At 49.2% G+C, this 121,896-nt stretch overlaps 2 protein-coding genes across 3 annotated transcripts; both read left to right on the plus strand.

Annotated features, from left to right (window-relative positions):
• The first annotated feature begins 58,336 nt into the window (after nucleotides 1–58,336).
• On the plus strand, nucleotides 58,337–93,206 carry MYT1 (myelin transcription factor 1). Its single transcript, XM_075721351.1, has 21 exons — nucleotides 58,337–58,391; nucleotides 60,266–60,296; nucleotides 63,643–63,705; nucleotides 64,501–64,750; nucleotides 65,724–66,591; nucleotides 67,216–67,350; nucleotides 68,786–68,876; nucleotides 70,517–70,630; nucleotides 72,077–72,291; nucleotides 74,975–75,099; nucleotides 76,264–76,533; nucleotides 77,283–77,437; nucleotides 79,934–79,996; nucleotides 80,230–80,298; nucleotides 84,501–84,563; nucleotides 85,159–85,242; nucleotides 89,406–89,627; nucleotides 90,206–90,297; nucleotides 91,238–91,341; nucleotides 91,460–91,603; nucleotides 93,066–93,206. The coding sequence occupies exons 1-21, from the start codon at nucleotides 58,337–58,339 to the stop codon at nucleotides 93,204–93,206; spliced, it is 3,354 nt and encodes a 1,117-aa protein (XP_075577466.1).
• A 15,115-nt stretch (nucleotides 93,207–108,321) lies between these two features.
• PCMTD2 (protein-L-isoaspartate (D-aspartate) O-methyltransferase domain containing 2) lies at nucleotides 108,322–121,357 on the plus strand. Of its 2 annotated transcripts, XM_009481928.2 has the most exons (7): nucleotides 108,322–108,427; nucleotides 111,091–111,425; nucleotides 112,792–112,894; nucleotides 114,712–114,883; nucleotides 115,896–116,019; nucleotides 117,574–117,893; nucleotides 118,430–118,442. In XM_009481928.2, the coding sequence occupies exons 2-7, from the start codon at nucleotides 111,119–111,121 to the stop codon at nucleotides 118,430–118,432; spliced, it is 1,029 nt and encodes a 342-aa protein (XP_009480203.2). In that variant the 5' UTR covers nucleotides 108,322–108,427; nucleotides 111,091–111,118; the 3' UTR covers nucleotides 118,433–118,442. The 2 variants fall into 2 exon arrangements, with proteins under 2 accessions (XP_009480203.2, XP_075577254.1); XM_075721139.1 differs by having other exon boundaries at nucleotides 117,574–121,357.
• The last annotated feature ends 539 nt before the right edge of the window (nucleotides 121,358–121,896 follow it).

The following is a 121,896-nucleotide window of genomic DNA, read 5'->3' on the forward strand; positions in this document are numbered from 1 at the left end:
CGCCACTGGGGTATGGTCTCAGCTGTGGGTACGTGTGAGACTTGAGCCCCTGGGCAACCCAGATCCCATGGCATGGGACAAAAGCCTGGGACAAGACTGAGCTGGGGACATCAGGGTAGCACCAGGCTCACAAGGGCTGGGGGAGACGGGACACCCCATGGGCAAAAATACAGCATCTCCTCAATGTGGCTTGGGGCCACCCCCTTGCCCCTTTGGAAAGCAGTTCCTTAGAAGAAAAGGGCAGCCTGCTGGTCCCCCCCTAAACAAAGCGCCCTGGGACATCAATTTATGTTGTAAACTCTTCCCTGAAGCATCTGCCACAGGCCACGTTTGGAGGCAAGATCCCAAATCCAACAGAGCTGAGCCCATGGCGTGGGACCCGGCACTCGAGGCCGTGCAGAAGCTCATGTCCTTGCAAGATCCCCGCCGTACTACTTGCGCTGAGCATTAAGAGGGCTTTTTCCAGCGAGAAGGGGATGGCGAGGAGTGACAGTCTCTGAATTGCAATTTGAAACGTTTACAGCCCAGTCAATCCTAATTCATTATTAGCTGTAATTGTTTCAAAGAAAGTGTCCACTGTTATGTAAAATGCAGTCCCAGATGCTCCTAATGGTTCAGGCTCTCTGATTGCTGTAATTTGCAAAGCTTTCGCCTCCCCCCGCCCCCCCGCCCTGTAGTTATGATGTGCCTTTTATGAGCCAGCGAGGAAGAAAGGGAGAAAAGCACGCCATTAGAGGAAAATAATAATGTTGTACCTGAAAGGCCATTAGTGAGTCTCATATGAAAGTATGCATCTGGTCTGCGCCCAGCCTGGCCCGGATGCTCCCCGGCACCCAGACACTTGCGCGGGGGCAGATGGAGCCTGGGGACGGGGACACGCGGGGCCCGGGGATGGCTCTGCTTGCAGGGAGAAGGGCTACAACTTGGGTGTGCAGCCCAAAGTGATGCTGCATTAATCCGGGCGTCCATCAGGACGTGTAAATAACCAGCGCGCTTCACAATTTGTTTTCACAATTAGATGCAGGCTCTGCGTGGATGAGAAATTAGCTGGGGCGGAGCAGCTTTTGGCTGGCAAATTTGATAGGGGGTGATTTTGCTGGTGGTGGTGGGGTTTGTCTCTGGTTTTTTTGACATGAAGGAAACACCTATTTCCCACTTCCATCGTCTGATGGTGCTTTGTATAAAGGCAGAACCGCAGGGATGTCTCTCGCTGGGGTACCCAAGCTGTGCGCTACAGGGCATTTCAAAGCTCTTACTGCTTGCTGTCTTTCGCCTCCACCTCTGTTTTCAGCGCAGGTGTCTGTTTTAGCCTGTTTGTGCCGATCCTGTCACCAGGAGCTTCTTAAGTTCATAATACCAACCTAATTTAAAGAAGGCTTTACTTGATGAGCCAGGTTTCAGCGCCTGCTGTGTGCAGAGGAGAGAAATGAAGGCTGGTTTGGTGCTTCTATCACACCCTGTCCAAGGCTGAGATCCCATGGGACGAGGTACGGTCCTTTGGCTGAGTTTCTCGGTGCAGTTTGCCTGGATGAACTGCTCTAGACTTATGATTGGATCAAAGAGACACTTCTAGTGCTTTTTTGGGGTTGTTCTAGGGGAAAAAAAAAAACCAAACAAAACACACCAAACCAAACCACCAAACAAACCCAAACTCGTTGTGAAAGAGGCTAGAGGACATGAAAGCTGAGATTAAGTACAGTGCCCCCCGTGCCCGGCAGATGCTGCATCCGTAAATTATCTGGGAGTGAAATACTCTGTGAATTGTGCTGGGGTTTCCCCGTTTCCAAGGCCAGGCTGGGGGGAGCAGCAAGACGGAGGAGCAAAGGCCAGGAGGAGCGAGCCAGGGTGGTGGGGAGGGAGGGCTGCCCTTTCGCCTCTGCTCTCCGGCTTCTCCTCCGAAACTATCTGCCGGGTGACCCAGCCTCGCCGCTTCCCACCAGACAGCCCTGCCCTGGCCCCCTCCCCAGGACCTGCTCCCCCGAGACAGGCTTTGTCTGGGGAAGATTGAGAGGGCTGATGGAGCGGGGCGGCTGCCTTACCCTTCACCTCCGAGGAGGGTGGTCCGCCGGGGTCATTGCCGGGGGCACGCAGGGCAGCGTGCGATGGTATTGTCTGCTCAGGAGCCTCGGGATGGGCTTTTAATGGGTGAGAAAGGCTCACAGCACCCGTCCCCATCCCTTGCGTTTTGTAGGACCCGTCGAAACACCTTGCATTTCACAGCACCCACCCCAACACCTTGCATTTTGCAGCGCCCAGCCCAGCCCCTTGCGTTTCTCCCCCGTCCCGGTGCTGGAGATCCCTGTGTTGGGAATAGAGGGGATAACTCTTATTCATGGGAAAGGTTTAACGTGGGTTAACTCAGGAGCCCTGGGCTGTGAGTCCAGCTCTGGCAATTAGCAACATGCATGGGCTTGGAAGTGTCAATTAGGCCTTTGAGCCATTGTTTACTCATTAACACAAGGTCTCTAATTACCCTGACCTGATGCTATAGGGGTGCTGAGGTTGGCTAATCAAACACGTTCATCCTTCAAAACAAAGTTAAGACTCAATATCGAGTGAAAGTGCCTTTGCCACAGCCAAGCCCATGTTGTTTGGGGATTTACAGCAATGTTGCGCTCTCCGTCCCTGCCGAGGGACGGGGAGGAGGGAGCGAGCCGGCCGGGCTGCCCAGGTGTCTCGCACACCGCCGGAGCAGCCGGCAGGGCTGAAATTGCTTTATTGCCTCCCAAGTCTGCGGCTGCGCGGGGCTGGCAGCCCTGGCTCCTGCGGGATGCGTTAATGCAGGTCGCAGCGTGGCCGGACTCGCTGGCCCTGGCAGGAGTGGGGATGGATGTGGTGATGACAGACAGACAGACAGCTCACCAGCATCAGGCAGGGCTGCCCGGGGAGGTGGGGGCGATGCAGTTGGAGAGCTTTGCTTTGCAATCCACCAAAATGATCATTTTGGGGGGTGAAGTGAAGCACTGAACTCCCCAAATCAGAGCTAGAAAACAGATACCACAATCATGAGCACAATGGTCACACAGGAACCAAAGCAGCCTTTCTTGTTCAATTTATTTTTTTCCCTCCATCTCAATTAACTCTCTTTATTATTTCATCACGGAAATTGTTTGTGCCTTTAACAAACGGGAGGAACATTTGCAAACGCCTTTTTGTCTGAAGGCAAAGCTGCTTGGTGTTACTGAACTTCAAGGGATCGTTCCCCGTTTCCGCTCCTCTCCCTTTCTCTGCTGAGGCAGAACGTAGCATAACTTAAAAGTCAGTGATTCAGACTGCAATTATAACCTAAAAGCACAAATAAAAGATAAGCTGGCATCCTACTGTTCCCCATTTGCATCTGTGTCACATGGGATGAAGGGAAAAATAAAATCTGCTTTTATAAAGTGTTGAGCCAGAGAATCTCGTCCAGCAGAAAGAAGAAAATAAACAGATCTCCTGAGGCACCGGCTGTTTGAGTTGCAAATGACAACTCAGTTGGAAGATGGTGCCATGAGAGGCATGAGGAGTTTGCACACAGGTTGGCCGCGCTGGCCGCGCATGGAGCCGTACCGTTGGCCTGATACTGCTAAAAAGCTGCTTTGTGCTGGTTTTTGCACGTCCCATGAGCAGCAGGCACCCCAATGAGGGGGTTTCCCCGTTGCTCCCCCAAAACCTGCCATGGTTTGCAATGGTGAGGAGGGGCGGTGGTGGCTGCCTGGGTGCTGGAGGGCTCGGAGGGGCTGGGGGGCTGCCGTGGTTTGTCCATCCCCCATCAGACAACCATCCCACATGGCTCCAGGGCCAGCGCCTCTAACGTGAACCTCTATTTTGGGGAGCAGTGGCTCATTTTAGCATCAGCAGAGATTTCTAGGGCTCCTGTCTTGGTAGATTGAAAAATCATCTCCCAGGGTGTTTCAGGTTTCTCTGTTTGCAGAAATGGTTGGGAACTCACTGGGGCCATGTAAACACTTCTTGCTGAAAATAAACAGGTTTTTGAGACCATGGGCACTTTTTTTCAGAATGTGATGGGTTTCTAATGAAAAAAAATCCAGGCAGGAGGAGGACAGTTTTGGCTGAGGTACTGAAGAAAACCAAAGTTATCATATTTGGGAGCAGGGGGGACTGTGCTTTGTGTCTCTTGGGCTGGAGGGGAACCGAAGCGCTGCAGCTGAGTCTCAGCTGCAAGAATTTGTCTTCCAGCCTGGGAGCAGATAATTTTCCAGCCAGGCACTGAGCTGGACATGAGGAGCTACATCAACACAGAAAATGCTCTAGGCTGGTCTCCCAAACTTGGCTGTCCTTTGCTACCTCCTGCTTCCCCAGAGGCCTACCCTGGTGCTTTATAAAAGCAGGTTTTATTTTTCCTTGCCTTTATCCAACACCCTTCAGCACTGCATATACTCATGGCGGACCGTGGCTGTGGGACGGGTAGCACTTGGGGTCTTTTCCTAAAATAGTGCAATGCTTTACTTGGTGTTTCCATGTGCCCAAGCCCCGCGGTGCAGTTGGCTGGAGGGGCTCCTGCCAGCCTGCCCGGCCCCGGGAAGCGGAGCAGCTGTGCCGGGGATGCTCTGAACAAAGTGCCTCTCCTGGTGCCGGCAGCCTGTGATTTGCATACAGATGCGTAGGAAATCCTGGCGGGTCCCGGCGTCAAGGGGGAAGGGGACCACCGGTGCGGGCAAAGAGGTGAGGCTGGCCAATGTGCAGCCCCCAAAATCTCCACCTCGTCATGCCAGGCTGGGGTGGGGGGCCATCAGCGAGGCTGTCCCCAAGGCCACCCTGGTGTGCGTGGGATCAGGAGCAGCCTCCAGCCCAGTGAACCAGGGGGATGTGGGATGTTCCCCGTGATGCAGCACCATCCTGCCCCGTCTGTCTGTGCATCCTGTCTCCCTTTCCTGCCACTTCTCTTGTTCTTCCTCATCCCTTCCTCATCAGCTTGTCCTCATGCTTTTCCCCTCCTGCTGTCTTTTGTTGAAGATCCAGGGTAATACTTTAAAGTAACGTTTAGATCCTGTTTAGTTGCTGTCCAACAGCTGTGGGTGCTCTGCACTATCTCACCCAGAGCACAACCCCACCCGACTGTGCGAATGGTGTAAAACCCCATCCCTAACACCCTTGCTCCTCGACTCCCTGTCCCATGCCAAAGGCGGGTGGATTTTGTAGGCTCAGGTGGGTTGAACAAACCATCAATCAGCAAGTGGGGAAAAACTACAGCCCGTGATCCCGTCACCCCCATGCAGCAGAGGAACTCCAACTGGAGACTGCTGGGGTCCATAAACAGTCTGTTTGCTTTATTTTAAAGAAAAGTTATCCATCAAATCTGTTTGAATAGCAAATAGATGCAGGGAAGCTGTGAGCGGCTGAGGAGGGTCCTTGGGCAGAAGGAGGGGACGATTTGTCAAACCCGCTGTTTGTACAGCTGGATCCCTGAGCATTTTGTGGCATCGAGAAAGCTGAGGTTGCTTGTGAATGAGACACTGAATTCATCGCCCACTTTTTGCGTGCCCTTCCCTGCATGCTGATGGCTCTGCATTGCCTTTGCTGTTGGACTCCAAACCCCGCTTGACGTGAGGCTGGTGAGGAAGGGACTAGCAGTGGAGGGCTGCATGGCAATGTGCGGCAGCACGCATTGACTTTCCAAGTTTTGCAAAGGTCTGGGAGAGGTAAAACACTGGAGCCGCAAACATTGTGTCTCAGTGAGGAGCAACCCCCTCTCCTGCCAACGTGCAATTAAAGAGAACAAAAACCTAACACCATGGAGGTGCTGGAAATGAGACAGCTTCCTCGCTGTCCTTGTAGCTCCCGTTATCAAATATCACCCACAGCGTCCCAAATGCATGACCTCAGCAAACGGCAAATTGAGTCTGTTCATCACGTGGCTCCTCAAGAGGTGCTTGCCTGGTGAATGGCCTTGGCATACATGACGTGAATAAACCACCCCATTGTTCGGCTCCTTCAGCCGCTCTGCTCAGTTGACCCATTCAATAACTGTTTGTTTGCACAGATTTCCCCGCACAAGTGCAACAAGCTGAACCCTGGCTCTGAGCAGATGTGTTTGGAGTAGGCTCTCTCTCTTTGCTTCCTTCCCATCAAGGTGTATTGTTGTGTCTTTTGAGAGCTCAAGCTCTCACCAGTGTGACTCATTCGGGCAAAATTTCTGTGCTGTTTTCAGGGACCCTCAAGGGTTTCCAGGCACAATTTACCTCTTCCGTGGCCATATTTTGAGCCTCAAGCTAACCCAAAACTTCCTCCTAAGAGGTCTCTTTACTTTTTATCACGGCATAGCCATGCATGAGAAAACAGGGAATGCAATGGGGCACAGGAAAGGTGTGCAACTGCTCTTTGAAGCCAGAATTGAATCAGATGTGTCAGCAGCTCCTCTCCGAGGCTGCCTGGCTCTGGAGAGGGTGCCGTGAAGTCCTCTGGGACTGTGTCTATCGCGGACATCCTTTGCCTCGACCTCACAGCACTGCGCATCCCAGCCTTTCCCTGCAGCCTGGAGCTCTGCCAGAGGAATTAGTGATAGGAAAGCCCCAACCCGTGCTCCTGGGAAGCTGGGAGACCAAACCATCCCTGCAGCTTGAACTTCTTATTGGCAAAAAGAGAAATGATGTTAAACCCTCTAGTTAAACCCCTGTGCAAGGGCAGATCCCTGCAAGCGCCTTTGTTTTGGGAACCCTGTTTTTCAGTCATGGAATCTGGAGGATTTTCACAAAGATAACGCTTCCCCTTTTGAAAACCATAGATCGTTTGGTCCCTAAATTGTCTGATAGACAGATGCCACTGCTTGTAGCTCATGTCTTCTACCCAGAAGTAGCAAAGCGCTGTGTAAATGTCGTGAGTTTAGGCTGATCGGGCACAATCTTTCTTTGATGCAGAGATCGAACGGCTCAAAGATTCATGGAAAAATAGTTTCCAGCAGTAAAAGTGAAGGGATATCCCCAAATATTTAAGAATGTGGGTAACTTTAGGTATGGAGTAAAGGCACATCCCTCCAAACAAAGAAACAGTAGCGAGCTCTGGAGTGTGCGATGCTGCTGCCTGAAATCAAAGTCAGCTCGAGGTTAGCTAAAAATACAGCAGGCACTTTTCTGCGGGACTGTGGATGCCAAGACCCAATAAGCTATTAAAAGTTCTGGAGATTTTAAATCCTTTTTTCCATTGATGTATCACATGAATCACAAATACCCTCAAACGAGCCATTTGTGCGTCTCCCTCCAGACGGAGCTGACAGGGGGATAAACCAAATGCATGCAAATGTTATTTCAGGGCAGGCTGAGACTGGATGGGGTGAAAGAGAAAAGTTAAACATAGAAGCATATTTATTTCTGCATAAGTTTGTCAGCTTTCTGCTGGCAGTGAGAGACTAAACTTTGGAGGAGCCTGACCTCCAGATTATCCGAGGGAAGACATGTGCTCGCTGTTTCGGAGTCACCATCTGTGAGGGAGATTTCGGGGAGCGAAGATGCGTGGCAGGGAGACGGCTGCATCAGCCCAGCCCCCAGAGGGACCGACGGGACCCTCAATTCCTGAGCATCCTCCCAACCCTGCCTGTGCATTTATCACCGCAACGAGTTTCTGCTTGACAGGGGGGCCCTTCAGCTTTTCTAGTTCTTCCCCACCAACCCTCCAGCCCAGCTCAGGGGGACTTCCCCCCCCCCCCCCGCCTCCTGCAATCAGCCCCGGCGGGTCCATTTGCTTTTGTCTCCCATTAATTGCTTGCTACTTTTCACTGCCTGCTCCTCCCCCTTTTAAAGATAAATTTTAAAGCCCGAGCGGGGTGGAGAATGGCTGAGCCCGCTGTTATTTTTGACATTCGCCCCAGTGACAGCTGGACCTTGCAAGGCTGGGGCCGTTCGCACACAAAGCCTATTAGCTGTGCCCACTCACTTAATGAGGCCTGAAGTCTGGAAGGAAAATTTCCTCCCCGAAGTGTGGCAGAGCCCTTTGTCATTGTAAACAGGCGCTGCTTGCCGAGCCCTGCCTTGCCTTTCTCCTTCCTGCCACCGTGGCTTTTCTATTTACTCAGGAAACAAAAGCGAAGCCGTGTCAGCGTGCCGGGAAGAAAATGCACCCAGCTACTCGGGTTCGCACGCATGCACGGACACGCGCGCCCGCCTCTGCCACCCACCTACCTCGGCCAGCGCTCCCCGGTGTCACCGACACGAAGGGGACACCCGGGCACGGGCTGTGGGACAGGGAGGGAGGGATGCACCTGGGATTTGCAGATCCATAGGAACCGCTCCCTATAGGAACCGGCTGTACGGGTTAGAACAGCAGTGGGAAAAAGAGTGGGACGCTTCCTCCAAAATTCTTTACCTAACCATAGTGATTGGGGGCTCCAGTAATTCCTGCGTTAGCTGCAAAGTCAGTTTTGAGGGATATTTTCTTCCATGAATTTCTCTCGTTGTCTTCTGAATTCGCATAATTTTTTTTTTCGTGGGCAAGGAGCTTACTTAGCAGCTCTACAAATAATTCACAAAGGAATATTTCCTTCTGCCTCTTTTGAACTTGCAGCCTGCCTGGGTTTGTTGCATTGTGAGCCCCAACATGTCCCACTTTATGCCCATTTACAATGCAAGTCACTACCCAACAGAATAAAACCATAAGTGCCTAGAAAGCATTTTAGAAATGGAAACGCTCTTGGGTGTAACTGGTAGCACAATGTTTATCGAGACTATTAGCAATATGCAAGCAAAGAGCAAGGAAAGTGGAAAGAAAAAAAATAACGGCTTTCCCTGAGCAAGGCCACCTCACAGGTGGTCCTTCCTCGGGCTGAGGGTGACCGGTCATTTGACATGGACCCTGTCACCATGGGCAAGCGAAGTTACTAGGATGAAAGCTTTGGAATATAGGTCTCGATTTGATTAAGAAGATGAAATCTTGAGGTCTCATGATTTGCAACATAACCTTCAATGCCAGCCAGGCGTAAATAAGAGCTGGACTATCTCCCCGGACTTCATCCAGGCTGGGAAAGAGCCGAGAGGTGCAAGCTGTCCCTTCTTTGTAGTGTCACTACCGAAGCCTAAAGAGCATTTAAATATCCTGTTTGGCGTGCGTGCAAGGGCAGGCTGAGGCTGCTGCAAACATCGCAGCCTGCGCGGTGGCGATTTGCTTTTGTGGTTCAAGCGGGCAGAGGATGGTTTGAGAGCTGGACCTCGGAGGACAGCCCTGTGCCATTGCTTTCCTGGGCTGCCCCTGGCTAGAACTTCCAAGAGGCTTCAGAAAAGCAGCTCCCAGCCTGCAGTGTCTCTGTATCTGCTGGCACCCCTTCCCCCACTTCTTTTTTGTTCCTTTTTCTCCAGGGAATTGCTTGATAGTTTTTAAATATTTGCATATTTCAGTGCTTTCTTTCTGTTGGTAACCAATGCTGTTTGGTAAAAGCTGAAACATTCTCTAAATGTAAGTCAGGCAAAAAATTACCTTTTTTGTGTGCTTTGCAATTATCACAGCAAAATGATTCCTTTCTTCCTTCTGTAGTCAGTAATTTATTTTTTAACAGAAAAACTAAGACGTTACTACAAGAACACCGGGTTAATGCCGTTCTTGTTTTCCCTGTGAAGTTAAGCTGGCTTCGTGACTGAAGTGTTTGTCTTCAATTTATAAAATTGCTTGTGGGTATGTCCCACTTTGGGAATACACAAGAGGCATTCACAAGTGAGAAAATCTCAGGTTCCAAATTGGTTGTTTAGTAACAAAGGGAGGGAAAAGACCAATCCTTATCCTGTGTTTTAAACTTGCCTTTGCCAGTGTTTCTAAAGTGGCTTTCCCCCGTTTGCTTCATAAATCCTAAGGCATAAAACCGACTGCGTCAGGAAACACGCAGCGATCTTTGATCACCAATCTCAGCATCTCCTGCTTGCTCCTCCGGTTCCCTGCGCTGACGCCAGCGCACGAGCGTGAGGGCTCCTGCACCCACCTTGTGGCAGCCTCTCCTGAGCAATGCTTCGTCAAGGGATGATGGAGAGAGAAGCAGAATAAATAATGTTGATGAGAAGTCACCAAGTCTTTCCCTTCCCGCAAGCCATGATTGCCCTTTTGGCCCATTTGAAGTTCAGGCTGTTCTGGGGATCAGGGAAAGAGATTTTCTACTCTTGCGCAGCTTTGTGCGAACTGCTCGGACTGCAGCAGCTTTCGTGGAGCTCCTTATTGACCATCCCAACTCCTGCTAGCTTGGGCCAAGACCGCCTCTTTGCAGCAGCTTCGTCTATCTGATGGGCAGTCGGGTCTCAAGAGACACTGATGATTTGGCAATCCAAGTCTCCCAGTTTGGTGAGTGTCTAGTTTAGGGAAATGTGTGTAAATGCTGATTGCAGGGTAGGAATGTGGAGGCCTGGGCTGCAAGAGCAATGCTAAAGCGTAGCTTTACCAACTGCTTGAGCAAGCTTTCCAGATACTCTGTTTGACAGCTCCTGCATGTCCAGCACACGTGAAAGCCTCTCAGTCACATTTCTCCATAAATCCTTGAAAATTTCCCCTAATGGCAATGGAGAACCGTCCTGTGGCACACAGTCACCTTGTGTAGGGCTGTTCTGGAGAGCAAGGAGCCTGCTGTGGTCCCCTTTTCTTCTTGTTGTTCTGTGTAATTTGGGGGCTGGATTTTGACACAGAGAAGTCTGCAGAAGCCCCTCTTCCCTCTGGTGTCAGCTTGTCCCTGTGCAAGGGGATTAGGACACGGCAAAGGAGCCGCAGAGATCGGGGAGGAGGTTGTGCTACAAACCAAGGTGGGGGCCAGGAGCCTTTCTCCATCGCTGTGGCCTCTTCGTCTCAATGTCCTTCTAATATCTGCTAATCAGCTTTTTGTTTGTAGGCTCTGTTTTAATTCACCGGTGTTCATACCTCCGACATTAAGTTGGCAAGCTTGCGCCTGTGTAAAAGCTATAAGTCAGGACTGGGCAAACGGCTCCAGGAGCGCCTGCGAGCTTGGCGTGTGTCAAGGGGATTTGCATTTTGAAGACAGAGCTAATCCCTTTTCTATGGTCCGCACTCATAAGCAGCTGCCCCAGAAGCATTTTGCCTGTCCTCTCCTCCACCCTCCCTATTGACGGGGATTTCAGAACAAAGAGGGCGGGTGGTCAGGGGTGGGAGCACCAACTGGGCGCGCAGGAGACCTGGCTCCAGCCCTCTGCTCTCACACAGCCTCCCAAGGTGACCCCGGATAAGTCTCACAGACTACATCTATGCGGACGCCAGAACAGGCTTACGTGTGCTAACACCCACCCCATCCGCGAAGCTGGCCTTCAGCCCAGCTCCGGTGGCCAGCCCAGGTCAGGAGAGCTGCTGGGAGACATGGCTGGAAACAAGTAGATGCAGAAACACCTTACCAGCACTTCCAACCAGCTTTTTAAAATTTGAATTGCATCTACTCAGCATTGCTGAGGGTGTATTTTGAGAGCTCTGTGAAAACCTGGGCACATGTTTCTGCTCCTTTGGTTTGCAGAGCCTAAAGAGCTGATATTGAGCGAGGGTTAGATTTCATATCATCTCCGCTTGAAGATGCATGTACTTGCAGAATTTGCTCCGAGACCAGGAGCTGACAGGGGAGATGTCCACAGTCGCTGGATGAGACCACGATTTTCCAAGCCAACTGCTGGATGTGGATACTCAGCACTGACCGAAATAAATAGGAGTGTTAAATCTAAACATTCTGTTGTTTTACGAAGTGAACAAAATCCTTGTGAACATCCCTTTTGCCACTATTTCATTAAGAATTTTAACCTCAAGATCAAGAAGGTGGGAGAACTGGATGCCATGAAATCTGGCTGGATTTGACTTTTGTGCTTCATTTAGAGGCCAGGATGATCTTTCCAAAGTACGGGTGATTATTTGCACCAACCCTGTGCAATGACTGTCTTTTACGCAGTTGTGAAGAGGGGATCGGAAGCAAAAGAGGAGGTTTTGGACCATTTCCAGGCTCTTCTGTGTGACTTTACAGTTACCTGCCAAGATGCCCTAAGACTCAAAGAGCCCAAGCTCCCTCCTCACATCTTGTGGAAGAAGGAAGAGCTGCAACCCCAATTTCTGGTCCATGAATGCTTCCCTTTCCAACAAATCAACATTTTCCAATGATGGGGGGAAAATGTTTCCCTTCAAAAATGTCCCACCAACTTTACAGCTACAGCCCACACCAAGTCCATCACTAGGTCATTGAGGTATTTGCAGGTTTTCGGTCTCTAACCTCTCCTCTTGGAGTGGGAAGACTTGCACCAAAGCAAGCAGTCCTCACCTCCACGTCAGTCCTGGGGAAAAAAGTCCAGTGCTGACGATCTTTGGTGTGATTATTTCATATCGCAAGGTTGGCTGGGCAGGTGGATGCTGGGAAACCGCCCAGTGTGGCACGGGCAGGTGGGCTTTTGTTGGCCATGCAGGAATGCAGATTCTCCCCAAGTGGGGGAGAAAATAGAGTTAGGTTGCATTTGAAATAAGGCTCATGCAAAAATTTGCATAATAACATGTGAAAAAATGTGATGTGAAACTAAATATAGTGCAGTGCTATTTTATCAACCTCTGGTTAATCAAAATTAACTGCATTATAATGTAACATGCGTTGTCTCACTGCATATCAAATTTCCATTCTTCCGAAACCATTGGCGTGTTTCTGAAAGGCGGCTCTACAAAGAAATAAGGTGGAAAACAAAATCCCAACCATGCTACACCTCGAATCATCAGTAAGCTTGCTTTTATACCAATAAAAAAAAGTTCTAATTCTTTATTTTAAGTTGCACGACATCTTTTGAAGCAAACCTGGGTGGAAGGGCTAGCAGGAGGAAACACCCATTTCCAGTTCTCTGGAAAAAGCCAGATTTGTCTGTCACATCTGGAACAGATGTATAAATATTTACTTGAACCAAACCCACAATTTTCTGTAGAAAAAAAGCAAGTTTTCAGGTAAAGGCTTTCAGCCTGCTCTATTTAATCTGCAATGTCTTGAGTATCTCAGAGGAGCGTTGTCACTATGTGAGCATTAGCCAAGACTGGTCCTACAGGAAAGTCAGAAAAGAAAGGTGCAACAATCTTATCTTTGATTTTTTTTTTTGTTTCTTTCTCTTTTTTTAAGAAACCTGTCCTCTGAATCTCAAATCTTTCCATTTTCTCCTCCTGCAATTTCTATCATGAACTGTGATCTCTGTCCTACCAAGTTCTTGCTATGGCTCCAAGGTATAGTACATACTTCTATGTTATCTTGATTTAAAAAGCAGAGGTTATATTGCAAATCGGACACCGGGCTGCTACGCTGTGCAAGCCTCAGTGGCCCGGTGAATCCCAGACTCTTGTTAATATTCATATCAGAGATAACGGAGGCGTTGGAGGCTCCAATGGGCTCTGTTGTGTAAGGTCCCGTACAAACACACGTGGGAAACACGCGGGTCCCCGTGTGCTGAGCGAAGGTCTCCCCTTTTTGAGCCGATAGTTGATCGACCGCCCTCACTCGGGTTTTTTACGCCACGAGGACCGCTGGCATCCGGCACGTTCCTGGAAACATCCCGCTCTCCCCGTTCAAAGCCCCTGTGGGTTGAACTCCTCCATGGCTGCTGTTAATAGGTTAATGAGACCCTTGTCTGGCGGAGTTAGAGTGCCTGGCTTTCTAAGATAAAACTATCCAGTGACATTAGGAGGTTGGGCCTCTTTATGACTGAACGCCATTCATCCTGAGTACACAAGAGCTCGCAAATTTAATAAGCAGAATCCATTTCAGCCCCGTGGCCTGCCATGGCAACAGGAGAGAGGGGCTCCAGCCTCCGCTGCTCAGGCATCATTATCTCCAGGGCCATCTGCTCCAGAGAAGCACAATCCCAAACTCATTTAAATAGAGCCAGCCTGAAATATGTGACGATTTTTCCCAGTCTCCCCCTCCCCGCTGGCTCCCCCCTACCCGCGCGTGGCTACACCTCCGCACACAAGCGGGAGGAGATGTAATATTCAAAGGGTGAGGAGAGGGTATGGGAGATAAGATTATAGCGATAATGAACTGAGGGAAGGCAAATGGGGGAGGGAGGAACTTTTCCTCTTTGGCTGCCATTCCCTGAGAAAGCAAGAGGTTGCAATAAATTATAAATGATTTTTTCAAATCATCTTCTTGGAAGAAATATTTCATAAACAATGATTCATCACCCTCCCCAGAACTCAGCCTCTCTGGAACAATTAAGCGGTGAAGAAAACTAACCCAACTAATTCATTTCTTTCCCTGCTTTCTGACTGATGGTCCACTGTCCTCGTCATAAAGGGATACAATAAATCACCGTGCCCCAAAATATGTTCAACCCTTGTAACTGGGGACATTTTGGAAAGCAAACGGGAGGGGTTAGGGGCAAGGGGGTTCAGTCCTTGTGGGGCTCAGATGATTTGCACCCATGCGTGTGCTGACTCCTGTTTAGGGGGTCCTAAGCTGGGATTTGGGACGGGGACCCGTAACAGCTTGCTGAGATGAATAGCCTTAAGTGCATCCCCAAAGGGGACGGGGGGGACATGGCTTTGACAGAGGGACATAAACAAGAGCATGCAAAGTTGCACCACATCTCTGCTTCCACCCGAAGTAATTTTTAACGAACCTGTTTTATTTCGGATGTAACTCACTGCTTGCAGGTGCGGCAGCTGCAGGAGCGGTGTAAGCCAAAGCAGGGGCAATGGGGGACGCCGGCAGGTGGTTTTACAAGTTGTTACCCCAACAGTCTGTAAAGTTTGAGGAGAACCTCGGGCTGTAGCTGGGAGGAGGTGGCCAAGAGCAAGCACCGGAGAGCTCCAGGGGGACATCCCGGTTGGCACTCAGGCTGGGAAGGGTGTTTCTCTGCCCAGCCCCTCCACCACAGCTCTGCACGGTGGGAGAGATGTCGCAGCCGGAGGGGAAAGAAGTTACTGCAGGAATTTCTGAAAGATGTCATTTCTCATTTGTTTTCTGTCAGGGTCTTCTGACCTCCACTCGCTGGGTCACAGGAGTGAACCCATCATGGGCTAAAAGGTGGGTTTCCTCTGCTGAGGTGGAGGCAGCACCCGTCTGCTGAGCATCCCTGACCCTCCCGAGTCAGTAAATGTGTCTGGAAACACTTTTCCTGCCTGTTCTCATGTTTCTGGGTCTGCATCCACGCAGCATGCACACACCACACAGCAGGAGCGCTTGTGCGTACGCACAGAGGTGTTGAGGCTGCGGATGGGGTGCTGCCGCCCCGTTAGCTTTCAGGGCAGGCGTGCAGTGGGGTGGATGACTTTGCCGGCTGCCCGTTCATGCGTACGCGGTGCCGGGGTCTCTTTACCTGAAGCTCCTACCTGCCAAGTTTCCCAGCTCCACTCTGAGGCATGTGGAATTCATGTGGATCACAAGGAGTGAGGCTGCAGTACGTCAATGAGATCAAATGAAAGTGTAGAAATGCGTCTGGGGAGGGGGGAGGGAAATGAAATCATATATATTCATTACCTTTATTTAGTGATGTTAAGCTTCCCAGTGCCCATAACACCCTGTATAAGCTGCCATCATTCACCTGCGGCGGAGGCAGCCACCTCTGGGAGAAAACGTGGCAGATGGCCAGAAAGCCAGCGCAGCAGCGCCGAGGCGGGGACGTGATGAATGCCTACAAGGACGGGCATCTCTGCCCCAGCCCCGAGGAGAGTTGAAGGAGGCAGAATGGAATTATACATCTTGGAAATTGGAGGGTTTCCACCATTGACTGGGTGCTGGGGTATTTCAGCGTCTGCTTCTGTGGACTTCTGCAAGAGTAGTGCTTGCTCAGGTGAGGAAAGCGTGGTTACCATCGGTGCACATCCCTGGGCAATGCAATCGCACGTGGGTGAGCAAGGTGCCCAGTGTCCCCTCCTGGAGGCTGGAACTGCTTTGGTCATGTCCCTTACTTTGCACAGATATAATCTTTAAGTGTTCACTAACTCAAGCTGTCAAGTCATTGATTAGGAATGCAGACTCAGCAAACCTGGGTGATAAATAGCATATGACATATTAACTTATACAGAGAGCCTCTATTGCTTTGAAATCTTTTTAGGTTGATAAATTGGAGGATCTACCACAAAATCCATAATAATGTGTTTTTCTCTGTAGCTCAGTTAGAAATGATAAGGTACCAAGTGTTATGAGAGATGAATAAGCTTCAAAGTATTTGCAGAAGTATTTTAATCTGCAGAATAGTTGAAAAATTCATAAGAATGTTTTCGCTGCAAGTTTCTCAGCTTTTTCTTTTCCTGGACTGGCTAACACCACAGGAAGACCTGAACCTAACCAGGTCTTTGAGTTCTCATCCTAGACAGAGATTTGGCCAACAAAACAAACAAACAAACAAAAACCCCTTATGAAGACACAAGTTCAGCTCCTGTTAGAAAGGAAAACCAGATCTCTTCACAGACAGACTGATGCCACAAACTCCATCTGATCCTCTGTGAAATCTCAGCCTAGAGTTTCATGGACCTCCTTTCACCAGCCAGCCTAGACTCTTGCCTTAAGTGCATGCATTCAATCATTTAGCAAGGAAAATGGGCTCCTGTAACTAATAAAATATCTGATTTAGCCCTTTAATCCCATTCTAACATCTTTAAACCAGTGCCAACACAGGTGAGACCTCTGGGAGAGGAAAGCTAAATATTACTCTCTGCCTCGTGGCTTGCTTTCAAACGTACATTTCATTCCATCTCTGTTGTTCAAAATTAATGTTGCAAGGAGAGCGGCAGCGAGCTTTTCTAGGAAGGCACGGCAAATGCCCAGCTCCAGCAGAAACCAGCCTACCACCATGCAGATCTGCTGTAACATGGGTAATTCATCCCGGATGGCAAAGGCTGGGCTTGTTTTTTTGAAATGCTCAGCTGTTAGCAACATGAGAAAACCAACTCACGGGTCAAAGCTCTCGGAGCAAATCTTTCTGCCTTATTTTTCAGGTTTTAAGAGATAACGCCCAGCAGGTGGGAAGGAAGAGATCGAACAGGGCAGTTTTTCATTCTTCCATAAGCAAATTCTTGGCTGCAATCTCTCCAGCTCCTGGTGAGGTGGCCTAACGTAACTAGACAGCACAGACCGAAATCTTTCCTGCATAATTGTGTGCTTCATTGGACTGACACCAGGGATGAATTTAGCTCACCCAAGGCTCAGCTGGAGATGGGGTGGCTTTTGAGGAGCTTACGCTCTGTCCCAGCACATCACCCCTCGTTGATTGATCACCTTTTCTGCAGGCTCTGACAAGAGGTGTGAAATTATCATTAAAGGTGCCCCTCAGAAAGGCTCTAAGCCGTCTTCCGATCAGATTTACACTGTGTTGGGAGGAGTGAGGCAACTAGCATCTTCCTAGTCTAATTCCACTGGGCTGCTGGGGCTAAAGGGATGGCACGGAGGAAAACCTGTGCTGTGAACAAGGTCTGGGCAAGTCCAGGAGATCAGCAGATACCCGTGATTTGGCTTTAGGCTGATACAACTCAGTTCTCAATTTTGATCATATTAGCAAGAGTTAAAAAAAAAAAAGCAGGAAAATTTGACATTTTCTGTCCAAAAAAAAATAACATTTGGATTGCTTGTAGTGAAAAAGCATTGGGTTAAAAGTCCAGGAAAATTTGGGGCAGGATAGAGTTATAAATGTACCTAGCATCCTTCCCGGTATCTATTTCACACGCAGCTTCGTTTTCTTGCATATTTTCTATTTTTATTTTCTTTAATGGGTTTGAGCCATGATATTTTTAAGAGCGCTTTTCCGTGCGTAGCAGCTGCCATTGCCATGCTGTCAGCCCGGTTGCCAGGCTTGTGCAGGGCTTGTGCCAGAATTTTGTTGGTCAACAAGCCGCTGTCAGCGCGGTTGGGCAGCGTGTTCCCACAGCTATCCGCGGAGAGGGGCATCTTCAGGTGATGTGATGCTGAATCTCCTTTTTAAAGGACTCAGTTTAAATGCACTCACAGGTCTGTAGTCCTTAATGTGACTCTTTAGCACCCTAACAGCTGAACTCTCTCCAAATTAGCCGGAAAAGCAAGCGCGACGATTCTTAACGCAGAGCTGGTGGAGCAGCTCGTTTGTGCTAATCAAAAGGGAGCGATCAGCTTGAAAATGTCCCCTCTTAATTTAATTCATGGACTTCAAAAATAAGTTTCTTCAGATGCAGGTGCCTTGAGAACATCCATTTTTAACTCATTTGAAGTAGTGAATTCCTCTCACTGGACTTAATTAGGGACAGGTATTAAAACAAATCGAGGAAGAAGATCTTAGAAGAAAAGTGGGTTTATTAGGAAAGGACTGTAGGGCTTTTTAATTAATGCCAGAACAGCTACCCTTAAACTGTTTCTCTCTTATGAGCAGATTATCCCAGCGAAGGCTAAGAGGCCGTGGAAAACAAGGAGCAGGTTCTGTTCAGAGCTTCGGGTCCCCATCTGCATCACTGTCATCGGAAACCGTGGAGTGTTTGTCTGGTTCTCCCTTGGATTGCGGCATATTTCTGTTTTCTTACAATATAGACTCATCCCAGTTTGTTTCTAAGCGAATCGCTTTTTTGTTCATGTTGCATATTCCCTAAACAGTCGTATTAGTGGTGACAGCATGTCATTTTGATGGTGTTATGACAGTATGACGCCAAACTAGTATTAACATAACATTTCTTTTTAAATCTTGTCTGAAAACATATTGTTCTCCCTTGCCAGTGCTTCTCTGTTTCTCTCACCCTTTACCATGGGTTCTGGGTTGCCTTTTTCGGTTCCACTCCGTTGTTGCAAGCGGGCTGATACGCAGCACGTACGGAGGCATTTTGCTCATCCTTCAGGTGGTGAGATGAAGGGAGAGAAGAATGAACCCATTTGCCCAAGGCTGTCCAGAAGCCTCTGGTGGGGGAAAGCCCCAAGCCCATGTTTTCCTGGCTAACATCCTCTTTTCTTTCATGCTTCACTTTGCTCAGATTTATTGAGTTCAGATTTATGAAGTTTAGGTTTCAAGACCGCCATTGCTACCACGGAATTATTTATATTTCTTCTACGTTTTCCTTCTGCAGCCTCAATTAAAAGGTGGACTCTGATGTCCCCCAAACGGTGAAGTCATTCTTAAATTCAGAAAGCTCGTGAAGAGGGGAGAGCCGTAACGCGGGGGACAAGGAGCTCTCTGTGTGCACGAGGCGGGTGAGCGGATGCTTTTACTTCTTTGAACATCCTGCTTTTCTGATCTGAGGTCTGCGGGGTGCTCGCTCAGGGATGGAGCTAATTTGGCCTGGAAATCAAAACTGCTAAATAACAGACATTTTTAGAAGGGAAGTAGAATAGTGTTTGTTTCCCAAAGAAGAAATTTTTCCGTTAAAAGTGAGCAATGGGAGAGCAGAAATCAATTCCAGTCCCTGTGACGCGCAGGCAGCGAGGTGCACGCTCCCGGGCAAACGCCTGCATCCGAGGGAACCCAAATTGCCAAAGAGGAGCTGCAGTCATCGAAACGGAGAAAAATACAACTAGCTTTTCCTGCAGTACCCCGACTCGAGGCAGAAGCCTGGCTGGCAGACACCAGCCGACCCAGGCTCCCGTCGGGCAAAGCGCTTTTCCCTCGCTGGTCGAGAGGACGGGGGGCGGGAGACACCCCGAGCTGCAGCTCTGCCCTGGGGGCTGCCGGGGAGCCCCGAGGCCGGAGGCGTTGCTCAGCCTCCGCGTTCGACCGAGCTGGCAAAACCTGGGGGCATCTTTGCCCGACCCCGCTCACCTCCCCAGGGGGGCAAATATGCTCCGGTCCAGATTGGCGTAGCGTGTTGCTGGCTGCAGGATTTGCCTGGCTGTCAGCCGGTTAGCGATGAAGGGAGATGGGAGGGGGTCCTGTGATACGACGCACAGTAAAGCTCCCTGACAGCCCACCGATGGGGGTGAAACACCTACTTCCCTCTCCAACAGCCTGCGGATGAGCACAGACTCCATCCCCATCGCGCTGGACATCCGCACCCCACAGCTCCTCCTGCCCCCTTGCCCCCAGCCCCTTCCTCACAACAAACCTTTGCTCAGGTTTTATTTTTGCTTATTTGCTTTCCCATCCCTCCTTCTGCTCCCTGACCTGACAAGCGCTCCTTTTAGCAGAGTATTAATTATCATCGCAGTGCTGGGACTAGTAATTATCCCTCCCTTGTGCTTTATGGGCTTCCCAGCACGGCTAGCAACGAGGACAGGGTGAAATGGCTCAGCTGGCACGGGGCTTGTGGTGTGTGTCTCGGAGCTGTGGTAATCGTCCTGTGCCAGAGAGGAGGGAAGGAGGGGAAGAAGGAAAAGGAGAAAATCAGCTTTTTGGAGTCGATGGTGACTCGGAGAACTTGGCTTGTAGCCTTTAACCAGGGTGTTTTCTTCCCAGTGGCTCCCAGAGTTTATAATGGAGAAGAAAAATTGGAATAACCTTAGGCTATCTACCAGGAGATGGAGAAGCCCAGGAGGGCTGAGAGGACAATAATGATGTTTGCCAGTGCTGAGAAACTCCCTTGTAACAAGCAGCATGATAAAAAAATCCTGATAGAGACCTACAGAGGGGTCATAGGGAGAAGACTGCAGAGATGTGGGTACACCTGTGTGTTCCTCTGCGGTGCCTGCGTGGGGCAACAGCAGCAGGCTTTGCATTTGATGGGGCTCGCTCATGTGTCCTCGCAGGGCTCGCGTGGGCTGGCCGGGCACAACTGGGCGCAGCAGCACTCATTTAATTATCTCACTGATATTAACGACCACGTTAGTGCCCAGTTTATGGGATCTGTCCAAAATAATTCATACTCATTTAGTGCATTGCATTTCACCCAGCATTTTAAATGAAGAACTCTGTGCCTAACTCTGCTCCCCTCACACCAGCAGACTGCTTCTCCAGTGTCTTGCTGTACTTCTACGCCAAAATCGCACGGTGACCGGCCAGCCAAGGCTGCTGCTCCGAGATGCTCATGACCGGCTGATGTGCCCCGGTTTGGGAGGTGATGGCCGTGGCGAGCCCAGCGAGGAGGCACCGTGCGGGACAGCAGAGCCAGAGAGCATCGAGGTGGGGGCCCGGATGCCTTCCAAGGCACAGCGCTACCACCGCTGCCAGAAATGCAACAGCTCTCTGACATGAATAGGGTAAAAAAAAAAAAAAAAAAAAAAAAAAGGAAAAAACAGTCTCTGGCCAAAACTGTGAATTTTTCTTCGGCAAAATGACAACACTCTGCTAGTGAAAATTGCCTTTCATTACAGCACGGAGGGGAAAGGGGGATAAAAATGAAATAAGCTGTGCTTTTCTTCCCTTTATGTCCTTTTTTGCAAACCTGTAAGGATTCTTTCTACCTTTTTCCCTGCCAGTTTCCTCCAGCAGTGAGAAGTTTTATTACAATTTATTGTGTATTTGTCTAGGAATTTAGGGATCTCAAGCAAATCACAGCCCCAGTTTGGCAAGCACTGCTAATAGACCTAGTAAGAGGCAGAGTGTGCTCTGAGCACCTTTTACTCACAATTGAGAAGCCAAGTGTCAGAGGAAAATGGATGAAGACACTTTTCCCATAGCCGCCCTCAAAAATCAGTGGCAGGAGCAGAAATGAAATCCAGAGCTCCTACCTCCTAGGGCCTTGTGAAAACCTGTCCACCTGGGGATTTTTTTCCCAGTATTAAGGATTAATTGCAGCAATGGAGCTGGGATGGTGAACTCCTGAGCTAGGAAGCAGCATCCTGCCCTTGCTGTTGCTCTGCACCGTTCCCGACATCGGGACAAATTGCATGTGTGAGAGTTGTCCTGAGAAACCGAATCCTCACACACATAAGTCTTGCATCTCTGCCTTGGCAGCAAGGGAACTTTGAGCATCTTCTCTGATACGGTGGAGCCAGCTGGGCTTTTGGACTCTGGGCTAAGGAAGGTGATACTTAACTCTTAGCTCTGCCGACGACTCTCTATGTAACCTTGGTCAAATCGCTTGCCACTTTGAAGATGGTGGACGAAGATTCCGTGCAGCAGCTCCTGAGGGTGGGCAGCCCCAGATTTCCATGTGCTCGGAGGAGGGGAGCGGCTGCAGCACCAAACCCAGCTGCTGAGGGTGCCGGCACGGCTTCAGCCTCCTCCCGCCGCTGGTTTGGGGCAGCCCTGGCTAACGGGCATTCTGCACTCACTGCCGCTTTCTTGGCTGCTCCCTCTCTGGCTCAGCAAAGACAGTCCAAATGCGGTCCCGAATCGCCACGTGCCTCAATTTCCCCATCCGTTAAATGAGGCTAATCATCGCTTTCGGGTTTGCGTTGTCAGCATCGCACTGCCACGCAGAACCTGACAGAAAAGGGCTTTCTCACTGAGGGTGAGCAACATCCCGGAGCTGAGCAGCTCCCCTGGTCGGGCATCCCCCCTCCACGGCGGCTCTGCTGCTTTCGGGCGCGTGCACGTCCCTCCCGCACACCAGATAACGAACTGGCTCGGGAAACCGCATTCATCCTCCATCTCTCTGAAGGCAGATTGCTCACGGGCAGAGGAAATCTCCTGGAGAGTGAACCTTGTCAGCAAAAATGCAAATATTTGGAGACAAAGTGTTCATTACAGCAGAACTTGATTTCAGGGTCAACCCTTTTTGCAGCAAATTGTTAGCCAGCTAAAATGTTTATTGTCACCACACTCTGGCAGTTTTGACAGTACCTATCAAGTTGAGCTTGACAGTATCTGCATACTGCTTCCCTGGCTTTCCCTCATGCAGTGATGAGAGAGGTGCTGGAGGAAAAGATTTAAACCAGAAGCAAACAGTCGACAGATAATTGGAATTATCCCCTTCTTTGTGAAAAAGCCATGGCTGCTGTGGACCGGGGGAGCTGTTTGAGAAGAGGAAAGCATAACACAGGCTGTCGGTAAGACGGTGGTGGGGTGCGCAGTGAACCATCCCGGTGGATTTTTTTTTTTTTCAGATGTAAAATTACACACATGGAATGAACCCCCCCAGGTCTGGCAGGGCCTCAGCAGAAATCACAGCCTACAAAAGGACGGCATTTCCTTTGGTCTTTTTCTATGCAAGCCACACGGCTTCCCAGGACCCGTGGCAGGGAACCATCCAGATATCAGTGGAGTTTCTGTGATTTTTCTCCATTCTCATTTGTGCTCTCTTCAGCTCCGGCGTTGAATCTGCTCCCCTTAACCCTTGCACAGGACTAAGGCCAGTGGCACCTGGGAAGGGGATGGCACCGCTGGCAAGCCCAGAGCCCAAAGGGATACGCTCCCACATTTTTGTGCTCGGAGACCAGAGGATGGAGGGAGCCAGGGCCAGCTCTGCCTCGCTGGTGAAGGGGGAGGAAGGGGAGGCAGCGGCAGGAATTTGGGGGAGATGCTGATGAAAACACCAAGAAGGAGTGGGAAGGGGAGCTGCAGCCACAGGGCCTGCTCCTGCACATTTCGGGGCTCCCTCTGCTAGACAAAAGACAGCAGCTCCAGCTCAAGGATGGGCTAATTTTACTCTGCTTTTCGCTCCTCCGTGTCTTTACCCTTTCCCCAGGTAAAGCACAGGGAGGGCGGGCCAGTCTGGAGCCACTGCGAATGGGTTTCGTTTCCTTGCTTGCTGGAGCTGAGTGAAGGCTGTTTCATCTCAACGGGCTGCTCCCAACACCCCTTAATTTGAGGTCTCCTGCATGCAGGAAGCAATGGAGTTAAGTGACCTTGCTGAATCCTGGCCGCTGCAGCTGCAGGAGAAGAGGGAACGGAAAGAGGGGAGGAGGAAGAGGCACTTTGCTGTCTCCCATTAAAGCCCCGAGAGGCCGAAGATGAGAGAGCGAAAGTTTCAAATTGCCACAACGTAATTCTGAAAGTCATTTTGCAAGCGCGGAGCTCTCCGCAATGTCACCTCTCATCTTCCAAGGTGGGGATTGAAGGGACAATAAAGCACGGAATATTCTGCAAAGACAGAGCTGCTAATTCAAAGACGGAAGAGGTGCCAGTCCCCAAACAGGCTGTCTCACACCCCCTTCTGCCGGGAGATCTGTGCAGTCAGATGTAGCTGTGCAGGGGGCCCCGTTCCAGCTCCTTTCCTGAGCCGTATCCAGCCGGCTGAGCTAAGCATGGCTTCCCCAGATCCTTCTGAGAGTAAGGATCTCAAAAAAAGCCCACCTCCTCAACAGGTACACTTTTAATTTGACTCAAACTCCTGACTTTCAATTCAACCCAATGATGATGATAATGATTATTACTACTATTATTTTCCTAGACCTCCCGGAGACCAGCAGAAGACCGTGATGGATGTGCAGAAGAAAAAGTGCGCTTTGATATTCACGCCCCCCCTGCCCCAACCCAGCAAAGCTGTTCCTCCCCACTCTCTCTTCCAGCTCTCTGCCTTCAGAGAAATCTGGATTAAGGAGTTGGATGTATTCAACAAAGAGTTTGGCCCAGGATCTCACACCAAAGAGTGAATCAGCCTCTTGTTCTACGTTCTTTGCCGACCTTTATTCCAACCGCATCCCCCCTTATGTTTATAAAATAAAAAAAATTGCTCAGATATACAGGCGTGCCCTGCTGAGATAAATTGCATTCAGCTCTCCTTCAGTTAATATCAGCTTTGTCCCAGGCTCCTTATTACTGGTGCCACCTGTTCCTCCGAGCACAGGCTTTTCCCCTTTCCCAAATCACCCGAGCCCAGGCTTGGGTGGGCTCGCCCCCTCTGCAAACACGCTGCTTTGCCCACCCAGGTCAGGGTGCTGGGTTTTTACCCTGACAATCAGGCTTTTTGCCAGGCAATCCCTCCTCCCTCCCGCTTGCAGAAATGGCATTTTCCCCTCTCTGCAGGCCAGGGCTGACCCACAGAAGGAGCTGGCCTTGTTTTTACCTGGGGTAGTGAGCAGAGCGCAGTGGGTCACACAACTTAGAGAAGGCACTTTGCCCTCCAAGGCGACGGGGAAACAAAGTTCAGTGCTATCACATGTATTAATCACAATCCCGGTTAGTTTTTATTATTATTATTATTATTATTATTATTATTATTATTATTATTACTGCTACTACTACTACTACTACTATTATTTCCTGGTAACTATTTGCCTGCTTTTCCATCTGGGAGGCCAGTTAGAGTGTTCCTCGCTGGCCCGTAGCCAGTTTTCTCCAGCTGGGATCAGTCCGGTCCAACGTTGCCATCTGTCCTTTGAGGCAGAGGGACATCCTCTTCCATTTCGGATCTCTCCCCAAAACAATTCCCCCTTTCCCTCCCCCCATGCACCCTGCAATCGACCAAAGCATCCAAGGAGCTGCGTGTGGCCATCATTAGACTCGGGCATTTCTAACCAGACTCGGGCACGCAAGAGGCCCAGTGGCCCGACCGCTGGTTGCCCAGAGCCCTGCCAGCCCACGGGCTGCCCGCAGGTCCCCCTGCCCAGCCCCGGGGTGAGCTGGGGGGGACTGTCACGCCGCAAGCAGATCTTTTGGGGTCTCCCTGATATAGTGGAGGCGGATGGGGCTCCCTGGGGATGCTTTGCCTGGAAGGGGGGGTATCCTACCCCCTCCCCCCCCCCCCATTGGGATGTGCATGTTGTCACTTCATCTCCTAATTAAAGGCAAAGTGAGGCGCTGAGACCCCGACCACCGGGGAGGACGCGGCCCCCTCCCCAGCTTCTCCCCCCCGCCCAGCCAGGAGGGGGGTGTGGGGGGTGTGTGTGTGTGCATCCCTGGGGCGGGGAGGGGGGGACACACCGGAGCCTGGGGGGGGGGGGGTGTGCATCCCTGGGGCGGGGAGGGGGGGACACACCGGAGCCTGGGGGGGGGGGGTGTGCATCCCTGGGGCGGGGAGGGGGGGACACACCGGAGCCTGGGGGGGGGGGTGTGTGCATCCCTGGGGCGGCGAGGGGGGGACACACCGGAGCCTGGGGGGGGGGGGGGACACACACACCAGAGCCTGGGAGGGGGGTGTGTGTGCATCCCTGGGGCGGGGAGGGGGGGACACACCGGAGCCTGGGGGGGGGGTGTGTGCATCCCTGGGGCGGGGAGGGGGGGACACACCGGAGCCTGGGGGGGGGGGTGTGTGCATCCCTGGGGCGGGGAGGGGGGGGACACACAACAGAGCCATTGTGCGGGGCCCCCGCGGATTGGCCGCCGAGTGCGCTGCAGTGATTTGGCGGCGAGGTCCCATTGGCCGCCGCCGCGCATAAGTTTTTGCTCCGGACGGCAACTTTTCCCAGGGATGATGGAGTAACCCCGCGGCGGCTCCGCTCCCTCCCTCCCGGCTCCCCGCACCGCCCCGGGCGAAGGCAGCCACCGCCACCCGGCAAGGATGAAGCTCTGCGGGACTTTCCTCGGTTCGTAGCCGCTGGCCGGCGGATGAGGGGGAGGGCTGTGAGTGCTGGGGGGGGGGTCCCGAGCGTGTGCGTGCCCCGTTTCTCCTCTCAAGCACTCGAGCAGCTTAACTCTGTGTAAGCCACGCCTTGGCAAAGGGGGTCGGGCGGGGGGGGCATGGCGGACCCACAAACTGCCGCGTTCCCCCTTGTTTTGTAACGTTCCCCCCCGCACACACAATGGCAAGGTGGGAGGAGGGTCCCGAGTGTAGCTGAGAGCGCAGTTTTCCCGTGTTTGCGTTTAGCAAGCGAGGTCCCGGGCTCATCCCCGCCCCCCGCCCCCCGTCCCGGCTTCGCTCCGGGCTCAGCTGCGAGAGCTCCGGGAGCGGGGGGGAGCGGGGGCGCGGCTCCCGGTGCTGCTGCTCCGAGGCACCGGCGCGGCTTTGTCCCCGCTGCCGCGGGTTTCACCTACTTGCAAAAGAGGAGGAGGGAAGGGGGCGGGGGGGGCGGGGGAGAGGAGAAAATCCTGGTTTCTGCCGCTTCTGGTCACAGTTCAGCTGGGGTGGTGGCGGTTGGTTTGTGTTTTGCAGGTGTGTTTTATTTTTTCTTTCCTTGCTCTTGCACGTTGCTGGATAATAAAGGGGCGAGGGGATGTTATTAAACCTAAAGTTAGTTCCTGCCTGTTCAACGGGGCGCGTTTCAGTGCCTGCGTTAACCGAGGCACAAAGGAGAAAGTTGGGGGATAACGCGAGGTGCCTTTTGCAAAGGATGGTGACTGCTCCGATTCTTGCTCCTCAGGGAGAGAAGAGCTCTAGGTTTGGGTTAGACAAAGGCATTGCCTCTTTCGGGAAGGAACCGCCCAAATCGGGGAGAAGGGGCGCGCCGGAGAGCAAGCAAAGGGTTATTAAAAGTTGGGGTTGGTTTTTTTTTTTGTGCCTGTGCGTGTTGTTCCATCTGCCAGGGGCCTGTAGTGGGCAGGTTTCTTCACAACCCTTCAGCTGTTCCATATACAATATTAATGCTGGCCATTTCTATTCGGCATACAACAGCACTAATTGTAGTCTGAGGCATTAAGGCAGCCAGCCCATCTGCATAGAAGCTTTCAGAAAGAAACAAGGAGGAAAAAAAAAAAAAAAATCTCTCACCCCCCAGCTGGTAACCGGAGAAGTTGGTGCCAATTACAAATGCATAAAGTTTGAGATCTAATTTACTTTGAAATAGACTTAAAGAAGCCAAGGAAATGCAGTGCGCTGGTTTTATGTCTGTATTTACACAAGCAAACGCAGTTTTATTTTAAATAATCTCAAACTTGAAACGCGTGAGCTGAAAACATGAGCACAGTAAGATTTAAAAAAAAAAAAAGAAATTGCACGGGGGGGGGCGTGAAGGGAATCGACTTTTAAAAAATCCTTTTGGCATTCGCTTCTGTAGGCGACGTGCAGGCAGGGACCCTCGGAGCACCCATCACAAACCGCGCTCCGAAGGCGAAAAATACGCGAATATTTATTTTCTCTCTGCTGTACGGCTCCCCTTAGGGAAGCGGCGGCACTTTCAGACCTGGGAACACGCAATCGTGATCTCCCCCCCCGCAAACAGCTGTGAAGTGACTCTGTAGAGCTGGAAAACAAACAAAAAAAGGTTGGAAAATGCTTAAAAGGGTGGGAACCGCTCGCAGCCGGCGGAGCTGTCCGCCGCCGTGGTGCTGAGCCGCCGCGGCCGGGAGCCCACGCGTGGCCCCGCGGGCTCCTCCAGCGTGGGGGCTGCTGGCCCGCCTGGCCCGCAGATCTCCAGGGGCGGGGGGGGGGGATCGTGGGGGCTGCGAGACGGGAATTCCTGCCGGCTGCTGAAGTTGGTGGAGCTGTGGGCAAGGCGCCGGCGCTTCGCGGCGTTTGGGGAGGTTTGGAGAGGAGGGGAAGGGGAACTCTGGGGAGTTGGGGGGCAAAGCGAAGCCAACCCCCCCTCCTTGCAATGCGGAGCTCAGCAGAATGGTATCAAAGCTGTCAGCCGCCTTCGGGCTCCTAGGTGCGTCGCCTGTTAATCAACCCAACAACAGCAATAATAAAATTCATCCGTTGAGAGGCGCAGGTATGCGTGCGTGCATTCGCGTACACGCGGCGCGTGTGCGCACGCCAGCTGAGGTGGAAAGGCGTGCAAGGAAACGCGCTCCCCTCCTGCCTTCTAGCCTCTCTATTGTGCTTTTGTTTCTCAAGTTTTAGCCTTGCGTCTCTAAATGAAATAGCGGTGGAGAGGACCAGGCAGCATTGTGAGCGGAGCCGGGTCCTCCCGTCCCTCCCTTTGATTCTATCGCGGGCGCGGAACAATGGAGACGCCGTGTAGCACCAGGCCTGCTGCCTGCAGATAAGAGTCTAATAGAATTTCTGAATGCCAAAGGTTTAGGATGTAAAATATCCCTGTCTTTGCGGTGTGTCCAAAGGAGATAGAAAACGGCTTTTCAGGAGGACTCTCTGCTGAATACCTCCTTTATGTTAATGGTTTAGGAGCACACCAGGCTGGCAAGCCGTGGAAATGGGTATCGTAAGAATCTCCAAAGCGGCCTCAACACTTTCAAATTAGTATTTCTGTCACCCTCTCCTCAACAAAAGGCCCGGCATGGGATATCAAATCACACTGCCCTGCCATGCGCCCGGTGATGCTCCGTGGGAGAGGCGGGGGTGCATCCAGGCCTCCCCCACGCCCACGCTGCCAGGCAGGTGTGGGGCAGAGCTAAACCAGGCATGGGCTGAAACCTCGGGCAGCTTGAGAGGCTTTTCCCCCTCCTGCCTGCACCCGAGCTGAGTGGGGTGGTGGGGAGCTGGAGAGGGGTGGGGGGGGCTCCCGTAGCTCTGGAGCTGGAGTTTCCCACCGGAGAGCGCATCCCCGGCAGGATTCAACTTTCCCTGCCAGGCTCTGCCTCTGCTCTCTCGGCTCTCTGAAGGCTCCTGGGGGTCTCCGTCCATTTGCGAGCTCCCGCACCTTTTTGGAAATCTTCATTAGGACGACAGTAAAGTCTTAATCGTCTCAGCGATGCTGGGGACAGCGTGAGGGTGCAGGAAAAAGCACTGGGGAGAAAGGTTACCCCCCCCAAACACCCCCCGTGGGGCTGCAGCATGCCTGTGGTGTGGGGTTTTCTTCCCCCCCACCCCACTTTTCCGAAAAGTTGCAATCCAAGTGCCAATGCTCCCGTCTGGAGGGGGGGGCTGTGGTAATGCCCCCCCCGCCGCGTGGTGCCAGGGTCTCCCCCCGAAGCTGCCCTCCCTCCAGCCTGGCGAGGGCTTCCTCCTCCCGCCACGGCCAGATTTGCACCCGACAGAAGCATTTTCACGGAAAGATGATGCTAGCCCCTGGAAAGCGCGGCTCTTTCTGGGAGAAAAACAGAGGTAATGGAAGAACACGCACTTTTCGCACTTAGAAACAGCCCCAAACTATCTTAGTCACCGTTTTCTTTTAGGACTCATCCTTGTGTTAGTCTCCTTCCCATCACGAAGCCCAAAACGTAACCGCCTGAGCCGCGATCCGTCCTTCCCGGGGTGAGGCGATGTCTGCTGGGAATATGTTGTGTCATATTTTTTTTTTTCTTTCTTTCTAAGGGGGGGGGGTGGGTGAAAAATATTTATACACCTTTTAACCACTCGCTTTTGAATATGTATATCAGCTAATATGCAATACTTCCAGGTTCATGGAGGCAATAAATCTCCCAGTCTGTTCTTTATGGTGATAGGTCATCTTCCTAACCACCAATAAATATTGTAAAGTACTTTCGCTGGAGCTGTGCTAACCCAGGGCATCTGTCACTCGCTGCTTGCTGCTATTAGGAATTATTGGGCCGTACCACGCGTCGGGATGCGCGGGGGGGGAACACGGCACGGCGCTTGTCGCGCTCGCCGTCCTTTTGTGCGGCCGCTATCAAAGGAGCGCCGAGCTTCGTGCATGTTAATTATGAATCAAGTCGGGTAAAACCCCTCACCTTCTGCTGGGTCTTGGGGAGGGGGGATGAGGAGAGAGGGGCTGGCGGGGCTGGGAGAGCCCCAACTCTCCGGGCACTCGAGTCAGCAGCTCCATCTCTCTCTCTCTCTCTCTCTTTTTGATGCTATACTGTAAATTTATTTCACCTCGGAGAGTAAACAGATATATTGCAACCCCAAGGGTTCATGGGTAGTGTATTTACAAAGGGAAGGCGCAGCAAGCCCCCTCTGTGCCATTTCCATTAATGAGAGCGGTCATTAAGTAAATGAGACATTGCCTTTAGCAGGCTTAAGAGTTCACACACTAAGGAGTATCAGATATTTAATTGAAACCAACAACCCGTCTTACACGCGTGTTACTGGTGTAGGGAAGTGGGCTGCCCTCCAAGAACTCTCCCCCCACAACCTCCCCCATGCAAATTTCATGATTGGTTTCCGTGATGTCATTTTGCGAAGGGGCAGACAATAGCTGTGGGGAAAGGTAAGTCAATATTATGTTCTTTCGCTGACAAAGGCAGATAATGCTGGCTTTTTTTTTTCTTTTTTTTTCTTCTTTTTTTTTTTTTTTTCCCCTGCCCCCCCACCCTCCCTTGGATTGAGGCAGAGGGGAAAGGCTTTCGGAGCACACAGCTGATGTAAACAGACGCAGGCGTTTCACCTTTAGAACACGAAGGCTGGGTTGTTGTTTTGAAAATTGCACCGGAGAACCGAGGGGATTTTTTTTTTTTTTTTGACGATCATCATCATGCTCCTAGGTCCATCTTTGCTCGCTCGCTCTCTCGCCGGCTGCGAGACGCTAGTGGACATGTTACGCTTCTACTGAAAAGAGGTTGAATAAGACGAGGAAGGAGGAGATTTATCTTTAAAAAAAGAGGAGAGAGAGGAAAAAAAAAAAAAAAAAGCACAACATCGCATTCAGCCGGGAAACTTTCTGAATATTTCTGGAAGAGGATGCTTGCCGGGTTTGTGGACCGCGAGATCGGTGGATGTTTTTCCGGAGGGAAGCGTGCGCGGTGTTAGCAGAAGACGCTGCCGGGCTCCGGGCGGAGTTTGCGCGGCCGGCGGCCTCCGCGCCCGCGGAGCTCTCGGAGGTGCTGATGGCGGCGCGGGGCCGGGGCTCCGCGCGTCCCTCTCTGGGCTCTCCCACACCCACCCCAGCCCCTTTACTACAAAAAAAAAAAAAAAATCCAAACTCCAGCCCAAGTCTGCAGTTCCTCACTCCTCGGGCTTTAAGGAGCTTCCGCGGCCGTGCTTTGCTCGCCCCTGGACGCGGGTGCGGAGGGCTGGCGCTCGCCCGCTCGGGTCGCCTGCCGGGGGCTCGCTCTTGCCACCGGCAGACTTTTTTTTTTTTTTTTACTTTTTTTTTGCTTTTTTCCCCCCTTCTTCCCCAATATTGACTACTTCAGAGTTCTCTATTTATAGCAGCGAGGAACAAGGGCAGCGTGCCATGTTGGTGGATTTCTCTCCATACGTTGACCATGATAGAAATCTGCGGGTTTTTATTTTTAGCTAGCTCAGAAGAGGCTTTGCTTGGCTAATCTCTTTCTCAATTTTAGCAAAGTTTGTTTTTTTTTTTTTTTCTTGCCGTTGTTGTTGTTGCTGTTGTCATTTCGTGGGTAATTTGGGGGGAGGGCGAAGGGAAGGGGGCGATGCCCGAGGATACGCTTGCGCTGCGATCGACCCGGGCGAGTTAGGCTGAGTTTGGGGCGCACTTTGCCGGCGGGCAGAACCCCCCCGCTCGGGGAGGCGGCCCCAAAGCGGGGGCTCGGCACCCTCCGAGGCTCACCCGCACAAAGGGGCAGGTCGTGGGGATCGGCCTCCTCGGAGCGGGAGGCCTGGGGTGTGCGAGCCCCCCCCCCGGGGCCAGGCTGCTGGGGCAGGGGGGTGCAGGCTGCCCCCCGCTTTTGTTGAGCCCCCTCGCTCCAAGCAGCCGCTGGAAACAAGTGCAAAAAGCCCAGGCTCAATCCTCGCCATCGCCCTGCCGCTACTTTTAGTGGGTTTTGTTTTTTTTTTTTCCTTCCCCTCTCTCTTGTTGGCTCATCTGCTGTTATTATCAGCCTTTTCCATATGGCCACTTTAATTAATGGCAGACAAAAGGGGGTTTGGGGAGGGGGGGGGGGGGGAAATAGGAATCTAGGAATTAGAGTTTATAGTTGGTTTGTCTCTGATGCTGTCATAGAAACCAGAAGCAAAGATGCCGCCTTTCCACTTCTTTGTATGATCCTGTTTATTGTTCCCGAGCGGCGCAGGCTGGAGCAGGCGCACGTTGCAAAGCGCAGAACCATCGCCCGCTGCCACGGCCCGAGAAACCCGGGCACGCCTCGTCCCCTTCAGCCCTGTCCCCCTCCAAACCGCCCGCCCTCTCCCCTTCCTTCCCCTCGTCCTCCTCCCTCGGGAAAACCAAGGATAACTTATTTTTGCTTGCTTTTTTTTGCCTTTTTTTTTTTTTTTTTTTTTTTGCAAGTGGTTTAGGGGTCTGCGGGCTCCCCGCTGCACAAAAGCCAGAAGAGTAGGAAAACTCCAGAAAGTTTGGTTTATCCCTTCCCAGAAAGCAGACGGGAGCTGCCCGCTGTGTCCCGGTGGAGTTGGGGGTCCCAGAGCAGCGGGGCCGGCTCTGTCCCGGGGGCCAGTGGGATGGGGGGGACACAAAACTTCCCGGGGGTCCCGTGGAGGCAGGGTGGCCCGTGGCAGCCCTGGGGGCAGAGGGGACAGCGGGGACAGCTCGGACGGGAGGACAGCCAGAAATGCAGCCGCCCCCGCACCGGGAGCCCCTGCAAGGGGGATCCCCGGGGCTTGGCCCGGCTGGGGGGGGTCCTGCTGCGGGGCGGCACTTAAGGTCACTGCCGAGGGTGGCGTTGGTGGCTTTGGGACAGGGGTGCCCCCTCCCCTTTGGGCTGGAGGTGGGGGAGAGCCCCATCCCCTGAGGAGCGCAGACCTCCCCCCTTTCGTGTGTCCCCCCCGGCTGTGCTGCTCCTCGGTGCCCGGTCCCTTTGCCCGCGGGCTCATCCTTGTCCCCAAAGCAGGGGGGACACGGAGCAGGGGGAGAGTGGCCCCCGCACCTCCCCCGGCTGTTTTGTAGAGCTGGGCTCAGTCGGTTTAATGGCCCGGGGCTGGGGTCGGGGGGCACGGCGAGCCCAGGTGCCTTCCAGCCGGACTTGGGGGCAGTCATGAGGCCGGCGACCAACCCGGCTGGACCGGGACACCCCCGGCAACCCCAAGCCCCAACCTGCGGGCCGGGGGTGGGCAGGGGCAGGCGAAGCTCCGGCTCTGCCCCCCCGCCCCGTCCCGCAGAGCCCCCGGGGGAGCCGGCACCCGAGCAGCCCAGGTTCCTGGCAGTCAGATGATGAGGGCAGGGCTGACTTTGCAAGACGTAGCTCGGCGTCAGAGCAGCTGCCATTTTAGCAGACAGTGCTAAATTCAACACCCCCCACCCCCCCCCCCCGCTGCCACAAACCTCGGCTTTGGGGTGCCGCCTCCAAACTTGGCTTCTTGACGGGGCATGCTGCCCTTCTTGGGAGGGAACAGTGCACCCTAAGCCAGCAATATGCCCTAAACAGGCTGAATTACACAGCTGTTGGAGCTCAGGGATGTAAACTTTTCTCCCTTCCCCAAATCCCAACGTGATTCTGCATCAGGGCTTGAGGAGGGCAGGTGAGTTTACGCTCCTGAGCCCCAAAAAATCAGTCGCTGCAATGCAAAAAGGGCCCTAACTCCCTGTCCGGTAAGGGGTAGAGCCCTCCTTTTGCAACCTGGGGGTGCTTATTTTGCAAGGGGTGCTGGCATCTGCCCCACTCAAAGGTTTGGGGGGACCCTCTGCCCCCCGAGAGTTGAGCGACGAGGGGAAGCAGCAGGTTTACAGTAAAGGCCAGAGCGTGCGGGGGAAATCGCCACGGCTGGGCTGGGCTTCCCAGAAGACACGAAACCAGCTGTGGGAAGGGGAGGGAGATGGGGGGAAGCATCGCGTTACCGCTGGGAAGTCAGACGCGAGAGTTTAATGGCAAAGTGGGGGGCAAGACCCGGTCTCCCCTTGGCTTTGTGCGTGTGCGGCAGTTTGCAAATGGAAGGACTTAGTTTTACAGCCGGCTTGGTTGCTAGAGCTCTTTCCTCACTGACAAAGGACATCTCCTGCTGTCGCTTCGTAACTGTTCCCCTTTCTCGTCCGCGGGAGCCGAACGTGGAGGATCCACGTTGTAAACTTAGAGCTAGGCGTACATCACCATGCCTTACTCTTCCTTCCCCGAGAAATCCCCTCTCTGAGTTCTTTGTTGTGCAAATGCTGTTTACTCCCTGGCTGTGCAGAGCAGGATGCTGGCGCCCAGGAGGGAGGCTAAGGTGGCTCCGGACCCCAGGGTTATTTGTCTTTTTGGGAGGTAGCCCTACAGCGGCTGTGTGAAAGGGACCAGCAGGCTGGGATTAACTCCCTCCCATCCTCTTGGTTCCCAGGTATTTCTAGAGATTTGACGGGGCAGAAGCTGCTGGCAGGAAACCTTGCTCTTCCCACCATCCTTTCCACCTTTCTCCTGGGTTTTGCTGGTTTCTACACAGCATAACTCCACCACCTACGTACCAGCGCTGGTGTCCCTGGCCGTGCGATGCAGAGTTCCCCGGCGTCTCTAACATCCTTAAGGCTGGCTTGTGTGAAACCTCCCATCTTAAAATATTCTGTATCGCTTCCGAGCCTGTTTACCTTTGCAAAGTAGAAACTTGACCCACCACCTAGTCCTTAGAGAGGAGATCACGTGAATAGAGAAGCGTGGTGATAAGCATGCACTATGAAAAGGTTCTGGGGTGGGAGAAATGCCTTGAACCACCTTGCTTTTAGAGTGAAATGAATTTACATGAGATTTCTGCTCTGGGATCTGGCAGCAAGGTCAAGAGCGATGGCAAAGAGCAGGGCTGGGGCATCTCTTCTGCTCCCTTCAGAGATGGGAGGGCAATCTGCCACCCCCAGCTCCCCCCCACAAATACTTTCACCAAGGAGAAAAGGGCTTTGTGTGCGTGTGCCTGTTTGGAGGAAGCAAGTTTCCCCTCCTGGCAGGTTAATCCGCGGAAGGGAATTTCTGGAAGTGCAGCGTTTGCCCTTGCAGAGCTCGGGAGCCGCTGTGCTGGGAGCAGCTGTGCGGTGCCTGGGCCCTTTGGGACAGGACCGAGCCGCAGAAGGTGAAGAGCAGTTTCCAAGTGCCTCCTCCCCGTGAGATTCCCTGGGCTTCCCTGCCTGAGAGCAGCAGCGCGGGAGGGTGTCCCTCAACTTCTGGGAGCTGCTTTGCCGTGGCATTTTGCGTGGAGGGGGAGGTTGTTTCTGCCCTGGGAATAGCTGGCGGTTGGCACCGAGGTGAGGACACCTCGAAGGCATGACCATGTATTTGAACACTTAGACTTCAGGAATGTAAGCATTAAAAATCACCGGAGTGGAGCAACTCCTTGAAAACTTGAAACATTTTGTGGATTTTCTGTGGACTCTTTTTTTTTTTTTTTTTTTTAGAAGGCACAAACTGGAGTTTGAAGGAAAACTGGCTAAAAAACAACACAAAACTAGTGTTCTTCTGTTGTTGAGGTTATTCATCCCTGCAGCACTTCTGTGAGGCCTTGCTGTGGTTTTGCAGGTGGAGATGCTGAGGCAGAGAAAGTTTCTGGGCCAGAAAGGTCCAGACTAACAGCCTGGGATCTTAGCGTGAAATCTTGGTTCCTTCAAGCAGGAGTTTGCCGTTCGGGGGACTGTATTTTGGACATCACTGGTTGCTTTTTAAAGCAATGCCTCTGTCGGTGCTACAGGAGCCTTTGGGGAGGCAATGCCTGTACGGAACTGGTCCAGCAGTGCCCTGGAGGGACCCAGCACTGGGAGCCGTGGCCGTTTTTGGGCAGAGCCGAGAGGGCAATTGGGCAGAGCCGAGAGGGCAAAGGCACGCGTGGCTCCGTTTACAGATGAGCATGGGGAGAGGAGATGGGCTGTGAGTGCGGCCAGGGCTCTATCCTGCTTCCCTGCTCCTCTGGCCATCTGATCGGAGCATCCCGGTGTATCGATTGCCGCGCACACGTTCATACGGGACTTGGATGCCGGTGTGTTTTCTAGCAGCACGGAAATGAAGTTAGCCATGAAGGCTTGTCCAGGGAAGGGTGGTCTGGTGTGAAAGGAGGTCAGGGAAGGAAACGGGGAATTTCTGGGCACAGTTTGGTTGAGGAAAGGGTGGCTGAGATCACCTTGTCCTCCCAGCCGGGCTGCTCCCAGCGAGTGTCACTCTTCTAGTAGAATAATGAAGTGACACACTGTAATATTCTGCTTTCCATTTTGGTTTGGTTAAAAAAAAAAAAGATAAAAAATATAACTTTCACCTGAATTAAAATACTTTTGATCTTTGTCTTTGATTGAACTTTTTGCTTCAGAGAGAATAGATTAATAAACACTTTCAAATGGAAAAAAACAGTTTGGAGAGGTCCCCCTTTTATCTTTAACACAGAGCTTTCATGCTAACCTGGGCATGGGCTGGCTGTCCCTCAGTTCCCTTTGTCTTGCTTTTTTATCTTAACAACAATAAATTTGCTTTTATTGTGATCATGCTGGCCTTTCCTGGTCACTTTTTATTCTTTCCTTTTTTTTTTTTTATTTTGAAGTCAGTACATTAAAAAAAAAATGCAATGTTATTTTAATCAGACCAAATGAAAGAGCAAATCAGAGCGAGAATTTTAATCTGCCCCAAGCAAAACTGCCTTGTACATCTGTCATGTTGGGATTAGCGGAACTCTTTAAAGAAGCTGAAGACTTTTTAAACAAAGTATTAAATATTTGTGACCTGATTTCCATTCTTACAATATTCTCATTAATAAGAGTGCAGGCTGAAAGACATCTGTTAGGTCCTATTTGTTTTAAGAATATTAAAGAATAAGAAGAATATTGGAGGGTGGGGAGGTGTGTGTGTGGAGGAAATCTAAATCATATTTAGAGCCAAATCTCCAAGCTGCAGTTTTCCAAAGCGATTCTGTGTCTAACTTGGGGAAGGGTGGGGGGGAGACACAAGTCTTGGTGAAGCCCGTCAAGTCGGGTGCTCCGTGTCGTTGGTCTTGCTTGGCCAGTTTAGGCTGCTAGAGCTTGGGTGAGGCTTCCCCGCGGGCCGAGAGCTTTGCCTGGTGCTCCATCCCCGCTTCAGTAGCGGAGAAAAGGCAACTCTACCTTCCTGAGACAAAATTTATTCTGAAACGAAAAACAAGCAGAGATGCAGCCCTAAATTGTACACAAATACAACTTGTATGTGTGCGGCACCTGCACGCATCCAGTGCTGTCTCGGACCAGCTGGAAAACAGAGTAGGGTGGGAGTGAAAACGTCCTTCTTGGGTCTGCTGCTTGTGTTTCTTTTGATGCTAAGGCAGTTAAAGTAAATGGCCTGGCTTGGACCCATAAGGGGGAAAAGAAAGAAAAAAAAGCCAGGCATGTGTTCAGTAAACTACTTGCTGAAAGAAGCCTTCACTATTAACATGGGTATATGGTTTAAGAGAAGGTTGCTGTCGACTGCAATCTTTGCATCTTGTTTATGCTTGCTGGGTAAAATATTAACTAAAGCATCTGAACATAAAGTTCTGGTGTGAAAGAATATCAGCAGGGGAGAGCCATATGGTGCCAGCCTGCTAACAAAATACCAAACGCTGGAGATTCCTTTTTGCAGAAGACTGAAAACTCTCGTTCCCATACATAATACATGAGTTCACGCCTTTGATTACTCTAAACATTAGTCCAAGCGGTGCAGGCGTCTCTTTGGAGCTAACACAACTTAGGGCACGCAGTTCTCTTCCCCCCCTCTTCCTTTACATAAAAGAAATCGATGTTGAGCTGTTAGGATACAAATATCCAATATGGTGTAAGACAATACGTTTCCGAAACTGCTGCGTAAGCTGCCTTTCCTCTAATTAAATATAAACTGCAGTAGAGACTCGGGTTTCTTCGTTCCTTTGCTTGAAACCATTTGGCAAGCACTTGGCTCTCCCTAGGACAGCATCTGCAAGCCAGGTCTGTGCCCGTCTTGGGGAAGCCTCTCGCTCCTCGCGGGTGCGATCAGACCCTTCTGATCGATGCCGAGGACCGTCGTCGCCTCTCTGAGCAGCAGCTTGCGGGCGTGTTTACCTGAACGCTCTCTGCGAGCCCGGGAGTCAGGTGTATTCAACAGCAACGGATTCAAACCCTGCATTAGGAGGATCCCCTGGTGAATATTATTGTAAGTTATAAGAGGTGGCTTTGGGGGAGCTTTTGTGCACACAGTATTTAAAAACCAAGGTATTGCTGGCAAAATCTGTAGGTGACACTCTGAGCGCTTTTGAATTTCTTTTTTTAAACAGTCCCTCGAAACCAACAATTTGATGTTGAATAACTCTGCCTCGTGCTTGTCGCTGGGCTCCCCAAGTGCGGCTTGTTAAGTTTTGTGATGAGTACCCAATTACCTGTGTGTAGAAACACCCATGTAGCACAGAGAAACCTCCCCAGCAGCTTACCTTTGGTTAATTTGTGTGGCCTCAGGTGTTTCGGAGCCAGAGTCCCTCACCTTTCCCTGCCCCTGCTGCTGTCCAGCCCGGGAGAGCCGGCTCTGCGGGGTGGAAGGTGACGTCTGTCTGGCACCCATGCGTTTGGGGCCAAAGCTTGCGTTCAAGTCGCCTGTTTCAGCTTTTGGACATGCAAACCCTCTTGGAAGAACATCAGGTTTAGCACCGAAATGCAGAATTGGGCTTTCCTCTTTTGGCATTGGCTTTTCCTATTCCGGCTGTACGGGCAATGCGGGGTGATGGGATGGAAATGAAGTCAAAGCCCAAACCCTGTTGGCTGAATGTCCGGTGAAAGTTTTGGGGCAGGGAAGGGTCTGGTCTGCGAAGTCATGTCCCAAGGGGAGGCTGCTGCTGGGATAAGTGAAGGTGCCAGATGGGCTTTGAGAGAAGTTGCTTGATTTTAGTCAAGAGTTTTTGAAAAACTTCTTGTAGTGGGGCTTGAAGCCTAAGCAAGAGCCTTCCTTCAGGTACGTGAGTCTGGTCCTCGCTCCGTACCTAAAACCCAAGTGCTTGTATAGGAAGAAGAGAAAATAAATTCATTCCCTTCCCTGGTAAAGGCAAAAAAATCTTTATTTGTAAGAAATCAAAAGCCTCGGGTGGGGGATATTCTGGGTAAAGTTATCTTGGGCAAAGTTAGCCCAACTCGAGTGGCTCTGCAGAGAGGAGAGAAAGTTCATGCCTCTGAAAGCTGGTGTGGCCATGAGCGTGTCTCGAGTCCCGGCTTCTCCTGCTGTTGCATATGTTTCTCCTCCATAATTTTGAAGCTTTGCATCTAGCGAGCTTCTGGCAAGTGGAGTTAAAGGTTGGTTTGTTTGCCCTCAATATTTTGATGTAATTAGTCAGCAAGCAACTAGCTGCTTTTGCCCAGAGAAACGCTCTCTCCAAGAACACAAGTGACAGGAGAGGATTAATAGCCTTCTGGAGAGAGCTGCTCTGGTTTTTTATTAAAAAGAAAACCAAAAAAGCGCCTGGGAGCCATGCTGTTGCTTTAAAAAACATGACAGTCTAAACAGTTAACTTTGCCTGCAGTGTCAGAGGAGCACGGAGTTGTCAGCTCCTCTCACGCATCCCCTAGAAACTTTCGGCTCCCTCCTGTCACCGAGTGCCTTCCCTGGCTGCCGGGGAGGCCGGTTGCTGCCGTGCCGGCACAGTGGCTCTGGAAGGTTGGCTGCTTCCCCGCTGCGCTTGCCCGCCAAGCAGGGAGCGTTGCTGAGGAGAGCAAGGACACCCCATCAGAAAGGGGAAGATTGGGAAAAGAAGGGTTTGGAGAAGGGAGAAACTTCCCAGTTAGAGGATACGAGCTAATCCTTGGCTGCGGGATCTGGGGAGCGCATGCGCTGCTGGGGTCTTGGGCTTTCCCTGCTCCTGGCAGGGCTGGAGCTCGGCGTCGGGGCAAAACTGTGCAGCACAGCGGGCTCGGCCCTTGCAAGGGGCTGGAAGGGGGATGAAAGCTACTGGGAGAGCATTGCCCGTGGGCACCCAGCTGCTGCCCCATCCCTCCTCCTCGTTGTCCCCACTTTGTATTCACAAGCAAGCGCAGGCTGCCGTAGGAAGGACAGAAAGGTATCACTCGTCTCTATTTAATTTCAATTACACGGGGTCTGCAGGAGCGCTAAGAGCGGTGCCAGCAGGGCTATAAACTTAACATATTTGACGATTCTCCTTCTTTTCAAGCAAATGGCGCACAGCGGCCGCCCCATTCAGCAGCGATGATCCTGGGGGGCCACGACATTATGGCTGGCAGAGCCGCGCGCTGCAGCGGAGGCTCCTTTTTAATACAGCCGTTTGAAGGGTTAGCTTAATCACCTCATTTTGCGGTGGGCACCGTGGCACCCTGCGTGTGCCCTGGTCCGGGAGGTTTGGCGTGGAAATGAGCTTCGGTTTGAGCGTGCCAAGCCCGTGCCATGAGAAGGGATGCTGGTGGGGGATGTGGGGGGCTGAGAGCCAGCGGGTGCTGTGCAGCGCTGCCTCTTACCCCAGGGGAGTTGTTGCTGCACGATGATCTCACCTCCTTTTATGCCTTATTGCTTCTGTCTCTCTGACTCCGTATGACACACGCTTACGTGTCAACTTTTCACTTCTAATACGGCAGCAGAGAGGAAAGGCTTAATATCATAAAGACAAGCTGGCAGCTGGGAAGTAGCCCATTTAGTCATCTAACTTTGCGTCAGAGGCACTGCCAGCCTCCTCCCTGGCTCTTCCAGGCAGCTTCTCCCTCCTCTGCCTGACCTGGTGTCATACGTGGTAGAAATCCCTGTCCAGAAAACCACCCACTTGAGCAAACGCTCTTGGTGGATCCCAGTCCTGTGCTGGGGGCAAAAGGGTTTGTGTTCCTCAAACACCTCTGTGCCCAGCCTGGGCCAAATTTGAGCAGAAGCAATGTGGGGTTTTTGCAGCTCTGGGTTTTTGCAGCTCTGGGTTTTTGCCGAGAACTTGCAGGGCTGAGGGTAAGGTCCCGGAGCAGATTCAAATTCACTTGGGCTGTGACAGTCAACACTGGGGCATCTCTGGAGGTTTGAAGTCCAGAAGGAATTAAAGAGTCACTGGCAGCTAAATCTGTAGATGACTGAATCGATAGAGGAATGATCAGTGCATATCTCGCCTGTTTCTTTTACTCTTTCCCTGCACTCTGGGGAAATCTATATTTGCTGCTCAGAAACAGGTCCTGAGCTGAACGACGCGTTGCCCCGTCCCAGGAAGGCCGTCTGTAGCTAGCTTTTCGCATTTGCTATTTCTGTATGTGAAGAACCTCACTTACTACCTTTACTTTAAACGCTTGGCTTCCCCTCAGCGTGCAGCCTTGTATCCTGCTCTGCAAGCACAATGCTCAGGCTTGCTCTTCCTCTTCTCCCAGTTTCCAAACTGATGATGGAGCAGCTTGGACACAGGGTGTCAAATACCCGAGCTGGGTCGATGCATCCAACTAGGTCTGTTTGACATCCGTCCATGCTGGGAGTACCTCCCTGTGCGGGTGTAGAGCTGCTGTGAGTAACGGGAGGCTTTGGTTGCAGCAATTGCTGATGCCTTCTTTCGCCCCTCAACCTGAGCACAACCTGGCTTGTGTTCCCAGTGTGAGGGGACAGCCCCGTCCCCACCCTCATGGGTGAGGAGATGTGAGCTGAGGGCAGTCTGGTGTGCAGCTGCTGGTGCTGGGACTGCTGCCACGGTGGAAGTGAAAGCAGCACCCCGCTGCTCTCCCCAGAGGTTAACCCCTCTCAACAGCTGGGAGAAGGAGAGGTGAACTAGGGGAGTCTTGGATCCCCTAAGCTGGTTTGTTCCTCTGCATCCATCATCTCATTGTGGCCATTTCCCCACCAGCCCCGTCTTCAACCACCCTTCTCACTATTCATCTTCAGCCCCAGGAGCCTGAAGGCTGCTCCGGGGCTCCTTTGTACAGCACAGATACAGTGTGCAGACGCACACACACGCAACCCTAAAGGTCTTCCTAGACCACCTCAGGTGGGAAAGGGCATCCATGGCCAACACCGGCAGTGCCGGCGGACACATAAACCTCCCCAGCTTACACGGGTTGTGTTCCCCTTCCCGAGGGCTTCTGCCTGTCAGCAGCACCATGGGAAGGGTTTTACAAGACAGAAGATGCTCTTGTAACCTCACCCTGAGCTGTCGGGTCGTTCCCTTCGGCAGCAACGCTGTCTTGGAGCTGCTTCCTTCCCCCTGGCCCAAGACATGCTTATCCAAAACCATCTCTAAAAATTCATCCGTGCTGAATTCTCCTGCTGGTGTTTCGACACATCGGCTCCACGGAGGCTTTCGATTCGGTATGAAAAGTAATTATTACCAGGGTGCAGTTTAGCAGTTGTGTTTTACAGTGCTGGTAAGGTTAAAAGAAATAATAATAATAATATAAGAAAGACTCAGCCAGAGTAACTGCCTGCAACATGCTATTTGCATTTTTAAGGAAATACTTCTTTGAGACAGCTTGGGTGAAAGGTCGGCATTTGCATATAAATGGAAAAGAAAGTGTGTGATGCTGGAAGTTACATCTATATTATTTTCTCAGCAGTGAGCTGCTGTTTCGGAGATTAAGGGATGCGGTTTGCATTTGGCTTTTATTGAATAGAGAAGGTACCAGGAAAGCCAAATTAGAACAAAATAATGAGGAAAATGTGCAAGAAGAAAGAAGCAACATCCTGTTTCTTGGAGATGCTCTCCTGCGTGCCTGGCGCGTTACACGCCTGTTTGCACGCGCGCCGGGCACAAGCAGATGAGCATTGTTGAACAGGGCTCCCTCTGCGTGCGCAAAAGGACGGACGCTGGAGACGAAGCCGGTGGCAGGAGCGGTCCATGCTGTGGATAAGCCTGGCAGAAGGGGGGATGCTGGCGCTCATCATTTGGAAGTGATAAGCTAGGGCTTGCTTGATATTTTATTTCTTTTTTTTTTTTTTAATTTTTTGTTTGTTTGTTTTGTTCAGCCTCAGGTATGTTTGGAGAGGAATTACTAGCAGGCTCGTACAAAGTTCCGGCTATTGCAGTAGGAAGAGGCACACTTTGGGCAACTCTTAGTGGCTGGCAGGGTGAAGGCAGGAGGCAGAGATGTCCATGGCTCGGGTCCTGCTCTTGTCTTGGAGGGGGTCAGCATCGGCTGCACACTTTTCCAGGCCCTGCTGTTGCTCTGGGCCTTGGAAATCCCAAAGGGATTCTCCAGTGGAGAACCTCATCGCTTTGTTTTCCCTGTTGTTGGTGGCCTTGCTCACCGTGCTCGGAGCAGCTTTGCATTTTGACAGCTCCACCAAGGAGCCGGGGGAAGATGGGATGTTGAACAATGTTCGCTCTTTAATCTTTGTGATCAATATACTTAAGAACAATGCTCAGACAGCAGTGTTACCATGGGCACACAGCAGTTATTCCTCTCTTGAAGAGTACACAAGTGATACAAGGATGGAAGGTGAAAACCACCTTCTGTTATATCTTCTGCAGTGCTGTGTAGCGTGCTTCTGCCACTTTGTAGAAAAAGAAAAAAGACTCTGATAAAAAGTCTTATTAACTGGCCATGAACACTGGAGCATGAATATTGCTCTTAATGAGGACAGACTGTAGCCTCATTTGCTTCCTTTGCATGGTAGGTGCACTGAGGGCCTCGGCTCCTGTAGCACTGGGCGATGCAGAGAAAGAGGGCAAAGCGTTGGTCTTCGCCCAACAGCACTTCATGGCTCGGTGTGCAGAGCTGCTGGGCAGGGATGGAGCGAGGGCCCTGGGTGAAGGACAGCGGAGCAGCCTTCACAGGCGCCTGGGGGTGCCGGGTCCCATGGCAAGGTGATGTCTGTACCGTGCTCCTGGTGGGTCTTTAACCCGCTACTGAACCCCACCGCTGAGGGCCTTGCTCCCTCTCCAAAGAGCAGGTTTTGTTGCTTCTTCCCTTCCTATTGCAACATGCCCTCGTGTTTAGGAAATCTGAATCTTGCAATTAAGCCAGTTGCTCTGGGTCCTGTCCCAGGGCTGTGGGAAAGGGATGATTCCCTTTTCCCATCAAGGACCTGGCAAAGAGAGTTCAAAAGCACCCAAAGCTGCCAGGTATCACGGGGCAAAGCACGAGCTGGCACGGCTGAGGTGGCCACAGGGGCAGGCATGGCCACCTGGGCAGCGGTGGCAGCTGATGGCATCAAAAGTGGGGTAGGCCAAGAGCTGAGGTGGCACGGGGCCGGGAAGGAGGATGCGAGTCATCTGTGCTTCATGGAGTGCTGGAGGAGGGAGCCAAGGCAGGGGATGCTCCCTGGGCTGCTGGCTGGCCCCTGGGCACTACAGCAGAAATCACTGGAAGGAGAGTGGAGGGTTTTGTGGCTGGAGATGAAGAAACAGCAGCATCACGCTAGCAATGATCTGTCCTCTTCTCCTTTGCATAGCCAGATGGAAACCCTGATGCTCCTCTCCTCTCCTCTGTGCCCCCAGGACCCGCAGAGCTGAGCGGGGCTGTACTCGACTGTCAGCAGCGAACACCTCTGAGGCATGCTGGTGCTGAGCCCGTCGCTTAGCGGGTTAGCCACGCAGGCCATGCTGCAAGCATCCGTTTGGCAGTGAAAGCCCTAGAAAGGTTTGATCCTACTGAAATCAAACCCTTTCCTTTCCTTTGGGTAAGGGGAAAATAAAAGATCAGAGTGCGCATCACAGATTTCATAAGCTTTGATGTTGCAGCCTGTGGTTTGGTAGCACAGTGGGTTAAGCCGGTGTTGCGTGTTTGTCGGGGCTGTGGGATCAAACACTCAGCTCACTGGTACGATGAGTTGTTGGGTCTCTGAACAGCCGCTCAGTGCAGCAAGGCACCGTCTGGCCCTGCGCTTCGGTGAGAGAGGGCACGGCTGGGAGTGACGTGGGGACGAGGAGCAGCGAGCCCCGGGCTGCGGGAACGGGCTGTGCTGGGTCAGTGCTTTGATGGGGCCAGCGGACGGGAGCAGCAGGAGACCGAGAACTCAACAGTTCACCCAACTGCCCCAGAGACCAGCCCAGTGTGTACGGGCTGGGGTATGCGTATCCCTTGCTTTAAGTAAGAATTACTATTAGAAAGTACAGGGTGGCTGTGACTCTTGCACATGGTGGAAAGGATTCCCCAGGTGCGGGGGGAGGACGACCACCTCCCGGCGTTTGTTGCCCATCCACAGGGGTTGACTGGTTCCCTGCTTTGCTCTTGGTGGAAACATAGTCATGGGGCCAGGTCCCTGCAGCTTGGCCCCAGCTTTATAGGAGGAAACCGCTCATGGGTCCCCTATTTCTCCTTTTATAGAGATTATAAACCCTTTGGGGCTTGTCCAGGTAAGCTCCCCAGGTGAGAGCATCAAAGCTCAACATCTGCTCGGAGATTGCCAAGCTTCCTTCCAAACATGCTAAGGAAAAGTATCTTTAGGTCAGCAAAGGAACAACAAAGAACGACCTGCAATCTAGCTGGCCATGCTACGTCTCCCATCCATACATCCCGTCCTAACTGCTTATTATTAAATCATATTCGCTGATAAGTATGAGATGTAATATCTATTACACAGCTGTTAAACCTCAATTAATATGTTTTAATGATCAGTCATTTACTGTGCAATATACAATTAACATCCGGTATTAAATCTTAAATTAAATGCATGTTTGGGAAGCTAAATTTGAAGCACTGAACATAGCCGTGCCGCAGTAAACAGCGATAATTGCATTGAATAGACAGTATTTCTGTGCCCTGAGCGGGGGTTAAACCAACACTCCTGGCATCAGAGAAGAATGGAGAAGAATTGCGAAAGTAGCTGGGTTCCACTTTTTCAGTGTATTTGGATCCCTACAGAGGTTTTAATTCACCTCCCTTGAAAAAAGCACCCTGATGCATAGCTGCTGTGCTCCCGCGTGTGTGAAGGCTGAACTGGCAGGCGCTCGTGCAGGGTGTCGGCTCGGAGGAGTCTTTTCTTTGGAAAAGAGCGGGGAGCAATGAGTCGTGCTGCAGGCTGGGTGGGGCTGTGCAAGGGGGTTCAGTGGTGCAGCGAGGATCTGAAACTGAAGCCTTAAATCAAAGATAAGACTCGTGTTGCCTGCTGGAAGAGAAGCCCTCGCTGCACCGTGGGTTTGGGGCCACGCAGGAAAGCAAATTCAGTTATTGCTGTTCTCCAGGCAGCGGCCGGTGGCCACGGAGCAGCGTGTGTGGGCGATGCGCTGCAAAATGCGTGGGTGTTGGCCAGCAAAGCGATGCTGAGCGGGTGGAGGGGCCCATGGGTGGCTTTTGCAGCTTAGAGAAGATGTAAAATTTGGATTTGAGGTTTGGTTTGGGTTTTTTCTTAAATTCATATGAAGGATGGGGTCCAAAGGGCACCCTCTGATCCCTGACGCTGCTGCTGGATTTGCCCCGAGAAGTGAGCCCGCGTTGTCTGGCGGGACGCTGAAGGACCCGGCCTGTTCTCAGCACGTTGCTGCCTTGTTAACACAGGGTTCACCTTTCCCATGAAAAATGTGCCTGAACAAAGATGAAGAAAAATCTTACTCTCTTCCTTTTACTTTTCTTGCGCTTGGGGGAGCAAGTGAAGACTGATATGTTTTCCTTCTAGTCTTTTCAGTTTAAATACACAGTGACACAGCTTATGAGGAAATGAAGCCTTCAGCCCCCATCTTTTCTCTGAAGAACCTGTCTCTCACCCCATCACTTTGCTAGAGCAGATGTAACCTCTGTATAGATTTGGAGACGGGGTGGTGCTGCTCTCGCAGGCAGCCTGCCCGCGGGGCTCCCCCAGCTCCGTAAGGACACGTGTGGGAGCCGGCGGCCACCCAGGCAGCCCCCTCCTGCAGCATCCTGCCTGGTTTTCTATTCACCTTCCGCACTCCAAAGCTTCCTGTGAGGTTTGTTGGGTTTATTTTGGGGGGAACTTTCTGCCATTCCTTGGAAGGTTTAGGTTTTTTTCTGGCAAATCAATGCTTTCTTCTCTCTTTGGAAATGGAAAGTAAAACGCACCCAAGTCTGATTAACGCTCTGAATTGCGTGTGGTCTCCCTCCCAGGTTTCCAGATCTTCTGGTTTGGAGTTGGTGAGGGTGACCCAAAGGTTTCACAGAACTTGCTCTTTCATGCCAGGGTTGTGCAGAATTTGTAATGCTTTGGTTCACAGCTGACCTTTCTCTGTAAATATTTCTGAAGGAGAGAAGGGGACAAAGAGACTCGAGGTTTGGGAAAGAACCTCATTTGGAAGAGGACACACTGATGTTTTGGTGATGGATTGTCATAAATGCTGATGAGGAAAAGCAGCCTGTCTAATGAGGGACCCCAGTGCGTGATCCAGTCCTGACTAGGTGGTGGGTATTGAGGATGGAGCGGGTGGGGGAAAGCTGGCCATTTCCTTCGGGATGTGAACATCAGGCAGTGGTCTACCAGACCAGCTGAGCACCTAGGTTATTTTTCGAGGGGGAGTGGATGCAAGTGCTCCCAGCTGTGAGCTTTGGCTGTCCCAGCTTGGTGCCAGGAGGGGACCCCAAAATGTGCTGTTCCCTCTGGGATCTGCTTCCCATGGCCAAAAACTTGCGTTTAAGCCGATATCCCGCATCTTCTCTTGGGTGGTCCAGGTAGGGGTTAAAAGAAGTGTCCTTCACATAACCAGTGAGCTGCGTTTCTGCTGAACCCAGAGTCCGGAGGCGAGGTGGAAGGGGCACAGCCAGCAGCGCAAGCTGATCCTCTCCGGAGACCAGATGCATTTAAGCAGCACGGAGTAGAGGAAATCTGATTCGTGTGTTGACGGAGCTGCTTTGGCCATCTGAACCAGGCTGGGCAGAGGGACGGGAGCGGGCAGGAGGGCGCTGAGCTGGTGCAACCAACGCACCTTCAACCTAGCCGAGGCTCCTCGCCCCAACACGCAGCCCCTTCCCCTCCTCTTGCTCACAGGGACGAAGGCACGGGAGGTTGGGATGGGGCCTGTGGCAAGGACGAGCTGGCATCTCGGGCCAGATTTACCGCAGCAGCTTCCAGAGCTCACCCTTAGCCTATGACTAAGGCACATGTGAGCAAAACAGGCCCAAAGAGGATCAGTGTGCGTGTGTGTTTTGTGTGCTGGTTTTTCCTCCTCGGGGTTGAATCTCATGACCTCTCAACCTTTCAAAAATCTTCTAAGCTATAGAGAACTCTGGTTCTCTTGCATCCAGGATCCATTGTTTCTACAGTTTAACCCACTCTCTGCTCCTGCCCCCACTGCATCCCAGAGAGGATGCTTCTGCTTTAAAACACGCTGTTTGGGAGAAGGATGCTCAGGGAAATGCTTCAGATAAGCAGGCAGGCTGTGCTTCCTATGAATGTGCTACAGAAACATCTTTATTTCTTCTTATTTGATATTTTTTTCCCCTCTGTTCTCCTTTCTTCTGTCCTTTTCTAGCTGCTTTCCCACATTTTGCTTGGTTTTCATCTTCTGCCTGGCCATCTGTGCCTCCTTGCTCCCTTTTCCTTCTCCAAAGCAGAATAATGTTTCAGCAACTCTTGGATTTTGTTTCCAAGCCCTGTGTCTGTCTTGTGGGTCCAGGCTGGAACACAGTGCTTCAGACAGGGTTTGGAGTAGAGTCTCCAACACAGATGTTTCTCCTGTGAAACCTAGAAAAGTCCCCCCAGCTGCCCTCCTGGCTTCAGAACAGCTCTGTTGTAGGACAAATACACGAAGGTGGCTTTCACTGTCATCTATCTTAGGCACTAAACTTGGATTGTACATCACCCTAGGATTGAATTATCCCAGTCTTTCAATATACGCATTCTTGCAAGAGTACTGTGGGACATACTGGTTGCTCCTTAATAGAGAACAGACACAGGCAGGGGAGGAATAAATTGTCCAGCTATAATCTGTGCGTTCTTGTAAAAGCTGCTTTGTGGCAGAGCAGATCCAAAGTTGCATGCCTGGTGTCTACACACTCAGCAATCACCCGTTGCTGGAAACACCCACCTTCCACAGGCTTCCTTTAGCATGTGTGAGCTCTCTCCCTATTTTCGCTGTCTTTGAGATCCCCCCAATAATAGACACATCAAGTCAAGGAAGCATGGGAGCTTGTTCCAACAGAGGAAACGAAACCTCTGCCCTGAGCTCTTCCCCAGGCTATTAGGAGCCCAAGATGAATGAGCGTGCCGGTGCGCGTGTAGCTCCTCACGTGCCTCCTTCTGGGGGATGCTCTCCTTTTTCCCTTGCATTGGTGGTAGAAGATGAATGGAGCAAGACTTGGAGAACAGGCAGTAAATTATTCAGTACTCAGTGCCAGAGGGAGCTGCAATTAAAGATGCGAGGGGAAGGCTCGCAGCAGCAGCGCCCAGAGCGACAATGGTTTGCCAAGGTGAGCTGTGATGCTGGGGGCCCGGAGGCTGGACTCTGGGGGCAGATGCTTCTGATCTCATTACCATGAGCAATGACTGTGCGGGAGGGTAAGCTGTGCTGCACAGCTCCTGTGCCATGGCAGCTCCTCCGCGCTGGCCCAGCTACTGCAGATCTGCCTGTGTGTGGCCAGGCCGGTGCCGGCCCCTTGAAGATGTTTGAAGTTGCACTAGATGAAGGGAAAGTGTGGAGAAACCACTTGCAAGGCACGCATTTCCCATAATCTTTCCCTTCACTGCCTATTGCTGTAATAACCCACTCCCAAAATGCTGGTGTCACAGAAAGCTGCGTGGGGACCCCACTCAGCTCTCAGCAATGTCCAGCTAATGGGTCCCATCCACTGCTGTAGATGCGCGAATTGTTGTGAAAGATTAAAAATTAACTTCATTTCTGGAAAGAGAAGAGGGTGTAAGGGTGGAGCAAGTGCGAAGGGCAGAGAAGCCCTTTGCCAGCTGCCACGGGCACCGTGAGGCTCCCAGGCTGGTGCTGGTGGCTGCCTTTCCCAGTCACACTGTTAATATTGTGTTTTCCAACCAAGCTGAGCAGCGTTGCACAGTGTTTGGGGTAGGCTGAGGGTGTGCATGGGCTGCTCGTGCAGCTTGAATGATGTGTGGGAGCCCATTAAGTCTCTGAGCCTTCATTTACCCCAATCGCAAATTCTTCACGACTGGGGCTCTTGGCCTTCGAGTGGCACCATGGGGGCCTGCCTGGGGCATGAAGACCCTCAGGCAGCGTTTGAATGGCCATTAAAGCAAGCAGGCAGGGAATATATACTGCATTTTCACCTCTGGTTGATGCTGCTGATGGGGTGGTGGGCTGACTCTGCGTCCTGACCCCGTGTTCCTCTTCCCCTCCTCAGAAAATGAGTTTCGGGGCGAGCTGCTGAATCAGAGGTGGACCTGCGGAGAGAAGATCAGCAGCTGCGAGGGAGCCGCCAGCCTGCACGGCACACGCATCAAGGTGAGCAGAAAGCCCGTGGTCCTCTGAAGCGCGTGCTTTTTCGGTATGGTGACCCCGTGCCTTGGCCACAGGACGAGGGCCACGTGCTGCTCCAGCCCTTAGGGACCAGGTGGTCCTGGGGGGATGGAGCCTTTCCGGTAGCCAAAGCGATGGGCAGGACTTAGAAGTCTCTGTCTCCTTGCTACAGCCAAACCTCCTGCATGGTGAATGCAGGCAGAGAGGGCTTCCAGCTGTCAAGATTTGGCTTTGAGTCCAGATATTTAAATCCTTGCCTTCCTCTCCAGTCGCATCCTTCAAGGGTGGCTCAGATCTGGATATTTAGGTCAGTCCCAGGCCTGTTAAAATAGGCCCTTTCTCCAAGGCGCCGGCTGGTCGGAAGAAGCCCCTCGTACGCCAGGTGAAGCCGTGGTGCCTTCGGAGGAGACAAGCGAGGCATTCATCCCCACCGGGACCCTGGGCCGTTCCTGGGGGCTCAACAGAGCCGCTCATTTACTGCTGCAGCTGTGGCTGATGAAAGAGGTCCAGCCAAGGCTGTCAAACCTCCTGGCAGATTCACTGCCAGCAGATTAGGAAGCTTTAATTAAGCATAGAACTGGGCTGCTCATTACGCAAATGGCCCTTCCTGTCCCGTTTTGGCCTCTCGGTAAGGAGGCACCATCTCAGACCGGTGGACGGACCCACCTGGGTGATGGAGGAAGCCCTCCTTGGGTGACTGATGTTACCGACTCTTTCTGTACCCCCAAATAAACTGAGCCCTGGGAAAACCCCAAACCAGCAAAAATCCACCCTTAAAAAACATCCTTCTTCACTAACAAGCTGTCAGCTGCAAGCAGGTGTCTCCAGGAAAGCTCACACCTTAGAAAGCAGAGTAAGCAGTTGTTGCTATATTTAAAACGAGCTCAATTAAGGCTTTTCTATTGAACCTGCCAAATAAGCACTTAGATTAGATTTAATAAGATTGTTGTATGTTAATAAAGCAATGATTACAAAAGGTAATATTCCTAGTACCTGGTGCTCATCTAGTGCTCTGCCTCTGCCAAGTACATTGCTAATATTAACTGTTTCTTGCAAGCCCCAGCTCTGCTTATCTGTATTTACCAGAGTGACTGGTCTGGGGGCAAGAGGAGGAGGTGGGGAGGGGGCATCTGAAGTGGGAGCAGGATCTGGGGAGCTGCAGCTTTTGGAGGCAGTAGTGCTGGTCCCGCAAAGCCGGGTCCATGAAGAGTCACACCGTGGGATGTCGAGGGTACGCAAGGGCCTGATCCTGCGCATCCCTGGCTGCAAGACTGAGCCTGTTGGCCTGAGGTGCGTGAGTGAGCAATAGATGAATTCTGGTCCTTTGTTATAAAAGCCAAATTCAACTTGAATAGGAAGCGGGTGAAGGAGACTGGCTTTGATAAGGCTACTGTCAGCTCTCTATGAGCAGTTTTCCCCCATGTATTACTTTAAATCCATTTAGGCAAATTTAAAAAAAATATTTCTTTGCATATCAGTGCAGTGGCGTATTTATTTTCTGCTGTATTTTCCTAAAATCCAGGTAGAACTTAGGATAGTTTAGGCCTGGATATTGTGTGTGTGTGTGTGCAGCCCTCTTATCTCACCAGGGGAAGAGGTCTCAATCCCTCTCTAGCCTTTGGTGTGTGCATGCTTGCACTTGCATGCATGCTCATCAATACGTATTGTATTTAAACGTAGTTTTTTTGTGCCAGGTATGGCTTGTAATCCACAGGATGCATAGCGGTGAAGGACAACGGGAGGTGGGGCGTGTTTACTTATTTATTTTTGCCTCTAAAGAAGTCCAGGTGCAGGATAAAATTTCCCATGACACGTCTGAAACGAGATCTCTGAAGAGTGCCGGGGAGAGGTGCTCTCCGCACGGAGCCAGCTGAGACCGTCCGCATGGACGTTCCTGCTTGCGCTTGTCCTGGACCGCGGTGGCTGATGGAGAAATGAATCTTTCTCTCCCAAATCTTCTCTCTTCTCCTGTGCCCTGGTGAGCTGGCTGGGGGTACCGCTGAACAGAGGGCAGGCTGTTGCTGAAGGCCGGCCACTCTTAGGACAGGTGGGGCTGCCAGAGCCCATCCCCTGCCACGAGCACGAGCCGCCGCCGTCCTCCTCGGAGATGCGCATGTAGCTCGCTTCAGCAATCGCCGCGCGTCGTGCCACTCGAGGATAATCTTATGAAAAAGGCAGCTTATTACCGAGCTTGAAAACAATGAGGTTGAAGAACCGTGATATTTCTTTTCCTCCCCTACTCCTCCTCTTCTGGCGTAAGAGCTGTTTGCACGTACGGAGCCACTTAGGTCCCTCTGCGCGCGAAATGGCGTTTGGATTGCGCGTTGTGACACTTTCAAACAGTTCAAGAGGAAAGTATGTCAGCTTAAGCCACCGCATATGAAATCACCCCAGCCAAACGCTCGAAAGCCAGCGCTGCGGAGGCACACGATACAGCTGTGGCTGTGTCAAACGTGATGCTCAGGAGCATCTTTTCTGGTCTGCTTCACTTGCGCGGAGGATGCCTCTGCTATCGCTACAGAGCATTAGTGCTCAGTAAGCATTTCATTCACGGCATTGGGGTGGGTTTTTTTTTTTTTTTGGGTGGGGGTTGGACCCTTTCTGCAAATGAAAACTGACGGCACGGCTTCTGGAGGATGTTTGTGACACAGCTGTAATTTTTAATTTGAGGTGGGTACAAGCTGCGGTTTTGCATCTAAAGATGTCAAGGCAAAATCCTCTTCTCCCTGACTCCGAGCCCGAGAACATTGCACAGGGTGTCCTTTCCTGGAAGCAGTGCCACAGCAAAAGGCGGGCGGTAGTTTATTCAGCTGAGGATGGGACTCACAATAGGTGGAACGTCAGGAGGATTTAAATCAAGCAGCCGGGAAGACCCTAAAGGAAGAAGGAAAAAAAACCCAAACCCTAACCTCAGAGTGTGGTTATAAAATAGCAGCTGGGAGCTACTATTGAGCCTTTTTTTAAAAGTAGAGGGAGACTCTTGATCAAGGGGTATTTCTTCCTCCATCACCCCTTATTTATTTTTTTAAAAATTAACAGCTAGAGAAGGTCCAGCGGGATGAAGCCCTCTTCATTTCCTGTGCTGACCAGTGATGCCGTGGCACTTTGTGGAGAGCTGGGGGGGGAGAGATTTGGAGACCCAGATCCAGGTCTGTCAACCCATGTTTGGCCTGCAGCAGCCAAGGAGGGATTCCTCATGGGGTGGAAAATAAAAACCCTCCAAAAGAAACCAGGCTGGCCATTCAAACCCATCCTCACTGCTTGGTGGGTGCTGAGGGGCAGTTTTGCTGCCTGGCTGTGATCTGCCCCGTAGTCTGCATCCAGCTGGACCTTGGGGTTTGCTGCCCTCGTTGGCTCGCGCTGATGAGGCGATCCTTGTGTAGGAAAGAAGCAGCGAACAACGGTGCAAGTTAACCAGCAAATTAATCTTCCCTGGTGAGAGCTTGAAGGAGTTTGCTGGGACAAGGCTGGTGATGGTGGAGGTTTCCCAGACAGCATCCTTCTCCCTTCCCTTCCTCATCCTGGCTTTGAACCCAGCCCTGAGAGAGGGCTGTGGGAGCTGGACCATCTCTGGCTGCGCATGGCCAGGGTAGGGTGAGGTATAGTGGGGTCCTACCTCGTTAGGGTGGTTGGTACGGCCTTTTCCCTTGAGGAGCTAAACAAGGGGCTCCTTCAGCCTGGAAGAGGGGAAGGACTGAGTTGAAAACCACTTTTCAACACTTCTGTAGGAAAAATGTAATTTCCTCTGGCATTTTCCTCCTTCTGCTTCACCCGCTGCTAGGCAAATTTAGGTTTTGGTTTTCTAGCTAAAAATAGAGGCTCTGTCTGTCCATCTAAAGCTCGGACACAGCTTCTTGCAAATGGGATTTTGCTATATCCACAAATAAGCAGTGATGGAAGCTCTGCTGCTTTCAGAGTAAAATAAATATTTCCGCTGAATCCTCACCTCCCTTTGTCCAGCTGAAGGCTTTTTCAGCGTGTTTATTTTCTCTGAGCGCCGTGGTGCTCTTGAATACATATAAAGTATTACCACTGACCGTGGGGAATTTCAGCATGGCCCTTAATGGCATATTTGCATAGAGCTGTTGAAGCCCAGGCACACCTGGGCATCAGTGCACAGGAGGCTCCAGCAGTTTTTATGTCAGCACCTCGGTCTTCCATCAGAAAAGAAATCTGTATTAAGATAAGAAAGAAGAAGAAAATATCAACCCTGTGGGTACTCCATAAAATTAAACTTCAGATCCGTGCTGCTGTTCCCACGCTGTATTGCTGTAGTCTTGGCAGCAGAGCAAGACCGTTACTGTAGAAGTAGGCTGTTAAAATTCACCTTGTACTCAGGTTAAACTGTCTTTCTAGTTTATCTGTCTGAATGTCATTGATTTAGATTTGCAGCATTGGGACATCACCAGTATAGCTTGTATTATGGTCGTGTCAGGAAGCTCCTTAGTACGGGGCAAGCATATGGTAAGAAATAGCCCCTGCACCACGGCACCTTTAGAGAGAAGAGGGGGAAAAAGGGGCACCCAGAAATGAAGTGATGTCCTCAAGGTTACCCTGTCAGTGGCACAGCACGGAGCTGAATCCTTGAGCGAGTACCCTGAGACCCAGCGCGGGGTCCTTTCTGCTGTGTTGTCTCCTGGCGTCGGGTTAGGAAATCTGCTAGATGCTTATTTTGGTTTAACGTGAATGATAATCCAGCGATAAAATGAGGAGGAGCGGTATAAACCTCTGTCTTGTTCTAGCTGGACTAACATTCTCTGGGGCTGGCATCTGGCAGCAATAATTTATTTGCAGGTTTCCTTTCAGATTGCTTTGTTTTCCATTCAGAGTTAAAATAGTAAGAATGAAATCTGGATAGCTTCTCAGCCTGGCTATTATGCGAACAAGAAAGAGAACAAATGAAAATACCCCATCAGTCTTCAAGGCTGCAAACATGCACTATGTGACCTGAAATTTCACGTTAAAACGATCTGTCTAGAGGGCTTCTCGCTGAGGAGGCGAACAATAAAGGACAGTGGTTTCATGTAACCTTCATGCATCCGAGCCCGATAACCACGGAGGCTCCAGAAGCACAGTAATGGCCACGTCAGTTAATTTAAGTTGCCTGGGAGGAGCAGGGGCTGAGCTCAGCAATGGATCTTTTTCCTGGTGTTTCTGCACTTTGGTGGGAAGTAATTTTTGAGGAGGATGTTGCTGTTGATTTCAGCTGAGAAAAGGAGCCTGATGGTAGAACAGAGTCTGGGTGTGCAGAGCCTACCCCATCCCTCCGGTGCTGTAAGCGAAACTCTTTAAATATGCAGTGATGGGGCTGTGTCAAGCTCTCTAACCAAGTAATGGGGTCTTCCCAGTGGGGAAAAAAACCATTTTTTTTTTTTTTTAAATTTTTTTGGTGGGGTAAAAAAGGGTGCTTTGTACATTAGGCCAGGCAAGGCAGCCTATTTGGCTTTTCCATCCTTTGGTTCGCAGCAAGGTTGGGTCCGTCCCTGCCTCAGGTGACTCCTGTCCCCCTTGCCCATGCGGTGACCGAGTGGGCTCCCATCTTCCCAGGGCATTTGATCCTGGCTTGAAAGAGGTGTGGAAGGCAACGGGAGGAATTGCTTTATGAGGCGCTATGGTGTAGCGAGGAGCCTGGATGTTAGCTCAGATGTGATACCTAATTTTTTTTTTTAAGACAAATGTGACATGAAATTGGATCTTCCCTGTTTTATAGGCAAGCAGCTTGGCCTTGAAGGGCAGGTTTGAGAAAACTGAAGTTTTACTCTGCTTTTCCCCCACAGTCCCTGCAGGGTCCCAGCCCTTCCTCTTTTTTGGCTGGGGTTGGCATGGTGCAGGCGGTGCCTGTTACGCTTCCCGCAGCCTTCCCTCCTCTGCCCCTTTGAATAATTTATCTGCAGGAAACCCATATTGCCAAGGCACCAGGCCAACACGTGCCAATTCCCCAGGAAAACTGTCAAAAAAAAAAAAAAAAAAAAAAAGAGAGAGAAAGAAAAAAGCCCTCTCTGAAATTCATTTTGGTTGGAGGCAGGCTCTCAGCAATCAAATGTATTAGTCGTATTGTCGGTGTGCAGCGGCAGCAGTAGCTAGCTCGCTCAGCGCACGCCGACGTTGAAAGGCTCATAAATGTAATGAAGTCCCTTTGACACCTGCTCCTCTCCACACTTTAAACATGAGCCATTGGTCCGCAGGGAACTGGGGCTTTAAAAATAGAAATTATAGTAATTGTCTGCTGTGTTATTGGGAAGATTGTAATAAACGTGGAGCACAACACCGTGGTGCCACGAGCTGAATGCTGACAGGATGCATAAATTGCTCTAGGTTTTGATTTTTTTTCCCCTCTTCCCCCCCCAATCTCCCCATCTAACAAATCACATAAATCATTGCATGTTAATGCTGCTTTTCCAGAGGGTGGCAGTGGGAGGGAGAGAGGCACTTGGGGAAATTTCATCCCTCCCCTTTGAGGTGCTTTCAGCTGCGGTGCCCCATCAGCTGGGGACCTCCATCCCCTCTCCCTCCTCCCAAACAGCACGGGGGGACAAGAGAGGCCCAAACCCAGCAGTGCATCCTTTGAGGGTGATGGGTGAGGACCCCCAGCCCCTTCTGCTGGGGACTGCGAGCAGCAGCCATCAAGAAAGAGTTGCAACGTGCACATGGGGCTGTGGTGGCACATATCGTGTCTGCATCTCCCCACCGCCAGCGGAGCAGCACGTGCTCTGCACGGGTGTCCCTTCCTGCTCCTTGACCTTCTTTTGGGGGTGCCAGAAGGTTAGCTGTGGAGCCTCCTCATTTTGGGATGGTACGGGAGCTCATTGCATCCCTCTCCAACTGGGATTTGTACAGGATGCTCCAAAGAGAATTTTTTATTTTATGATGTCAAATCCCACTTGGAAGTGGTCCTTTTCCCCCGCCTTTTCTCTCTCCTTCTTGTTGTCCCAGGAGGAAATGTCCCAGGCAGTAACACTGCAATAAAACCCAAATCACCTTGTCCCCAATCTACCAGGCTGTGATCCACCTCCCTGCTCACACCCCAGTCCTGCGTACCCCCTTGGCATTTGCTGCTAAATGCACCTGCCTGCAGAGAGAGCGTCTGTGTCCGGGCAAGATGTCAAATCAGCTCTTTGAGCACTTCAGCAACTCCATTGACAAGTTTCATGAAATCCCATGTCTAATATTCTCGCCGTACCTTCTTGCCCCACCGTGCAGGTCCCCTGGTTTCGCTGCTCCCACCTCCAGGCACAGCTGATTTCAAAGCTCCCCCCAACACCGGGGTGCGGGTGCGGAGCCTGCTCTGTACCCCAGAGGTGGCTGCACTTCAGCCTTCCGCTACCTTGTGGCATGTTGTGATGTTTAATTAATATCAAGCACTTTGAAGTCCCCGATGTTACTTATTCATGCCCGTATTCCCCGCAGACCCTCCTGTTTGATGTCCACATTGCAAGAGGTTATTTAGATGCAACTCTCTGTGTCAAATTTAAGCAGAGAGGAGAGGTTGCTCTTTAGGGCGCTACATGGAAAGTTGTCCTTCCCAGGCACAAGATCAGCTCAGCTGCATATGCAGAAATTTCTGAACAATTATGTGTGCCAGCCACTCACCTAGGTCCTCATAGCACTTCTGTGGTGTAAATCCAGAGAAATCCGTTCTGGCCCTAACAAGTGCTACCTCAGACCCAGCTGTTTTCCATCACAGGCCATCACATCTGGGTGTTTGTCCCTCTGTGGTACCCGACCAGCAGAGAGTCCTTGTTGTGTCCCAGGATGTGGAAATTAATTTAAGGTTGCTAAATTTGGGCACTGTGGGTTGAACACTAAAATCAATGCAAGGAACCTGTCTCAAAAACATGGGAAAGCTTTCCCTACCGCCCGGGTATTTACACAGAGCAATGACCACATGTGAGGTTGTCTTTTAACAATAATTTTCTTATTATCTTTCAACAATTATCTTTTCTTTCCATTCCAGATGAGTTTAGAAAATGAAGATAAGAGAGCACGCACACGATCGAAGTCTATCAGAGGTGAGCAGCTGGTTATCCCGCAGCGCGGGGATGTATGGACCTGAGCTCCCTGCACTTTGCTTGTTCCAAATAGGCTGTGATTTTTTTCAGGTCCAGGCTTAACTCTTTACGTTATGCTCACTGCCCATCCGCCAACCTCTCTGACCTTTGCCTACAAACCTGGAAAACTCCCAACCACAAACATTTATTGGTCCTCGTGATATTTAACTCTCATCCCCTATGCCTAGGAGAAGGAAAAAAAGAAAGGAGGGGGAAAAAAAAAAAAAAAAAAGCCCCTTTTCATGCTTTGCTTTAGGGGGGATCGCAATCACTGGAGCTTCAGATCAGCTCCTGGGGCTTTCATCATGCACACTCTGCCAGCGGCTTTGAAGTTGCACATCTGAGAGTGCCTGGCAGAAGTAGCGCGTGCTGGAGAAGCAAACAGGGCCGTCCCCCGGCAGGGACGTGAGGACAAACGACTTGTTAATGCAAAGCTTGATTGTTATTTATTTTTGCTCTTGGTCGTTCTGTGTGTGCTTTCTCTCTGGGAGAAGGCGGGGTGCTCTGATACAGGGCACAGGGGGGCCCCTCGGGTGGTCCCGTTGCCACGTGTGATGGTTACAGACTGCCCTCTCCATTTTGGTTCCTTTTTGTGGCCGTGGATTCGATGAATTGCAAAGGTGTCTGGAAGCGAGGGATGAACGGGGCTGGCTGAAAAAGTGTGATGGCTGCAGGGGCTGCAGCTTCACCCACACAGCTGGGCTGGACCACCTTTCTTTGTCCTGACCCACCTTCCTCCTTGCTCTTCTCAGCATCCGCATCTTTTTAAAAACAAAACACACCCCAGATGCTGCCAACTGTGCTGAATCGAGCTCGGATCTTTGGGTTTTATTGCTTTGTTGCACGTACAGAAAGGTGCTTGCTCAGGTTGCTAATGAGAGTGCCCTGATTCTATTTATTTTCTCGCACCCTGCCTTCCTCGCACTCGAATCTGGGTTTCTTAACGTGAAAAGGTAATTTATTGTGTACACCCTGGGACTTGCCACTGCCTCCAGTTTGTTGAAGCTGGATCCCAGGAAATCCAATTAGCTCAAACAAATTGAGCAAACGTGTTATGGTTTTTAGCCTGGGCAAATTTAGACTTGTGTTGTGGGTCTTTTTTTTCCCCCTCCTGATTATTTGGATTCCTGGCTGGATGTAAGGTTCCAGCAACGATGTGATGTTGTTATATGTTGTTATTGTAAGCAGCAGGATGTTCTCTTATTCACAAGTGGGGAATAATCCCTAAAACCCCTACAAACTATTGTTTACCTTAAAAGCCAAGTAGCACATCCCCTACCGTGTGTCTGAGCATAGGCAGGGGCTTCCATATGTGACAAGAGGAGGAGAAAAATGTGCCTGTGCCTGTTAATAGCTAGAGGGTCAATGTGGCCATTGCAGCAAAACAGTAGTGAACTGTGCAAAAAGTAACTGAGGAGCATATTTAGGCAAACATAGAGAAGAAGGCACAAGAAAACTCAGTCTTTACTTAAAAGTGTTTGAGTCACGTGCCTGTGTATCAGTATAGCTCCATTGACTTTAAAGTTGTCGCCTATTTAAGGAGAGAGGTAGTCCCTGATGCTGCAGGCAGGCACTCACATGCTTGAAATCAAGCACAGGCACGAGGATTTACAAGGCAGGATTATGGTTTCCTACAGGCTGGCATGCAGTAAAAGACGGCAGGATAGATTTGCCCTTTCTTTCCCAAACGGGATGCCCAAGGAGGCCATAGAAACCCGGCAGCAGGCGGGAGAGGATCCCCCAGAGAAGGGGGATGTCTTGGGGGGGCTGGGCACCCCTGTTGTGTTTTTGATCTTGTGTTTGTTTCCATTGCTGCATCCCGCCTCTTCGCCCAGTGCCCACGGAGCTCATCGGCCAGGAGGTGAGGTAAGGACCCTGCTCCTCCTCGGCGGTGGGGGGGAGGGGAGGCCCCGTGCTTGGGTGAAGCCCCGCAGCCCCTTACAGGCTTGGGGACCTGGGTGAGGGGAGCAAACCCATGGGACCAAGGGGGCGGAGGTCTTGCTGGGGGGCTTATATTGGTGGGCACCTTGTGTCCAAGTCCTCAGGGCACCACTTGACAACACACACCAGAAAAAACACAGGAGTTAAAGGGATGAAAACATGAGCTCTGGATGGGTCACATTAGACTGAAGACCCTCCAGCCATTCTCTGTCCCACCCCAGATCTAAACCCCAGCAAAACCTAATGCCCACGTTTTGTGATGCAGGATCATTAGGGACGACATCCTACTACCCAGAGTTTGTTTTCCATGTCTTTTACATCCTCTTATTGCCCCCAGACAATGTTGTGTCACATCACTTCTCGTGCGAGATGCTCCTCCTTTGGCCCTATGTCCCCCGTTGAGTCACCGAGGTCCATCGTCACGCATTTTGCAGCGCTGGCATGCCAACAGCAGCAGCCAAAAGAGCTGGAGCGAGCCTCTGAAGCCCTACAGAGCTTCTCATTATAAATAAGAGCCTCCCCCATCTCTAAGCTCCCTTTAAACCTTGCACGAGGGCTTACCCAAGAGGTAGGAGTCTTTAACCTGGACAGGCGCTAATAGCAGGGGCTGCCTCTTCTAGCAGCCTCCCTTAGAAAACCGTGTGTGTCAAAGAGTAATTGGACCTTAACCAACCCAATTTCAGAGCATTTCTGCTTCTCCACTCTCCTATTACTCTGGAGAGACAGGAGGAGCAAGCGGCGGGCATGCCACTTCTCCAACTTTTATTGCTGAACACTTGAGTGGAGGTGGTAATTGGAGCAGGTGACATATATAAGGGGCAGGACAGAGTGCTCCACAAAGCCATCTCTGCAGCTGTCACCTAATTGCCTGATTAACTGGACGATTAATCGACTAATTGGAAGCAAGGCATCGTCTGCATAACAATAAGAGGCCCTTTTGTCAAGCATATGAAGGCTGCGGAGAGGCGGGGAGAGCAGGTCGGTGTGGTGGCTGTTGTGGGGAAGGAGAGCAGCTTTAATAGACCTCTTTTGGGACCCCTTTCCTCTTTTGGGACTCCTGCCAAAATACATGAAACCTCCCTGGAGGAGAGCGGGAATGAGAAAGCCTGGCCCAGAGCATGCCAAGCATCACCTCTGCGCTGGTGCTTTTTAAAGGGATTAAATTAACACACCGGAGCCAGAGACATCCCAAATTGCCACCTGCTTCGGAAAACTTCGATGCTGAACCCCTTGGCTCTTTCCTACTTACTTTTTACTGCAGGCTTCGTTTCACCACATCAAAAATGGGGTGCGGGGGAATCGGCTTTAATTGATGCAGGAAAGCTTATAAAAGCCTGTAGCATCTTCATCAGAGCTGCTCTTGTTTCCCACTGAATAAGGCCTTTTTCAGGCAAGTCACTGGTAACATAAACACTGCTCTGTCTTTTGGCGCGCAGTCGCTTAAAGTGTGTCTGGGGCTGCTCAGGACAGAGCAGTCTCAGTCGTGACTGAGGGCAATTAAAATTAAATAGACTTTCAGATCATCAGCAGAGGGAGCAGTGAAGGGGGGAGCTCCCTCTTCCAATTACACCGTTAGCAGGACGAGATCTTCTTGTATACGACCTCGAGCATTTTGCTTGGGAAGGGATGCCTCGCTGGCAGGCAAGACCCCAGGCACGGCGGGGCTCAGGCTGCGTGTGCACGCCGAAAAAGCTGGGACGCGTCCCCCAGGCGATGGCGTTGGAGGAGGCTCAGCATCTCGGGTTGAAATTGGGCCACGAGCAAAGGGGACAGCAGGAAGGGGGGGATTTCATCTTGGAGGGGCCAGGAGGTGCAGCTTACACCCACCGCCACACATCCGCCTCATCTAGAAAGCCGTGTCCCCTTAGGGGACGTGCTGCTGCCATTTGCCCTCTTAGCATTACCTTTGCTAAGCTAAAGCAAGCCGGTCTCCCCGAAGGAAGGATTCCTGCTCCCCTGACAGTTCAGTAGCCCTTTCCTGTCCTGGTTTTGGGTTGAATTATATGCTTTGAATACAGCGATATGACTTGTGCAGGGTGTTCTGGGGAGTTGAGCCATTAATAACCCACCGGTGCACCCAGAGCTGCTGCATCCATTAGCGCACTCGGATCCTCCTTATCCTTAGCTTTCTGCAAGGGCTGAGCTCTCTGCTGAGAGCAGAAATTCTGAGTCCCTAAAGCCTGACTTGGCACTTGGTACTATTTAATATTGTCCCGTGTCTTTTACTCCAAGGATAACAGGCTGGCCAGATCCCCTCTGGGCTGGCGATGCCTTCTCCCTTTGCACTGTCATCAAGAGATTTCATTAGCGCTTCCAACTTCCCAGGCCGAGGGTGATACGGTGTTAAATGAGGTTATTAATCCTACATGATTCCAGAATTCCTCAGACGTCAGGCAAGTCACTTGGGCATCCTCTAATCAATGCCATAATCTGGTTTTGCCAGAAAATGTTTGCTTTAATGCTTCTTATCTGGAGCCCTTATAGCTCCTGGAGCTGGGACTAATTACCCCTGCAGGGGAGGCGCGCAGCCCCGCGCCCAGGGATGCAGCAAGCAGGCTGCATCGCTGCAGCCCATGGCAAAGGCAGGAGTGGCTGCGAGTGCTGCCCAGAGCTCCCTGGAAATCTTTAACTCGTCCTCTTCTGCAGAGCAGCAGGAACAAATGCAGGGATTTGGGAGATCTGGTTACCTAAATTGCATCCGTTCCCCAAAAGTGAGGCTCTGAGGGCTTTTGCGGATTGTTGTCCCGGTGATCTCCACTCAATGTGCTCTGGCTAAAACCTCTTCGACCCACTCCAGCCTGCTCTCTCCAAAAAGCCACCCATTTCTTACCGCAAGGAACCCCGGGGCCCTGATAAGCCATCAGATAAGGGAAAAGCCCATGTCTTCCTCCTGCACCAGCAAAAAAGAAAACAAGAGTGGCAGTGGGGAGGCAGAGAGCAGTAGTTGTCTGCTTTTTAAAAGCTTGCTCTTACACATGCAAATCTTTAATTAAACATACTCATAAAACTATAATGAACAGTTCATCTAATTAAATGGGGTGAGTCATTTCATTAATTTTTAGCAAGCTGCAAGGCTGCTCTCCTGCCCTCCTCACTTGGAATTCAAAGGGACAAGCTGAACCATTTGAGGGAAATTATCTTCCCTTTTGTAGTTATTTTGTTCCTTGTGCACAGGACCTGTTTAACTGACCATCGTTTATACACTTCTAATTAAAAACGAATTCTCCAAGTCCTCTTGCTGTTCTTGATCATTGCTTGTTTCCCTCTCAAGCTGTCCAACCCCAGGCTGTAACGGCTCAGGACACATCCGTGGAAAGTATGCAAGACACAGAAGGTAAGGCTGGGTCAGAGGTATTGAGGATGGAAAAATGCCAGCAAAAAACCCAAAGAGAGATGCTCACTGGAGAGAGGCTGGTTCAGAGCAGCAACCCCGCTCACCTGCCCCAAATCTGCCTACCAAAGAGCCACTTTTCTGTCTCTCCATCAGTCCGTGAGGGAGCCCGAGGATCCTTAGCTTCACCAGGCTAACAGTAGCCTTCCCACAGACCCCAAACCAAGGCAGAAGTACCTGGCTCAGGCACCTGGGGTTGATGGGAGCTGTTGGCAGGCAGAGATTTTGGTCTGCTTGGTGCCTTTATGGACAGGGAGGGGAAATGAGAGCACAGTGGCTGCCTTCGAGGCCAGGCCAGCCTTAAGTGATGGCTTTCAACACCCTATAATGGTGAAATTGGAGTGGTTGGTGACCATGCCTCAGGGGCCGGTTCTGCATCCCCTGCCTGGTTTCATGGTGGCACTGGGTGGCCATCACCAACAGTGGTGCTGGGAGCTGTTGGTCCTGCTGCTCCCTGGACAACAACTGCCCATGGGCCAGACTGCTGGGTTCAGCCCAGCATCCTTGCGCTGGCTTCTGAGTAAAGTTGACAAAGCTGCACAAAGTCAAGGTCTGAGAGCAGTTCTGGTCATGAAGGGTTAAAACAGCTAAAAGTCTGGGCTGCTGGATGAAATTTTTTTTTTTTTTTGAGTATTTTTGTATTTGTCCCACTTGCCTTTGCCTAACCGGCTCAGATGCCATAGCCATGCCTTTCTCACTCGGCAATGCCTCCTCTCTGCTCCTTGCTCCCATCTGCAGTTTACAAAGCTGCCCTCTAGCAAAGAAGAGGAAACTTCAGGATGCGGAGGCCGAACATCTGGTGTCGAAGAGAAAATCCCATCCGCTCAAGCTGGCCTTGGATGAAGGCTACAACGTTGACAGCGATGGCAGCGAGGAGGCCGAGGTGAAGGAGGAGTCCGGCTCCGACGAGTCGGAGGGGACGCTGGAGGAGGACGAGGCGGAGGCGGTGGAGCAGGAGGAGACCCGCAGCCCCGAGCCGGCAGAAGGTGCTTTATCATTATTGATTGCAGAGCTGCGTTCTGCAGATGAATAAAGGGCAGGGAGTGTTAATAACCAGGAGTTATAGCTCCTCTGAATTATGTACGGGATGGGTCCTTCAATTATTATGTTTGGTGGAAGCGCAACGGCAAAGCTCTGGTTAAGCTGAGGGGATATGCACAGATTATCTCTGGTGTCTTAAAAATGAGGGCTTTTCCATCAGGGATGCTCCCTGGGGAAAGACCCGTGGAAGGCACGGAGGAGCTCGCCGCGTGGCTCAGGCGGCGGCGGGGAAGGCAGCCGGGGTCCCGCACCGGTGCCTCGAGGGGCTCAGCTGCCTTCCCCGGTGCAGGAGCCGTGCCCCTGGCCGGATCCGGCCGCTCTGCGGGAGGAGCGACAGGCAAACGAGCTGGGTGTCCAGCCGGGATCCTGGCACTGTGTCGCTCCCCATTTTGGAGCCCCTGGCTTGGGGAGCGCTGGGAGCGAGGGGGCCAGATGGCTGCTGATGGGTGGGGGGGCTGGAAGCGGCGCGCATCTGAGCCCTGCGAAAGCTTCCAGTGGAAATCCCCTTTTTACCTGCCATTCCCAAATGCAGTAAATTAGGCAGCTCCAGGGGTATCTGCCAGGCTCTGGTTTCAATTAAGCTTAAGTAAAAGAGATGTTTACAAGCTTATACAATTGCTTTCTTTTCCTCCTTTTTTTTTCTTTTCCTCCTTTTTTTTTCTTTTCCTCCTTTTTTTTTCTTTCCTCCTTTTTTTTCTTTCCTCCTTTTTTTTCCTTTTCCTCCTTTTTTTTCCTTTTCCTCCTTTTTTTTCTTTTCCTCCTTTTTTTTCTTTTCCTCCTTTTTTTTCCTTTTCCTCCTTTTTTTCCTTTTCCTCCTTTTTTTCCTTTTCCTCCTTTTTTTTTCTTTTCCTCCTTTTTTTTCTTTCTTTTCCTTTTTTTTTCTTTCTTTTTCCCCTTTTCCTTCTTCCCCCCCCTCAGAGAGAAGCCCAGCAAAATCGACCCATTATGGACAAAACACGGCAACAAGTACGTCTGGGCCCAGCAAGGCCAACTATAGCAGCTATCAAGAAATAATCGCCAACTCTCTCCTAAACCTAGGCCAAATAGCGGAGGAAACCCTTGCCATCGAAGGGCAGCTGCCTGAAGCTGAGCTGCAGGTCTCCAAGCCACCATCCAACGTTGTGCACCTGGTCCATGAGGATGCGGGAGAGGAGTTAGTGGACGAGGAGTGCGACAAGGAGATCATTATCCAGACGGAGGATGCGGAGGAGGTCATCGAGGTCACCAGCGAACGCAGCAGCGAGTTGTGTCTGGAGCACCGGGATGATGCGACCTGCGAGGAGTCCTGCAAACTGCAAAAGGCTGAAGCAGAAGAAGAGGATGAAGATGAGGAGGAGGAGGATGAAGATGAGGAGGAGGAGGAGGAAGAGGAAGAAGAGGAGGAGGAAGAGGAAGAAGAAGAGGAGGATGAAGAGGAGGAGGAGATGGCTCCTGAAGTGATCTGCGAAGAAGCTCCTCACACTTCTCAGGACACCCAGAAAAGCCACTGTGAAGGGCAGTTCAGCCCGAAGCCCGAGTACTCAGTCATCGTGGAGGTCCGGTCGGATGACGACAAAGACGACGATGCCCGCTCCCAGAAATCGGCAGTGACCGACGAGTCAGAGATGTATGACATGATGACGAGGGGGAACCTGGGGCTGCTGGAACAAGCCATCGCACTGAAGGCTGAGCAGGTGAAGATTGTGCGGGAGCCCAGCCGGCTGCCAGGAGAGCACGTAAAGCACTTCCAGGTGGATGAGAAACAGAGCAAACCGCTGGACAGCATCCGAAAGAGCTACTACGGCAAAGGTACGGGGATGAGCCTTCACATGTCTCCTTCCTTCCCGTCCCCGGCTGAATTTGCTCAGCACCCCATGAAAACTAGGCTGCTGGGGGGGTTTCACAGCCCACAGAGGGAATTTAGCTACAAATCCTCAATGCCCAGAAGGATGGGGACATCCTAGAGGTCAATAGTGAATGCACAAAACGATGGTGTCCTCTACATCTCAGCAGGAGAGTTGCCTGGCTAAATTGCCTGTTGGCCTTGAAAATCTCAGCCTGGTCAGTAGGGCTGGTTTAAAATCCAAGTGGGTTTTAAAGTAGTGGTAGGAGTCCAGCCACAGCAACACGAGGGACTTGGCAGGGGCTGCAGAGTCCCCCGGGTGCTGAACTGGGCTGCCTGCTCGGTCAGTGTGAGCTGCTCCACACTCCTAGCTGGGTTAGCTACTCAAATTGCTTTGTTGACTCTAATTTTTGAAAATTCCAGTGTTACAATTCCACCTTCAGGGAAAAAAACCTCCAAACCCAAAGGTTTCTCCCTGTTTGGCTGGAAAAGTAGTGGGAAGCATCCTCGGCAATTTTTCTCTCCTTTCCACCTCTTCCCCTCCAAATCCACTAACCTGCTTCCCACCGCCCTTTCCCCACAATCCCTAGATCCCTCAAGACCCGAGAAGCGAGAAATCAAATGTCCGACTCCCGGCTGTGATGGGACCGGCCATGTCACGGGACTCTACCCTCACCATCGCAGCCTCTCTGGTTGTCCGCACAAAGACAGGATCCCTCCTGAGAGTGAGTACATGGTGGGATCACAAGGCTTGCTTAAATTAGTCTGAAGCCTTATTTCCTAGGGGGATTTTCACACCTGATGGGTAGAGCCCTCTCAAGGCCAATGAGCACTCCAAATAGTCCCAAATGATGTGAATTTTATGACCAAGTCCCTAGCGCAAGCCTGATGTTAGTCCTTGGCATATAATGGAGTTTCTGGTATGGGATGGTGCTTTTCCAAGTTGTTCTGGGATGCCCCTATCCACCAAAGTGCTATCGCTCTTCATGGGAAATGCTATGGAGATTACGAGGAAGTCCTACCCTTCTTAAAGATTTTTAGCACCATCCTGTGGAGAATGAGGTCCCTTCTCTGAAAATCAAGAGGTGTTTTAAAATGATGCCCGCCTCCAGAGGTGTGTTAAGCCGTTCCCATCTTTACATTGAATGTCACATATTTTTCTTTATTTGGGATATCACATTGGGAAGAAGGGGAAATTCTTCTTTCCTGCTGTCCAAATGTGCTGAAGGTGTTGCTGTACAGCAAAGGAGAGGAGTCATTCGGGACATGCAGGATAGCTGAATTTCCTCCTATACTGTCATTGCTGTAAAATTCACAAGGTGCTATACTGAGATTCATCTATTCCACAGAAAATATTTATCATCTTCATAACAGATTTTTATATACATATACACACATATATAGAGATATTTTATTTCTACCTCTCTATCAGCATCCTAAATAGCTTTCCCTGTGCATAAACATAAAAATCAATGTTGTATGTTTATGATAATGGCATAAGAGACAAAAAAAAAAAAAAAGGAACCCTTCCTTATCAGTAATTTCAAAGGTTGCAGACCTGCCATAAACACAGAACTGCAGCAAATAAGGAGAAAGTACAGCTATCTTCGCACAAGCTTGAATGCAAGAAAAAAATATTAATAAATAACTAACACAAGCTGTGTACTTTAGAAAAGCTTGCAAATCAAATTATTTTCTTTACTTTTAAGGTCAGTGCTTCAGGAAGCAATAATCCTGAAGATTAAAATTAACAACAACAACAAAAAAAAATCAAACAAAGACTAGTTCTAAGGATAAAAGCAGAGATAAAACTTCAATCACTTAAAACTACCTGAAATTGGGAGACCTGGCTCCAAAACAGCGGTGGGCGGGAGGGGCTGGATGGGGGAAACCAGATTGCAATCAGCAAACGAGGAGAAAGCCCAAGCTGTGTGCAGAGATGCTAATCTAGTGCTGACCTGAGCACTGCTGCCTTGTAAATCTTTTTTTCTCTACACAGATGAATTCTAATTACAGCATTTCACGTTCCCTGATTTCTAGGAAACCAGCGTACAAGACTTGATGATTTTGTCTTTTTTTTTTTTTTTCTTTTTTCCTCTGATTTTTATCAAGTTGTTTTTGCTTCCCTTCCCCTCTCCCCTTCCCCTTCTCGCTCTGAAGTCTTGGCGATGCACGAGAACGTGTTGAAATGCCCCACGCCAGGCTGCACAGGACAGGGTCACGTCAACAGCAACCGCAACACGCACAGGAGGTACCAGCTTTGACTTCTCCGTAACAGCCAGGGCAAGGGTAGCAGCAGGGCAACCATTCCCAAAAGCCTTGCCTTTCCCTTTGTACTGAGAGATGGTGCAACTCAGATGGGCAAAGTAGGGATGACCCTAAGACAAAGATTAATGTGAGAAAGCAAGACGGGGCAGTGATTTCTAGCTGGGCAAGAGAGCAGAGCAACGCTTCCTGGCTCGCAGGTGGGACTATGGAGGGGTAGGTGCAGGTGGGGGTTCGTGGAAGAGGGGCTTGGCGCTATGGAAGCAGAGGGAGCCTGGTGAGGCTGACTGGAAGGTGATGTTCATGTGTGTTGGTGTGGCTGAATTTCTAGGTATTTCCACAATATTTAGGCTGAAATCAGTCCGCAATATTGATGAGCTGGGAATTCAGGTCCTCTTGCTGTAGGACCTCAGCCCAGATGTGCTCAGGAGGGGACGGGGTTGCACTTTGGGATCTGTAACTATACCCCATGTTCTGGCTTCAGTTAATCTTGAGCACTTCTATAAACAGGAAGGCTGCAAGCGGAGGGGATGGTTGCACTTAAAAGCTAGAAACCTTCCAAAAAGCCAGACTAGCTTGTGCTACAGGGATGCCCTCATGAATTTATGATTTACCATTCGTTGCACTTGAGCTTAATTGGCCGAGAGTGACGGCTCTGCTCATGTCGATGCGTTTGCAGGCACGAGGTGCGTTTGTGTCGTTACTCCTTCAGCCATGGAGGAGGCTGGTGGATGTTTCGTTTTAGCCGTAGCTCCTAGAGGAAAATTAGGGAAATCTGCTTGGTTAATTGAGAAGCTTGGCTTGGTGCAGGCAGCAAGCAATTGCAGTGAGATCAAGGTGATCCATTGGTGTTAGTGGGTTATGGAATGAGCTTTGGGCACAGCGGTTTGGGCTGAGACCTGGTGGGGTCAGGGCCCTGAATTTCACATGGGGCTGGGCTGGGGTTCCCTCGGTGCTGGCTGCTCTGGTGATGAAGGTGCCAGTGATGGTTTGGAGTTGGCTGGGAGCATGCGGGCTGTGCTTGTGAGGGCTTTTTACCTTCCCTGAGCAATCACCGTAAGAGTCGAGCTGTCCGAAAGAGGCAGAGCCAGGCTCATGCGCAGGGCATGTGTGAGCAAAAGCCATTACAGCCCCCGACCTCCCCCAGGCACTGACACGCTGGCAGCCGTGCACATCAGAAGTGCAAATGTTTCCCCGCAAGAGCCCCTCAGAAGGCTTCCTTCAAACAGCCCCTGCAAAAGATCCAAATAAATACAAATCAAAAATGCCATTTAACTGCTAAAAGCACTCAAAGAAACCAGCCCGTCCCTTTCTGCCCCTGCTGTGCTCAGCCCCGGTGAGCTGCCTTCTTGATCCACCGCCGGGCCCTGGGGATGCTCCAGGGCTCATCCTGGAGAGATTTGGCACTTGATGGTTGGCTGCTTTGCTGCTTGCCAAGACTAAAAGCAAGCTAGGATAATGATAATAAAAAAAAAGGATTTAAATGCAAACACTTTTCTCATGGGCTCAGTGCAGCTCTGGGTCCCTGAAACAAAGATTTTCATGCTTGTCCCTCATGCTTGGTTACCTTCTCTTTTTTTTTTTTTTCTCCTTTAAAAAAAAACAAAAAACCCCAAAACAACACAGTTTATCTGGGTGCCCCATTGCTGCTGCTGAAAAATTAGCCAAATCGCATGAAAAGCAACAAACCCAGTCTGGTGATCCTTCGAAGACCAGCTCCAATTCTGACCGGATACTCAGGTAAATGGGACCGCGAAGCCCAGCGCCGCGTAACCACGCTGCCCCAGCCCTCCCCACGATGCCACGTTCGCAAGAGCAGCCGTCACAGCTCCCTCCGGCTGTATCTTGATACTGCTGAGTCCTGTTATTATGATCATAGGTCTCGCCAAGGTGGGGAGATATTTAATTGATGATCCCAGAGAGGGCATTGAGGACAATGAATTGCTTCTGTAGCATCAATTAATGCTGAGGCTACAGGCCAAAAGGTTTTACCAGTGCAGCAGAAGGCATTTGTGCCGATTGCTCTGCAACGCAAACTGCCAGAGAATGATGGCTATTATATTAGCATTATAAGTAGGGTGGGCTCAGGGAGGCGGGGGAGGAGATTTAGGCTACATATAAATCACTCAATGGCAGTTTTGCGTAAGTTCACCCGCTTTTCTTCCTTAGCCCGCACGGTTCAGAGGAGAGAAACCTGCCACTCGTTTCCAAACCAGTAGCATTTATTTTGTTATTTCACCCGTCTCTATCTTCCTGAGAGAAAGGGCTGTCTCACATTAAGGATGTCCCTGATAGATGCTGGCTTCCGTAGCTGATGTGATTCATGAGGCTACAGATGGATTGTAATATGGTTAGTTATTTTGCAACGAGAGCAGGATAAAAACCGCAGTACGAGCCCTGAGCAGCACTCCCACAAAGGCAGCGAGGTCCGATTAATTTATTTATTTGCTCCCCAGGACAGCTGAGCACCCTGGTGCACCAACACTCGGTGCTTTGGAAGGGCCATTTAGGGCGATTACTTATTTATTTGCAGCGGAGCCCACGCCAGGTGCAGAGCGCTCTGAGCGCATCACGAGGATGGTCCATGCTCCAAGGAGCTCCCGCTCTGAGGACTCGCTGGTGGAAAGAGGTCACGGGAAGGAGAATAACAATAGGCCATTTATATACAATTTATATGCAAGACAAATTGATTCATGATAGGCAGCCCAGCAGAAGCAGGTCTTTAAGAGGGACTCTGCAGGCAGGGGAGAGACCCTTGGTGCTTTTGCAATGAATCCGCAGTGGGGAGTGGAGCTAAACTGGGGTCCTCACACCTTTGTGTGCCGTCATGGGTCCCATAGGCGAGTGATGCCCAAGTTTTTACCACTGCTGGAAAACTGCTGCCACACCACGGCAGCCTGCAAGTATATTGTTTTGCATGAGATCGACACCTCAGTGTTTTGCCTAAAAAGAGAAAAAGAGAAGAAAAAGGAAAAAAAAGGGGAAAAACACAAAAAGGAATCTAAGAGACCCAAACCAGATGCAGACTTGCTGAGGGAGAGCAAAAGAGCTGTTGCTGCCTCCTCTTCCCCAGTAACCCCTTGGGGACAAGGTGCAGCTACGCGTCCCCGTCGTGTCCAGTCCCCTCCCAACAACCATCTTGTCAAGGAAAAGAGAAATCACTGCTGCTCTTTGTTTCATCCTCAGGCCTATGTGCTTTGTGAAGCAACTGGAGATCCCTCAGTATGGAAGCTACCGGCCCAACATGGTCCCAGCAACCCCCCGGGCCAACCTGGCCAAGGAGCTGGAGAAGTACTCCAAGGTCACCTTCGATTATGCAAGTTTTGATGCTCAGGTTTTTGGCAAACGCATGCTTGCCCCAAAGATTCAGACTAGCGAAACCTCACCTAAAGCCTTTAAATGTAAGTTGGGAGCAGGGATGGGCTGGGTTTTGCATTTTCTGCCTTTCTCGGCGTGTCGCGAGGCTGTTGGGATCGTGGCTTTGGGGTGATGGGAGACTGGATCCAGCTGAGTCACTGGATCCCTCCTGCTGCTGCGAAGCAGGGGGAGAAATGGGGATGGGGGAGGCGAAGATGGGTCCTGTGGCACGTACATGGTAGAGAGAGGAGCCCACGGCTGCCGGTAAAGCTTTGCTTGGGGGAGAGTCGCTTTGGCTTCGGCTTTGGGAAGAATTGCATCGAGTGGTGGGAACATTAATCTGAGAGATGTCTCTAGGTGGGATAAGTTACACAGTTGTCCTCAGTCGGTCCCCGCTGCTTTGCAGTTCATATCTATTGATCTGTCTTTCCTCATCTAGCTAAATGGATTATAGTTTTCTTCTCTTCCATCTTATATATGACCCACTCCGCCCATTTGTCTTCTCTGCTGTGCTCTGCTCTCCAGCTCTGCTACCTATTGATCACCCACCTCCTATCTCCCAGCTCTTTCCTACCGTAGCCACCCACCTCCGCTCTGTACCGAGGACCTTGCACTGGTTATGACACTGTGCAACGAAAGCGTGGGTGAAAATTAAATGGCTAAATAAACCCTCAGGGGCTGGGCTGTCAGGAGCAGGAGGGAATCTGCACGGGGAGCCAGCCGCCGCAGACTGATGTTAAGCCTCCTCCTTCCCTTTGACACCAAATGTGTACCTGAAGACATCTTTTTGAGGGGAAAAAAAAAAAAAAAAAAGATTTAGGAGCTCAGTTTGCAGAAGTCAGCAGCCTCAAGAGGGCTTTCTGTCTGGCTAATCCCACTTCCACAATCCTGTTTAATCCTGATGCAGCTGCTCTCTAAAAAGTGCTCGTACTTGAAAGCATCCCGGTTGTTGCACTACAATGGAAGCGCCCTTTATTACAGTACTAAATCTGTAAGGGATCAGACAATGAAATTGGATGGAGGCCAGAGAGCACAACTGCCACTGTCATCCTGGGTTAGGGCTGATGGAAAAGTAATTTGTTTCCCAGCACAAGTGATTCTCTTGCTGAATAGATTGTGTTATTTGCAATATTAGCAAAGAATTTTCAGGGTAATTGTACTGACAAAAATAATTCCAGCAGACCCACTAGGATAATCCTTTCTATTTTTTCTCATCACTTATTTTACTAATTTGCTGATTGCGAGTCTATTAGTGGTAGAAATACTTATGAAATGGAAAAGCATTGCTGAGCCTACGGTGTGAAAGTGAAATTGGCATCTCACGATCCTGGATATTGTCAGGTTGGGCTGGCAAATACCCACACCCCGCCGCAAAGACATGGATTAAACCGGACTCGAAAACAAGCAGCCATACACAAGAATAACCATTTGGGCAAACCTCCAGTGAGTTAATCAAAGCGACAAGATGAATATGATTGCCAATCATAGCAGGGAAATCTGTTCCTTTCACTGAGAACTTATTTTAAAGAGATCTTCATCCAGAGGGATTTATATTCCACTGCATGTGTGTGCATAACTCCCATTAATGTCAATATGCATTATATACGCACACAACAAGGAAGAAAGCAGTCCTCGGGAAGATTAGCATTTTATAGTGTCTTATATTACGAGTTTGTACTGGGAATAATGAAATCGCTTTGCTCTGTAGCTGCATCAACCAAGGTTGTGTTGCTGCTTCGCCATCATCGGGCCAAAGCTCACCAGTCTTCCCTGGGTGAGACTCCCACTAAAGGGCGAAAGGGCATAGTGAAATGAATTAAGAATTTGAAGATTTTGCTAATTGATTCAGAATACAATCCTGTGACTGCTGAAAATCAGATGATCCCCTGTTTGCAACCCTGGAAACTACTGACTTCAGAGGGGCTCTGTGTGGGTCAGGGCCCTCCTAAACAGGTCCAAGGTCAAGGTTAGGGCAAGTTTTATTGTGGATTAGCCCTGGGAAATACTCGCTTTCGTTTCACAGGGTGTAAAGAGAGCTTGCATTGCCAGGGTTGCACTGCTGCGTGCCGTGACATACAGTAACAGTGTGGTGTCGCGGCCGCGTGTGGCGGTGTAATAAATCCTGTTATTCAGGCATCTTTAAATGATATGTCAGCTGTCAGAAAATCCATATTTCACTGGTGTCATCACCAGAAGCTTGTATTTCATGGCCATGCTTTTGTTATTAATGTAATTTTATTAAAATGTAAGTTTTCAAACGTGCTACAAGAAATCTCCCCGTAAGTCAGCTCTGCAGATAAGTTATGAACAACAAAAAAAGAGCCACGAAGCTTCTCTAAGCTTTCTCCTTTGACTGCTTCCACGAGGAGCAGCTTTAATGAAGAAAAGCATTCATGTTTTGGGGACTTGATGGCAGAGTCAGTTAATGAATTAAGTTTTCACACCGAGAGACCATTGCACAAGTCGCAGCCAGCACTGCTCCTATTGCACATCCCCAGCACCGAAATAGCCCGTGGCTTGGTAGTAACCACAGGTTTGCCCCTGGAACTGCTAATACGTTAGCCATGTCAGACTGACTTAACCTCTCACCGGTGCCTGTGCCGGTTATACATTAACCTCGTGTTGTTCTTTCTCTTTTTATTTCAGCCAAACCTTTTCCAAAGGCCTCTTCCCCCAGCCACAGCCCCTCCAGCAGTTACGTGAAGAGCACTTCATCTTCCTCCACAGGCTTCGACTACTCCCACGACGCCGAGGCTGCGCACATGGCTGCCACTGCCATCCTCAACCTCTCCACGCGCTGCTGGGAAATGCCGGAGAATCTCAGCACGAAGCAACAAGAGGCCCCCGGCAAGGTGAGCCGAGCATACCCATGGACCGCCGCATCACCACGCAGCAGAGGGGGTTAAAACTTGAAGTTTGGGATGGGAGAAATACCTTGGTTTTACCCTTCCTTTCATTTTAATCTTTAAATATAGAGGGAATGCAGAGACTCATCACATACCACCCTTTTGCTCGCTGCTTTGGGTGACGCAGTTTGGAGGAGGCAATCTTGGCTCTTAGTGTGTTATGGAGATGCATCATGGTTCAAATTACCCATCTCAGATGAGCATTATTCCCAAGCAGAGTCTCAGGGCTGGTTTCAGTTGCTCACTGATCTGTATCTGATGCCATTTGAGATTCCCCAGTTGCGTCCAGGCTGACCTCCAGCTATTTTTCAGAGGAACACAGGTTTTCCAGAAGTCCCATGGTGCATCCCCCAGCCTTGGGTAGATGTTTTGGATGCCATGGGGCATCTTACATGGCACTAGATGCCTGTGTTCAAGCAACTGAGTCAAAATGCCACATTACTGATAGTAGAGGAGAGCATTTGCATGGCATGTTTCTGAAAATATTTATGAAAAAGTATCCCTTTTATTCAGTTCCTTCTAACTGACTGGAGCAGGTCCAGAGGAGGGACACAAAAATGCCCCGAGGGCTGGAGAACCTCTCCTACGAGGCCAGGCTGGGGGAGCTGGGGGTGCTCAGCCTGGAGAGGAGGGGGCTGCGGGGAGACCTTAGTGCAGCCTGGCAGTGCTGAAAGGGGGCCTACAGGAAGGATGGGGGCAAGCTTTTTAGCAAGGCCTGTTGTGACAGGACAAGGAGTAATGGCTTTAAACAAAAGGAGGGGAGATTTAGGCTGGATATAAGGAAGAAATTTTTTACAAAGAGGGTGGTGAAGCACTGGAAGGGGTTGCCCAGAGAGGCGGTGGAGGCCTCATCCCTGGGAACATCCCAGGCCAGGTTGGCCGGGGCTCTGAGCACCCTGGGCTGGTTAAAGCTGTCCCTGGCACTGCAGGGGCTGGGCTGGGTGGGCTCTAAAGGTCCCTTCCCACCCAAAGCGTTCTGTGATTCTATGGCTGTGGAGAGGATGGGACATGAATAACCTGTCCCCTGCACTGCAAAAGACAATTGGGAGCAAGATGCCCACAGGGAATTGCTGGCAGCTGCTAACGTTGGGCATGTTTCAAACCTTTCAGTCCATGGACATTGAGGTGGATGAAAATGGGACTCTGGACTTGAGTATGAACAAGCACCGCAAACGGGAGAGCACCTTTCCCAGCAGCAGCAGCTGCAGCAGTAGCCCCAGCATGAAGTCCCCAGATGTGTCCCAGCGCCAAAACAGCACCAGTGCCACAAGCAGCACTATGACCTCCCCCCAGTCCAGCCAGACCTCCCGTCAGGATGAATGGGATGGGCCCATTGACTACACTAAACCAAACCGTCAGCGGGAAGAGGAGCCAGAAGAGGTGAGCGGTGACTCTTGATGCTTAAATAACACCTCATGGGGGATTGAATGCCATGTTTACTTGCACAGTTGTCCTATTTCCCCCCAGAACCCCTAGTTTGCCCTTTGAGCCTAGAAGTATTATTAGCTTTGTCACTGTCACCAGCCACCAGCTGTGGACAATCAGGCAGGAGGCAGATGCTCTTGGATCTGTTGGGGTGCTCTTGCCAAGGAAGAACCCACCACTTGCATTGCCCTGGGTCTGCAGTGCTTTCTTCGTTGTAAATCCTTTCACCTCATTTGCACCAGTGGCACTCCTCGTGACGTTCCCCAGGATGATTTATTTCTGCCATTAGCAGATATGGCCCTGTGTGCCACTGAACAGTAATCCTTCCAGGTGGGGGAGCCCAGCCATTACCTCCTGGCTGGGGTGAGCATCCTGGCCCTCCAGCAGCACACTGCTGCTCTGCCCGTGGGGAGGCAGGTGCTGCTGAGGATGAGTATGGGGGGATTGCACTGATCTGCATCCCTTCAAGACCTTGGGAGAGCCAGGCGTAAATCCCTGTACAGATGTGTTTTACACATTTCTCCTAGAAAAAGGGGAAATTGCAGGCGATTTGATCTCTGGTTTGGGTACTTCAAGGCACTTGCAAAGGGTTCAGGAGTGTTGGCAATGCTGCAGTAACTGGGATGAACCTGGGATCCTTTCCCACCACAGCTCAGCATCAATGACCGCCACTACAACCACTTTTCCTGGCTGTTTTCTTGCAGTCAGAGCCTGCTGCTCACTCTTTTGCCTCCTCGGAAGCTGATGAACAGGAAGTGTCAGAGGAAAACTTTGAAGAACGAAAATACCCAGGGGAAGTTACTTTAACCAACTTCAAGCTTAAATTCCTCTCCAAGGACATCAAGAAAGAGCTGCTCACGTAAGTCCTGCCTTCTTGTCTCTTCCTCCAAAATGTGTAAAATATGTACGCAGGACAGCCAGGCTGGTAGGAGACACAATTTGTTAGCAAACACATTTTAAAAATTAGGTAGTTCCCTTTCTTACTGTGATTGGTCTTATCTCATCTAAGCAGTTCAAATGAAAGCTCAAAGAGAAACCCTATCCTCATGCAACTGCTGATCAGTGAGGCATATGGCCTTGAAACTCTGCAGTGATGAAAGGGTCTTTCTGGGGAGCTCGGTGCTCTCAGGATTCACAGATGTGCATGTGGAAACCTCCTTGCAGGGCCTGTTTTCTCTGGTGGTTTCCTGCAAGACTGTTTCTGGCACAGTGATGGAGCCTGCCCAATCTCCTGCTCCCTTGTTTTGGGACACTGGGTGATGCTGTGGAGCCAAGAGCACCCAAGGGATCTCAGTACCTTCTCAATGGGGGTGTTGAACCACAAGGTGCCTTGTTGGGAAGACAGGACTTGTTGGCTGTTTAACGTAGAGCAATGAGTCCCATCACTGTGATGCTGCAGGGCCACGAAATACGAACTAGGGCTACAGCAAGATTGCATCTTATATTGGAGAGAGATCTTAACCAAACTCACATCTGCGTATTAATGGCATTGGGTGGGTGGAAATACAGACCCAGGTCTATTCTTTCAGATGGAGTATTGCTCTGCATCCACACTGATCCCCCAAACTAGCGGGTAATGTTTAGAGCCTGACCCAAATGCTGCAGCTTGGACCTGGCCCCGATCTAATGGCAGGCTGGGATCAGTCTGGAGGTTGTGATGGGGAGGTCTCACCTCCCAGGCATCCCAGCAGATCTGCTGCGCTTGGGGCTCTTTCCTGTGCATCTGACCTTCCCGTAAGTTAAACAGGGAAGAGCTGGCGGGAATTTTGCTGACCTTACGCAATGTAGCTCGTTATTTGGCTACGCAAGCAGGAGGCCGAGGGAGCAGACAGGCAGGGAGGAGATCCATGAGGGCAGAGCAGCAGCAGCAGCGCCTTCCCTGAATGAGCAAAGCGCAGACCAGCCGCCCTACGCAAGCTCTAAAGGCTTTGTTAAAACCCAGCAGCAATGTGAATAGCAATTTCTGAGGTAGAGCCCTGAAGTCCTCCTGTGGTATAATTGTATTATGAGGGTAGAGAAATTTCCTAAATGGAAACAACCCTGGAATAAATAAATGGTGTTGTGGGCAGCCCTGAGCCTTCTCTCCCCATTTAGCATCCTTGTTCCTTTCTGGCCCCGGGGCTGTAATGAATTAGCTGTAGTTAACTCAGGAGCAGACTTGCCCTCTGTGTCTGTTTGATGCTCTGTGTCTGGGTGCAGCTCTTGGGCCATCTCCAGGCACTGATGGCAGTCGCTATGAAGGTGCTCCTCACCTCTCTCTTCTCGCTGCCCTGCTGTCGGCACACGAGCGGGTACCACGTAGCAATACATCACTGCTGCTTGAACATCTTCCTATCAGTGCTGGCTCCAGGGCTCACTGTGTTTGTGTGCTCTTGTGGCTGTGAAAAGGACTCAAGGGTGAGCAGGGAATAGCTGCATCCCCAAGACTCAACCTGCCAGGCCAAACTGTCCCCGGACATCCCCGTGCTGTCCCCGGACATCCCCGTGCTGTCCCAGGACATCCCCGTGCTGTCCCAGGACATCCCTGCTCTCTCTGGCCTCAGGCAGGCAGGGCACGACTGTGCCAGAGCCTCACTGCTCATGCACAAACTGGATTTTATTCCCTGGACACCGAGAAGGGATGACACCTTTTTCCATTGCCAGCACAAGTGCAATTCTCTGGCGAGGCAGTGGAGAGGGACGGGTGGGAAACGCAGCCCGGCAAAGGCAGTAGGTGGGATGCGGCAGCTTCTGCCTGTCCTCAGCTTAGGAGCTCCCAGGCACATGAGTCAGAGGTTACTTCTATTCCCTTTCTGGAGCGAACAGTGTTTTCAAGCTTTTCTTTGCAGCTATACAGGCTGAAAAAAAGAAATCATTTTAGAAAGCTGAAATCTGCTGCTTTCAGGGAATAAGCCGAGTCCTGCAGCCAGAGCTTTAGTATTGCAAAACCCATCCAAATTGGCAGCACTGAGGCAGTGGTGTTCATGCCTGTTCCTTCATGCCACCCAGCAGGCTGCTTAAGACTTCCACTGCCACTGAGCAAGCCAAGCAACTAAGTATTTTGAGCACTTTCTTCACATTTGCTACGAATTTTTTCAAGTTTTTCAAATTTTTTTCAGGATCCTTGTGATCTTTGGGGAACAAAAAAGGGAGGAAGGGGAGCTGAAAGGGAAACAGCTGGTTCATTTGCATGCAACCATATAAACACACGGCGAGGTCCGATGGAAGGAGCCGGTGGAAGGGGTCTGGCACTGGGGCTGGGCTGAGCCTCCCTGCAGACAGACCCTGTGGAGGGCTCAGCTGGTTTTGCAGATCCGTGGCTCTCGGGTGAATTCCTGCTTTTCCAGCACTTACACTCGTTGTTGTTGTTGCCCAGTTGCCCAACCCCAGGCTGTGACGGCAGCGGACACATAACGGGAAACTATGCCTCTCACCGCAGGTGGGTTGACCTTTTTCTCATGGTTCGGACTCTAAAGACAACTTTTCTTTTCTTTTAGTATATTTTTTGACCATGTGGATAGTTTGGTTCTGTTTCCTCCCAACCTCTGACCTTCTGTTGCCCCTCTCCCTCACCCCCCTACCCTGGCCCTTTTTCTTTTTCCTTTTTTCCTTTTTTTTTTTTTTTTTTTTTTTTTTTTTGCTTATCCAGATATTCCATCTCTTCTCTTTCAGCCTTTCTGGTTGTCCTCTTGCTGACAAGAGCCTCAGAAACCTCATGGCTGCCCACTCTGCTGACCTCAAGTATGTTTGTGCTCAACTTGGAACTCCTTTTTTTTCCTTTTTTTTCTACCCTTTTTTCTCTCTTCCCCCTCCCTGCCCTGCTCTGCTTTTGCTTTTCCATCCCCTCCCTTCTCCTTTCAAAGAGCCGATCAAAATCCACCTGCGAGGAGCTCTGGTGGAGCCCAGCCTCCAGCTGCTGCATTGGGAAGAGTCAGCATCACGGAGCAAGGCTTATTTTGGGGAGGTGGGGACCACGACAGTGATCAGAAATAATCTGGACCCCTGGAAGGTTTCCTTTGGGCACTGTAGACATGTGCTATTTTCTTTTTCATTTAACGTCTTTTCCCAAGCTCTTGTTTCCCTAGTTTGTGCCATAACCCTGTTCATTCAGCATTTTTGTATGGCTCTCAAATAATCCAAAGCCTAGATAAAGGCACACGCTTTATTTTTGAGTAGAGACACAGCTGGCAAAATACCACCAGGACATAGTGAAAAGAAGCCAACTCTTTTGGAGAACCTAGGATGCTAATTTTATGGTGAATTTTAGGCGTTGTTTGGAATGCAGTGACAGAGGTTCCTATTCATTTCCGTGGGAGTTTGATTTGCAAGGGAATGAAAGAGAGAGCAAGCAAACACTTGGTGAGGCCAGATCCTGAGCCAGCGGCAAAGGGCTCACAGGCACACGAATTTCTTTGTTCCCATTTCTGCTCCTGATGGGAGGAACCCGGTCTTCATATTTTCATTCAAATATCTTCCTCTGAATCCTGTTTTCAGCTTTGCTGCTGTCTTCCCAAAGCTCCTCATTTTCACTAGGAGCTTATTTTTCACAAGAGGGTTTCCTAAATTCTCTCTTAGGTTGCCTCCCCTGAAGACAGGTTTAATAGAAATGGTATTTAAAATAGATGGAGACACTGGGAGGACCTGAACCCTCCTCCATCCAACCTACATCTCTGGGGAAAAGCTAATTGTGAATTTTTTTCCATGGAGCTGGCCTATTTTTGGAGGCCAATTCTTCTCTGAGCTCCCTGCTTTGCTGAATCCACTTTCAGGATTATTTAGACACTGAGATATTCATAACTATAACTGAAGAGCCTCTACCGAGAGTAAAACCTCATGGGGGACTTCACATTGCAAAGGCTCATCATAAAAAAAAATAAAAAAGTCCTGTGTCCTGTATGCAATCAGTGATGTTTGGAGCCATGGTAAGAACAGTCAAGTCAGATGGAAGCCCCTTTGGTCATTAAGGTAGTCAGTAAAGCCCCAAATCCCTTTTTGGTGGCCTGGAGGGCAGTGTGGGTCCGGGACTGCTCTGCACCCCGCCGCCGATGGTGCTGGTGCCAGGAAAAATGTTTGTTAACTGCCTGCTCCTTATCACAGAGGAGGAGAAAAGTAGCTGGATTAGTTGATATTAATAGAATATGCTAGTGGAGGGAAAGGACTCGCATGATTAGCGCTAAGTACACTTAATCATGCATTATAGACGATATACATTTTGAGAGAACCTCTTAAGAGAGCTTTGCTGAACTGGTGTTTCTCCAACAGCCTTAAAGAATAGCCCAGTGATCAGGCAATTAGCATTAAATGTATTGAAAGCTCTCAGGAACAGTGCCCATTTCCAGTAAGGGCCCGGAGAAAAAGCAAACAGGGTCATCCCTGAGACCAGGGATCGCGCCGAGCCTTGCTGTGCAGCATCCCCTGCTCCCCTTGGGCATCCGATGTCAGCGCTTTTCATCAAAATACACAATATATATAAACCAGGAGACTTCTGGCCAAAACAAAGCTTTTTAGTGTTATTTCCCAAATACTGCTTTTTTTTTTCTTCTGTGTCCTGGTGAGGATGGGAGCAGAGGAGGGAGAAAGAGAAGAGGATTTGGAGATATTACAGATAGCGCAGTCATCACTTTCCACAACTTCAGATAAGGCCATGTCAGTATTTCTATTATAAATTCTATTTCAGGGGTTAATATCCCCAATACAAAAAAAAAAATAGCTCTAGGCTGGAACATGTAATAAAAGGTCTCTGTCAGTATGATTTGTCTCCAGATAATTAAAAATAAAACTCAAATCACTTCTCTCCCTGTTTTAAAAGTCCTGAAAGGCAAAAGGAGTTCGGTGTTAGTGTTTTCATAATTTCATCCCACCCTGAAGCTAGAACAACAAAGAAATAGTTTTGCTTTCTATTTTAACAGCGTGTAACAGGGAAATGTCACAGTCATCTCCTAATCCTGTCATTTCTAACTGAGTTGGAGAATTTGCACCCTCCTTGGGGTCCTGCTGGATGTGTCCCTTCTCTTACTGCACCAGACCTATGTGCATTTATGTTTTCCTGGGTCTGAGCAGGCCAAGCCTTGGTCCTGACTTAGTCTCACTGTCACCCTTCTGGGACCAGGATGTGTCCCTGCTCTCCCTCCCTAGGTGAGGTGGCAATTTTTTTCGCCAATGGAGACTCTTCAATGACCCACAAATGCCAAACCCTCCCTCAGAGCTGGTGCAAAGAGGAGAATTTTGATATTTTCTAACAAACATAAAAGAGGACTTTTTAAAAGGCTGTTTTCCAAGCTGCAGATATAAAGGCATCTGTGGAAATCATTGCTCTGTTGACTCTCAGGGGCCAGAGAGCATCCCAACTATACCGTTGCCTAGGTCAGGCATGAGCTTGCCCAAAGGCAGTGGCCTCGGGGGCTGCCCATGCACCGTCATGTGTTGCCCATCAGTTCACTGCAGTGTCCTGGAGACGCATTGGTCTCTGCTCTGCGGTGGGCTACCAACCAGTGCTACCAAACCAGGCACCGGTGGCTTTAAAAATGGGGATTGAGAAAGTGGGGGCACAGCAAAATCCTCCCTCGAAGAGAAAAGGCACTCTGCAAGCTGGTGGGCATACCGTCAGCTTTGCTCGCTCCGGCTCAGAAGCCAGCAGCTGAGCCCCCCCTGCTTGTCCCGCGGCAGCACCATGGATTTCCTCCCCCGGTACTAATCACTTGACTCACACAGCCCTGGCTAATTGGCAGACTGGCAGGCACATTCTCGGCGAGCACTCCTCGCCTCTCTTCCTTGTCCCCATGACAACTTTTATGTCTGCCGAGTCACCTACAGCATTTGGAGCAGATCTTTGTGCTCGTGGTCCTTCATATCCCCTCACCTTTCTCGCTTCTGCGCCCTTAATGATGCGGTGCTTAACTCGTGCCATTCTCTTCGTTGCCGCTCGGTAGGTCTTGCAGCCCCTGCTAGCCTTTGTGCAGGTTTGTGTGATCACACAACTATTCTTCAGGCTTTGCTTTCAGTCACCTCCTGGAGTGCTGGATGCTTACCTTCAAACCCATGATCATGGCTGCATCTTCAAAGACCCCTTTATAATGGCAGCAGCTGAGGACCGAGGGGCAGGTTTTGCACCGAAGCACCAAAAGCTGCTGGTGCACCGTGCGTGGTGACCTGGTGATCTCCAGCCCAAGGTCCCACAGGCAGCTGTCCCCTTGCAGACCCCCCTGTCCCTTGCCCATGGTGTTATGGATGGAGGAGACCCAAGGTTAACCTAACCTTTTCCCTCCTGTTCCTTCATTACTTGCCATCAGAGGCATCAAATGGTTTTGGACTCTGAGGACCCTCCTGGGGTGGGGTGTCTGCTTGCCCCCAGTGAGACTAGCCCCCACCAAACCACCCAGAACTCAGCTGAGGCCTTCTCTTGGGCTTCCCTTTGGTGTTGGCCAAGGTGGCCCCGGAGGAGAAAGTTTGATGGCCAAGTTGTCCAGAGTTGTAGGCTATTTAGGCTATATTCCTGGTCTCCTGTCTATGCTTGCATCCAGCCCAATGGCCCTGGATGTTACCTGCCACCTCCTTACATCTTGCTCAGGAAGACGGACGCTGTCCTGGAGGTCTTTTTTTGGCTTCTTTCTTATCATCTCCTGAGCTGTCCCCTTCATGATGGTGGGGACAGAGGCTGAGACCCACGTCCCTCCGCTGGAGAGCAGCTACCAGCCGCGCTCCCAACATCCCCACCTCTTCCCACTGATGCTCCTCTCCAGTGCCGACATCACGCAGCGATGCATTGACTTTGGTGTCATGGATATTACAGATCACACCTTGTTCTTACAGAGGCAGAAGGGGCAGGAAGAAAAACCTGCTTCTGTGTTGACAGTTCCTAGATTTCTCTTTGAAATGAGCTGTCACAAAGCGTCGATCCTCTGCTCGCATCCCCGGGCTAATCTGAGCATCCCTTTCCTCCGCAGGTGCCCTACTCCTGGTTGTGATGGCTCTGGTCACATAACAGGAAATTATGCATCGCATAGAAGGTAAGATCTCCCTTAAATTATTTTCTCTGTAGCTTCTTTCTGGGTTTTTTTTGTTGTGTTTTTTTTTTTTTTTTTCTCCCCTGCAGTGGGCAGAGTTGTAAAGTTCTGAATAAAACATTAATGTTACTGACAACTGAAGCTTATTTTCATCTCTTTAATCTGACTTCTCTTTTTTTTTTTTTTTCTGATGTTTCCAGCATCTGATTAGAAGCTCCCTTCAACAGAATAAAAGACAAAGGGTCAGATTTTAGCTGATGCAATGTTCCTGTTAATAATGCTACCTATTTATGACTTCTATTATCACTTTAGAGCATTAATAGCAGAGAGCTGGGCCTTCTGTTTCAACAATTCCATTAAACATCGCAGGCTGTTAGCAGATATCTTCTTATCTAGACACCATTAATTACTGTCCATCTCCCTCAATTTTTTATTATATTTTTTTTTCCTCCTGACTTCTCCTCGTGATGTGAAGCTGCAAAACGAGAGAGATCAAAAACACTGTGCGAAATTCAAGGGAAAGATGACTGAAGCAGGGGAATAGCAAATGCAGTGATTCTGCCAGTGAGACAGGCCTTTCTTCTCTTTTTAACCACAGTCTGTCAGGCTGCCCTCGTGCCAAGAAAAGTGGGATCAAGATCACCCCGACAAAGGATGATAAAGAAGACCCAGAGCTGATGAAGTAAGTCTGGAGAAAACTCCCAAGTGGCCCCTTTCACTCGATCCCCCTTGCCTTGCACAGATTTACGTGGGGAGCAGCATCCATCCCGCATCCCCCCTTGCTTGTGCTGCTGGGAGCATCGTCTGCCCACGCTGGCGCGGGTGCTGCCAAAGCTCTCCTGCTGCTTTCCGGGGAATTTTTCCCTGATCCCCAAAATGGTGATGTAATTTTGAACTTTGATTGGAAAACTGGGTCATGGGGAGGTAATGGTGTATTTTTTTATTTGTTTTTGCAGATGTGAAAGGTAGGCTGGTAGGGCACGAACAGTTCCTCTCCTGCCTGTGCTTTATATAATTCCCAAAAAAAACCCACCAGTGTTGTAAATGAGGGTAAAACCCCACAGTCAAGCAAAATGTTGCAGGTTTTCAGGCAGTAATGGGCAGGCGAGGGGTGCTGGAGGGCTCCCTTAACTCCCAGGAACGTGGTAGAAATAGAAGCAATCCAGTACTGAGTCGGGTCAGGATCCAGTTACCCCGAATAAGACGCGTTTTGTCGAGTCTTTGCCATGGCTGAATATTCAAAGTGAACAGAAAAAGCCTTTTTCTGCTGCCTCGGGCTGAATTTTTCAAAACATCCCAGGGGTTTTATTCCTACTGGGAACAGGGATTTTAAACCTCTTGGCCTGCTTCAGGAGCTTTCATTTGCTGTGAAATCCATTTGTCCTGACTTTGAGCAAGCCCGAGCACCGCGGGCTCGGCGCCCAGGGCCTGACGCGAGGTTCGGGGTCCGTGCCTCAACCCCTCACGCAGCTACAGGGCGCCAAAGCCTTTACAGCAGGGCTGGGGCAAGCACTGACTCCAACATCCTATTTTTTGTTAACCCAGAGCATCCCCAGCCTTTCTGGAGCCTGTCCGCTCACCCAGCAAGTGCAGGTGGGGGGCGTGAAAAAGAAACATGGAAAAACTTATCAACCCCCTGCAAGACTTTCTGGATGCCCATGAACGCTGGGATTTCTGGCCAAACCCCTTTGGCTCAGCAGACTGGCCCCAAATGTATCTTTTTTTCCCCCATTTTAGCCCTAGGGCATGTCTTGCCCTTGCAGAAGGGCAGAGGTGAATACCTCCGTGTACCCAGGTTTTGCCCTGGAGCAGAGGCTGAGCCGGAGCGGGAACCGGTGGGTGCGGAAGAGCCCCGCGGGGGCTGCGGGAAACCGGGATGCGCGAGCTGGGGGAAGGACCTTTAAGGAAGAGATGATATTTGAGCCATCTGCTCTGTTCTTACTCCTCAGTCTACAGGAAGGAAAGCCTCCCAGTTAAATGAACCATGTGATAATTAGCAGGAGTTAGCGGAGTTTATTAAAAATTAAGCAACCTACTCAAGAATCTGTGGGGAAAAAAGCCTTTTTTGGCTCAAATACACTAAATTGCTGGCGGCATTGTAATGCTGTGCCATTAACCAGTGACACAGTGAAGGAAAGGACAAGCAGCAAATGCTGTCGTGCAACTTGCGCGTTTGCTTCTCTTACCGCAGTCGGAGGACCCGCTCGGGACGCCGTCCCTCTCCATGTTTTCCCCAGGGACACGTGCCCTGCGGGGCTGGGAAGCCGTGGCTTTGCTCTTCCTTGCCTGCCCCGTTCGGGGCTGGGACCGGTTCGGGATGTGCCAAGCAGCTCCTTGAGTGCAGTTTCTCTGCAAAGAGAAACTTCCCAGCGCAAGGAGGAAGGGGCTTTTATACGGCTGTTTTGTTATGGTGCAGCTGGCGCTTCTGTAGGAACACGGGACGAGCTGTCAGGGCATCCCCAACCATGGTCCCCCCCCTGCACCCCCACCAAGGGTTGGGTCTCTCCTAGTCCACCCTAAAGGTGCAAACGCTGGGAAGCTAAAGTGGCAAGAAATGGGGTTGGAGCATCACCAGAGCTGGGATTTTCTGACCTCTAGAAAGCTGATGCCGTCCACCCCCGGGCTGGCCTTGGAGGCTGTTGAGGCTCCGCTGCTCGCTCGGCAGCGGGACTGCGGGTGCAGGCAGTGCCGGGTGGGCACGGGGGTCTCCGTGGCACGAGGGCACGAAGGCATCCCCCGACGTCCCGTGGTTCAGGCAGCAACCCCCGCTCCCCCAGTACGCGCAAGGAGGAGCAGAAGCTCCTCCGAGATGTGCAAAACAACACGGCGCAACGATCCCTTCGCTGCCGCCTTCCCCCAGCCCCTGGAAAGCTCACGTTCTGCCTCCCGCAGCAAGGTGCGCCCGGCGCAGGTTTGCATCGAGGAGCTTTGGCTCTAAATCCTCCTCCGGCTGCTCCAAGCGCCACTTGGAACCCGGCCGAGTTTTGCACATCGCCACTGAGGAGAAAGTCATTTAGTCCCTGTTGTTTTTTTGCTGTTCATCCTTCAAGTAATTTGCTACAGACGTGATTGAACAGATCACCTCAACCTTCAGCTCAGCCCTGGCATAAAACAGAAGCATTCACGGCTGCCTAACTGATCAAACACTACTGGTGCTTCTGTTAAATAATAATAAATTAAAAAAAAAAAATTAAAAAATGTCCAAGCCAGCTGTTTTCTACAATAAGGGTCTAGTTTTTTTTTTAACAATGAAAATGTAATGAAAGTTAAATTAACAGCGTAAAATATGTAACGGTTGGGCCGTAACGACTGCATACTAAATGCCGGGGTTTGTCTCTTTCTCTCTGGTTCTTTTTTTTCCCCCCCTCTCCTTTTCCTCCTGAGGATTCAGTAATTTGCTCGTGATCATATAAAAGCAATGATGTTATGAATTTACTGAGGATCCTGCTGGCAGGGATATTATAAGTGAATTGTGCTGCATTTGCAGCTGATTAAAATCGAGATCAGCATTTTTCAAATTATCTTGGGAAAAGGCTGGGTGTACAGCTCCCCCCTTCTGCTGTCATCTCCCTTTTGTACGGAATATAAACAATCAGGGTAATCATTTCTGCGGTGAAACACAGCTTGCGATTTTCAGGAGCAGCTCAGCGGATATTTTGCTGGGGAAACTTAAGTCCCTAATTGCTTTCAGACTGAGGACACGGGGTTATTTTTGCCATTTCTTACCTACTTTTCCTTCCACCCCTCCTTTTTTAGAGTAACCTCCCTTGAGTAATAAACTTTTAACTGTATTTAAAATTCATGAGCATCTTTAAACAAACGCAAACCAGAGCAGAAACGTTAATAGATAAACCGGGCTTTGTCGAAGGGCTGAATTTAGTGAGTATGCCATTAGGCGGGGAGTTTGCGAGCAGGGAGGAATGAGGTGCCTTTTAGAGAGGCACTCATCCTCTGGGCAATTAGCACAAGTTCTGTCAGTGCTTCCGTGACGCCCCTTGCACCTCCTGTACGCTTTAACTGGCCGTAAATGGTGGCAGAAGCACCGGGGCAGGACGGCTCATGCGCTGCCTTGATGGTAATTCCCACTTTTATACCCTTGTGAGCGCAGGTTGATCTCTTTGTAGCCACGGGTATGAACCAGGAGGAGGAGAAGGCAAGCGAGGCCGTGCCGTGGCTGCAGGCTGAGCGGTGCCCCAGGGTTTATTTGTCGTGTCTGATGGGGTACGGGCTCAGAAACCCCTCGGACACCCTCCTTGCAGGAGCAGGTTTGCAGCTTTTCGGTGCACAGGCTGAAGCTTGACCAGCTCCCGGGTCAGGGGCCGGTTCACGAGGAAGGGTTGCGTCCCCATGGGCACAGCCAGTGGTCTTAGATTGCGTTGACCATGCTAGTGTGATAGAGTTGATGACCTGGGTTCCTCAGCAGAAACACCAGACAGAGCCAGCTGTAAATGCGTGATGGTTCAGTGAGAGCGTGTCAGCCTTGGGGTAATGTCAGGATCCCACGTCAGGCAGCCCCACCTGCCGTGTTTGCCCTCAATGAGGCACCAAGCACGTGGTTTGGGACACCATGGAACCTACTTTTGCTGCAAGTGTGAGTGTGATGTGACCTCCACAGTCTCTTGCAGGATTTACCTTGGTTCTCTTTGGCTCTTTTGAAGGGGCAGTCGTAGCTCTTAATTTCCCGTCTGCCTTTTCTACCAACTAAGCACCTACCCCATAAAGTCTAGATGAGATCCCCAAATGCAAACACTCTCTTCCCAGGCTTTCTCATTCCTGCTCATCCCTAATTTCCTTATGTCCCTCTTCATTCCCGTGATGTAAATTTTGGTAATTCCCTGTGCCCAGGTGTCCTGTTCCTGGCTGTGTTGGGCTCGGACACATCAGTGGCAAATACGCCTCTCACCGGAGCGCATCAGGGTGCCCTCTCGCAGCCCGCAGGCAGAAAGAAGGATCGCTCAACGGCTCCTCGTTTTCCTGGAAGTCGTTGAAAAACGAAGGTCCAACCTGCCCCACCCCGGGTTGCGATGGCTCCGGCCATGCCAACGGGAGCTTCCTCACTCACAGAAGGTGAATCACAGGGTTGAAATCACCGGGAGCATGACAGCATTGCCATGGACTAGCCTACCTGCCTGCAGATGCTGCTTGAGCGTCGTTCACCTCTTCATGCAGAAGGCTCAACAGCTGGTGCTTTGGATGCTGACCTCACTCAGCTTGCTCCAGGGCTGGAGCTTTCTGCAAATGCGTAGTTGTTTTAATATTGCAATGGTGAGCTGTGGATTGGGCAAAATCATGAAAATTGGTAATATAATGTCCTTCCGTGAGCAAGCCAGAACAGGGCTTGGGCACCCCAAACCGGGGTTTTGACGCCCAAACCAGCCAGAGTTGTCTCACCTCCCTCCCCTGTCATGCCCTCTCTTTTAGGAAACAATGTGGTTTTTAATCTCTACTCAGAGAAAATTGCTCTCACTTTATAAATGGGGAGTTTTGTGGCATTATTCATAAAGCAATTTCCTCTGTACCATAAAAAGCTTTTAGAAGAACTCTCTCGCAGCATGAACTCCACCAAATGGTACATGCTCTTGTTGGGAGCACAAGCCCCTATAAATACCGACAGTTTATGAAGCCCTTTTTTACTTGCTTTTCAGTTTGTCAGGGTGTCCAAGAGCTACTTTTGCTGGGAAGAAAGGAAAACTCTCAGGGGATGAAATTCTCAACACAAAGTTCAAGACCAGCGATGGTAAGGTTTTTCACTCCTTTTGCTTTGCAGGTGTGTCAGGGTATTGAGCCCGTGTATCTTTTTCTTTGCAGACTGGGGAAGTTTCAACACAGAAATCTGGCTTCAGATTTGCAAGCTTGTCATGTGCTATGAACACCCATTTCCTGGGTTGCCTGGGTGTTGGGGTGGTGTTGTACTGGCACCGCTCCCTGAGTGACACACTGGGAGGGAGCAGGTAAAATGATAAAGAAGGAGTTTCCATCATGAAATTCCAGGCAAAAAGAATTAATGCTGAAACTGAGATTTTTTTTTTTTTAATTTTTTCTTTAATATTCACTGGCATTTTTACAAATCACTTGCAGCCATTCAGCGATTTTCACCTATTCAGGGCTTTTAATCCTGCAGATATTTCTGGATCTGGAATTTTGTTAGCGATGGCACTTTGCATTTCCAGTGCTATTACTGAGGTTTCTGTGGTATTTGACAAGGTTCAGGCATTTGGCTTGAACAGTTGTATAGTTTGGAATCTATAAATACCTGCACTCTTCTAGAAATATTGCTTTATTTCATGAACCTCGTAATTTCTAATCAAGACATGCATTAGTTTTTTTTAAATAGCATCTTCCTAAACTCAGGACTGAGAGAGACTTGAGTTTTCAGGGCAATCAACCTTGCAGGGTGCATGGATGTGCTGGACTCCAATCACTATGCTGTCGCTGGCTTTTGCATTTACATATTGACCTATAAAGTATCATTGAACTGTGATGCTAAAAACCTTACTAAAAAAATAAAAATAAATATAAGCAAGTGAGATGTGCATCCTGTTTAGAGGATGCAAAAGCAAAGGCACAGACTTTGTGAATGGTGATGTCTGCGCAACAGGATGGGCTCAGCAGAAAGCCCGACATTTTTGCTTATCCCGCAAGCGTTTGCTGACTGCCCATGACCTTCTCTCCCACAGTTCTGGAGAACGATGAAGAGATCAAGCAGCTGAACAAGGAGATCAGTGAGCTGAACGAGTCCAACTCGGAGATGGAAGCGGCCATGGTGAAACTGCAGTCGCAGGTTTGTGTGCTTGGATGTGTGCCCAAGCCCACAGATGCATGGCCAAGCCCCTGACACGGGTGGTGGTGGGTGCCGTTGCGTGAGCCTTGGTAACCCTGCCATGCGCCTTGCTCTGCAGATCTCCACCATGGAGAAGAACCTGAAGAACATTGAGGAGGAAAACAAAATCATAGAGGAGCAAAACGAAGCCCTGTTCCTGGAGCTCTCAGGGTTGAGCCAGGCTCTAATCCAAAGTCTTGCCAATATCCGCCTTCCGCACATGGTAAGAAACTTTGACAGCGCTCGCCCCAGCTGGCGTGATCGAGGGAGCCGTGCCAAACCCAATTCACCATAAGGCTTACGTACAATTAAAGAGTGGGAGAATTTCTCTATATACACCTACATGTCCTTTACAAGATCAGTACTTTTGCCTTATCTCTGAAGCTTGCATTATATCTCCCTTTTGTTGTCATTTTCTGCTGATCTCTCTTTGTATCTATTGTTCTGTCTCATTACATCTGGGAGCATTATCACAAAATAGGAAACTTTATCAAGGGCACCCAGCGCCTTTTAGGCTAAGACAGCACAAGCAGAGATCAGGAGGGATTGGATTTCAACGTCAGAAAGATCTTACAGCTCCTATTATAATGCAGGTAGTTTCAATTCGGGTTTGAATAGCTTGCAGCCAAAGAATAGCATTCTTAAAGAGAGTGTATTTTGTTTAATTTAGCAAGGTCTAACAGCCCACAGCATGTTACAGAGAGTTACTGCAAAATGAAAAGACTGCATTAAAATAGTACAACCACAAAAGGCTATTAATTACCTTCTCTCTATTCCCAGGAATGTAATTACTGTTGTCAAAAGCAGGTGTGTGGAGGGGGGGGTCTCGTGTTGTTGGGGAAGCTGTCCTCTTACAACTCATAAAGACCATCGCAATGATCATAGGAATGAGCTTTTGATTTATTTTTTTCTGCCTTTTTTTTTTTTTTTTTTTGGGAATCCTTTTCATTGGGGTTTGTATTTAATTTCAGGCTGGTTGGAGAGAAGCCATCCTCCAGCAGAGCAGTTTTGGATAGTATTCACCCAGCTGCCTAACTGGCAGAAAACCGCTCGCTGAGTGCTTTTCTGTAAAGTGTTTGACACATAAAGGTCAAATAAACCGTTCAGCAAATATTTTTTCAAGGTTTCAGGCAACTCCAATTACATATTGCCCACGAGACTTGTATGCTCATTTTATTCCTATTCTTTTTCTTCCTTCTCCCTTTCTTTTTTCCCCATTAACTCCAAGTTAGACATTTGCAAGGTTTCCGCCCCTCAAAAGCAAAAGCTGTAGCGCGGCGGCGTGCTGGTGTGGGCAGATGCAAGCCCAAGGTGACCGGGCTCCTGTCCTAACTTTGCCTTTGATTCCCTCCGTGATGCTTCAGCAGTCCCTGCCTCCTCTCATCCTCCAGCCCTTCATTTCCATGGCTTAATTCAGCCTCAAGCCTGTCAAACTGCCTGCACACGCTTAACCTGATGCTGTTAATAGTTCCACAAGGCCAATGCATAAAATTAAGGACCCAGTTAAGATGTGTCAGGGTCAGGGGTTGCACAGTGAGATTCCCGTACGTACAACACCACGCACAAAAAGGGTCCGATGGGGAGACCTTTGGCTGTCGGTACATACAGACGATTAATTGCAAAGAAACATCTCAGCCTCTTCCTGCTCTATTACTAACACTTTTATTTGGTTTTGTTGGCTACAGGAGCCAATTAGCGAGCAGAACTTCGATGCGTACGTGAACACGCTGACCGACATGTACACCAACCAGGAGTGCTACCAGAACCCGGAGAACAAGGACCTGCTGGAGAGCATCAAGCAAGCTGTCAAGGGCATCCAGGTTTAGTGCCGCAGGACGGAGACGAGGAAGTGAGCAGACTGTAAGATGGAACTTTCCCTCCAAGTATTCAGGTTTACAAGTTGGAAAACTTGTTTAATGAATGAAAAAAAAAAAAAAAAAAAAAAAAAAGAAAGAAAGAAAAAAGGACCAAAATGTAACCAAGAGGCCATTTCTGAGACATGGAACTGATTGAACTCAATGTTCTCGTTTACTTAACTTTGGACCTTCTTGAGAAAAGTGGGATTTTTCTACCTGGACCACGAGGTAGATCAGGATGGAAGGTTAAATTCTCCAGTAGGCTGTGGGGCTTGGTAGCTGGTGAAGAGCAGGCATCTTTCATGAGTTGCCACGCTCTTGCAGAGTTGATCCAAGAGTTAAAACGTTACAAGAACAGGGTCTTGTCTGATCCAAGACTAGCATATGACTGGCTTAAACCCTCATGTTGTCTATGGTTGTATGTCCAGATCACCTACTCACACATGAATTATGTTCTATGTTGCTACAAGTGCTGGAGCTGCAAGCTACCTGTAAATCTGAACCTGTGCTGGGCCTCCCAACCCCGAGGTGTTCAGATATCCACTGGGCATGGGAACTCTGAAGTATTATAAAGTAGCTTATTTTTATTTTCTGAAAGAAATCTGAAGAGCAGTTCTGGATCTCCAGTGGAAAGCGCAATGGAAAAAAAGGTTCTCAGGGAAGCTTTTGGAGTTTGCAACTACAGTATTCCTTTGTCTGTTTTAAATATGAGAATAGCTATTATGAATAGGCCAATACCAGATATTTCATACGGAAGAATTCTTAATGTGTCATGGTCCGGTGTATATGATTTTTTGGAAGTCAGTTTGATGACAGTTCTGGTTCTTTTCATTATTGTGATCATCCTTACAGTGGCGCAGTACTGCCAGTCCAGAGATCATACATCAATGCCAGAGAACGTTCGAGATTGTGATGAACAAAGGAAAAAAAAAAAAGAAACAAAAAAACAACAAAAAGAGAGATGTTAATTGATGGCCAGCAAAGTGCTTACCTACCATGAATCAGTAGCTGATTTCTTACACGTATCCATAGGGCAATGGGTATTTTTTGTTTTGGTGTTCTATGTTTTGCGCAAAATCACAGCGCAAGCGCCATTCTGAGAAAAAAAAAAAGGGGGGGGGGGGGGGGGACAAAAAAAGAGTATTCAGGTATTGGGTATTCTTCCAAAGAAGCATTTTGTAAGCAGCTCGGTACACGCAGCCCACTGTGCACTTCAAGAACAACTCTATGAATGTCTTTGCGACGCTGCCCTCCAGCAGCCGCTCCACCGCGCGCGGAGCCGGCTGTCGCCCCGCGGGTTTGCTCTCCCTGATGTTCACTCCCGTCCGGAGCTCGCTGTCCCCCTGCTGCAAACACTTCGGAAGCACAGAGGGGGCAAAACCCCGCGAGGGGTCTCAGCGCGGGGAGCTCCCACGTCCCGCATCCCTCCCGGCGGCGGGGCGGGCAGGGCTGGCGAGGATTTTGCTGACCCATTCTAAAGGCAAGACTGTGGTGTCGTTTCGAGCCCAATCCTGCAGATATTTAGGGCATAATCCATGATTCAGAGAAGTCAGTAGAAAGCTTCCCAGCGATCGCAGCGGCCACTGGATCCGGCCTCGAAGCTCCCGAGCAGCTGGACTCGTGCCGGTTCCCGTTGCGTTCAACGGGGCAGCTGGCGCGGGTGGGCTTGCTCACGTACTTAAGTGTTTGCAGGATCAGACTCCATGAGTTCACTTATTTTAGAACCCATTCCAAGTGCAAAAATACAAAAGAAAGGGGAAAAAAAAAAAAAAAAATAATTTGAGGTGTTAAAAACACAATGTTCTTAACATGTAAATAGAGTCCAAATTGATTGTGACTGCAATTCAGTTAGTATTTAAAAGTAGAGAAATTGCACTTCCTGGAAGAAAGAGAGGAAAAAAAAAAAAAAGTAGTTAGTTTAATTATCCTGTAAATTATTTAATTTTGGCAAGATGTATGTAATTTATATTTACAACACCTTATGTTACCTTTTTGCTATTTATTTAACTTTTTTATTTATTGATTTTATACTTATTTTAAACTGGACACCGCACCATAGAAAAGAAGATAAAAGAAGCAAAAAAAAGTTAAAAATTAAAACTTTTGACCATAAAAAAATGATATTCCAAAAAAAAAAAGAAAAAAAAAGAAAAAAAACCCTATCTACAACTCCTACTTGTAATTTTGATGCAACCAAGTTATTTTTTATATATTTTGTTATTTATTCTTTTAACGATGGGAATTTTTTTAAAGATATTTTATAACTGAGACATTTTGATAATTTTTTGGTTTGTTTTTTTGTGGGGGCAGGGGCACCAGGGGGAAGAGAGACTTTCTCAGTTTTTCTTTTCTTTTTCATTCATATTGTTTCAGGCACTGATAACAGGAAACGAAAATTCTGTATTTATTATTTATTTAATATTTAAGTCGGGAAAAAAAAAATGAACTGTGCTCTTGTTGTATATTTATTTTGTCGTTTGTGTGTCAGTTATGTGATGACTGAGTACTTGTTTATGTGAAGGAATACTGTTAATATTTAAATAATAAAGAGTCACATTGAAAGTTATAGCAGGCTACATGTTATTCTGTGAAAACGAATACTGTGATCTACTTTCCTCAGGAAATGTATTTTGCAGACAGAACTTCCTTATGTAATGGCAGGGTTATTTCGTAATAAAACCCAGTTCTGTTTGTGACTTTAGTTCCTATGGTCTTTCTTCGAGCTGCTGCCAACGTCCCCAGCGGGTCCCCGATGGCCTTGGTCCTTGCTCCTGCGCCGTGGCTTGAGGGTCGGCGTGTGTCCCTCTCGGAGCTGCGGCCGGGGACTGCCCACCCCAAACCTGGCTCCCCCCGCCTACTAAATTGGGGGATTTAGGGGGAATTTAGGTTTGGTATCTCTGAACGCTTTGGAGAACAAGGAGCTGTCACCATCCAGCCAAGCGGGTGCCTAAAATCCCGCTAGTCCCACGATGGGGAGAATCACAAGTCCAAGCAAAGGTACGTATTTATTCAGTTGGTTGCTGGAGCCCCTTTCCCAAGGCAGAAGGGCCGCGTCCCTCCGGGCAGGGGTCGCATCCTGCACCCCCGCACTCGGCATCCCCGGGATTTCGCAGCTTCGTGCTCCCGCGGGCGGTGTGCGAGCAGAGGCGATGCCATCGGGAGCGGTGCAGGAGATGCCGGCCCTGGGACGGGACACAGAGACGGACGCTTTCCCCTCCTGGATTTACAAAAAAGCCTCGCCAAATTGATCGCTGAGGTTTAGCTAAAATGCTGGGAGATGGCTTGTTTTTGTCAACAAGATTTCCTCACTTAAATCTGCCTGACCGCGATGTTCGCAGATTGCCTTCCTGGAAGAATGGAGCTTTTTCCCTGGCAACAGAGTTTATGTTTTGAAGCAGTGGCAATGAAGAGAATTTCTCACCGGTCTCTGTGTCAGAGACATAATTTCTGAAGTCGCCGAAATTCAATTTCGCTTTACTATAGCTGTAGCTTCGAAGGTGAAATAAGGTAAATCATATTAAGGCTATTTGGAGCTGAGTGAGTTGGGTCAAATGGGAATTTCAGGCAGGTGCATCACCAAGAAATTCAGTTCCCCGATTAACTGACCTGAACTTTCCTGACCATCCCCATGCAGAGGCAGAAGCGTTGTTGGGTTCAGGCAGGAGGTGGTGGCCGTGCTGCAAAGGCACAAGGGTGAAAGGCAGAGTAAAATGGAGCCAAAGGAGTAAGAACTGTAGCCAGAAAAATTTGGAGCCAAGTTTTGGGTAGCCTTAAAGCCTTTCCTCATGCATGTACATGGTCATGGGTGTTCATTGGAAGTTTTTTCTGTCTTCACGGGGTGTCTGCAAGCTGTCCTGGGGCAAGACAACTGGCAGGGCCTTAGGACAGGCTCATGGGGATGGCGTAGGAGAGGACATCCCTCCTGGAGAGGCTGCAGTGATTCTCTTGCTTCGTGCTGGTGGGTTTCCAGGGCCAGCGTGGGGGACAAGCGGGCTGCCAGCTCTGCCACCAGCTCTGCCCTCTCACCCTCCTTTGCACAGGGGACAGAGATTGCAGGTGCAAGTAAAAGTGCAAGGTGGGGGTGATAAGAGTGATCAAACTTAGGGCCCACAGTCTCCCCCAGTTGTGACTGACAGCAAAATGAGGAATTACTAGGAGCCATGAAGCGACACAGCCACTGCAGAGACACCGGGGATGGTTTGTTGCAGACCCTTCATGCTGATCCCATGTGTGCAGCAGGAAGAGACCTTCCCTCCGTGCCCGCTGCAGCCCCAGCTCCTGGCACAGGAGATGTCCTGGGACACAAGCCATCCTGCCTTATCTTCATGTTGAGACAAGCTAGAAACTTCACTGCAGCACTCTCGGCTCTGCTGAAAGCAGTGCTCCTCCTGCCTCTGCCGAGCTCCTTCTCCAGCTTCTTCTATCAGCATCTGGCTTTCCTCTCTCTGAGCAGTCAGATTTAGGACCTGCTCCAGATCCCCTAGCCATGCGGTCCCAAATGCCTGAGCAAAAACACCCTCGGGAGCGAGGACTGCTGGAGATCAAGCCCAGGAGCCCTCTCAGTCCCAGGAGCTGTGGAGCACGAGCCCTAAGGACAAGCCCTCTTTGAGGCTTTGCTGGACACAACTTGGAGTCAACGGGGTTTTGTCCCTCCACAAAGGGCTGCACATCTTAAAAGGAGAAAACCAGGGTGAGTCGTGCAATGGTTCACCTAAACTGGCTGGCATGTTGTTTTTCTGAAGGGCACATAATTGTTTTATGGGGGGAGGGTGGTTTGCTAGACTTTGCACCGCTGAGCAGTTCCTTGTGCCAATATTTGATTATGATGATAGAGTTAATAGACATGCTCGCTTGTCCTTTCTTAACAAATTGGCTGTGCTGCATAATAGAGCGGTTAGATTTGTGTTAAATTGCAGCTTTGGGAGCCATCACTGTGAGATGTTATCTTCTCTGAACTGGCGTCCTTTATCGCAGGGAAGGGAATTGAATTGGTTTAAGATGGTACACTGTCAGTTTATAGGTGTGCTTAGGAGAGCTCTTAAGCCTCCTCCAACACGCGTAGGGTGAGAGCTGAATGGCAGAGGAGAGCAGCCTTTTGCTTCAAGGATGCAAGGGAAAAGATACTTGTCGGCATATGGTTGTTTCTAAACCCGTCGATAAATCGTTGACCAACAAGAATGTCATTTGGCCTCACTGATGCCACTGTTAATTGTTAAAAGCTGCTAAAGACCCATCCCTCTGTTCTCTTCCTCAAGTGGTACCTTCCACTTGTCAACATTTACCTAGCCTCTCCCGGAGAGCCATGAGCTCCAGCCATGGCTTTTGGGCATGCGCAGAAAGGGGTTTCTTTCCCAGCCTTGTGCATTTTTTCTGACTTTTGGTCCACCTGTCCCAGAGCTCCTCTGGGTAAAGCCTCAAGGCTCGGTCCATCTCACACTGCTCCCACAACCAACGTGTCCCGAAAAACACACAGCTGGGTGGTCAGAAAGGGGTTGCCTTGTTCCCTTGGGCCCCTGGAAGATGATGCTGATGCTGAGGCTGAGGAGCAATCATGGCCTGGAGATGACGGAGCAGACCCTGGCTGGAAACTGCTCCTCTCCCAACAAGCACTGAGCACAGCTTGGCTGGATTAAAGGCTCTGGCCTGCACTTGTTAACACACTCACTTCTCCTACACCTTTATGAGAAGACATATCCTGAAACGACCTTCCACTTTGTACAGAAGGGCTCGTGGGATTGAGGCTGTAGGAAAGCATGCAGATGATGCATTCTTCAGACAAATAGCTCTCGTTATTCCAGATGCCTTCATCCCCTTCTTTCAGTGGGATGAATCACCGATTGTTGTAAAAATGGTAGTATCAGATTTAAAGACATTTTTGACCCTGTCAACAAGGAAGTATAAGAGCCATTAAAGCCTGCTTTTATTTATATAACTGCAACGCTCTTTTGTTTGAACATCAGTGACTATCTGTGATGATCTGAAGAAACACGAGCCACGAAGGGATAGAGCAAGGACATATGCTCTGCCTCAGCTCCAGGACTGGCACAAAGGGCTGGACCACCCCAGGAGGACCCAGTCCACACTAAGGTATGATGCCTGACCCCGCAGCAGCATGGTCACAGTTAACTCCAGCATGCCCTTATTGAAGCCAGGATATGCCAAAACTTTTCCTTGCCTCTTCCTTACTTCCAGCGAGTGCCAGAGTCCACCCAACCCAAGCATGAGGCAATGGTCAAATGGTTTGGACTCAAAGAAGGGCTAACCTGGCCTTAGCACTGCAGGGGAGTTGGTTTTAGCCTGAAGCTCATCAAGTCCAAGATCAAGAATCAGCTCCTCAGGTTTTGCCATTTGCTAGAGGACTCCTTCTCGGGCTCCAACATTTAATAATCCAGCCCAACCATGCTGAGGCTGTTTAGCAATTAAATAACATAAATCCAGAAGCTAGATTAATAAACAGTCTAGTCTGTCTATAGCAGTCTACAGGGTGGAGAGATAAAACTGTAAAATATTTATTACCAGCTTGGGGATGAAGTCATTAATTTAATAACTACCCATTGCTTTGCTTCTTACAGTTGTTAGCAGTCTGAAGGTTACAGAAGATTAGGTGGGAAACTTACTGCCTCCCTGCTGAGAGGAGCCTTTCCCATGAAAGCCAGAGCCCAGCTCCCATCTGTCACCCCATTACATTCGGAGATGGTGAATATATTACCGTGCCGCTTACCGAAATAAAACAAAACAAAATTTCTGCTGGCCACATGGCAACCCTCTGCGAAATTTAATGAGGACGCTGCCCTTTGTGCACGAGGCCATTCCCAACAGCTGTAGAGATGAAGGCAGGAGGATCTTTGCCGGAGCTCGCCGGTTGCTCACGACATGGCTCCCACGGCGAGCCCAGCCCCAGCAGCACCGCGAGGGCAGGCACCTTCGGGGACCGACGCTTTGGCTGCCTCTTGTCCTGAGAGGTCGGGAGCGTTGTCAGAGCCTCCCTTGTCTGTGATTTCTCAGTGGGTCTTCACATTTTCAGGAGAGGGAACATGGGTATTAGTTCATTCCCCGCTGTGATCTGGTATTGGGGAGCACCCAGGACTTGGATATACACATCCTCTTTATAGTGATTATGGATGGAGTCCCCTGATGAGCATGCTTGCCCACTGACAACTACAATTTGCAGCGATGCTGCAGCAAAAGTCGTGGCGGGGGAGTGAGGGAGGGTGTCTGTGTGGCCTTGGCATATTTTGTCATCTATTTCATCCAGGGACAGAAAAGAGCCGTCATCCAAACGAAGGGCACGGGGGCTGGGGTTTGAGCAGGAGGCAGTTTGTGATGTGCGACGTGTGCCCCCCGCTAGCTCCTGCTGATGAGGGGCCGAGACACTGCTAATCCTCCCCGACGACCACACTGACAGCGGAGGTAATCGAATTGCCTAAATAATTTAATCGAATCTTCAGCCTGCTTTGTAAAATAAATAAGATAAAAACGGGCAAGTCCTGTGAGCATGGGACGCAGACCACAGCATGGATGAATATACGAGTGCATACGCCCAGCACTGCTGGGCGGCCCCCGGCTGCAGCCTTCCTCGGGGGGGGACCAGCTCCAGCAGCACTTGGTGCCTGTCCCTGTTCTTGAGGAGGGCAGGAGAAACAGCTCGGAAAGCGCTGAAGGGTGCTGGATGGCTCCTGGAGAGCTCTGTCCCGATGGAGCCTCAGCTGCCCTGCAGAGCCCACGCTCCTCGCTCAGCCACCAGCCTTGAAAGAGCCCCGTTGGCCATGGGCATCCCTGGTCCTCCGAAACCCTTGGAGGGTAGCAGAGCCACATGGACCAGGCAAAGCAGAAATGAGTGGGAGCCCTACGCAGGTGCCTTGAGAAAGTAAGAGAGGTCGACAGCAGATACGGTGGCCAGCGATGGAGAAAGGCATCCGTGCTCTCTGTTAACACAAGACCCAATGATAAGCGCCTGCGGGTCATGCAGTGATGGACACTGATTTTTACCTTGCGCCATTTGGTGTGCCTGTAGTTCTGCTACCAACCCAGAGAGCACCAAGTAGCCTTGCTTTCAGATAATTTCCAGGTAATCTGGTTGACTCGAATTATCCTTGATGACTGCTGAGGAGAGAAAGGAAAACAACATCCCTGAAATAATACTCTGGTTTCTGCAGGCTCCCACAAAGGGGAGGCTTGCGTGAGGTTTGCGGGCAGCTCAAAGCAGCCAAGTACGAAGCTGGGTCTCCAGGTACTGGCGATGAGAAGCTGTACAGACAGGTGGATCAGCTGGGATGGCTTGGCCAAGACTTTGTGCTGTGGTTTAATGACATCAGGCTGTGATTTAGCACAGACAGAGCAAGATTTTAGTGGCACCTTAAGCAGGGTAGGGAGGAAAAAGAGAGAAAAAACGCTTGTGAATCAGATGGGCTTCAGTGCTGAACAGCACAACAGACCTGCAAGATATTGCTGTTGTCACCAAAAAGTAACAGAAACATTTCTGCAGAGCATTAACCTCAATTTTCCCTCACAACAGACTAATTTGCAACTGTCAGCACAAGCATCTTTGTCCTGACCATCCTGTACTCCAGTACACATCCAGCACGGGCAGGGGTAACTGCAGAGGCCCTACCCCAGGATCATGTCATCGCATTACCCTTTCATTTCTCTTATCAACGCCGCCATTCAGTTCCACTCCTTATTCCCAGCCGTTATCACAATGAGCCAAGAAAGTGCAGAGCATCAGCCAGGAGAGGAAAAAAAAAAAAAAAAGAACAGGTAAAATTCTGATGTTGTCAGCTGAAATAGTTTCCAGATGAGCTCTGCCCACAAAGCAGCTGAATCTTGGTGATTTAGTTGCCAAATTTTACATTTGCTCCCTCTCCCCCATCCGTCCTCTCGGCTGCAAGCTCAAAGCGGAGTCCTGACACTGCAAAGCATTAATAGAATTAGTCTCCTGCTATAAACTCTTCACTGGGACTTGTTAGCTCAATTGTTGATGCTAAATTCTTATCGGAGCCACCTAAAAGAGCATTAATCAAGAAAGGCTGAACTCCCTGCCTGGGTCACAGAAATTTAATTAAACCCTGAGTAAAACTGGAAAATCATTTTGAAAAGAGAGGAGACGAATGCAAAATGCTTTTCATCATTTGACTCTGCATCTTCGTAGTTCAAACCCTCAGCCACAATTTCAAAGAGAGTTTCACCGGAGCAAAGGCTGAGGGAAACACAGACAAGACTGCCCTCAGTGCCTCCTTTAACACAAGGTCCTGATGCTCATCCAGGGTAAATGAAATATGGAAAAACCACTGATTAAGGCCTGTTAAGGACCAGGACCCACAAATGCAAAGTAGCAGAATGCCCTTCCAAGTAAAACAGCAATCTCCTTAAGTAAGATTGTGTTATGGTTATTAGTTTATGGATTTGTATCTATATCCATTTGCTGTGCAAAAAGGCTCATGCAACAAACCATTTACTTGGTAGACACAGAGAAATATTAGTGCCGGCGTCAGTACGACCTCGTGTGGGATATTGTGTGTAGTTCTCAGACCTCTCTTTGGAAAAAGAAAAGATGAATTTATCCTTGAACAGGTGCAGGGAAGGACTGGCAGGGTGATTACCAGAACAGAGAGCCTATCTTAGGAGAGGAGATTAAAAGAGCTTGGCTTGTTTAGCCTAGAAAAACAAAGGTTAAGAGGGGATATGATTACTCTTCATAAATACATTCACGGTGGGAGGAAGGGGAATGATTTAAGTTAGAGCATAATACGAGTAGGAGATAAATAAGGCGCATCTTGGCCAGGAATAAATTTCCATTGGAAATCTAAAGATGTTTTCTTATTGCTGGAGGAGGGAAGCTTTGGAAAGGCCTTCTGAGCAGGACGGCTGAGCCCCCGTGGTTTTTAAGGGGAGACGGAGAATGTGATGTGGCTGGCGCAGCCTGACAGGCCAGTCTGCAGGTAGGACATGTAGGACTACCAAAGCTAAAGCAGGAGCAGGAATATGTGATATGACTGCCATCTTCTTGTATTTTTATTATTTACGGATCCATAAAATCCATTGATTTTACTTAATCCATGAAACACTTGAAAGATCCAGGAATCATTTTCTTCCCCCATAAATATGAAAAGCTTGATTTTTGAGATTTTGATTTGGCAAACCTCTCCTAAATGGCAGACGGACCATAACAAGACAGGAGAGAGACAGGGCACTGACCGGGGCTCACCGGTGCTCCTGGCAGCACCAAGAAGAGATGAAGCACCTGGCTGCTCCATGTCCCCAACGGCAGGGACCTCCGTGACGCTTTCTCCCACTCTCAGCCAGGCTGCACCATCTCCTGGCTGCTTTCGTTTGACGACGCAGTTAAGTGAGATGAATCCAGGTCTTTATGGGTCCTTTTTCCAAGCGGCAGTGGTTATGCACGGTGCAATACAGTGGAAATCAAGACATATGTTCTTCCTCTTGCTTCAGCAATTACTCACAGAACCCTTTGATGAAGCGAGGCAAGAGGAAAGCTTTAGGAGACACACACACGTATATATATGTATACACCCTTTGCATGGGCAGGAGGATTTCGGGTGATTTGCCATTGGTGTGTTAATAGTAATACTAGTGTAAATGTATGAGTCTGCATGTACTCATATATAGGCATATGTATGCATGTATGCATATATAGAATACTCTCCTGAAAGAGGTATAGTGCCAAACTGACCAGAAAATGCAAGAGAGCATATTCTGCAAAATAAAAAAAAGGAAATGGAGAAAACATAACCCTTTGATTTAATGCTCCTCCAGCTCTTAATTTATGTGAGTCATACCGTCACCCACAAATTACCCTGTTGACTTAAACAGCCATCTGTATTGCAAGGCTGCAGGTCAGGGTGCCCGAGCGCACGAGCTCAGCCTGCCAGGCCCTGACATGGGTGCTAAAATGAATTTTTACTCTTCGCTCTTTCAAATAAATAAAAATAGCCCATTTTAACTGACCATCACCAAGATGGACTTCAGAAGTTAATTCATGACGACTGGTGTTTTAAAAATATTTGTGAAAGCAATTGCTTTTACAAAAAAGGAAGGAGGAAACTGTAAAACGCAGGGAAATAAAGACAAGGAAAAGCAAGAAAAATCTTGGCTTCAGCTGACCCTCATGAAAATTGCTTGCTCTCAGCTATTAAGTATCTCAGTTAACGAAGGATGGAGGCCTGATTCTTACTGGTAGGATTGTAGAGCTGTGGTTGCTGAGAGCAGGGACAGGGATTGCACTTGCGCCTGCGAGGGTCCCTGCTGCACCCAGCCCAGGGGAAGATGCTGAGGTGCAACCTCCAAACCCCGCAGCAATGCCTGTACTGCTGGAGACACCTTGTGGCACATGGCTGGGAAATACCAGAACGCTGGGATTTAACCAGGCTCTGCTTTCCCAATCCCACTCCGCTTTTTCCACTCTCAGAGACTGCTGGGACCCTTCAAGCCGGGAGGAGCTGCCCACACGCATTTGCAGACAACGCGGACGCAGGAGTTACTTCGAAATCTATTGCTGGCTCTAACTCATGGATAACAAAGCCCCAGGTGAGCCATAAGGACGAAGGGAAGGGCTTTTTAAAGCGCAGAGAAAGAAGTGGCACAAAGAATCAGCAACTGCAGACCCATGAAATCATGAAATACCCAACCGTTCTGTTTTTCTAAATGTGGGTCTTTTTGCAACATTATCAGACAACTTTGGGTTTCCTCCAGAGCTGGAGCCTGGTGCTATCACCTACATGGAGGTGGTTTCAGCAATAACTACATTTTCAAAGAACCCAGAGCGGCGAAAGAACTCCCAGGGGAGCAGAACCAGTGGGTGCCAGTGGGAAGCTGGGGGTGAGCCCATGCAGCATGCCTGCCCGGGCGCAGCTCGGCATGACTCTTCTGTGAATCACCCCCTCAGCCACGATTTGGGCCATGTTCTGCAGAGATGTGTATGAGTTAGAGGCGCAGAAAATAGCGTGTCCCTCGGCGATGACTGTTTCCCTTCAGCTAGTCCCTCCCCGTGGCTTTGCTGCCTGATGTGTTCGGGGTAGAGGCACTGAGGTGGGGACTTGCGGTGGGCAAGCGTCTTCCCTGCGTGCTTCTCCTCGCTAATTCCTGTAATTCTCTGTCTGGAAATGGAGGGGCCGCAAGCCTCACCCATCCGGGCAGTGAAAGGTTGGAAGGAATCCTGAATACACCTAGGGCACCTCAGGGTATTTGGGAAGCCCTAAAACACTCCTCACGCTCTTTCTGATTTTGGGGACTTGCTGCAAGAGCAGCTGCTGCCGCCAAATCTTCCTCTCTGCCTTAGTAACAGTTTGCAGGGAGACACAGCGGTGCTCCCCTCTACCCCTGCTGCTGCAAGCTCTCTGCCTACAGCACAGCTGCTCTAGCACTAATGGGAAATTTTTTTTACCCAGCTTTTACTTTAACAATTTTTGTGAAAAAAAAAAAAAAAAACCTGCTATTTTTTCAAGTGGCTCTAGCAGGAAGGGGAGCAGATGCTGAATGGAAGCCCTGGAATCACACGTGCAAGGAGTTTGCCTGTTCTGCGTTTGCAGATTTCAACTGCGTTGCCATTATGCTCGAGTGCTTTCCGTATTAAACAAGATGAGGCAAGCACATCCACCGTGTCCTGTTTTGGTTGAATCAGCAAGGAGGACTTTCAGCGCTCACTCTCCACGAATAATCCCATTCTCCCAGGCAGCTGTCTTCTGCGAAATCTACCGTATTACCCCGTGCCTGTTTGCAGAGTCTGCTGTTATGTTAATGAAGGAAGCTGAGATAATCACCTTAAAGCATAAATACATCTTGGATGCTGATTCACTTTCTCCTATTTGAGTCGCATCTACCAGGGTAATTCTTATTTTTTTTTCCACTGCGGGCTTGTTGTGTCTGGAAGGATAGCTATTTCTTTTTTTTCCCAATTCACCTCCAGACAACTTAAATCAAGAAGCCTCTTGTCTAGATCTGGTTATTCCTTCTCATTTTGTAGCCATACATAGTATCAAGTCCTGGATCTAAGGCCAGTCCAGACAATTTTGTTTGAGCCGCAGCCTTAGAGGTTACACGGATCGCGTAGCCTCAGCCAGCACTGTGTGGGTCACTTCCAGATGCAGACAGACACACGCTTTTAGAGGAGAATTTCTCTCATTCTGAGATGGTGAGAGGAACCACCTTTCCCCCATGTCTTGTTGGCCCTGCCATGTCGGTTACAACTACTGAAGGAGCCTGCGTGGGTGGGTAAAATCTAAATTAGGCACTTAACCCTCAGCCAGATCACATCAGGGGACAGGGATCCCACCACTGCATGGATGGCAAGTCGGATATTGTGGCAGTCTTGCAATACTGAATGTTTTCTTCAAGCCCCAGCCCCTGGAGTCAGGTGAATATGCGTCTCGCTTATTTTCTTCTCAGTGCATTTCTTTCTGGCATTTACAGTGGCAGCAAAAAACCCCAGACCTCCAAGTGTGTGACTGGAGATGGGTGTTCACAGGCTCAAAACACAGAATATCAATTAGCTCCCGGAGCAATGTTTTTTTTTTTCCTAAGTTCCCATGATTTTTTCCCAAGCCTGACTAACGACATAGGAACATCTGGTGTTGGCCACGCTTCACGCGGGAGGGTTAGCTACAGCGTGAGGACTGCGTGTGCCAGCTGGAGACTGGCACGTCCCCAGATCCTCGCCGGCTCCTGCTGCCGGGCTGCTCCATGCACCCGCTCCCGCACCCCGGGAAGCTCCGATCCCACCCGGAGCCAGGGCAATGTGCTGTCACAGAGGGGTGTGCTGCAGAGGTGTCCTGCAGGGAATGAGGATTGGGAGGACTGGGAGAACCGGGCGCTGAGCTGAAGGAGCGGGTGTGGAAACGCAGCCCTGTGCTGGGAGCCAGAAATTAGGGCAGGGTAGGGGGTACAGGGCTGGGGGAAGGCAGCCACACTGGGATGGGGAGATATTCCCAGGGGCTGTGCAATGGGAAAGGTCAGGAAAAGAGAGTCCTGGTCCGTATTTAGTCCTGGTCTCTATTTAGGCTGGATCTGTGGGTGCAGGCTGTTGGCCCAGCCTGTATTTAGACCTGGTCTGCCCTTACGCCTGGCCGATACCCCTGCGCTGCTGGCGCAGGCCATGTTTAAGCCTGGTCTGTTGGCCTCACCTGCATTTAGCCCCGATCTGTAGCTCTAGTCTATATTTACGCCCTGCCTACGGGCCCAGCCTGTTGACCTAGGCTGTATTTAGGCCCAGTTTGTACTTAGGGCCGGTCTGTATTTAGCTCTGACCCACAGGCCCAGTGTGTTGGCCTGGTTTGTACCAAGGCCTGGTCTGTAGGCCCCATACACAGGCCCCATAAGTAGGCCCTGTAAGTAGACCCCACACACAGTTCCCATGGCCGCAGTGCCGCCAGGGAAGGCCGAGCTCACACAGCCATGGACCCCAGAGCCCCCCGGTCGCCCCGCACTGGGACGGGCCCGGCCCTGCCCGTTGTCCCCTCAGGGAAAAGCCCTGCCCCCCCCCCCCCCCCCCGCCCCGCGGTGGTACGCTCTACCCCCGCGCCGGCTCCGCATGGTACAGCCCAGACCCCCCCCGCCGGGCCGCAGTGGTATGCTCCCTTTGCCCCCCTCCCCGCGGCGGTGGTGCGCTCCACGCCTGCGCAGTGGCGCGGCCGGCGCTCAGCTGGGCAGTGTTTACCGCTCCGCAGCGGGCCCGGGAGGGGAGCGGGCCGCGCCGAACCGAACCGGGCCGCGCCGCGCCGCGCCGAACCGGGCCGCGCCGAACCGGGCCGCCGCTCAGGTACGGCCGGGGGGCGAGGAGACTCTGTCCGCTGAGGTGCGGCCGGTCCCGGCTCGACCCGACCTCCCCGGGCCGCTGCAGCACCTTCCCCCCCCCCCGCCCTTCACCTCAGCCCCGGCCGCACCGCCTCCTCAGGCCGCTGCCCGCCCCAGCCCCGCGGCCTTGCTCCGGCTCCTGCCGGCGGTGCCCCGCGGTGGGGCACGGCCTCTCCCCGGCCCCCGCAGCGCCTCGGCGGCAGGGCGGCCTGGGCTCCCGCTCGGAGCTCAGGGCAGGGCTGGAGGCAGCGGTGCCGTGTGGAGACCGGGGCCGCCCGGTTAAAGCGATCGGGGGCGTTGGGAGGGAGTCGGCATCGGGCTTTCCTGCACCTCCCTCCCGCTGTCTCGTCTCCGTCCCTTTCCTCGGCAGCAGGCTGATAACGCAGGTAGCGATTGAGCTGTACGGCGTTGGGCTTTTTAATTTGTTATTTGAGAGGGTTAGAGGGGATCACATTGAAAGCTGTGCCAGTTGTAACTTTTTTTTTTTTAACCGGTAAACATCCTCATCTTTGTTATTTCTTCTGGAGCGTATTATGTCAGAGCAGGGATTACCCTGGAAATGTGCTGTGGTGAAGAATCGAATTTTTGTGCCTTGTGTATTGTTTTGAGTCCTCCCCTGTGCATCTGCTGGTGTTTGCCTTGGAAGAAATTGCTTTAATTTCAGTGTTTTGTTTCAGGCGTCTGAATGCAGCTTCTCATGTCAGACTTGTTTGTTTTTCTGTTTTGCTTTTCTTAAAGGGGAAGATGGCAGCGTGAGATTGAAGGGATGTTTCAATACTAAAAGGCTGCGTGGTTTGATACCTGTGTCGTGATCTGCTAACGATCATAAGTTTTGCACGTGAACTTTGTCCCCGCTCAGATTTGTGGAAATCCGCGCTTTACCTAGAAGCGTGACAAGTGCGACTGTGCTAATTGTGGAGGGAGAGGATCTTGTTTTAAAAAGTTTGTTAAGAATAAGTCTTGCTCATAGTCTTGGTTCCCACTTCCAGTAGGAGAAAGGAAACAAGGTTAAACAAAGATGTGGAATTATCCAAAGAGGAATTCATATGTCAGAGTTCTATGTTCTGTATATAAAACATGCATTTTATTGGAAGTAAGCTAGTGTCCAGTAAAAGTAATCATTTCAGAAGTAACTGACACCTGTCAGAACTTGGAGATTCCTTGATCTCCATTAGAAAAATGTCTTCCATGTTGTAGAACATGGAAGAACAGTGTTCATCATATAGCTGAGCTAAAACCAGGTTGCACCAGTTGTCCCAGCGGGGCTTGCATACATCAGAAAGAATTTGTTGGGGATCCAAAGTGGAACGCTGTTCAAGCTACAACAACTTATTCATACTTTAAATCTAAAAATGTAGATTTTTAATAGCAAAAAGAGCTTAAGTGGAAGAAAGAAGCGAGCCTAAGAACAAAATATGCAAAAGAAAGTCAAGGGGATCAACCCTCTCAGGGAAGAGAGTATTTTAATGCAGAATGTTATATAAAGCATACTGACCAAAGATATAAGCAACCCTATATGTGTGGATGCAACGAGTTGATGTGTATGTGAGAGGAGAAAAAATGTACCAGGAGGAGAAAAAAAAAAAAGAATCAAATTTGCTGATGAACCCACCTAAGTCTTCAGCTTGATGTGTTTCCACTGTGAAGTAATAAAACAATCGTTTTTTGTAGAGAAAATGAAGGAGTAACTATAGAAAGGAGAGGGGTGGTGTTTTTTTAAGGTTTATTAATGGTCTGAAACTGGATTGATGTGTTTGAGACACGAATGTATTAAAAACTGGCTCGAGTTCCTTGCCTAAGTATATCCCATTTTGTGTGTCTCTATAGGTAACCAGGATGGTATGTTATTTGAGTAACTGTGAAATTTCCTTAGACTCCTGTAGCTTTTCTTTGTTTCCTCCGAAAATGGAAGTGTATAATTTGCTCTTGCTGAATGTAACAAATAAACCCCAACAATTTAGCTGTAGGCAGATCTTCTGATCCCAGGAATGAACTCTAAAGCTGCTGCTTCTGTGGTTATTATTGTAAGCAGAGAAAAGCATTGTAAATAAAGGCATTAAAAAAAAAAATGTTGTATTTTCTGAAAAGGATTTTTTTTTAAGATACGGGTAGGGAAGAAAAGCTAGATTAATTTTGAGTGGTAAGTTCTTCTATGTTCTTCTCCTGCTATACCTTTTTTTTTTTTTTAAAAAAAAAAACTTATAGATGTTTTACTGCATGAAGCATATAGTCATGCTTAGTGTCGTGAAGGTGCTTGCTTTTCTTTCCCCCACACCAACAAGCCTGAATAGGTTGCTGGAGATGATTGTGTCGGTGAAGTAAGAAGTGTTTGTAATTCATAAACCTGTGTCACTGAAGAGTTTCCAAATTGGGGGTTAGCTCATCTAGGACTTAAGAAGACCTAAAAAATTCCACAGACGTCAGTGGAAATTCTCTTTGCAGTTGCTGTCTGTATTGTTAAGTGCTTTACTGATGATGGTGGCTCAAGCTCTAGAGACGAGCTGTGTGAAAGTGCATTTGCTAAAGTAAGCAAGCTTCTACTCTAGGTCAGAGGGTTTTTTAACCTCTGTGGATTTTTCTGGTTCTTGCTGCCTGTGTCTTAGTCTCTTTAATTTCCCCTTGATACTATTGGAGATAGAAAGTCTGCGTGTGGCAAGAATTCTGACGGGCAGTTCAGACTTGCACCGTTGGTTGGATTTGCAAAGAAAGAAGACCTATAAGCATAGGAGCTAGAACAATCCTTTATATAAAAGGATTCAGTGAAAAAGCTGACATGCTAGTAAAATGTTGGTAGTGTTTGAAGACAGGCATTGCACATTTAAATTGTCTATTGTGATTTTTCCCCGCTGGTGTCAGGTACTACGTGCCAGATCTGCTGCATTTTGGTTTTCACTGTTTGATTGGGGGGTGGTGATGGTGGTAATGTTTTTCTGCTGCTTGTTTTCCTTAAAGTACCTAAAGATCTCTCTCAAAGTACTTCATATACAGCAGCGTAATTTAGTGTTCAAATGCATGCTCTATCCCTCATCTTCCTTTACTATTCTTTTAGTTTTAGTGCTTATAGAAAACTACTGAAGATGGGAGGTGCAGTGAGTGCAGGAGAAGATAACGATGAATTAATTGATAACTTGAAGGAGGCACAATACATCCGGACAGAACTGGTAGAACAGGCGTTCCGAGCCATTGATCGAGCAGATTACTACCTGGAAGAGTTCAAAGACAATGCCTACAAGGACTTGGCGTGGAAGCATGGAAATATTCATCTCTCAGCACCGTGCATTTACTCTGAGGTGATGGAAGCTTTGGATCTGCAACCAGGGCTGTCGTTTTTGAATCTTGGCAGTGGCACTGGTTATCTGAGTTCTATGGTTGGACTCATCTTGGGTAAATACCTTTTCAATCATGTTAACTGTTTACATTAGATTTAAAAAAAAAAAAAGGTTTTGAAATTGGGAACGAAGCTTTCCTCACGTGATGAAACTAAAAGGTAGCTAGGAAAGTAAAGAATGCATTAATCCAACTGACTGATTTATCAGGACTCTTGCAGCCTTCTCTCTGGAACTGGATGGGATCCAGGTTTCTGTGGCAGTTCAGAACGGGCAGCGATGTAGTTGCAGGGGTGGCTGTAGTGATTTCCTGCAGGATTGGGCACAAACTTGGGTTTGTTGCCCCTTAAGCAAGAACCCAGCTCGGGAGCAGGAGTGCCATGTTTAAAGTAGGATTGAGCGTGTCTGCAGAAACCTGTGGCTGTTGCTGCTCTGTGCCTTGTTTGGTTTTACACTGTCCTGTCTAGACTGAAACATGTTTGAGATCCAGTTTTGACTCCTACCAACATACAGGTGGGAATAGTCTTTGGAAAGCAGTTAGTGCGTCAGAGCTGACATCGTGACCACAATCTACAGTAGGCGCAAATCAAAGCATCAAAGTGCAATTATACCATTACAATTCACCCTAAAGTGTTTCAGTCAACAGTTGCGCTTCTTCCGGCTGCCAGGATAGATAGCAAATGACTGTAGGGTACGTATTTTCTTTTTGTGGGTGCGTCAAGAATTTAAACTGCTGAAATGTTTGTTCTCAGGATGGAGCCTCACTCCCATCTCCCGTGGCTCTGCATGGAATCACATTTGTGGTTTTCTGCTGGGTTTGTTGAGATGACGTAGGATGCCAATATGTAACTCCAGGGCTTTTGAATTCTTTTGAATTTTTGGAAAAGTTACCAAGTCAGTTCTGAATAAGAAGCACGAGTGCTGAACAACTTCTCTTTTTTCCAATTTATTTTTGCTGTTAATTGAGGTACAATGTGTGGTGACTGTTCCTGATTCTTTTGAGGAGATTTTTAGCATATCAGCAAGGGGGTATAAAAACAACAAAGTGTTTTTGTTTTTTTTTTTTTTGAGGCATTTATTAAAACATGCAGGCTATTGTTCTGCATTGGAATTTTTTCGAGCTGGTCAGTCTTACAGCAATAGTATTTATTCAGTATCAGTGTTTCCCTCCTACAGAGGCATTTCCTGCATAGTTAAGAGCAAATGATTCAAAATCAATTGTGCAAACCAGCTTCATTTGCTGCCAGAAATTGCAGGTATAGGGTTGCATTTCCCATCGTAGCCCTCTGATAGCTGACCCTACACAAGCACTGACTGTCTGACACTCAAGGAGCCATCTGCTATGGGAAGTAACCAAAACTGTATTCAGTCCTGCTGGATTTTGTGGTGTTGCCTGTTACTGTTAAACTGTTCTAAATTTGCAGGTCCTTTTGGCGTTAACCATGGTGTGGAGCTTCATTCCGATGTGATCGAATATGCGAAGCAGAAATTGGACTTCTTCATTAAAACAAGTGACAGCTTTGACAAGTAAGAATGCAGAATGCCCATTTGGATTCATTTTGTGCATTTGGCTTTAGTCATGGCAGTTCTTGCTCCTGTGTGGCAGCTCTGGATTGAGGATAATCTGAGGATTCTGGCCTCTTAGGCTTGCTGAGCTGCAGTGTGTGACCTTCTAAGCTGACGTGTATTATGGGGGAGTTTCAGAAGTTTTTGCAGTATTTTTAATAGCAGTGCTGCTGTTGCAGAGCTTAGAGGAAGCTGAAGAAGGTTACTTATTTTAAAATGCACTTCCAGGTAACAACTTGAAACTTGCAAATAACAGTAATAGTTACGTTTGTGATCCGAGAGCATGCGTGGCTACCAGAAGAATACAAACCGATTTCCGTGGTGGCCTGATATGTTTTATCTGAGAAAAAGAAAAATGGTGTTTTAAAGTATGAAGGTAGTTTTATGATGATTAAGTTGGTACTAAAACTGCTTGGGATTTGATTTATGTTCTTCCTTAGAACCTCCATTCTGCTACTGTCACAAGTAATAACTTCTCAGCAAGATAACCATTGCCAATAGTAACCTCAGCAATAACAGTTGTAGCTGTCACATTTTTGGATCCATCTCACAGTTCAAACAAGGAGGAAAAGCATCTCTGGATACTTGATAGTTCTCCTCTTTTGGGAGGAAGAAAATTCAAGTCATTACATGCTAGAATTTAAACTACTCAGCCTTGTGCTGTTGCTGCTGTGCTGGAAAGCTGCTGCTGAGAGGGCTGTATTTTCTTAATGTTGGCAACAGACTGAAAGTTTTCAGCATGGAAGGTGCTTGTACATAGATGACTAGGTTTTTTTCAGAATCACATTGCTATTGTTTGAATAAGTGCTTTAAGGAAGACTTTTTTCCTCTCTCCAGTCAAATATAGCTACGGAGCAAGCGTGAGCCGAATTCAGAAATCAACATGACTGGAAAATTGGCATTGCTGAGAGAAATGGCCGCTGGGTTATGCTGTTAGAACACCGTGTGCAGGAACTGTTAGCTGGCTGCTCTGCATGTCTAGCACGCTTTGCAAAAGCAGAAAGCTTCAGGAAGTGTTTAGGAATAAATAGGTGCTATATTGAGCTGCCTGTTAAGATGCCAGTAGAAGAATGGATACGCTGTACAACTTCTATCAAAATCAGCCCTTAAATTCGGGCTTGAAGCTTATGTAGATTTGGAGCATGTAAGAAAACCAGAAGCATCATAGAATCATTCATTTTTCTTCTAAAGTGAATCAGAAGTGCTATAGGCAAAAACTCTTTTTATAAAGGGTGAAATCACAGTTCTTTTGAAGCTAGTGGTAAAACTCCCATTGGCTTCAGCAAAGCATATTTCTGAAGCATCAGGTTATAGTTCCCCACAACATCTGAAAACCATTTGAAAGCTTTTGAAAATGCCAAAAAAAAAAACCCCTGGTGCAATCCTTAAAAGACTTTAACATGTGGAATTGCAGGTTTAGTATTTATATTTGTGTATTATAACTGAGTCAGCATCAGGTGACTAAAAATAGCTTGTTCTGAAGAGTTATATGCAACTCACGTATGAAATTATGCATCCTTATGCTTTAGAGATTTTCAGCTATGAATTCTCTCTCACCTCATTGTTCTGTGGTTTTGAGACTTCCAGCTGTGGTCTGTTCCAATAATGTCTAGAATATACGGCCTTCAGAGGAGAAATTCTGTGAAACTGGGTTGGTTCCCACCCCCCCCCCCCCCCCCCCAAGTATTTTTCATTGTTTCATGTTTTCAGAATCATGAAAATAATTCATTTGATAAATTGTAATATTCTTGTATGATACATATCTTCTTCATTTTCAGATTTGAATTTTGTGAGCCATCTTTTGTTACCGGCAATTGTTTAGAGATTTCTCCGGACTGTACTCAGTATGACCGTGTTTACTGTGGTGCCGGAGTGCAGAAGGAACATGAAGACTACATGAAAAACCTGTTGAAAGTTGGAGGAATTCTTGTCATGCCTCTAGAAGAGAAGGTTGAGTGCCTTTCTACTCATGTTTCTCTTTCAGTTATTCTTAATTCTGATCTTGGTTTAGTCAGTAGCTCTTCCTTTAGTTTGCCTTTCTTGTAGCAGATTGGAGAAAGCATTAAGTGCACCAGTTTTCCCTATGAGCCGAAACTGGACTCTGCACTCTTCATAATATTTAAAAAGTTTATGGTTCTACCAGTCTTTCACATGTTCTGATCTTTTGTTGCTAATTACAAATCTACTTTCACGCTGCAGAAAAATGTCAGAAAGGCTTTGTTGAAGTTATATAATCTGGTGTTGTACTTAGGTTATAAAATTTTGTATTTTACCATAATTGGCTTATGAAAGAGCGTGCAAGTTGACTGGATGATCTTAAAGGTCTTTTCCAACCTAAACAATTCTATGATTCTATTTACAAGTGTCCATGGATTCTTTTTAGTAAGAAGTGGATAACTGCCCTGTGTTGTGAACTCAAGATTGTAATTCAGATTATCTTTTTGGTGTAAAGGTGTATTGTTTTAATGGACTTATACGGCTGAGGTGTAGGTATCTGACCTTTGACCTCTCTCGGGGTGGTTGAGATGAGCAGAGTGCAGAGTTTCTTCCCGGCGAGATGCTGTGCAATGAGTTAGTGCAAGAGATGGGAGCTGTAACAGAAATCCAGCCATCTGCAGACTTCCTTCAAGAGTGAATGTTCTTCCGTGACTGATGTGTCTTCTCAGCGGTCAGACATAGCTGTTCTGGTTCAGAATTGAGGAAGAACTGGGAAAGCAGGGTGACCCGAACTGGCAGTGCCCATATTCTGTTGCAACAGATGAAGTTAGTTGGGGCTAATCCTGTAAGGAGTTCTGAATTTTCTCAGAACCCCCGTGTTTCTACTTATTGCCTAACTTCTACTGTTGTAGCTTCTAGTACTTTAACCACTTGTCTAGGCAGGAACGTTGTTTGTTCATTTTTTGTTCAAAAAAATCTTATTGTAGTTCACACAATGGACAATAATCTCCTTGTTTTGGTTTAGTTGACTAAGATAACTCGTACTGGTCCTTCTGCCTGGGAGACCAAGAAGATTCTTGCTGTTTCTTTTGCTCCTTTGATTCAGCCTAACCACGCAGATTCAGGAAAATCAAGGCTTGTTCACTTGCGTGAGTACAGACATTCTTGAATATGGGGGAGGTTTCTTCTGCTGTTTGGTTACAAGCTGCACCTTGCTTCCTTGGATGTAATGTCCCTATGAATCCTTTCAAGGAAGATTACTCCAGCTGCTTCCTTATTTGAACAGTTGTCTAAGTCTTGTGTTGGATGCCAGTCGTAACTTTGAGGATGTCTGTGGAGGCCTGGTGCAAGAATCAGAATTGCGTAAAATAGATTCTAGGTACAAATGATTTCTTGTGAAATTGTACCTAAGCTTTGTGGGATGTTTGGCCGTTGTTTTTGCACGTGCAGTCACCTGTTTCAATCCTGAATTGTGTGCTGTCATGGTTCTCGGGCACTGTGCTGTCATGATGGAAAATACACAAGCAATACCTGTGAACAAACACTATGTCTGCGCAAAGGCTTTCACCTCCCGGCAATTCAGAATTATCCTGAACCTGGAATGCTTGAGGGATAGAAGTTGTGTAATTTGTGGTTAGCTGTTTGAAATGCTATGCAGTGGCCTCAATCTTTAGATTAAGACTTGAGTGCAGAGAGGCCTCTTAAGAGCACATGAAGACAGAGATACTTCCATAAAGAGATTAGTCAGGCTTTGTTCTTATTCTGGAAAGGTGTCTTTGCATGACAAAAAGCAGCTCAGTCAGCAGTCCATACAGTGCTATAAAGTCCACTAAGTGCATATTTCAGCATACTTTGTATGGTGGCTTTGTAGTGAGACCTGCATATATATTCCATGTGATTTTTTTTCTTTTTTTTCCCCCCCGGTTCCTTCATTCAGGTCACAGGAATGCTTACTTGTTAGTAGAAGCCAGGGTTTTTTTGTTTGTTTCAGTTTTAATTCATATTAGTACATGGATGTGTGTGCATAGATATATTTTGTTTACGTTGCATGAGTTACGCTGTGCACTTATGGGCTGGCAGCAAATAAGTGCGGAAGACAGAACAGTCTTCCAAACCATTAATGTGGGAGGTATTTTAATACAATAACTTATTGTGTGCTTCTATAATTACTTTTACCAAATGGTTTCCAGCCAGTCCTTACCCACTAAGTCTGAAGCAGTTTTTGGAGAGCCTAAGTTGTACTCATGTTTTGTAAGTGACGAACTTGGCAAAGCTGAAGTAATTTCACAATAGAAAAAACACTTTATGAAAGAGTTAAGTAGACTTCAGGTCTAGTTATCTGTGGTAGGAAAATATCTTTTTCTAAGTTATTAAACAGTCACAGTTTCAGTCACTAAGTCTGCATTCTTATAATCTTTAAGACATGTGTATCTTAAAATAATTGTGGGGACTTGACATCAAAATATGAAACTCTTCTTTCATCCCATTCTTTTTCTTCAGTTAATGAGAGAAATGCATAATTAAATTTTCTTTGGAAAGTTACAGTACAGTTTATCTGAGTTGACAGGAGTTGAATAGAGCTGTTTTTGTAATCACAGCAGGGAATTCAAGTGGCCTGATTTGATTTGAGCAAATAACTTTTCCTATGAATACTCTTGAGGGGAGTTTCTCCATATCTATTCATGGTTTTCGTTTTGTTTTAGCCCCAGTGGCTGTTCGCAGCCTCCAGGATCTGGCTCGCATAGCCATCCGAGGAACCATTAAAAAAATTATACATCAAGAAACAATGAGCAAAAATGGAAATGGGCTGAAGAACCCCCCAAGATTTAAACGAAGACGAGTGCGTCGCCGTCGCATGGAAACTATTGTTTTCTTGGACAAAGAGGTCTTCGCTAGTCGTATCTCCAACCCGTCAGATGATAACAACAACAGCGAGGATATCGAGGATGAGAGACGAGAAGAGGAAGAAACTAAACCCTCTGAACTAAAGCCAGATCCTCCAGTAAACTTTTTGAGAGAAAAGGTCTTGAGTCTGCCTTTGCCTGATCCCTTGAAATATTACCTGCTTTATTACAGGGAAAAGTAATTTCCATCTTCTAGAAAGTGGGAAGTAGGCAGAAAATAAAGTACTACTTAGGGCTTGACAAATGTATACCACTTGCTTGCCTGCTAATATGACCACCCAAGGCAGTAGGCTAGCTGGGGAATGTGGCTGCTGTATACTTAAACATGATAGCTTTTTTAAGTTTTTTCTTCTCAGTTGTGTGCTATAGTTTTATCCTACAGCAGGGATTCCTTAGGAAGCAAGTTGGTGAAATGCTCAGCTGCTCATGGAAAGGAGGATTTAATTCCCTGAAACTAACTGCACAGAGAGATTCTAAAAATCTCATGGTTGCTCTGCCGAATTGCAGTTTTTAAATATTCTTAAGCGGCTCCCCAAAGACCTTTGCTGTCTGTGCTCCCTCCCCCTAAACCTGCCATGTGTTTACTGTGGTGTGCGTTTAATGGAGGATGAAGATTATCAGTAAAAACTGACCTGGCAAATCTTATTTCTTTCAGTAATCTGAAAAAGCACAACTCTTTACAGACATGAAAGGAAAGAATTTTTGGCATCTGGCCTTGTGGCATCCAGGTTTTGAATGAGAAGGAAAGCATCAGCTCCCCTTTGGATGGTCTCAGTTTTGCTTATAAACTATATATAATTTTCCAGTAAAAGGTAAAAATGTTTTACAGAATATTGGTTTTCATAATGGGAAACAGCTGTTGTAGTGAATTAGTCCAATAGAGATGCAAAGTTGTTTGGGTTTGTTTTTTTTTTTTTTAAAGCGATGGAAGCAAGTGAAGAGTTGCAAAGCTGATTAGCTTTGACAGGATGCTAGGGTAGTCAGGGTTGTCTCTGGAAATGTTCACAGAGTAATTCTGAGTGGGGAGGAGGGTAGAGAGGAGATGCAGAGCAGTGAGTTGGTAAAAACTGACTGTGAAAGCAGAATCTGTGGATTTTGCTGTTGTGTGAGATCACTTAACGTCTGCTGGGCTGAACAGAGTGAAGTGCGGAGCGTGAGCCTGAGCGGAGTGGCTTGTGTCCCGGTAATTCAGCCAAATGTAGTTTTGCGGAGGGTATGTAGAACCTGAAAACAGTCTAGAGAGCCAAATTGATGCAGTTCTTAGGTGTTCCTGTGTGTGTGCCCCTGCTGTAGCAAGGTGGCTAGACTACAACTTGTCTACACGCAGTCCACATCTGGTAGGTGGAATGAAGTTGATCGACTTGGTAGGTTATTTTGTTCCTGCAACAATTAAGTAGATGTTTTAACAGGTTCACATAGAAAGACTTTACGCTCTGCAGTTGCGTGGATGTGAACCCTAATTTTTATTCCCATGTCTTCCTGTAATGGGGGTGGAAGGAGATACAGTGTTTAGAAGGGGAAGTTTACTTGGTTCAGCCTGTTTGAAAAATCTTCCTAAACTGGTAACGGCTGGAAAGAAACCCTCGGGCTTGTGTTGATGTGAAATACCTCTAAAGCTGGTGGCAGTGAAAAACCCTCTCTCAGTAGGTAATGAAGCTATGTTAAGGCATTGCCCCATCAGAAGCACTTAAGTTGGTATCACTTTGATATCTTTTTTTTTTTTTTTTTAATGCTGTCTCTTCATTTTCTGAGGAGGAATGAATGAAGACTGTCTTGCCAAAAATATGCTGGGTTTTTGGAGAAGAGAAGGCTCCGGGGAGACCTTTAGCAGCCTTCTAGTACCTGAAGGGCACCTAGAAGAAAGCTGAAGAGGGATTTTTTACAAGGGCATGTAGTGATAAGACAAGGGGTAATGGCTTTAAAGTGAAAGAGGGTAGATTTAGATTAGATATAAGGAAGAAATTCTTTCCTCTGAGGGTGGTGAGGCACTAGAACACATTGCCCAGAGCAGCTGTGGAGACCCCACCCCTGGAAGTGTCCAAGGCCAGCTTGGATGGGGCTTTGAGCAACCTGGTCTAGTGGAAGGTGCCCCTGCCCATGGCAGGGGGCTTGGACCTAGATGATCTCTGAGGTCCGTTCCAGCCCAAACCATTCTGTGATTCTATGATTAACGGTACCGAGTTGCACAACTTGCATAAAGATAAACAGTGTTTTAAAGTTCTGTGCGGCTTTGAAAATCAAATGGATAACTCTTGTATGTCTAAGCCCGAGGTGGAGAATTATTCCTTGCTTGGTAGGCTTTTTGTATGTCTTTGAGAATGTTATCTGATAATATGGTGTCATGTGGCCGCTGGCGCATAACACAGTCGTAGGCTGTGTTTTGCCTCTGGTTTCCTAGGTCTCCACTTCTGGTCTAAACGGTACCCCAAGCTATCTTGCTCCCTCAGATTTTTATTTCTTTATTTGAAATGGGGCAGTTCTGTGGCCACCGAGCTGATGGTTTCCTGTAAACGTACAAGTACCCATCTTGTAATTCTGGCAACTGCAAAGAATTTTTTTCTGCAAATGAAAATCCTGAATATGGTGGTAAAGGGAGGCTTAATAGAATCTCTGTGATACTTCTCTGTGCGTCCCCAAAGGCTGTCACCTCTGTATTTGTTAGGCATTTCTGCTTAATAGCTGTCATACCAGGTATGTGCCTGTCTGTACTGTGGCACAATTTCCGTACCCCTACATAGTACAGGGTGCCTCTTACTTTGGCTACCGGGTCATCCTTCGGTTTGTTAATTACAAAACTTCTTTTAAAGAAGTTGGTTTAAAAATGACATTAAACTTCAGGTTCGTGTTAGTAAACCTTGCTGAGATTCTGTTAAAGCTGACCACTTGAGGAAGAATTCTCTTTCATTTACCCCTGTTTGATTTTTACCCCCATCCCACCCCCAGGTGTAAAAGATATTTTGTCAGATTTTTCACCAGATTTGCCTTTTTTATTACATTTGCTAGATTTTTGTAGCTTTCTATAAGATGCGTAAAATACTGCTATTTTTCCTGGATAAGGTTGAATAAATAAATATATATACAGGAAATTTATGTTCTAGGTTGTCAGATTGTCCCCTTGTCCAAAAAAACCCACAGAGCCAAACAAACCCATAGTAGAAATTTTATGTGTAATATAATTGTGAAATAGTATTGCTTATAGCCTGTAAATGAAGGGGAACTGTAAATACATTTTCCCTGTGCACAAGCACTTGCACTGTAGTTTTGTATGCATTTCTAAGAGAGTAATTGTAGTATAACTGTTACTGTATAGTCTGTAAGCTGTCTGGGGATTTTACCTGCTCTGTTTCCTTTTGTGTTCTAAGTAGTCTTTACTTTAATTGTATGTGACTCCTTTTAGGTTTTGATACTGCAGTAAATTTGCAAAAAGAAATGAACTTCATGCTGCTGTAATCATGAGTAAGTTGAAAAATCTATGTGTAGAAAGGAGTGAAATTGGCCTGAGGCATGCAAAAGTGTTACGCAATTTAAACTTTATTAATAAGTGTTTCTGTATCAATAAGTTCAGTAAAGACTTTTTAGCCTTCTTAACATGGCTTTGCATCATGTTGTGATTAGAATACTTTGTAGATAAGTAATTATTTCCATAATTGAAGGTTAAGTCACTAGAACGCTAGAAAAAGCACTTAATGATATGGTGCAAGTGCATAGTTTTAGATGAACTCCTCAGAATATAATCTTTTTGAAAGAAACCTGCCCAGCTGATGATTTCCAAGCCTTTATGTAATGGAGTTGTGCAAGATCTATTTTGGAATTAGCACACACAGCACTGATCCCAATTTAATATATCGGGATGGTTAAAGAGTGAATTCACTTACCTGCTGTTAGACCTCTAGACAGCAGATATCAGGAGGTTATTTAATCCGTTTCTGTACTTCACGGAATTGCCTAAACCAAACATGGCAGGAGCTTGTTTAATGCATTCTGAACTGCAGCTCCCCTCTTGTCTCCTGTGCTCTGTTTCAGTGCTTAATGAATGAAGATTTTTAAGAGCTGGTGTTCAAAGCGTTCATTTCACTAGCATTGAGAATAATATTTTGGCTTCAGCTGTAATAGGAAACTCAT

This window comes from Pelecanus crispus, chromosome 14 (assembly GCF_030463565.1).
Source record: "Pelecanus crispus isolate bPelCri1 chromosome 14, bPelCri1.pri, whole genome shotgun sequence".
Taxonomy (NCBI): domain Eukaryota; kingdom Metazoa; phylum Chordata; class Aves; order Pelecaniformes; family Pelecanidae; genus Pelecanus; species Pelecanus crispus.

Bases quoted from the DNA above. Each gene is read 5' to 3' on its own strand.
- MYT1 (XM_075721351.1), top strand. From the start codon at position 58,337: ATGAGTTTAGAAAATGAAGATAAGAGAGCACGCACACGATCGAAGTCT. The intron at 66,592-67,215 runs GTACGGGGATGA...CACAATCCCTAG, and splicing joins AAAGAGCTACTACGGCAAAG to ATCCCTCAAGACCCGAGAAG. The intron at 77,438-79,933 runs GTAAGTCCTGCC...GTTGTTGCCCAG, and splicing joins ATCAAGAAAGAGCTGCTCAC to TTGCCCAACCCCAGGCTGTG.
- PCMTD2 (XM_075721139.1), top strand. From the start codon at position 111,119: ATGGGAGGTGCAGTGAGTGCAGGAGAAGATAACGATGAATTAATTGAT. The intron at 111,426-112,791 runs GTAAATACCTTT...CTAAATTTGCAG, and splicing joins TATGGTTGGACTCATCTTGG to GTCCTTTTGGCGTTAACCAT. The intron at 112,895-114,711 runs GTAAGAATGCAG...CTTCATTTTCAG, and splicing joins ACAAGTGACAGCTTTGACAA to ATTTGAATTTTGTGAGCCAT.